General features: G+C 40.6%; 6 protein-coding genes across 10 annotated transcripts in view; 4 read left to right on the forward strand and 2 right to left on the reverse strand.

The window, feature by feature from the left end:
- The first annotated feature begins 874 nt into the window (after nt 1-874).
- LOC148892415 (extracellular serine/threonine protein kinase FAM20C-like) lies at nt 875-45,603 on the forward strand. The gene is made up of 11 exons (XM_089006711.1): nt 875-4,034; nt 6,406-6,824; nt 7,437-7,612; nt 8,283-8,361; nt 8,683-8,775; nt 9,525-9,640; nt 9,726-9,906; nt 9,972-10,081; nt 45,036-45,117; nt 45,187-45,246; nt 45,340-45,603. The coding sequence occupies exons 2-11, from the start codon at nt 6,409-6,411 to the stop codon at nt 45,590-45,592; spliced, it is 1,566 nt and encodes a 521-aa protein (XP_088862837.1). The 5' UTR covers nt 875-4,034; nt 6,406-6,408; the 3' UTR covers nt 45,593-45,603.
- Nucleotides 13,745-44,170, forward strand: dnhd1 (dynein heavy chain domain 1). The gene is made up of 45 exons (XM_089006710.1): nt 13,745-14,131; nt 14,204-14,407; nt 14,491-14,706; nt 16,155-16,277; nt 16,360-16,563; nt 16,675-16,785; nt 17,921-18,077; nt 18,153-18,407; nt 18,980-19,120; nt 19,198-19,306; nt 19,911-20,132; nt 20,224-20,463; nt 21,072-21,229; nt 22,438-22,563; nt 22,658-22,934; nt 23,023-23,147; nt 23,234-23,432; nt 23,517-23,608; nt 23,735-23,918; nt 24,015-24,140; nt 24,235-24,332; nt 24,446-27,458; nt 27,545-27,632; nt 27,768-27,927; nt 27,998-28,280; nt 28,374-29,790; nt 29,879-29,966; nt 30,867-30,978; nt 31,058-31,244; nt 31,400-31,502; nt 31,735-31,863; nt 31,948-32,139; nt 32,486-32,905; nt 33,240-33,663; nt 33,797-33,904; nt 34,709-34,888; nt 34,994-35,172; nt 36,143-37,129; nt 37,419-37,587; nt 37,883-37,963; nt 38,077-38,296; nt 38,414-38,505; nt 39,644-39,790; nt 40,195-40,811; nt 42,863-44,170. The coding sequence occupies exons 1-45, from the start codon at nt 13,821-13,823 to the stop codon at nt 43,232-43,234; spliced, it is 13,446 nt and encodes a 4,481-aa protein (XP_088862836.1). The 5' UTR covers nt 13,745-13,820; the 3' UTR covers nt 43,235-44,170.
- Nucleotides 45,604-47,599: 1,996 nt separating the features above from the next.
- Nucleotides 47,600-62,170, forward strand: baiap2l2b (BAR/IMD domain containing adaptor protein 2 like 2b). 3 transcript variants are annotated; one of them, XM_089006714.1, is made up of 15 exons: nt 47,600-47,710; nt 48,479-48,554; nt 48,634-48,720; nt 50,120-50,181; nt 50,295-50,366; nt 50,437-50,526; nt 50,604-50,735; nt 52,573-52,674; nt 52,908-53,010; nt 54,382-54,589; nt 54,663-54,713; nt 54,790-55,099; nt 55,157-55,200; nt 56,271-56,366; nt 61,400-62,170. In XM_089006714.1, the coding sequence occupies exons 1-14, from the start codon at nt 47,657-47,659 to the stop codon at nt 56,344-56,346; spliced, it is 1,467 nt and encodes a 488-aa protein (XP_088862840.1). In that variant the 5' UTR covers nt 47,600-47,656; the 3' UTR covers nt 56,347-56,366; nt 61,400-62,170. The 3 variants fall into 3 exon arrangements, with proteins under 3 accessions (XP_088862840.1, XP_088862838.1, XP_088862839.1); XM_089006712.1 differs by lacking the exons at nt 47,600-47,710; nt 48,479-48,554; nt 55,157-55,200 and having other exon boundaries at nt 48,639-48,720; XM_089006713.1 differs by lacking the exons at nt 47,600-47,710; nt 48,479-48,554; nt 48,634-48,720; nt 55,157-55,200 and having other exon boundaries at nt 50,119-50,181; nt 50,278-50,366.
- Nucleotides 56,377-80,888, reverse strand: pvalb7 (parvalbumin 7). 2 transcript variants are annotated; one of them, XM_089006716.1, is made up of 5 exons: nt 80,680-80,888; nt 61,354-61,422; nt 60,457-60,586; nt 60,197-60,306; nt 56,377-59,203 (listed from the first exon to the last, which is right to left on the reverse strand). In XM_089006716.1, the coding sequence occupies exons 1-5, from the start codon at nt 80,684-80,686 to the stop codon at nt 59,178-59,180; spliced, it is 342 nt and encodes a 113-aa protein (XP_088862842.1). In that variant the 5' UTR covers nt 80,687-80,888; the 3' UTR covers nt 56,377-59,177. The 2 variants fall into 2 exon arrangements, with proteins under 2 accessions (XP_088862842.1, XP_088862844.1); XM_089006718.1 differs by having other exon boundaries at nt 61,354-61,452; nt 80,680-80,767.
- ncf4 (neutrophil cytosolic factor 4) lies at nt 67,018-87,573 on the forward strand. The gene is made up of 10 exons (XM_089006715.1): nt 67,018-67,175; nt 69,487-69,571; nt 69,673-69,832; nt 72,710-72,780; nt 74,495-74,622; nt 76,001-76,049; nt 82,210-82,308; nt 83,790-83,938; nt 84,051-84,116; nt 86,816-87,573. The coding sequence occupies exons 1-10, from the start codon at nt 67,021-67,023 to the stop codon at nt 87,042-87,044; spliced, it is 1,191 nt and encodes a 396-aa protein (XP_088862841.1). The 5' UTR covers nt 67,018-67,020; the 3' UTR covers nt 87,045-87,573.
- A 30,455-nt stretch (nt 87,574-118,028) lies between these two features.
- Nucleotides 118,029-118,298, reverse strand: part of pdgfba (platelet derived growth factor subunit Ba) — a 17,975-nt gene continuing 17,705 nt past the window's right edge. The window contains exon 7 of one of the 2 annotated variants that reach the window (XM_089006932.1): nt 118,029-118,298. This exon is cut by the window's right edge and continues 335 nt beyond it. The gene's annotated coding sequence lies outside the window, so the exon portion shown is untranslated. The other variant, XM_089006931.1, reaches the window with a different exon arrangement.

The raw sequence follows: 118,298 nt of genomic DNA on the forward strand, positions 1-118,298 counted from the left end.
TTATGGAGTGCACAGGTCATCCTAAACCATCCTAATCTTGTTTGTCAATCTCGAAGAGAGGGATGGCTTCCTGTTGCCTGCCAATTACGATATCAAATAAATTATCAAGAATTTCCCGAATGGGTTGGATTTGCCACAAAAAAAAAGAGCGAACTACTTGATTGCTTTGCAGAATGTCCATCTTAATGATGACGGCAGGTAAACAACAACACAACATTGTTGTAAGTATAGTCGAGGTTTTCAAAGTAGTTTCATTCTTGTTCTACAGTTGCAATGTGTTCGAAACATCCATCAAATCTTGTTGTTCACTGAAAAGAATTGCCTCCCCCAGGATTAGTGATCAAGTGACATCAGTCCCTCTCGCATTGTGCCAGCGAAAGGGCACCTTGACCCACTGATGTTGACAGAATGAGTATTATGTACCCAAACACGCTATCGTGTCACTTTGTACTTGAGCCACACAGAGAGAATATTGTGCACTCACTGCAAAGCAACTCTGTCAACATGTTTAAATTGTAGTTGGACTAAGTTCATCCTGTATACTTGATATCTAATTTAAACCAGATTCTTTTCTTACAGACAGTGTATTGTAGGTGTTCAAATACCTGACATGTTTCGGCGGATCTATCTATCTATCTATCTATCTATCTATCTATCTATCTATCTATCTATCTATCTATCTATCTATCTATCTATCTATCTATCTATCTATCTATCTATCTATCTATCTATCTATCTATCTATCTATCTATCTATCTATCTATCTATATATCTATACATATATATATATATGTAGTTATATACGTATATATATACATATATATATATACGTATACATATATACGTGTATATATATATATATATATAATTTTAAAAAAATATATAAAATTATTAAAAATATACAGCACACAAGCAGAACTTCCGAGTTAACACACACGACATGGACAGTATCAACTTCCTGATGATGCCAGTGGGTCCTGTAAACATCAACCCGCCCCCTCCTAACCTGCTGACAATTTGGCGCAACTCATTCATTATTCATCGCAAACTCCTCTTTAAATACCTCCTTTATTGCTTTACTGTTAAATATTCATTCGCCGAGTCACACTTCTGGCTCACCAAAAAAGCTTCCATCTTGCACAGAAGCTTACCGCGAGGGAGATGTTGGCACCGGTGTAGGGTGTTAAATGTCATGCATTCATTCCTCACATGCAAACTTCGAAGGATCAACAGGAGGTTCATGAAAATTGCTTTTTTTAATTCGTTGTTATTGTTTTTTAAAGGTTAGTCACTGCTAAGTCTCAGATGGCCGCTTGGAAGTTTATGAAATCCTCACATGTTCTCGGTTAATTTTCACTGGCCTATTGATCAGGGATGTTTTAATTGATATGTGAAAATTATAAAGAAAATTACACAATCGGTTTGTTGTACCGTAGTCTTCTTAACTAAGACACAAAAAAACCCAAGCCATGCAAATGTGAACATTGATTAATCCATGGATGGATTAATTCATTTCCTGTTTCAATCGGAATCGATTGTTCTACTTTAGACAAATTGGAACCAAGACGACACCATATAATGGATCAAGTGTATGTCACCAAACAGGATGTTTGCATGGAAAAATGACCACTGAGCTTAGATTGTCACAGAATGTCACCAACAGCTTGTAACAGTCATAGAGAGACTGGAAGAGTCACAAAAAGGAAACAATTGATACCCTAATCTCCATTTTGCCATTGAAATTTCGGGGCTTGGTTCAATGTTACCACATACTGTGTCCTCATTCCACGTTTCTCTCGAGTTTGAAAGCCGAGCGGCGTATCTTAGCAACCTTCCTGAGCACCTGAAGAAAAAAAAACGAAGGCGGCAGCCGCTTCTGAGTGCTTTCGCCAGTGCGTGCGCGGCGGGTGAAAAGACACAGGTGGAACAAAAGAAAAGCGGATAGAAAGTCTCAAAAGTAACCGCAGGACAAAAAAGAAATTGCACCACAAAACGTGCATTAGGCCAGAACTGAGCTTTTTATTTATTTTTATCCGAACGTCACTTTCCGGCTCTTTTATGATGCCGATGTTTTTGCGCGCCTTCTGTTTTGACCATTAGAGACTGAGTGAAATTAAAAGAGCGCAGTGGATGCGAATGAGAAAGGGATAAAAGCTCCTCTGCTGTTGTTGATGTGCGCGTCAAGGCTTTAACCAGCTTGTTTACCATACACCAGCATGGGACACAATATGTTCCCCTCACCCAAGCCCAACCCAAAAAAAGAACAATAAAAGAAGCATTGGTGCATGCGAGGCGAAAAACAAATCATTAACGAAAGGGAGATGCATGAAGATGATGGCTCCCGACTGCGATTCTGAATCCCAAAGACCCAAAAATGAGAACTCATCTCCCCTTGTGTAAAAAAATAACAAAATAAAAAGTGACATCCAAAACATATACTTCACCAACTAGATCTTGATGGTGGCTTATGGGGGATCTTTATAGACCAAGGGTGTCCGAGTCATTTTTTTGCTGCGGGCCACATTGTAGTTCCGGTTTCCTCTCGGTGGCCGTTATGAATTTGGGGAAGCCATTAGAATATTTCTATCTTTCTATGTATTTATTTGTTTGTTTAGTCATGGGTTTATTTGTTTATCTATTATGTAATCATTTATTTCTTTTATGTATTATTTATTTAATCTATTTTATGGGTTTATTTTTATGTTATTTATTGATGTATTTAGTTTTTGCTTTTTTGAATGTTGCTGTGCCGATGACCATTTTGTGTTTGGGAGCCTTTTACTGTGTGAGTTGCTTGTTCTGTAGCCACAAAGGGACATATGTCTTCTTGTGCCGGTCCCAAGCCCGGATAAATACAGAGGGTTGTGTCAGGAAGGGCATCCGTCGTAAAAGCTTGGCCAAAACAAACATGCGGATCAAACCTCTAAAGATGGAGGACACTGATTTGCTGTGGCGACCCCTTGAAGGGAAAAGCCGAAAGGAAAAGATTAGAATGTTTCATCTCCTCCACATATTACATATCGAGTGCACAACAAATTAATGAATAAATAGTTTTCAAATTTGAAGTACAGTAAAGTCTCGTTATATCGATATTCTCGGGAGTCGGAAAAAATATCGATATAACCGGGACTATCGATATATCCGATCCTGCGGCATGTAAATTTTCTCCTTGCGTTCATAGAAATAGTATCGTAATAAGCAGTACTATCGATATAACGAGACTTTACTGTATAATACAATGACTCTCATTGTGGTTTATGTGCTACAATTTCAAATTTGGGTTCAGACTTTAGCTCGCATCATGGAATTTCACAAGTTAAGATTTGCTTTCGCGGGATAAATAAAATGTGGCGGGCCGGACTTGGCTCCCGGGCCTTGACGTTGACACCTGAGATGTAAAGGATTAGCCAGCTAGCTTAATAGAAAGAAAGCTAGCTCGTTTGCTCGCTAGCTAGCTCGCTAATGAGCTGGCTTGATAGATGAGCATGGAATTTCACAAGTTTGATTTGCTTTTGCGGGCCGAATAAAATTATGTGGCGGGTCATATATGCTCTATGAAGATACGTATGTACAACTGGAGAGAATACTACTACAAAAATGTTCGTATGTACCATTGTTTGTAACTCGAATGTTCGCAAGTCGGGGAGTGTCTAATGAAAGGGAGAATTTTTTTTTTGCTCGACCAAATTTGGTCTGAATTTTGTATTCAGGAGGTTTGTGTGATATTGTTTATCGACTGACACATACAGACATGGCCTCTAAGGTACGTCAATCTTCTGCTTCTTTTCCTTTCGGCTTTAAGGTACGTCAATAAAAAAATAAAAAATAAAGTCTGAATTTGCCGGAAGAGTCCAGCTGAGTGACTGCCAATTCTGACAGTTCAAACCAGTGTACTGAGTGCTACTCAGATCACTTTAACCTGGGACGGTGTCCAATCAGCCATCGTACAAACAAAAGGGGAAAGACTAACCTTTGGCTGAAACAGAATATTCCTTTTCAACTTCAACAGCGTTGCAGAAAGCCCCATTGAAGAAGTAAGTTGTCTTTTATTTCTCCTCAATGGATGTTGAAATATTATGTGATTTAAAGGACAACCGATGTCTCTGGACAAGTTGTGTGCATCATTTGTAAAATGGCTTCAAATGATTTCTACTGAGCATATTTTACAAAGATTCCACCGCATGTCGCTATATTTTACGTTTTAAGACTCGCGCTGAATATTCAGGAAGTCTTGTTTTTGAGTTGGTGACGAGTCCGTATGTGACGTCACTAAAGGACCGCCCTTGACCGTACAAAAGACGCATTGTAGCGGTCCTTCCATCACGTCAATGTATTTTGCTGTACCTGTTTGGTCTGGGGACCTCGTGTTGCACCCAAAAGCCGCCCGGAGGCCAGAAGAGGGTGTCCATGCGCCGTATAAGGAATTTATCAGCCTGTGGAAACGGATGTGGCCACAGGAGGTCGCCATTTTGTGTCTCTTTTTTTGGGTGAGAGATTTTCCCCCAATGTTGCCTCAAAATGGCATTCCGTCGCCTTCCGCGTCCTGGCTGCCGCCAGCGGGTACGGCGACCGTGCGCTGCGAGGGATGTTTCGGCGCGGGCTCAGCGCGGCGTTGAAAGACGAGCTGGCTATACGTGGCGGAAGTGCGCCTGTGGCAAGGTCTCCCATCAGCCTCCGGCAGGACTGCTCCGCCCCCTACCTGTTCCCCCGCGCCCTTGGTCCCACATATCAGTGGATTTTATCACCGGCCTTCCCGTGGTAAGACGGTCATTCTCACAATAACCGGTTTTCTAAGTCGGCACACTTCGTGCCGTTGAGTTACCGTCCGCCATTGACACACGTCGTCCGTCTCCACGGGATCCCCACTGACATCGTGTCGGACCGAGGGCCCCAGTTCATCCCGGGTCTGGAAGCGTTTCTGCAGGTCCATGGGGGCGTCGGCCAGCCTGTCCTCCGGTTACCATCCACAGTCCAACGGCCAGACCGACCGGAAGAACCAGGACCTGGAGGCGGCCCTGCGCTGCGTATGCCTTCATCGTCCCTCGGCCTGGCGTGGGTGGAATATGCCCACAACACCCTGGTCTCCTCAGCCACAGGTCGGTCACCGTTTATGTCGGCTTACCAGCCGCCGCTCTTTTCATCGGGTATGGAGGGAGACCAGGGCAGCCCTATCACGCACGGCAGTCCGGAACCAAAGGGTCGCGGATCGCCGTCGCCGTTCCGCGCCAGCCTACCAGGTGGGCCAGAAGGTCTGGTTGTCCACAAGGGACCTACGGCTGGCCGGGACAACCCCCAAATTGGGTCCGCGTTTCGCGGGCCCCTTCACTGTGGAGGCCATCATTTCGCGGTCCGACTTCGGCTGCCCGCCTCCATGAAGATCCACCCGGTTTTCCATGTATCTCTCATCAAACCGGTGGAGTCCAGCCCCTTGGCCCCCCCTCTTGCCCAACCCCCCCCCCCCGCGGATGGTGGATGGAGGACCGGCATACGCAGTGCGGGAGATCCTGGATCACGCCGCAGGGGAAAGGGCATCCAGTACCTGGTCGACTGGGATACGGACCGGAGGACCGTCAATGGGTTCCGCGAACCTGGATTCACCCGTCGCTCCTGAGAGACTTCCACGAGGCTCACCCGTCGAAAACAGGAGGCGTCCGTTGAGGGGGGGGTACTGTCATGAGCCAGTTGACAGCGGGGCGGGGCCTCCGTTCCCGCCGCTCGCCAGCTGCTGATGTTACCAGTACATTATTTGTGATTTTAGCCACGAACGCGTTTGTTGTTTGCACCGCGTCGTAGGTTGTTTTGCACCCCCGTGTGCCACTTTATTTTCTTGGTTAATTGCCGCCACTCACCCACTAACATTGTCAGTTGTCATTTTGAGTTTGTTTCACGAGTTTTTACCGGGTCCGCGTATTTTCGGACCCGCGCTTTATGTTAATAAAACGCCTCTGTCCTGCTCTACGATCCACCGCCTATACCACACGTTCCTGCTCGCCAGCTGCCATGTATGCTTTCTTCTTCAGAACTATTTGAATCATATTCAGAACTGGATGTGTCACAAGAAAGCATATTCTCAGAATCTGAAGCCATTGTTTTGATTCACTAGAAATGCAAGACGTCTTGGTGTGACGTCACGAACTGGGGGCGGGACTTTCTGAAAATGCCCAATTCGCAGCTCAATTTTTTGCAGATTTTGGACACGAAGTCATTTTTATTGGTGTTTTGCATTTGACTAAAAATATACTGCGTGTTTTGGGTATTTTAGATGCTATAAAATGTTTTTCTGGTGTCAGTTATAAAACAAAAAAGTGACGTCGGTTGTCCTTTAATTATTACTTTTCTTATGTGTTACTGGACATCTCCAGCTCCCATTTTTCTGTCCCTTTCCTTCCTCGTCTTGTTTCCAAGAGGATGATATGGAGAATGCGCCGTCGTTCCAGGACAATCTGTCTGTCCTTGGCAGTCATCTCCATTTTTCTGCACTTCTTCCTGATGTTTGTCTCCCTTTCCTTGTACCACCAACCCTGTGACCCGCCGCCACTCATTTGGAAAACCTTCGCTAAACGCCCGGCGAACGAAAGCGACATCATTGCAGTTCTGGGCGAATCGACGGGCGGCCCACCAAGATATTCTCCCGATGCCTCTTTGGACAATTTCCAGGGCGGAAGAATCGCGCCCACCGTTGAGTCTCTTGCGACCAGTCTGGCGAAACTCCAGGCACTGTTTAACCATCCTCTTTATAATGTGCCCATGTCGGCCGTTCGAGATGAGGATTTGTTGTTGAAGGTCATACCAAAGCTGCAATCCGAGAGGAGCTCCCAAATGTGGTCAGTAGACAAAAACTGGATTTAATTTTTCAGATTAAATGATTAAATCAGATTTTTTTGTATACATTATAACTCATTGAACAAGTGCTGACACCCACACCACATGGTAACTACCAGGCAGAACGCCATTATTAACTCATTCGCTGCCATTGAAAAGTGTTTGACGTTTTTCTTGTGGTGCCGATAAAGCACTGGTCAGACCTCTGGCAATGTTTTGTCTTTCCACAAGGGCAGCATTTGCCTTTTGTCCATATTTTGTTACAGCTTCAGCTGTTGTTAAAGCACTATATTAATCAATATGTATGTATTGTATTTTGTGCAACCGCCCCCATTTCAAGCTCAGATAACTCCAGATGCGTATAATTTAGGAATGAACTCCTTTTTTTAAAAAAAATGAAGAGAGTCTAATGTTCCTTACGCTGAATTGGATGTTTATGTAGTCGGAAAACTCAATATTCGGAGGGTCCTGCAATTTGAGTGGAAATGACAAAAACCCTGGCACTGGAGGGGACACATTTTTGCGCATCATCTGGCAGTTAATGAGTTAAATGATCAATATCGTTTGTTGACACAAATCCAAAACATTCCAAATGACCATGACGCTATTCGCAGGGTGAGTGGAAGCCAGGAAAGTTACGACAACGTCCACTGGAACAGCAGCAGTGACAGTCATCCCCCCTGGCTGCGTTTTCATCTGGCCATCTCCCGATGGCAACTCTACTCCCACCCGGACCCCAACATGGAGTCTGTGATCCAACAACTCGCCACTGACCGCATTGTTAGCGCAGGTATGACGCAACGGACGGGTGTGTGATGTTGCGACCGCTCAAGCCACTTGAAGTCACACACACACACACACACACACACACACACACACACACACACACACACACACACACACACACACACACACACACACACACACACACATATATATATATATATATATATATATATATATATATATATATATATATATATATATATATATATATATATATATATATATATATATATATATAAAAGACGAAATGAGGTGCTTGAGCCAACACTGGATGTCAAAGGGTGAATGTCCTTTGAGGACGAGGAGACAGAACGATTTTGAAGAATAGCTGACAGCTGCTGTTCAGGAGTGACACTTTCAAATGCAGATTCCATCCTTGTTTGATTCTGTCAGCATCAAGAGGCTTTTTAAAAAACTTGGGAGGATCAGCTGAGGAGGGATGACAATTTTTTTTTTTTGGGGGGGGGGCACACTTTCCCTTGCTAGCCCAATCACGCAAGAGGAAATTAGGACTTGCTCAACTTATTAAAACATGTAAACAATACGACCATCTTGAATTTCCAAATCCTTTTTGTGTTGTGCTTAGCTTGTAGTTTCACTTTCAACCACACTCAATATTTTTGGGAACTGTTGTTGCATTCCTAATAACATTCTTATCTTTGTTTACCCCCCAGTGCAGAAAACTGGGGGTACACAACTGAAGCTGGTGATGTCATTTCCAAACTATGGACAGGCCATGTTCAAACCAATGAAGTGAGTAATAGATAATGGAGAAAAAAATCCCATTTGAGAGACCTTATGAAAAAAAGGATAAAACTTTCCTTCAGTTTGTGTGAATCCCTCAGGACTTACAAGCCGTGTTCAAGGAAACCGAACACGTCTCACACATTTTTACTAACTTGACGATAGAAAATCCATTCCAATCAAGCGGTGCTACAAAGAATCTGTCAGGGTCGAACATGAGCCATTCTAGGGACCTTGATCGACCCAAGATATAATAACACGGGATGTTTAATCGTTGATTCCCAAGATTTTTCTTCACTGTCACCTGTGACCGACATTTTATGCTTGCAGGCAGGAAAGGGATGATGAAACCAACTATAACCTCTACTATTTCTCTGACTTTGAGCGGCACAATGCAGAAATTGGAGCCTTTCACCTCGACAGGTATGACATTACATTCGTGTAAAGAGGGGTCCACGCATATCACATTTTAACAAGCACACACTCACAAAATAAAAAAAAAACACACACACACAAGTAAAGGCAGCTAGCTAGCATCCACCAGTTCTTCTGGTGGACGCTAGCTAGCATCCAGCACTTCTTCTGGTGGACGCTAGCTAGCATCCACCAGTTCTTCCGGTGGACGTCAGCATCACAGTTAGCTTATCTGGTAACTGTATTGCTGGAGCCATTTTGATTGTGAATTCCACTCTCCTTCCGTGTTTGGCAACATTATAAGATAATTCCTGATTGTGTCACAGTTTTGGCTCACCCCAACTGGACTTTGACCACCAGTTCTTCTGGTAGATGTTAGCTATCATCCACCAGTTCTGGTGGACGCTAGCATCAGCGTTAGTTTATCTGGTAACTATATTGCGGCAGCCATTTTGATTTTTAATTCCACTCTCTTTTCATGTCTGGTAAGTTTCAGATAATTCCTGATTGTGTCACAGATATGGCTCACCCCAAATGGGCTTTGATCACACACATAAGGATCGTGTATATTGAACAGATTTAACATTTACGATTGTTGACACCACTGAGCTCACTTTTGACACAGCCACACTACAAGATAAAGATGGGGGAAATCCTCAAATTACACGAAACCGCACTTTCATTTCATCATGTGTCTCTGTCCTTCTCCGGTGTGCTCAATCCTCACTTCTCATACTTTGTATCTCCTCACTGGGTAGGATTTTAGGGTATCGGAGGATACCTCCGGTCGTTGGGAGGCAGGTGGATGTCGTCAAAGAGATTCAAGACATCACGACGGATCGCAAATTGGCCAGGACGTTTTTTAATTCCCCTGGTAGTCCTTGTTTTCAATTTTCACTTTGAGATTGGATTTAGTTCTCACTTCCATCCACTCTCCCTGCTCTTCCTGCTCCCCCTAGTGGGCAATGTGTGTTTCTACGGACGGTGCTCCTACTATTGCTCGACAGAACACGCAGTGTGCGGTAGACCTAAGAAGTTGGAGGCCTCTTTCGCCCTCATGCTGCCCGACCTCTCCCTGGCCACACGGAGGAGCTGGCGATCGCCTTGGAGACGCTCTTACAGCCGCAGCAAACTGGCAAAGTCAGCGGATTGTCACTATACAAGGTTGATCTTGATACATGGGCTGCAAGCGATCTGTATTGCAGGTGGGAGACTGATCCAGACTACTGCACGGCCGTCAAGAAAACAGCACCATATGACAAAGGAACAAGGCTGGTGGACTTCATTGACTTGGTCATATTGGACTTCCTAATGAGTAGGTTTACGTTTCCATTAATACACACACGATGTTATAATCATGTGTCATGGGGACCATGGATACCAAACAATGGGGGCCCTCCCATCAGCATTTGAATATCCTACCCCTCTGAGGTCGAGGGATTACTTTGGTAAAGGAGAAGTGCTCACTCAATGGATCTGTGAACAATTAGTGAGGAAAAACAGGCCTTCTGTGTACAGTTAAAACTTATTGGATCTTTTGGGTCGGCTCATGAAAAACTTATCTTTTGGAATTGGGTTAATCAGAACAGAACACATTTCCCCCCATATTCTTGTAGAGATTGGAGAGAAATGTGGCAGTGAAAGTCTGTTAAAGTCTGAAATTAATGCAGGGTTAATCATAGGCACTTTTAATTGTAAAGACATTCAAGAACATTTGAATGTCATTATAATCAATGATTAATTTTACTTGCCTTTAGATTAAGTTGTACATGTTAGGTTATGGTAAGTTTGGACATTTTAAAGAAAATAGGTTTACATTAAAAAAACTTAAAGGACAACCAACACCATTTTTTTGTTTCATAACTGACATCAGAAAAACGTTTTATAGCATCTAGAATACTCAAAACATGCAGGCTGATATTTATAGTCAAATGCAAAACACCAATAAAAATGACTTAAAGTGTGCTAAAACTGCAACAAGGTGAGCTGTGAATTGGGGATTTTCAGAAAGTCCAGCCCCCAGTTCGTGACATTACGCCAAGACCTTGCTCGAGAATCAAAACAATGGCTTCAGATTCGGCGAAGATGCTTTCTTGTTACTCATCCAGTTGTGAATATGATTCAACTTGTGGAGGAAAGCATAAATGTTTGCAATCGATTAAAGAAGTCCTCCCATATCCCTTTTATCACTTTGCTGCTGTGAAATGTGAATTTCTCCACTGCCAGACTAATAAAGGCAAATCCAATCTCCATATCAATTCGAGCCATCAATGACAGCAATGTAGCGTCTCAGAAAATGCAGAAGATGGCGCCCAAGCTCTGTTGGAAATGGGTTGATTTGTCTGCTGAGGATTTGTGTCAGCGAATATCAAATAGTTGTCTTGGTGCAAACAAGATTCACCATCGCGTTATTTATGTTTTCCTTCTAATTTCGCCATCAACACGAAGTTTTCAGACCAAACAAAGTACCGCAAAATGCATTGTGTGTCGCTTTCTCGGTCAGGGGCGTTCCAAGTGTGATGTCACGTGGGGATCGTCATCAACTCGAAAACAAGACTTCCTGAAAATTCAGCGCTAGTGTTAAAGGACAACCGACGTCTCCGGACAAGTTGTGTCCATAATTTGTAAAATGGCTTCAAATGACTTCTACTGAGCGTATTTTACAAAGATTCCACCGCATATAGCTATATTTTACGTTTTAAGACCCGCACTGAATATTCCGGAAGTCTTGTTTTTGAGTTAGTGACGAGTCCTCACCCTACGTCACTGAAGGAACGCCCCTCACCGAGAAAGGATATACCTTGCATCACCTCAACGCATTTTGTGGTACTTTGTTTGGTCTGAAAACGCCGTGGTGATGGCGAAATTAGAAGGAAAACACATAAATAACGCAATGGTGAATCGTTGTGTGTTGCGCCAAGACTTCTACAGTGTATTTGATGTTCGCTTACAAAAAACATCCCAGGAGACAATTTCCACAGAGCTTTGTCGCACTCTTCGGCCTTTTTTTGGGTAGTGTGAGTACTAAAGAGTTTGTCACTACATGTCACAAACATGTATGCTTTCCTCTTCAGAACTATTTGAATCATATTCATAACTGGATGAGTAACAAGAAAGCATTTTTTCCGAATCTGAAGCCATTGTTTTGATTTTCGAGCAAGGCAAGACGTCTTGACGTTACACCAGGAACAAGGGGGCGGGACCTTCTGAAACTGGCCACTTCCGGGTTCAATTTGAAGTAGTTTTTATTTTTATTATTTTATTTTATTTCATTTTTATTGGTGTTTTGCATTTGACAAAAATATGGGTATTTTAGATGCTATAAAACGTTTTTCTGATGTCAGTTAGGAAACAAAAAAGTGATGTCGGTTGTCCTTTAAAACGTAACATTTAGCCATATGCTAAATATGGTAGAAGTAGAAGTCATTTGAAGTAGAAGTCATTTGAAGTGATTTTACAAATTATGGACATAACTTGTCCGGAGGCGTCGGTTGTCCTTTAAGTGTGTCGACTTTTTATGTTCGTATAACGGAATGGAACTGAACTTGTCAAGGGGTGGTGAATTCATCCATCCGTCCATTTTCCGTACCGCTTATTCCTCATTAGGGTCGCGGGGGTTGCTGGAGCCTATATCAGCTGTCTTCGGGCACGAGGCGGGGGACACCCTGAATTGGTTGCCAGCCAAAGAAGTGCAACAGTCACTCTCACACTCACACCTAGGGACAAATTAGAGTGGTCAATCTGCCTGCCATGCATGTTTTTGGAGTGTGGGAGGAAACCGGAGGACCCGGAGAAAGCCCACGCGGGCCCGGGGAGAACATGCAAGCTCCACACACTGAGGCCGGACCGGGACGCGGACCGGCGACCTCTGCACTGTGAAGCCGGTGTGCTAACCACTCGACGACCGGGCCGCCCGGTGGTGAATTCAAATGACAGAAAGAGTACGTTTTGGTTGTTTATGATCATGCGTTTTTACATATTGTTTATGAGCATTGACAATAATTTGGGAATACATGAATATGAAATCAGGAAAGCACATTCGTGAAACGAACTTTTTGACGTTGTCAACATCTACCACTGACTAACCCTTTCACCAAAGGTGAGTCAAAATAATAACAGGTTGACATACTTTGATTTTGTTTACCGTTTTCTCCTGGTTTCTTTTTCGTTTCTCATTTTGTGAGAAAACGTCGACATTCAAGTGAAAAAGTTCATTGCCAAAGCCAAAGTCGTTACAATGATGTGACGTTCAATGTCTAGCGAAAAGCGGCGGATTTTCCATTTGGACGTGTTGCCGTGGCAACTCCTATGCAGGTAAAAAGAAAGCGTCTCAACGCCTTGCACCAACGGACCGCTTTCATGACGTTCTAAACCACAGAAGCGACGAATCTGTCCCATTTCGCCGTCCTACGTGATCGTCAAAGAACAGCTGTTATATTGAAAGGGTCCCCAAAGTGTAAGTACATTCACAAGTTTTATCGAGTAAATACATCATGGGTGTTCACTGGCATCCAAGCTAGCGAATAAACTTTCGCTGGTGTTGTCTTTTTTCCCGTTTCTTGTTACGTTTTATCAAATTTTACTTATTAAAACCCTTCAGAGTACATATATTAATGACTAAGAAAAAACATTTGACCCCGAAGTACACCACACCATTCATTCATTTCTCATCAATAATCTTCAGTTCGTGCTAGTTAGGTCGAGCTTGGCAAATATCACACGTAAAGCAATTCCCTATTGTGTTGCTATTGAAACGATACAAAACAACACTAATTTTAACATTGGAGTTCTTTATTGCCAAAAATGTATTGTAACTGAAAATATTTTACGAGATATTACTTTTGGTTATCTGCTGAAATGGTTGAACACAAGTTTGTGCCACTGTTAGATAACCAAAATCAATGTTGTAGATGGTACTTGCTAAATTATGACAAACAATATTTAATCGCTCTGTCCTTCCTTCACAAGATCAGGGGAAAATGTGTCAAGACACAGTTGGTGAGCTTTGCTGACGACCTTGGCGCAGCTGCCACTTCACAGGGTAGAGTCTCACCATGGAACCCCTGAAGCGTTCAACAGACGGCGTAAAGCCGAACGCTAAGCCAAAGAAAAGGACTGGCTCTACGGTTGGCAACAGCCAAACCAGTTTGCCGCCACTCTGGCCTGTGCCGTATTCATATTCGGCGTCCACGCTGCGTCGGAGCCTTTTTGATCCCGCCACCATCGTTGGTGTTACAGACTCCTCTGTCACCCGTGATGCGGTGGCTCAAGCTGGATCAATGGTCTCAACAGAGTCAAGATGGAAGGAAAGATTATCAGCAGCATCTTTATCATGCAGTGACCTATCTGATGAAGCAGCAAGGAGGTATTATACTGCATAGCACATGTGACATTCTGAATAACACTTATTCACATGTAAATGTTATCACTCAATCAGTTTCACAGATAAAGATGAACGCAGAGTCATCATTCGGGATTTATTCACTCTCCCCGCCATAGTTATGAGCACATCCTCTGAAAGTTCTTGTTCTGCGGTTGAAGTGAAATTACCAGAGCTAAAATGGACAGAAAATCCTCCAAAGAAGGCCTCTGCAACATGCACTGACATCTCCATGAAGACTGCTGTTAATCTGGCACAAAGGTATGAGTGTGATAATAAATAATATTAAAGTTGGGAAACAATTGCTTCATATAATCATTTCATTGTACCACATACTGTTTCAGTTTGACAGAGAAAGATGCACCAAGAGTCACTAGAAGGGACTTGTTCAATCTTTCTGCCATTGGTCCGACCATTTTCCCTCGAAGCCCCAGTCTTGTGGGATCACGCAAAGCCACCGCAGAGATACAATGGACCGAAAAACCAAGACAGAAGCCACTGCTATCATGCGCTGACTTTCCTGTAACTGCTACTGAACAAGCAGCAGCAGCCGCACAGAAGTACTTGACACATATATATATATATATATATATATATATATATATATATATATATATATATATATATATATATATATATATATATATATATATATATATATATATATAAATTATCAAATAAAACTGCATGTATTTTTTTTTACTATCTATCCACATCCCCGACCCACCAGTTGGGAATCAATGCTCTCGATCTCTAACCAGCATAGCCAATCGTCAGAAGAGAAATTCAGCATGTGAGGAAAGTATTATCTAAATTAGCCCCCACTGTAATGTAAACTTGTTAATAAAACGCACAACGCTTTGCTTCCAGGCACAGAAATAAGCTGATAAGCTAACTCTGTAATTTTTTTACACTCTCCAGAGATGCAACTATCGTACTAGTGCCTTGTTGAGCGCACTTGGCAATAAGCAGCAGTTTGGCAAATCTTGAACAATAAATTAAAAAAAGTAGCTTGGAGCTGTTATTCCCAGGTAAAGTTGACGTCAAACTAAATATATAAAAAAAAGAAATTTACTTATACACGCGGTATTTAAAATAGCTACATAGCTTTTCCTTCGGAAACACTATTTAGCTTAATGCTAGCAAAGAATACATAGCGCCACCGACTTGCTAATGGTTGACATTGATCAATATGGTTTTAGAAGCAACTGAAATGTTGACAAACAGTGGAGCAACACATTTATTATATCTAAAGTAGTTGTTGGGCTCATAGATCAGCAACCTAAGACTCCCCCCCCCCACCAGCTTCTCAACATCTGATTGGGCATGGGACACAAGCACGGGCGTGATCAACCTGTCGCTGGCCACCATCGATGAGGGTGTCTAGTGATGAAAGGCCGAAACACACAATGATTCTTTGGAGCACTTCTGATGATGTGTCCCAAATTCACAACCTTCCCATCCCTGAGGCATAGCTCCCACACCACTCTCAACATCAAGGCTAAATCTCATGTGAGGACCATCCATTGGCACAAACGGACAGAATAACATCATGTCCAGTGTTTCATGATTCTGATTCTAAGAAATTTACTTACAGGTGCGGCATCTAAAATAGCTCCATAGATTTTCCTTAGGAAACGCTGTTTAGCTTGATGCTAATAAAGAATGCAAAGCGCCATCGAATTGCTAATGGTTGACATTGATCAATATGGTTTTAGAAGCAACTAAAATTTTGACACAGTGCAGCAACACATTTATGAAATTTAAAGTAAAATGACGAAAATGATAATATTACAACCAAGTTACTTAGCGTCGAAGAAGTGTTGTTCTTCAGTTCTCTACATGTCAATATTGTTCTGCCTCCCCTTAGCCAGGGTAGCACCTCAGCAGGAACAGCACGTCGGATTGGATTGCAGCACAAAATTATTTACGCCCAAATGGATTTATTCTGAAATTCTCTTACTCAATATTTTACACACCATTTACACACCATTTTTATTTGTTTTAGGGCGACTCTTGTTGAAAAGGTTCCCATTACTGGCATGGAAATAGTTCAATTTTTCCTCAAGGAAAGAGATTTGGGAGAACTAAAGGTGTTTTACTTGAAAGAACAAGAGGGTGACTTGTACAGGTACAGCTTGCCTTTTCTACACCGACTGGTAGCGCACCAACGGGCAGCATCAAATATGCGTTTGTTGTCTTTTGTACTCAAGACCCTATGACCTGCGAGTGGTCCCAGTCCATGAGGCCGGTTCCGAGCACTACGTCTTTACCGTCAGTACAGTGCTTCACGTCACCCAGAGTGGTTACGGAGGACTTGTTTCTTTGGAAGCGTGGCACAGAGAATCGGTGCTTTGGACGGCTTTGCGGGCGGTTCCCTTTTTTCGGGATTTTATTCTACGAAATGCTGTCGCTCTGTAAGTGCTCTTATTTAATTCAAAAACAACAAGCTTTATTACTGTAGAACTGCATTGTGTGTTATGTGTGTTACCTAATATTGTGATCATGTTGTTTGTCTTTTGTACTAGGTGGTATAAAAATGTGCGTGAGCTTGTTTACAGGCAAAGGTTTGAGGAAGTGCAGGCTCTCCTGCTAACAAACATCCCCCAGTACAGAAATGGCCTTCTTCTCTTATCCAGGTCAGTCTCAATTTTCACACCAGGTCGCTTGAATTTTCAGCCTGAAACCAGTGTCTGAAAATCATGACAAAAAGTTAGCGGACACCAGGGCAGACAACTCTGAAAAGTTGCCTGCCCGATTTTTCACAACTTGAAACACAATAAGATGACTAATCGCAAAAAAAATCATTGTTGCAAAGTATTAAAGATTAATAATCAGAATATATAACAGAACAATACTTTAAAATTAAGTAATTAAACAGCTTCTCCTAAGCCATTAACTCTTTGAACAGTAGCCCAAATGGAACTGTATAGTGCCTCTTTGCAATTTTTTGATGATGATACTAGTGCAGCGTGTTCGACCGGAAACAAATTCCTTGTGTGTTCTACATACTTGGCAAGAAAGATGATTCTGATTCTGATCTACCTACCACAAATGCTCCCTTGCTTAATTTGTCCTTTGCTGATGATTTTGCTCCAGTTGTCATTTGTCCGTACACAGTGCAATATTTGCGTTGCGTCATCTGCTGCAAGCCACGTAATTTGGAATTTGTGTTTACTTTTATGATGTTACAAGTGATGGAAAAGAAAAATGTTCTTTGAGCTATAGCCTAGTCAAACTACCGTATTTTCTGTACTATAAGGGGCCCCTAAAAGAAATTTTTTTTTTCAAAAGCTGACCATGCGCATCATAATCCTTATGTATGGAAAATGTTTTAAAATATGTCATTTATTAAAGGTGCCCCTTATTGCACGTGTACCTTATGTATGGAAAAGGGTTTTAAATGTCATTCGTCGAAGGTGCCTTATAGTCCAGAAAATACGGTAATTTAAAGCCCTGATAATAATATAATGATGATCCATTTAATTTCAAAGTGCGTTCAGATGCGAGATTTACTGTCACCAGCCAGTCGATTCAGTTTTCAATGAAGTAAGGTGATAACCATAAAACCATAAAGAGAACTGAAGATGACCACAGGAAATAGCCAATCTTCTCAGCAGTATGAGATTAGAATAGTGGTATTGTTATGAATTATCATCCAAATACACCACAATTATCTGAAAGAACAATGGCTAGCAATTAGTTTCGAAGTCAACCCGTGTCACTTGGCTTTGGTGCTGAAATCACATGACTTAAGAATATACTTTTCTACAGAAGGATAGAAGAACTGAAAGTGACACACTTGCTCCCCCTGGATGGGTCAAAAACATACACCCTGTTGGAATTTCAGAAAATTATGGTGGCCTATAGGGAAAACTTTCAGAACAGTCTACGGCAGTTGTCTCAATTACGCACCGGCATCCTTAATAAGGTATTCTTTTAAAAAGCGTTACTTATTGAAACAATCCCTTTCAAATTTTTCAATTTTGTTGGAAATTGCCAACAGGCCAAAGAGAAATCTTACAAGGTCCTCAAGGAGCTTCAGGAGCACCTCTCCTATGCCGAATTGCCACATCATTGTTGCAAGCCCATGCATCGGCACCAAGGGCACCTGAATGACCTTCAGAGGAACTTGGCACACGCTGACAGCATCCTGCAGAAGCTCGGCAACTTTGCTGCTCTTGTCAATCACATCATCATGCAGAGTCTTGTCACCGTCATCCGGCAAAATGTCACGTTATTCCTCAGCAATGTTCTGGAGGTAAAGTAAGCCTACCCTAAATTTTAATCTCGCCTACAGCCAGTCGTAACAGGAATTCACATACAAAATTCTGGCATATAAAGACACAAAAATGTAAAGAGAAAGTATGTTAACTCAGTCACTGCCATTCACGAATATATTCGGGAACTGAAAATATGATGTCGAGCGCCATTCCTGAATTTGTCCGGGTTTTCTTTTTTCATGCTTGGGTGCTTACGCGTGCAGGTCTCCGGACAAGTTGTGTCCATAATTTGTAAAATGGCTTCAAATGACTTCTACTGAGCGTATTTTACAAAGATTCCACCGCATATAGCTATATTTTACGTTTTAAGGCTCGCGCTGAATATTCTCCGGACAAGTTGTGTCCATAATTTGTAAAATGGCTGAAGCCATTGTTTTGATTCTTCAGCAAGGCAAGACGTCTTGGGGTGACGCCACGAACAAGGGCCACGAACTTTCTGAAACTGGCCACTTCCGGGTTCATTTTTTTGCAGATTTTGGACACTTTATTGGTGTTTTGCATTTGACTAAAGATATCATACTGCGTTTTTTTTTTTTTTTTTTGATCTTAGAGAGAAAATTCTCACTGCGGTTGCCTCTTCCAAATGGATCTGCTTCTTGTTTCCGGTCAGCTGACTCTCGACCCACCTATACATTCCTTCCAAGAAACAATCACACAGGCCCTTTTAACTGTCGGCAACTCAATAAGCCAGGTGACATCTATGTTTTCCCGAAATCAAAAGTTTTATGAACTGAGTTTATGATTGCCAATGTGACTTTTCTCTAATAGATATGTGACGCTTGTGGATTTTTCCTGGAGGTCAGCAGCGTAATTTACCGTCAGAATGAAACATCTGACCTCAATGATAGTCCAAATTCTGGTGTCATTGATACTGAAGGTACCTTTTTTTAATTAACTCATTCATTGCCAGATGATGTGCAAAAATATGTCCACTGCAGTGCCAGGGTTTTTGTCATTTTCACTCCAATTCCGGACCCACAGAATATTGAATTTTAGGACTACATTCAATGCAGCGTAAGAAACCTTAGACTCTCTTCTTTCATCAGAACAAAAGGATTTAATTCCTAAGTTATATGGGTCTGGAGTAATATGAGCTTGAAAAAGGGGGCGGCTGTCCAAAAGGCAAATGCTGCCCCCTAAAACATTGCCAGAGTCCTGACCGAAGCTTTAAACGCACCCCCCCGTAAGAAAAAGCAAAACCCGAACAAATTCGGGAATGGCGCTCCACGTCATGCTTTTCAATTCCTGAATAAATTCGGGAATGGCAGTGAATGAGTACAGCTAACTTCAACATTTTATAATTTAGTGTGAAATGCCCTTACAGTCTATAGGTCCAAAACAAATTAACAAAAGAAAAAAAAAACAAAAGTGTATAGCGTGTTCTCTGTTAGCAACTTTTCACTTTCGACAATAACATGCAAACATGCCTGCAATATCCAAGTTTCTTCATTTTATTTTCTTATTATATCTCAATTCCCCAGGGGAGATAAAGGAGAATGATGGAATGCCCGTTCTCCTACGTTACACCTGTTGTGATTGGATCAGAGAACAGCGCCCTCTTTGGAAGTCGGTGACCACTGTGCAGGGCCACCGAATACCTTACTCATACTATCCTTTATCCAAAGAACAACTTGTGTGGTATATTACCAACAATGATGTGTCGATATGCGTCAACGCTGAACACTTGGAGCTGATGCATGCAAGTATTCTATCGCAAGAATATATCACCTCTTTAGCCAACGTCAACACACAATATACTCCTTTCATTTTTGTTTCCACTATTTGGACAGGCAGCAGAGTGTGAGATCCAACAGCTGTTAAAACTTCACACGTGGTTACTGGATGTCGGTGTGTTCATCAATCAGTGGAGCCCAGTTTCTTTAGAAAACATGAAGGGTCAACCCGCTACGCTATATCAGGAGCTAATTACGAAAGTGCGCCGGTGGATTGAACAAATATGTGCTGCCCCCTCGTTCATCTCTACCTCCAACCAGCTATTCATGATCCACTGCACCCATATAAAGGAAAGCCTCGGTAGGTAAATGACACAGACATTCTGCTCCAATGGTACAGACACTCCCCTACTTACGAACATTCGAGTTACGAATAACGGTACATACAAACATTTTTGTTGTAACATATGAAGTATTCTCTCCAGTTTTACATGTTATTAAATGTTTATTTTTCAGCACAACCCAATACAGGTTATTTATACAAGCCTTAAACATACCTTAATAATAATAATAATAATAATAATAATAATAATAATAATAATAATAATAATAATAATAATACATTTTATTTCAACCGCCTTTCAAAGCTCCCAAGGACACTTTACAGTCACAGACAAGCATATATATACAATAATAAATAAAATACTATTATAAATAGAAACAAGAGATAACGCTACATACTTTTTCAGCCTTAAACAGACATTCCATACAAAATATAGCACTGAAGCAACTTACGAACGAATTCACCTTACGAATGACTGTTTGGAACATATCTCATTCGTAAGTTGGGGAGCGTCTGCATACGTGTTTAGTGCTAACGTAGTACATGGACCGACAGGTCATGATCATTACCATAATCGAAAAAAAAAAATATTAATGGATACGTTAAAAAATTGCTGTTTTTTTCAGGGCAGCAGTTGAGTTCAATAGAGAATGAAGTACAGGAAGAGTTAGTGAAGCAATGGAAACTATGCTCAGAGAGCTTTTTGCAGGATTTGGAGGAATCTCTCGCCGCTCTCAGGACTGAACCCAAAGATTTGCATGACTTGCCAACATATGTCGATGTGGTATCGACCTTCTCATCACTCCTTTTTTTCTGTCAAACCTATACAGACGCTCCCCGACTTACGAACATTGAAGTTACGAACAATGTTACATCCGAGCATTTTTGTGGGGACAGTGATACCTCGGCTTAAGAACTTAATTGCTTCCCAGAAAGTGTGTGCCAAGTGAAAAGTGTGTCTTCCAAAAATAATTTCCCATATGAAACCATTAAAAATGAGAATAATCCGTTTCCAGGTCCCCATAAAACATCATTTTCTACTAAATAAGCCTTAAAACTATACAAAATATACCTTCTTTTATATATAATATATGTGCTATTGTATTGTAATTGAAGAAATAAACAGTACTGTATAATAAAGTCGTTTTATTTACCTTTGTGATGGTTGTTGATGTCGTGGCCTCTTGATGATATCTGAGTGAAGTTGCCGTGCTTTCTCGGTGATAATATCCTTACTAACATGGTCCCCTAGCCACACGTAGCAATGGTCGACTTAGCATACTGGTACTGGAACGCTAAGTCACACAAACGCACACCTCGTTCGTGTTCGTCAGGCGAAACGTTCATTAGCTAAAGCGTTCGTAAACCGAGGTATCACTATGTCAAAAAATGTTCGGACAGAGAGGCTGTAAGTTAGAATTTGTATTGTGTGCCTTTTTCCGGCCGAACTCACTTGCGATTGGCTGCGTACTGTGCTTCACGCACACACACGCACAGAGACACATTGGGGCTTTCAAGGGCTGGATGTTTACGCGACGGCTGACCAAACAGCGCCTGGATATGCTGAAATTTTGACAACGAGTTCACGCCCTGATTTTCCTAGCTCGCTTACGATTGGCTGTGTAGAGTATGTGGGGGGGGGAGGAAATCTCTCTTCTCAGTTGGCACTCCAGGAGGAGGCGATGCATAAGAAAAAGTAATGGCTGCTGGCACGTGATTCAGAAATTACGTGCCAGCAGCTTCACTTATGGCTTAATTGTACTATAGTATGTGTGAATTTATTTTACGACTGTTAGAGTGTCTGTGTTTTACACTTCCCCATTCAGTACAAAATATAGCACTGAAGCAACTTACAAACAAATTCAACTTCTGAATGACTGCTTGGAATGTATCTCGTTTGTAAGTTGGGGAGCGACTGTATCACCTTTCATTTCTGTAGTGATAAATTCAACATAATTCTGAGACATGTTGAAGAGTCTAATGTGTCCTTAGGTGTGTAAGTCAATGAACATGCTGGCTGAGATGCAGAAATGTTTGGAGTATCTTCACACACTCCAGGACAGTATTAGCATTCACTATAGAGAGATGACCAATGCGGAGCTGAATTTGGCGAAAAAGGTTCATAAAGATAAAATATTCTTTCTACATGTTCTTCATCCAGTTTGTACACACGCTGTGCTTTATTTAATCATATTTGCCCTCTTCCATTTAGATATTAGACACGTGGGATTGCTATAATTCCCACTTGAAGCAAGCAGACGGCACCTTGCGCTGCCGCCTTCCCACAGTGGCTACTGCGCTCTGCACAATGTTCCCTTGGATGGCTTCTGACTTAAGAAGTCTCGTCTGTAACGCGACCACTGGTCTCTTTCTTGACCCAGGACAAAATGCAGAACGGTTGGCTTCTGAATTGAATTATATGACTTTACGTGTGGAAACTGCCTCCTCCAATCTGGAGCAGCTATCCAGGACTGGTGAAATATTCGTAGGTCAGAAAAAAAAAGATTTGGAAAGTTGAATGTATAAAAGTAGATCGAATTAGAGTACCGGCTATAATTAATGTCAACTCCTCATTAGAAAATCCAGTTGACTTGAGTGACCTGACTGACATTCCAAAACTCATTGCCCGGAAGGAGCTTTGGGATCTTACAGCTCTTTACAAAAGATGTTTACAGGAATGGAATACGTTCCTGTTCACTGAGGTAAATGTATACGCCGATCCTCATTTTATAAACGTAATTGACCCCGCCTTTTCAATCTCAACATTGAAATATTGTCTTTCTGCTAGCTTGCATTCGCACAAGCACAAGAGCAAATCACTCAGTGGCAGCAACAAGTTGCAAAGCTATCACACATTATATCCGTTGATGATGCACTGTTTCGGGAGACTTCAAAAGCCATTGATGATTTAAGTTGTCGGCTGGAAATCTTGGCTGCATTTCGGCAACCGACCATCAAACCGAAACACCGGAGGACTTTTTTTAAAGGCCAGTATCCAAATTGAATTTTTTAGAATGCTTTGAGATGTGTAATGTATGTGAAAAGCTTAAAACCTCTGTTCCACATGACAGGTCTTGGATTATGGCATGTCTCTGATAAAAATGCAACTGTTGCCCAACTTATTTATCAGCCGTTTGGTCTTCACCAGGAACTGATCAACAAGGTGGGAAAGATGTTGCAGATGCAGTGCAGAAATTTATCAACTCACCAACCTTGATGTGTGAATATACATAAGACATTATGATCAAAACAATTCTCAAACTCACAGAAAGTCACTGCTGCGTTTCAGATCTGTAGTGATGCTCAAAAGGAGAATTCCATTGAGCAGATGTTTGAGAAAATTCAACGGTCCTGGACAAACCGTATTTTCCAGCTGGATAACTGTAAAGGTCCTTGTTGGCATCTTTCTGATCCACTGGTATTGACAAAGAATTCCACTTCTGACACTTCTTGTGATGTCAAAATTATCATTGGTGAGTCAATAAGGTAGCATACAGAGGAATTAACATTAACATTAAGTTTTCTTCATGCCTCTGATTGGATTTTTTTTTTTACTTTCCAATAACCAGGTCTAGAATTTCTCTTCTCTGAGATAGAAACGGATTTGATGACAATGTCAAACATGCACAAGTCACGACACAGTGTCGACTTTAGGTCCCAAGTAGAAGAATGGATGCACTTGCTCCAAGAGCTTGGTAAACACGATACTCTGTCCCTCCAGCTATCGCAACCGATTGTACTAGACTTAACAAAGGTGGATAAAAGGTGGTTTCCATTATGCCTGCATAGAGAAGCTGTTGCATTTGTTTGAGATCTATCAACAAAAATGGATCTTCCTGACTAAAATATTCCAAGAAAGAGCCTTGGGTGTTCAAAGATGGGATTTGGTACGTGCAATTGTAATTATGAGATCAACCAATATCCACATTGCTGTCTGAAAGAAAATATTTTAAGTAAAAAAAATCACACTTATAATCAGAATAACTCTCTTTTTTCATAGCTGGCACAATTCCGATCAGTTGATGAGCGTTTCAAGACCATGATGTGTCACAACTCGGCTCAACCCAATGTGCTGAATCTTGTCCGTCCCAAAACAGGGATGGAAAATCCTCACGGAGGCAACCTTTGCGAAATTCTCTTGAATGAGATCACGACATTGAACGCTCTCGCTAACCAAATGGCAAATCGTCTCCATTCACACTGCAAATTATTTCCGAGGCTCTACTTCTTAAGTGACAGAGAAGTGGTGGAACTACTTTCTTTACAACCAACACCCACCTCTCTGTTACCCTTTATACGTAAATTTTTTAAAGGTGTACAGTCGATGGATGTGGAGGAAATATCTGGAACTATAGATCGACGGGACACAGGTGATACACAAACGAGGATACTTGGAATCTTCGGCAACTTCCAGGAGCACATTATCTTTCTTTCCCCGATGGAACCGAATCATAATCTTTTGATTTGGCTGAGTACCTTTCAGAATCAGCTCAAGTCAACCACGGAAAGTCTCCTGACGCAATGTGCTGATGAACGAAAACAACTCCAGCCATCAAATCTCGACGCTGCACATCAAAACACCCATGGACATTCAATACCGGTGCTTGAAATGACGACTAAATATCCTCTCCAGTGTCTTCTTGTAGCAGAGGAGATCGTCTGGTGCATTACCCTTAATCATGCTTTCCAGGACTCAAGTACCATGAAGATGAGTGGGATTAATGCATTCAACAATGCACAACTGACAAATCTTTGCCGGTCCTTAAGGGATGCTGTTGTGAGTCCTAAAATTGCCGCACAGCTCTCAAAATACACAACAGCCTGCTTGCGTGCCTTTGTCCTCCTTAGGATTAAACATGCAGAGCAACTCGCTCAACTCATGCAGTCGCAGTGTCATCCAGCGTTATCTTTCGAGTGGCTGAGTTCTCTGAAGTATTGTATGACCTCAACGAGTCAGGAAGAAATGGATAGTCCAAAATGTTATGTGGACGTTTTGGGCCATAAGCTTCCATATGGTTATGAATATTTTGGTCCAGAAGAATTCGGAATGGTACATACCCCCTGCACGGATCGAGTGATAATGGGAATTCTACTCGCCGTGACAAACTACAGGTGTGGCTTTGTGAACGGCCCCTGTTCTTCGGGAAAGACAAATACGGTGGTCCATCTCGGAAAAGTGTTGGGGAGAAATGTCGTGATGATGTCCTGCTGTCCCAACATGTCATGTGATGTTTTTCAAAAAATGCTCCTTGGGGCTGTTTTGACAGGGGCGTGGTTTGTTCTGGACGCTGTGGACTTGCTTCCTCAAGTTGTCCAGGCATCACTGGCACAACAGCTTGAGGACATTTACCAATTTTTCTTTAACTTATCAGTAAAGAGCAATGATGAGGGAAAGACCGCCCTTGGTTCTAAAAGCGCTTTTCATCCAGAAGTCTATATGGTACTTTCAGGGATACGCGTTACCCCTAGCCCCAACTATGCAAGTATTCTCATCTCATCGAAGGAATGCAGCTTGGAGCTTTCGCAAAGTTTGCGATTTTCCACCAGATCCGTGGCGTTAACCCGTCCCGATCACAGGATCATTGTGGAGATAATGCTAACTTCGTTTGGTTTTCAAGAGGCTAAATCCTTAAGTCAGCGTCTGGTGTCCCTCATTAACATTGGCAAGGACTGGCTCTGTCTGCCGATCTTCCTGACTCAAAACCAGAGTAGCCATCTTGTCATTTTACAAAATATCACATCCACCTCTAAAAAATTCTTTGAACAATTTGCCCCACATGAGAATTTTTCAGGGAAGGCTAGACAGTCTTTTCTCATCCGAACTATTCTTAAATCTCCAGAAAATGAACATCCCGACCATATCAACGAAGCTCAAGAACAAACCATTTTCCCGGGCTTATTGGAGGAAATTTCTGTCGTCAAAGCGATTCACTCTGTCCTTTCACCCTTTTTGTCTGTCCCCACCAAAGTCTCACACTTTAACTCAATTTTCAAAGAATTGTTTCCTATCGCAAGTCACTTTTCCTTTATTCAACAATATACCTCGGATGAACCAAACTCCGAACTTGAAGAAGCGGTATCCGAAGTATTAGATCAGCTACAGTTAAACTTCAACGCAGAAACTATTTGCCATGCTCTGGCACTCTATCAGACTTTGAGTTTTTCTCGTGCGGTGATACTTCTCGGACCCAGCGGAAGTGGAAAAACAACATGTTACGACGTTCTGGCAGCAGGCCTCACTCGGCTAGCAGACCAAACCAAGGAAAATACGTCCGATGACAACCAACTAAAATCGGATACGCCTCAGGGGAAATTCCAGACCTCCGCTTCAAACTGGATCTCCGTCAACACCGTGGTCTTATTTCCAAACGCCATGTCCCATGATGAATTATTTGGTGGATACTCTGATAAGATCGGATGGCAAGATGGAGCTGTGACCAAAGCATTGCGAGATTCAGAAAGACATGAGAGTGGAAAATCCGAAATGTGTAAAACGAAAACGCTAAGTCAAGAGACCAAAGCTGTAAAATGGCTGGTAATGGATGGAGAGCCACCTGGAAACCCGTGCTGGCTCGATCATCTAAGCACACTGAGTGACCTTAAGAACCCATTTTTAAGCTTACCATCCGGCGAAACTCTCATACCATCCCAATCACGCTTCAAGTTACTTGTTGAGACCACAGAATTACGTGATGCGAGCCCTTCCGCTGTTTCCCGCTGCAGCCTTATTTATTTTTCCGGCACTGCCGTTTGGGATTCCGTGTGGAAAAGCGAAATGGATTCTTTACATTTTGGATTCACTCTGGATCAAGCCACCCTGAAAATGTGGACTCAGTTGTCAGAAGATCTTTTCTCCAGCACTCTCAATTTGCTGAAGAAGAAAAATATTTCAAATAATGGTCATCCATCAACGTACGGCCTGGTAGAAATCACATCAGTTATTCGAATCCTGCGAGCCCTCTTGGACAATTTTGCCAAGAAACTCAAAAACAAAGAAGCCACTGCACAAAAAGGTATTCTTACTCGGAAACTTAGAAATATGACTAGTGGTTAATTCAACGTATTTTTTTTGTATGATTGTCATTGATTATTCCAACAGATTTGCCTCCAGGTAGAGATTCACATAGAAATCAAGATATTTTTGTGTTGGCTTATATTTGGGGTTTTGGTGGGCATCTCCATCCTCGGTAGGTCATCTCTTTTTTTGTTCTCATTATATTTGTGAACTCGGCAAAATTCTTAATTAATTAAATAATTTTCATATTTTTCACCGACTTCAACTGACACATATTTTACACATTTCGTCTGTCCTTTTTCAACAGACTCTGGCCTCAATTTGACATCGTTGCCCGCCAAGTACTTTCGGAAAGCCGATCCAAAATTGTGGTTCCACCCGAAGGGACTGTGTTTGACTTCTTCTTTAATATTGACAACGAGATATACTCTAACAACACCTTACTAACTAAGTCCATCACTCCAAAGGTTTTTGATCCATTTATATACATTTTATCAAATTGAATCCATAACAAAAATATCACTGTCCCCGACACAGTACTGGAAGTACACCTGTCTGCTCTCCGTCATGTTGGAGGCCATCCAGCCCGTGTTGCTTGCAGGGGAGCCAGGTTCAGGGAAATCGACTGTGTGTAACGCCCTGCTGTGTTTTGATAAGCCACACATCAAAGTCCCCGCCAGTTCAATCCGGGGTCCCGCTGATTTGCGCCATTTGCTATGTGGAATTAGTTACCAGAAGAGCTTTCAAAAAACCAAAGGTATCATGGCCAAACAACCAGGCTTATTGCTTTACGTGGATGACTTGCACGAGACACCATGTGGTGAGTCCAAATTGGTAGAGTACAAATCAAATACCATTCAATGGACAATATTGTTTATCATCAACATCATTTGTCTAATTTTTGGTTTGATAGATGTGTCTGGGAAGAATTCGAAGATCTTAGAGACACTAAGACAGAGTGTTTCTAAAGGAGGAGTTCTTGCGCTTGGTTCTGACCATTTCAAACTTCTCAATCCTGGAGTCATCACCTACCTGGCTACCTGTTGTGTCTTTGAACTGGACAACCCCAATGTTAGTTTCATATCCTCCCGGCTATCACGTCTGTTCTCCATCTTCACGCTTCCAAGCTTAAACACAGAGTTGATCTTTTCTATTCATTCACCTCAACTGAAGCTCTGGATCAGGGATATTCCATTTATCCCAAATGTGCTGGACATGGTACGTTCTATCGTCCAAGCCACAGAGAATTTGTATAAAAATGTTTGTGACAATTTCCAGCCCACGAGACAAAGTCCCCAATTTTTATTCTCTTACTATGATCTGAAGAAGGTATTTGAGGGAATGTGCTTGTGGCAACCCTTCCTTCCCAAAAAAGAGCCTGTGGACCCAAAGTTAAAATCGAAATCTTCCCCAGCCCCTCAAGAACCTTTAGCCATGGAGGTCCACGTTGTGCATCTTTGGATATACGAGTGCATGCGTACCTTTGGTGACCGGATAAGCCAGGAAGACGAAAGGAAAAAACTGCAATCACTCATCACCAAGACAGCAACAGCTTACTTTTTGGTGCAATTACGAGATGACTCCAACCTCGAAGCTTTCTTCCCTCCGAGCTTTGATAGCCTCACTGCATCATTCGGCACCTCAGACACCTCTACCCCTCAAAGTCCAGCACAAGGGCCAAAATTGGTTGTATCCACAGAATCGACTGCCACAAGCCTACAAGCAAAGTTTCTTCAACACTTAGAGAAAGGGCTAACAAAGCTTACATATGGTCCAGAGCTTGTTGGAAATAATTTTCCTTTATTCAATCGTAGCTCTTATCGACCACAAGATCTCAATGTGATGATACAACACTTGTTGGCAAACATTGACTTGAAAGACAATGAAATACCAGACACCGAACGGCAATTTGCATTCAAGTACACATTGCACGGCCAAAGGATGCGTCAGATGTTACATATTTTCAGGGCTTTGCTCATCCCTGGAGGTCACGGATTGCTCATGGCCTCAAGTAGCGGCACAGGACGTAAAACCACCGTACGTTTAGCGGCTTCTGTTTCAGGCTCCCACCTGATGGAGGTTCACGCTGGTAATGAGAACGAATTGAATCAGATTTTAAAACAAGCTGGGAATCGAAGTCGGGTTTATGAAATTAATACCATCATTCTGGTTCATGAGAATATAAGCTCCTCTGTCAGAGAAGAGCTCTTGGTAGCCCTCAGGTCCTACCCGGGGCTCTACACAGACCAGGAGCTAACCAAGCTGATTTCCAGGGTTACTGCGGTATATAAAACAAAAAGATTCCTTTTGGACAGCTGGATTTTTGACAAGTAAGGAAACCGTATCGCATCGCACGGTGACTTTATACTTATTTCTACTCTGACCTAAAACATGTGATCTCTGCTTGTGTTCATATAGGTTCTTGTGTCAGAACCTCAGAGACGTGCACGTATTTATTTTGATGCCTGCCGTTGTACCAGCAAACAGCGGAAACAATGAACATAAGGTTATTAGTTTTCTTATTTTATTTTTTTATGTTCCGTATTTACCGCACTGTAAGGCGCTCTCAAAAGCCTTCATTTTCTTCAAAGGATGACCCTATGCCTTCTAATGCGGTGCGCCTGATATGTAAAGTCATATTGAACGGTAATAGGTCTCACTGTCAGCAGCCACCGACTCCTTTCCCTCTGTAGAAGTAGTACGCAATGCATGCTGGGATATATAAAACAGTGTCGCATTTCTGTCCATCCATTTTCTGCTGCATGTCAGGTCGCGGTGTACTTCAGCTACTTCTTCCAGCTCGTCCTGGCAGATCCCGAGGTGGTCCCAGGCCAGCTGGGAGACATAGTCTCTCCAGCGTCTACTGGGCCGTCCCAGGGGTCTCCTGCCAGTGGGGCAATTTCACCATAAGTTTCCGTATTTGGCACAATAATTAGAAATGGAAAATGTGGCGTGTTTTTGCTTGGTTTTGTATTCTCTCCAAAAAATGTTTTTCTGAAAAATTTAAAACCAAAATATTTTTTTTTTATCATATTATTATTACCATATGGAAGGGTTGAGTCCAGATTTTGACGTGTGTTTATTTAGTAAATATCTGACTTTGGTTAATATTCCCTTGAGTGCCCTTTCACTTGAGTGCATATGCATAACATAGCCCCAGCCTCTAATCTCGTGCCTTATTGGATTGGATTGGATTGAATTAGATTGGATTTGCCTTTATTAGTCTCACAGTGGAGAAATTTTCATTTCATTATTTTCTTATAGCATATCATTCATTATAGGTCCGCCTTATAGTGTGGAAAATATGGCAATCAGCTCCATTTTGATTTGCCAGCACGACTAACATATGATGTATTCTTATAAAAGCTGCTATATGGTATTTACAATCTAACCCTTTGTCACCTAGGCGCAAATGAACAAGGCTCTGGGCCTCTGCTGTGTGGAGATGTACCAGCCTTGGTTCAATCAGTCTTTGGCAGAGGTTGCTGCTCATAGCCTGAAAAGCATTTATCAAAATTGTAAGTTACACAAAAAAAATAATATTTCTGTCAAATGGCAAGGATGGTAAGATAATTTCGGTTTTCTTCTTCAATTCAGTGAAATTACAAGGCTCGCAAGATGGCCTGGCCATTGCTATGGCAGGAATCCACCAGTCCGCATATCAATACGCTTCTGTTGTTCTGATGGCGCAGCCTTTCAGCCCTTACACATATATGGCCTTCATTTCCCACTTTGGTTACCTCTGCAAAGTTATGCTCAGTGAATTGGAGAGCCGATCTAAAAGGTAGTTAGTTCTCCCATTTTATTCTTCCAAATAGTGTGCCTTTTTTCCTGCGCTGTCTTGATCTACGTAATTGTGATTTTTGTCAGAGCTTTGATGCTAGTATCTGATTTTTTGTTTTTGGTGTGATCGCTATGATGAATATTTTATTTCAATAGACTTAACACTGGTCTGTCTCATTTGGACGCATTGGACGACACTGCCATGAAGTACAAGCAAGAGTTAATGAGGATGCAGGGAATAGTTGCCGAGACACAGCAGGTCGAGTATTTACAGTTCTAACCATAAGTGGATACATGATATCAACTTAAGCACAGAAAATTATTTATTTGTATTTCTCATCTCATCTCATTTTCCGTACCGCTTATTCCTCATTAGGGTCGCGGTTTATTTGTATTTATTTTTTAATATATTAAAATATCTCATGACGCAGTTTCAATCCTGTATTGGTATTCATCTTGTGTATTGGTATTCATCTTTTACCTTGTTTCAGCGTGTGGATGAGCTCCTTGGAGCCGTAAATGACCAGAACACTTTGCTTCATAAATCTGAAAAGAAACGTGCTAAACAGGAAAGAAAAATAAAAATCCTTGAGGACCGGATTGCTGAATCTGAGAACGAGGTGAACAAATCAAATATCCGTTTCCAAGACCTCAATGATCGCACATTGACACAAGTTGTGAGCATTTTCACTCATTCTTCCCAGCTCAGCCCGTTTTTCAAGGCAGCACTCGATGTGCTCCACATTCTGGATCCGTTAGACCTTGAGGAGGTGCGCCACTACCGAGATCCACCTGATGGGGTGGTGCTCGTCATGGATGCCGTTCTTTTGCTTTTTGATCGACCGTTTGGTTGGGCCAATGCAAAAAGACTGTTTGGACAATGCAACTTGTACAAGGTACGTGATGAATGAATCATATTTGAAAACGATGCGGCAGTTGTGCCTCACAAGGTTGAATGCCTGGATATGGACATTTCACTATTGGGAATCATCTGTAGGGGCAAAAAATCCACGTACAGTGACAAGTTTAACCAAAATGAATGTGCACAAATACAATTCAGTATGATAAAATAAAAAAAATATTATTTGATCCCATTGTGAGCGTTTTGAACTCTGAAGAATTTTTGATGCCCCCAAATTCTCGTCACATTCTTAAAATTACAAACCTAGACCCTCTGAATGTATTTCAATCGCAGATAGTCTTTCTTTTGGCTGAGTTATTTTTTTCTTTTTTCTTACCTAGTGCCTGGAAACATTTGACTTCTATAGCCTTACGGACATACAAATGCTCCAACTTGGTGAGTTAATTAAAAACCCGCTGTTTGTGCCGGAATGCATCCGAGAGGTGAGCAACGCCTGCGAGACTCTCTGCCGCTGGATCCTTGCTGTCAACGATTGCGGCTCAAAGAGATACCAACTGATGGTCAGAAAGCAACTTGACTTAATGCTTGTCAGGGCGCAAGATCAACTTGAGCAGATCAAAGAATACATGGATGAAATACACCGTTACCTCCAAGAGCTTGGTGTTCAGCTCCAACCGGTGCAGGAATTGCTAGGTGAGCAACTGGTGCTCCTCCACAAAGCCGAGGACCTGGAGAGAAACGCTGCCAATGCTGTGAAACTCTTGTTGAAACACACCAAAGTGTGGAGGGCTGAAGCTCAAGTAAGATTGAAAATACACAAATACAGCATTACCCTTACAAATGACCATTGCCCTTCAAAAACAAAGATAAATGGCATGTGTGTGTGTATGTGTGTGTGTGTATATATATATATATATATATATATATATATATATATATATATATATATATATATATATATATATATATATATATATATATACAGTAAAGTCTCGTTATATCGATATTCAAGGGAGTCCGAAAAAATATCGATATAACCGGGATTATCGATATATATATATATATATATATATATATATATATATATATATATATATATATATATATATATATATATCTTTTTTTCTCCTTCAGGATATACAGTTGCAGAGACAATCCTTACCAGGAGACGCCATGATCCTTGCCGCCATCATCTCATATTTAGGCCCATTTGCAACTGATGTACATGCTGAATTGTTGAACAAATGGAGGATCTTGTGCCAGACAGGAATTATCGACACAAATCCCACCGACCCCAGAAGTTCCCTATTCACTTCCACCGACCCAGCGGCTGAACAGCCAATCTCAGGTTTTCCCGTCAGTCTGTCCGGGACGCTGCCGCCTCTTCTGTGTCGGGTGTTGGGTGTGAAAAACTGGCCGACTCACGACACGGCGACCGCCAGATTAATGGTGAAGCTGATGCTATGGGGCTGCAGGAGGAGTTGGGTTAAATACTGGCCCCTACTGGCTGACACCCAGCATCATCTGGAGATCAATTGTAAAAATGGGGTCATTACAGGTTGGTGTTTTGTTGGTTATAAGTTGCTACCGTGCTAGTGTTGGTTGCTTTTGCCCATTCCTGACCATTACAGGTCATGATGGGATCATTTATTGAAATGCGACTGAAGAATTATGTTCTGTCGGTTTTACAGGCCAAACAGGAGACGACGTGAGTCTTGGGAAGGAATTTGAGTGTGATATAGTGGTTTGCGCTGATGATCCAAAGCTCATGTGTCACTTGGACCTGGCTGCTGAGAAAGGTAACATAAACCAGGAATAGGAATCATCATAACAGAAGAACCACAAAATTAGAAAATCCATACAATTTTACAATTGGGAATTTGACCATAATTGTCAAAGTCCAAATTTATCAGAAATCAAACTGTTATTATCCTTGATATTTGAAATAAAACGTACAATGTATATAAACACAAAATACATCACCCTCCTGGCTTCTAAGTGGGATATCGCAAAGTCAACCATCGGCAGTGCAATTCTACTGACTGTAGATAACACAAGATTTAAAACAAAAATCAATTGTGCTTTAATGATGCAAATAGATTATTACAATTAAGATTACAGTAAATGAAAAAATGAATGACGTATGATGAACGCTGCTTATCTTCATTTGCATTTAGCACATGGCTTATGAATATTTTCTAATGATGACACTGACCCTGATTAATAGATACATTTCTTTTTTTTTCCTATGGTGAAATAAATATGTTTTAAAACAAACGTTGAAAATTGACTAGTATTCTAAAACTGAATACTTTCAACCTCAAACGTTCCGTATTTTAAGTTGCTGGGTGCATCGGAATTTATTTTAATTCAAAATGTGAAGCTTATGGTAAGAGACTAAAAATGAGAACCTAATCAGAAAACCGATTAAGGACTGCCTCAGTAAATTAAAAGATCACATGAACTATGAAATATATTTTAAATCTATCACGCAAAATTTGAAGTATAACAATTTACATGAATCTGTGCAATGTCAATTCCAATTTTTGAATTCAACCAATTCATCAAATGATATCCGCCTACATATCCTGTTTTAATTGCAGGTTTGAAAATCCTGGTGACTCATATAGAGCGAGTATCAATCAGTCCAGAGTTTCTCGCGACTTTGGCCCGTCCTGCAGCGAGTTGCCTCCCAGGATCAAAACCCCCGGCCTCCTATCAAAACCACCCACAATTCTGCCTCTTCCTCAGCACCCATTATCCTACCCGACTCCTCAGCAGTGGTATGAAACAACGACTGGAGTGTCCTCTTCTTCCGGGAAAAATAAACGTGGATTTTCAAATAAACCCCCAAAACTCAAACCTAATTGTGTTTTCTTCCTGCTCAGCCATCCATCCATCCGTGCTGGCTCAGGTGGATGTGGTTGACCTATCGCCAAGCTCAGATCAGATCCAGGAACTCATGCTGACTCAGCTACTGCAGTCGGAGTGCCAAGTGCTGCTGATTCAACACCTGCGGATGCAGAATGACAAGCAGCTGCTGCAGAGGAAGTTGGTCACGGAGGAGGTAAGACAGGCGGCCGTTGACCGTACGACAGTATTCCGCTCACTTCTAAGCTAAACGTACAATTACGAATATTTAAGTAACGGCACAACCAAGTTTGCACTTTTCACAATTTCTGCGTTTAGATTGCCGCTTATTCCAAATCATCCTAATTTTCTACTAAATAAGCCTTAAAACTACACAATATACCTTATTTTATGTGTAATAAAATAAGCTATGCTATTGTAATGTAATTAAAGAAATAAACCGTACTGTATAATAAAGTCATTTTATTTACCTTTGTGATGGTCGTTGACGTAGTTGCCTCTTGATGATATCCGAGTGAAGTTAATGATAATACCCTAACTCACACTGTCCCATGCTAGCTGATTTCCGTTCATCCAAATCCACATACGTTTTTCAACCTCTTCTATTGCTTGAGACCGTTGCTTCGACGACATAGAAACACCCTTAGCTATACGTAGCAATGGTCAACTTAGCATACTGCTACCTGGGCGCTAAGTCACACAAACCCCCACCTCTCCTTGTGTTTTCGGATGATCTCCTTCTTCGGCTTGACCGTAATTTCCTTTTGTGTCCTCTTCGGGTCAACACTAGCCTGTGGTGCAGTCTTTTTCGGTCCCATAATAGCAAAGGTACTCCACTCGATAACAAACCATGTCTGCACTCAAAGAAAGTAGGTGTGGAAAACTAGTCCGTCAGCCACCATGGCACTGTGCGGTTTGGTTCGTTCGCCGAAAACTAGTTCATTAGCCAAGACTATGTGCTCGCGAATTTAATGTTTGTGAGGCAAAAAGTTTGTGAGCTAAAGCGTTCGTAAGTATCACTGTATTCTCAAATAATATGATTGCGCAAATTCATACACCCTCTTTCAACTGGGACTGTGGCTGTGTTCAGAATTATGAAATCACTTTAATGTCAAAGTTCACATTTAAAAAAATACCCAATGACAATACCCCCATCTTTTTTGTAGGACTCCGTGATGGACTCAATCCTGCAGTCTGACACCACACGAATGCAAGCGCCCGAGTTCCTCTCCCAAGTGGCTGAGGTCCAAGAATCAATGTCTTACGCTCAGACTGAGTTGCAATTGGCAGATGAGAGGAAACATTTCCTCCAACCCCTGCTAGCTGCTCCCCAGCAGTTGATCAAACTAGCTTGGCTCTTCTACCAAGCTTTGCAGGAGCTCTCCCGTCTCTCCCCTGCGTATTACTTTCCATTATCCGCCTTTATGGCAGTGATGCAGGAGGCCTTTGCTGAGAAGGCGAGCAGGCTTGTGTCATACGGCACTGGGACGGTGATTGGAGGAGTAATACCGGAGATACGGAACAGTATGGTGGCAAAATTGATGTTCTACTATCGTCCGTGTCTGTTTCAAAGCCACGCTGCTGTTTTCAAGCTCTTGGTGACTTTGGCTGTCATGCAGACCAACCAACTGTGCTCTGTACCTCAGAGGATGGCTTTCCTCTTGGGATTCAAAGATATTCTTTTTTCTCCAGTTCCACATTCCCAAAAGGACAATCGGATCTCCCCCGAGGTTGCTTCTGACCTCTCCTTTTTAGAAAGGATCCCAGACTTTACGGGCCTGACCGCTTCGCTGAGCTCCTCAGACAAAGAGTGGCAGGATTACCTGCGCTTGCCTACCACTGTCATAACAGAACCGGTTCCCTGCGGATCTCACCGCCATCTGTCCTCGATGCAGCGCGCTCTCCTTTCGAAGACCTTGCAACCGCACTCCACAGTAGAGCTTATTGAGGCCATGGCGGCCTGCCAGCTGCGCATACCTCGCAAAGCATCAGTGCCTCACTGTGGGAACCCGGGGGCTCTTTACGGATTTCTGGTGGAGCACAAGGGACCTATCATCCTAACATGGCCTTGTCCGTCCAAAGATAAGTGGACAAGCATTCAGCCTCTCCACTTAGTCAAGCTTTTGGCCTCCAAGGCCACAGAAACAAAGGAGGTAAAGGCTTCTGTTGAATATATATCATTGATTTAAAATGACTTTTTAATTATTTAATTAATTTGGTTATTTAGTTATTTGTTTGTTTATTTATTCACTTATCTATTCATTTATTCACTTGTGTATGTATTTATTTATTTTTTTTATTTTTTTTATTTATCCACTTGTTTATGCATTAACCCACATATTTATTGATGTGTTTCTTTTTATGAATTAATTAATTTAGTTATTCAATTAGTTTTTGTTCATAAATCAATTTTTTTTTTTGTTTGTTTGTTTTGCGGTCCAGGTGAAAGTCATTTTTGCTGGAGGACTTTGTGACAATGACTTCATCATCTGCACTCTGGAAAAAACAGTCCGAGACGGTCACTGGTTGGTTTTTAATGACTGTCACCTGCTGGAGCATTGGGATGCTAAACTGGTGGCACGTTTCAATCAGCTATTTTCCTCTTTTGGAGGTAAGAGTTGTTGGTCAATGGAAATTGGATCAGTGTGACAGCCATTAAGCATTTAGGGACGGAAAAACACCTTGCCAAGTGGCCATTTAATAATGCTACTCATGTCAATAGGCAAGCCACGAACACAGAATATATGTGCTTCCAAAACAAAACAGAAATCTGCCTAATTGCCTCACATCTTTCTGAATGACACCTTTTTAAAAAATTGAAAAAAAAAAAAAACTTTTTATTGACTTTTCTCAGACCCTCTCGAGCTAATTAAACCCTACCTCTTATTTCCCCCCTTCCCCCACAGCAACAAAGCACATAAATATTCCTCATCCAGACTTCAGAGTATGGTTTCTAACTGAAGAAACTACTCACTCCTTCCTACCCGGTAACTTTTCTCATTTTTTTCCTCATTTCTCCCATTGTGGTTTTTCTAAATCCGTTTTTAAATTGACTGTGTCATGAATGATGATTTTGATCTTGATGTAAATTTTAATCCAGCATCAATCCGAATGCATGGCCTGCCCCTGGCATGCGACTCCTCCTGGAACGTACAAGAAGAGTTAAGCTGCTCCTTGCAGTATTTGTCACCTGTCGCTCAGCATCACTTAGAAAGCCTGGCCGACAGCACAGAGCTCCTTTTGCGTTGTGCAACGTTCCATTCTGTGTTGCTACGGAGAGAAGCATGCAAGTACTCGGGCCAGACCAGAATCTACGACTGGTAAGAACTCCAAACGTGACGAAAAGTTGCTGTTGGTGAACGTTACTGTGCATTTGAAGATGCAGAAATGTTCCCGATTTTGTTTTTGTTTTTTTCTTCACTTATTTCAACATGGAGGAGCCAGTTAGATCTCCTAGCTTTGGCGGACGCACTTATTTCTTCTGCCAGTCTGTGCCACGACAAAACGAAAGCATTACAGTACATTGCAGGTAATAGGACATATTATTTCTGGTGGATCAGTATCTGTGAGAGTGTTTTATTTTCTTGATACACGTTGAAAAATAAAATCCACATTCGATTCTGAGATTTTCAATTTCCAGCAGTTAAGTGGCCCAAAAATATTTTTTCCTACCCACCCTGGTCATTGCTCTAAAGTAACAGTGGTGCGTCTGTGAAAGGTTTCCTCTCTTGATCCTGTGACTGTAAATTGACCTTGAGAGTTTTGAAAGGCGCTCATAATTTAAATGGATTATTATTATTATTATTATTATTATTATTATTATTATTATTCACTTCTTTTTATCTAGCTATCCAGCTGTCTATCTATCTGGCTATCAAGCTAGCTAACTAGCTATCTAGCTGCCTATCTAGCTACCCACCTAGCTAGCTCGCTATTTGCTAATTATTTGCTATCTATTAGCTATCTAGCTAGCTAGCTGGCTATCTAGCTAGCTATCTATTAGCTATCTATGGGCTATCTATCTAGCCAGCTGGCTATGTAGCTAGCTATCGATTAGCTATTGATCTATCTAGCTTTATCTATTAGCTTTCTTTCTATTTGAGTTATTATTATTATTATTATTATTATTATTATTATTAAGTGCGTGAAAGCAAAGAGTAGTGTCAAAAATGCTTGCGCTTTGTATTTTTCCGCTTACCATCTTGGAGTGCAGTTATTCGATCGCAAAACACACTTCTTGGCTGCTCTTAAAAATATGTATTTTAGTAGTAAATGTGAGAGCTTTCACTTGTACGTGTCAAAGTCAAAGTCAGCTTTATTGTCAAATATGCTAATATGCATGACATACAGCACAGATTAAATTACTGTCCTCTCGGACCCAGCATGCAAGGCACTTATAATTACTTTAACAAACATAAACATGAAAACGCCAAATTGCCGTGAGAGGGGAGCCGCTGCGTGTGATAGTGTTTCGGTTGTGTGTGGGTGAAATAAATATCAATCGTGGGTTTTAGTTATGTCTGTAAGTGAAAAAAAAATGTGCATATGAGCGCATTTATGTAGTCTATGAATTAAGCAATACGTCCCTCATGACTTTTCACTCCAAGCTGTACTGAAAGTTGTCTCAGTGTGGTTGTTTACATGTGTCTTCATTTTCACATTTCTAGTCCACCTTGTGTATGGTGGCCATGTTCTGGAGTCTGTGGATTCAGAGGTGTTGCAGAACATTGCAGAAACCTGCTTCAGCGCCGCACCACCTCAGACGAGTGGGCCACACATGCTCGCCAATGTCATCGTCAGCACTGAGCATCGGGGTAACGTGACACAGTTTATTATTTTTTCAAGTAAAAGAATGTTTGTATATTTATGTATTTATTCATGTATTTCTTTATTGATTCATTCATTTATTCATTAATTAATGTCATTGTTTAGTTATTTATTTAGTTATTTCTTGAGTTATTTATGTATTTATTCATTCATTTATTCATTCATTCAGTTCATTATTTAGTTATTAATTTTGTTATTTCTTTCGCTGGTTATTTATTTATTTATTTATTTATTTATTTATTTATTTATTTGCGTGTTAGCCTTAGCAACTGTGCTAGCATCAACAGTGTATCTATGTCAGTTAACTAGGACTGGGCACTACGGCCTGAAAATAAAATGTTTTTTTTTTATTTTCACAATATTTTCAAGTTTTGCTTTTTCATGCCTTTAGATCTTGCCAAAATTCAGCGAATACTAACGCCGCAGCTGCTGCGTCCCTTGGACATCAGTGAGCCTCTTCTGTTGGGTTTCAGTGTTGATGTGGAAGCTGAAATCGTAAAAATAAAGAGTCACAATCTAAACAAGATGCTCCAGATCTCCCAGACTCCTCACGGGCTCGTCTCATGTTCTCGCGGCAGGCTGGCGACACTGCCGGAACTTAGCCAGGCTCGGGAGCGTCTACGAACGCTACAGGATTACCTAATACATGAAAATGAAATCCGATCAAGAAACTCCGGAACTGTTTTCCAGAGTCCCCTTTATGACTTCCTCCTGGCCGAGTGGCATGAGCTGAGCGGCTCGGTAACCTCACTGCTCTCTCGGCTTCAACAGCCGCTTCGATACATAACAGCGACCTTCCTGTCGCTGCCCACGCTCACTGCGTTGTCACGCATGCAGAGACGGGCGGAGCTGCTCAGCGCTTATCTGTGGCGCGACAACAATTTGGCACCTCGCTCCGCTTACAGACTCTCTGCTTTTGCCAATGCCAAGGGCTTTCTGGTGGCACTGAGGAGAAAGGCCGCTCAAGTGCATCATAAGTACATCAGTGATATCGCTCTGCAGATTGAGGTAATGCATCACGGGGGATACACATTTTTGCACCTTTTTTTAATTACCGTATTTTCTGGAATATAAGGCACGCCTTCAACGAATGACATTCACTAAAGTCTCGTTATATCGATATTCTCGGGAGTCGGAAAAAATGTCGATATAACCATAATATCGATATATCCGTCCTGCGCCGAACTGCATTAAAAAAAAGGGGGGGGGGAGCAATACGTAAATGGGGGATCTTTGATATGGCATGTAATTTTATCATTGGGTTCATTGATTGCGTATCTATCATGCTTTTATACAGTAGTGAAGTGAAAAATAAACTTATGCATAAAATAAAAACGTCTTTACACTTTTTTAATGACTATTTCCGTTCAAAAATGCAACCAATGCAAAATCCACACGCTGTTCTATACACACGAAACCACGAACGCCAGCATGTACAAACATGAAAAACAGTGATTGTTGCAAGCGATAAAGATTTCTGAATACAACACAATCAAATACATGGATGAAAACAAAAGCTGCAACGTTTACATGACTTACGCTGATGAAGTATTCTGTGGCACGTCGAACTCTTTCGCTCCTTGTTGGACTCTCCTTGACAGCCACTATTGCCTTGTACTTCGTTCCGAGGTCACAATTCTTACGCCTTTTTTATTGTGCTCGCGTATGACAGTTCAATACATGGAAGCTGGTAGAAAATGGCGTCTGCTACACTGCACAAGACACGGGAGCTGGTCACGTGACCAAGTCACATGACCAACAGCGCGACCGATACAGATTTTGATAATGGTGGTACTGTACAGAAACCCCTAAGCAAATATCGATTCACCCTAAACTGCTTTTGTATCGATATAAACATAGCAAAATGGCCGGCGGAAGATGAAAAAGCGCACCGTAGTAAACGGATTATCGTAATAACCATGAATCATACTAAACGGAACTAATTATACATAAATTGACTAGAAATTCGGCCGGGAAATGAAAATAGTATCGTAATAAGCAGTATTATCGATACAACAAGACTTTACTGTATTTAAAAACATTTCGCATGCATAAGGTGCACCGCATTATAAAGGGCACCTTCAATGAATGACATATTTTAAAATGTTTTCCATTCATAAAGCGCATCAATTATGAGGTCAGTTTTTGAAAAGATCTTTTCTTTTAGGTGTGCCTTATATTGCAGAAAATATGATAATCCAAAATTGATCTCAGTTTTTCTCTTAACATGTTTTTGAGGTGTTTGATCCCCTGTTTGTAGTGGGAAAGAAATTCTTAAATAAAACAGAAGTTTCTCCATCTTCCCATTGACATCCTGGAAGGAAATAAATGCATTACAATAATAATTAAAATGGTTATTATATTATTAATTAATGTTAATGTTATTAATGTAAATTAATACCGTTATTAATTATTGCAATGCAATTATGTTATTCACAAATAATACAATTAAGAATGACTTTATTGTATTATTATTATTATTATTATTATTATTATTATTATTATTATTATTATTAAACTAGAACCTCTTTTTCCCTGAATTGTTTCTGAGTGATACAGGTGGTAAAAATAAAAAAACATTTCAAATTTAGAAATTTGGTACATAATATTAATAATAATTAATAATAATAATAATAATAATAATAATAATAATAATAATAATAATAATAATACTGATAATACATTTCATTTATAAGCACCTTTCAAAACTCTCAAGGACACTTTACAGTCACAGAATATATTCTCTGTGGGTGAGCAACGGCAGCCACACGCACCAGCGTTCACTCAACTCGGAAGTAATATATACAAATATGCATTTCCCCATGAGCAAAGAATCTATTATGTATTACGTTGACTTTTTTTAATTGATTTATGAAAGAAATCATCTCTAAATTCCTGTTTTATTAAAAATAGCTAATTATTTCATATTAAAAACCAGGAAAGCATTTGAAGCTATGTTACTTGGTCATCTCAGCCCCGATATATATTTTTTCTGACCTAAATGTCGCATCACTGACTTTTTCACCACAGAGAGGGTAACAGTCTTCTCACCCTTCCAGGTTCGTGACGATCCATTATTCACCCCACGTCCAAAAGATATCGTGGACTTGTGTGACCTGGAACTAAAAGGAGCATCGTGGGACGCTCACAGAACAGCCTTACAAAACTCGCTCACTCCACAGCCCTGTCCCATGCCTCTCGTTTGCATCAGGGCACACGTGAAAAATGCGCAATTCCCACGTCCCCTGAAAGCTGATCGAGTTTATCACTGTCCGATTTATTTGGAGGATTTGGATACTGGAGAGGAGCGGAGAGATGAATTGAGCATTGTCACAACAGTTCCGCTTCCTAGCGAGTTAGATCCTTCCTTATGTTGTTTAAGAAATGTTCGACTAGTGAGTAGACTTTGTGACAGCGAGGTTTGTTCTTAGCCTTTTACGCAGAGATATCTGCACATTTTTCTTGTCTAGAATATTATATACTGGCAAACAAAATATATATCTATGTGGTGTTGATCTGCTCGCTCTTCAGAATACTTTCACCCATGTTGCTTTTTCATTAGAAATGTTCTCTCGTCATTCTGATAACTGACAGCCATTTTGTTTGATTTCTTACAAAACAGCGCAGGCAACATCCTACTTCTTATTGGACTGTCATATATTTGAATCTGAAAATGTCTCGCTATTACTAATTCTAATAATGATTGATAACCTGTCGCTCCTTTTGTCTGACTATTGATCACCTTAGGTTGGATTGTAAAACCATTTCAACTTTACACGTTGGAGGTAGATTGGCAACCGTCTATGAGCAGTGTTTTTGCCATCTGCTCAGACCTTTTCCTCCTCTTCCATATTTCAGTTCTTTCCACCAGTTCACCGCCCTTTGATGTATCTTTTCAGTCAAAAGTCCACACTTTATTTGTAATGTGGTGGAAACGCGATGTCATTTTTTGGATGACGAATGGGGCATTTTAACTCATTTCCTGCCAGACGTGCAAAAATGTGTCCACTCCAGTCATTTTTTGTCATTTTCAGTCAAATTCCAGGACCCACAAAATATTGAGTTTTAGGACTACATAAACATTCAATGCAGTGTAAGAACCCTTTGAATCTCTTCTTTTATCAGGAAAAACAGAGTTAATTCCCAAGTTATATGGGTCTGGAGCAGTGTCTGAAACTCATGACAAATAGTTACCAGACACCAGGGCAGACAACTCTGAAAAGTTGCCTGCCCGGCCATAAAGTTGCCAGCCCGATTTTTCACAACTTGAAACACAATAAGACGACTAATCGCAAAAAAAAAAAAAAAAAAAAAACATTGTTTCAAAGTATTAATAATCAGAATATATAACAGAACAACACTTTAAAATTAAGTAATTGATGTACCTACCACAAATGCTCCCTTGCTTAATTTGTCGTAAATATCCTTTGCTGCTGATTTTGCTGCAGTTGTCATTTGTCCATACACTTCCCGGCAGGTTGCACTGTGCAATATTTGCGTTGCGTCGTCTGCTGCAAGCCACGTAAACTCCTCTTTCCATGATGCTCTCAATGTACGCTTACATTTTGTAGCGTCTTAAATTTTGTGAGCTTCTTTTGAGTCTCTCTTGTGGCGCTGAGGTTTTGGCTTGATTCCGAACCACTTATCCATTTTTCTTGTGTTCTCTGTGCATCTACTTTTGAAAATGATATGCAAATGCACGACCTGATAACGCTTGGGAAAGTCCGGGCACAAAGTTATTCGATGCAGGCTTCTGATTGATTAAAAAACATTTCAAAATAATACATATGTCAATTGCCAAACGAACCGAAATTAAAAATTGCCAAACGAACCGAAATTCCGAAATTTCAAACCGAACAAATATTTCGAAATCGGCAGAAAGCAAACGTTTGGTTTGATGTTTTTTTTCTGGAAAAAGTTGTCGGCCACCCGGGCAGAGAGGTTCCGGAAGTTGTACGCCCGGCGTTAAAGTTACACGCCTTGGGCATCCAAGCATACGTTATTTCAAACACTGGTCTGGAGTTTGAAATGGGGGCGGCTGGACAAACGGCAAATGCTCCCCCCTCGAGGGAGGGAAAAAAATTGCCAGAGGTCTGACCAGCGCTTTATTGGCACCCCGGCAACAAAAAAAATTGGGAATGGCGTTCCACGTCATATTTTAATTTCCAAAATAAATTCGGGAATAGCAGGGAATGAGTTAAGCAATTGATACTCCTCTGATTCATCCTCTAGGCAACATGGACAGGCACCACTACGAAACATTCGAGAAGTTCGGCAATGACACTTTTCTGCTGCACTTGGACAACGGCCGGGCGTGAGTACAATATTTGGACCATATCCGGTGTCCAAGTGACTTGATGCTGTAACTATATTGTCGACGCAGATTCGGGCGCCACTCCAAAGACGAGCCGTCAATTTTGGTGCCGTTACAGCAGTGTTGCAGGTAGAAACATGTAATTTGGAACAGACTTTTTTGGAAATACCATGTATATCCACAAATCTGACCCCAGTTTCCACTTCATCCGTCCTCTTCTAGAATACGTCGTTCCACTTGGCTCCGCCTGCGCCTCCTGTCGCTACCGCAGTATCGCCTCAGCGACGTTATGAGGGCCTCACTTTCCCAAGACCCCCTGCATGATGTGGCGCCGCTGTTGACGGAGCCCCATCTTGCCGCCCTCGATCGACGCTTGAAAACCGTGGTGGATGCTGTAAGTCGTTGCATGGAAAAGGCGAGTGGTGGGGATGCCGAAGTCATTCACGACGACATCGGTCAACTGAAGAACATATAGACAGACTCCTGTCGTGTCCAGCCAATAATTCTTCTAAAGACTTCAAGCTGTTTATTGCCTCTCCCAGTCAAAGTTTCCTGTCGCACTAAACAGATGTGACATTAACAAAACGACCCTTTGACTTTCTTTGCGCTTGGAATGTCCCCTAGCTTCCTGCTAACACAATGCAAAAACGCCATAGCTGGGCGAACGAAACACCAATGTTGCTTTGTTCTTATTAAAAGCAAATATTTGAACACAAGTAGCACAGCTCACACATGTACAATATAAAAAACTCACACGGGTATTTTTTTGTCGTCCTCACTGAAAACTAATACAGTATTATGAAGCTTCATTGAAACCCCAAATGCTCTCTGCGTCCCCCCTCTACTGCAAGGCAAACATTCACTGGGGTGCTCAGAGTTTTACCAGTACATATTCTCGAAAAGGCTGAAAAGTTGACGTTAAAAATCGGCATTACAGACGCTCCCCAACTTACATATGAGATACGTTCCGAACGGTCGTTTGGAAGGTGAATTTGTTCATAAGTTGCTTCAGTGCAATATTTTTTTATGGAATGTATCCATAAGGCTTATATAAGTATATTTAAAGGACAACCGACACAATTTTTTTGTTTCCTAACTGACATCAGAAAAACGTTTTATAGCATCTAAAATACCCAAAACACGCAGGCTGATATTTTTAGTCAAATGCAAAACACCAATCAATCAAACAACTTAAAGTGTCCCAAAACTACTTCAAAATGACACCGGAGATGGTGAGTTTCAGAAGGTTTTACCCTCTTGTTTGTGACGTCACGCCAGGACGTCTTGCCTTGCTCTAGAATCAAAACAATGGCTTCAGATTCGGAGAAGATGCTTTGTTGTTACTCATCCAGTTATGAATATGATTCAAATAGTTCTGAAGAGGAAAGCATAAATGTTTGCAATCGATTAAAGAAGTCCTTCCGTATCAATTCCAGCCGTCAGGACTCCAATGTAGCGTCCCAGAAAATGCACAAGATGGTGCCCAAGCTCCGTTGGAAATGGGCTGATTTGTCTGCTTAGAATTTGTGTCAACTGGTGTCAGTACCGAGTAATCAGTATAGTAGTCTTGGTGCAACACACAACGATTCACCATCGCGTTATTTATGTGTTTTCCTTCTAATTTCGCCATCAACACTGATCAACATGAACGTTTCAGACCAAAATAAGTTCCTAAAATGCATTGTGTGTCGCTTTCTCGGTCAAGACTCTTTTCTCGAAAACAAGACTTCCTGAATATTCAGCGCGAGTCTTAAAACGTAAAACATAGCTATAAGCCATGGAATCTTTGTAAAATACGCTCAGTCAAAGTCATTTGAAGTGATTTGCCAAATTATGGACACAACTTGTCCGTAGGCGTCGGTTGTCCTTTAAGGCTTGTATAAGTAACCTGAATTGGTTTGTATTGAAAAATAAACATTTAATAATATTATCCTCTATAAAGATAAGCACACGTACAACTGGAGCGAATACTCCAGATGTTACTACAAAAATGTTTGTATGTACTGTTGTTCGTAACTCAAATGTTCATCAGTAGGGGAGCGTCTGTACTTTTTTTTAACCATGTTTACTCCCATTTTTGTTTATGTATGGGTATAATAATAAAGCCAGTAGTTTTTAATCACAAAATTTAATGAGTCTGCATCACAGCTCGTTGGCCAGCTGGGTCTCTTCTCCCTCCTTTCCTGTCAGGCTTGCGAATCAATAATTCACCTGGCAGCTCGATGGCACCTGCTCCCTTTTCTCATGCCCCTCGACCGCTTGCTCACTCTAATCCACAGGCTGAGATGAATTTTCATCGCAAGAGCATCTGGTGAAAGACAAAAGGATTTTTTTTCCGGGAGTGTGTTAGACAGTTGTTCTCAGTTTTTGGATATTTCAGACGAGGGGGGAAGGGGATATTTATAGGCTTTCAGGTTGCCAGTCGAAGTACGCAAGTTTGAATGGGCGTACAGACTCCTCAAAACTTTCTCCGTCCCCATCGCCCTCTCTTGAAGCTGTCCCATATTTCAATTTCATATTTGCTCACCCATCGGGCACCATGTCAGAAACCAGCAGTGACCAGCTGCACAGATCAACCTTATCTGTCTATTCCGTGAGTACCAACTTTTTATTTATTTTTGTCTCCCAACCACATTTTGATATATACAGTAAAGTCTCGTTATATCGATAGCGGTTATATCGATAGTACTGCTTATTACGATACTATTTCTATGAACGCAAGGAGAATACATGCCGCAGGATCGGATATATCGATAGTCCGGTTATATCGATATTTTTTCCGACTCCTGAGAATATCGATATAACGAGACTTTACTGTAATAATAATAATAATAATTTTATCTGTGTAGGCTCTCAGTCGTACAGGAGTGGTCCATCCATTTAAAGGTTTCTTCAGCAGTCATCTGTAACACCTCATCCGAAGAGTTTTGTCAGCGAACTAAAAATGTGATGGTAGCTCTGGCCCTATGTCCCTAATGGACAGAGGTGGCGGTGCCCTACCTCTGCTCAGTTGGTCTCTGCTCTAAGGTTGGAGGGAGAAGTGGACTACTCCCTCAAGCTAATGTGTAAATTACTTCTTTGGTTCTGTCTGATTATGTTATGACTGGCTCTGACTGCCCCATTCGCCCCGGTATCACCTCATCAACATGACGAAGCCTACGTGATAACCTGGTAACAGAGGTCTGGCATTACCACCTCAGTCCATTTGGGATGGATATAGAGGGCTGGAGCTACCAGCACAACTTTAGTTCGCTGACGAAGCTGTTCAGCTGAGGAGCGAAACGTCCAACACAGATGACGGCTGAAGAAACTTTTTCATCAATAATAATCAGATTTTTAATTTTTTTGTCGTGAACTGCAGAACCTGATGGGACATTTCAACCCTGGCCTTGAGAAGCTTGTTGCGTTGGGTAACAGCTATGTCAAAGCTTTCCAGGGTGGGTGTGAAAACCAATGATCCACACATGGATTCTACATTTGATAACAGTTTCATATGTCTTCTGTTTTTGTTTACAGCATTAGGTGTTTGTAGTGAGGCCTACTTCAGCGCTCTAGCCAAGATGGGCGACCAGGCTATTCACACGCTATCTTCTCGTTCCCTCGGTAAATTATGGGAAAAAAGGCCTGTCATGACTACACTTGTGTAAGCGCATGAAAGACTTCCATTATTTTCCACTGGCGTCACTATCCCGATGACCACTGAAACCCGCCATTGTATTCAGTCGCACGTGGCTGGTTCTGTTGGTGAGAGCGCACGTGCCTTTGCTACTTTAGATAACTTGAGAAGGTCAACGCACTGCAGCTTGATGAGTGGTCCGATTGAGTGACGCATGCTAAATTATTGAGAGCCCCCCCACACATCCCCTTTTGAAAAACATGCACATTCAGTCAGCCCCAATCTACTTTATGGATCCACACCAGCGGCATGTTGCTTTCAAAAGGATTTTAGCACTTGGTTGGCGGCCATCTTTTTTTAAAAATTGTATTAAATTTATGAGATTGAAATATTTTGTTTCTGCAGATTCGTCTTACATTAGCTGGCTGGCTATCTATTGACTAATTATTAGCTATATGGCTATCTATTCAGCTAGCTAGCAAGCTAATAGCTGGCTATCTATTGGCTATCTATCCAGCAGGCTGGCTATCAATTACATATCTGTTAGCTAGCTGGTTGGCTGGCTATCTATTGGCTATATGTTGGCTAGCTAGCTGTCTGTCTGTTAGCTCTATCTCCAGCTGGCTATCTATTAGCTAGCTGGCTGGCTGGCTATCTATTGACTATCTGATGGCTAGCTAGCTAGCTTTTTATTTATTTGAGTTATTCCGGATTGAGTAAACGCTGGCGTGTGTGGCAACCACTGCTCACCCACAGAAAAACTGATCCAGTGATTGTAAAGTGACCTTGAGAGTTTTGAAAGGCGCTTATAAATCAAATGTATTATTAGTATTGTTATGATTTGCTAGCTATTTGCTGATTGAATGCCTGTTTAGATTTTTTTTCAAAGAACGACACATTATGTAGGTCCCTTGTCAGTTCCTATAGTTTATACGTTTTACATATGTGTAACCAACTGTCTGTGTGTCCGTCTAGCTAGCTACCTACCTTGCTAGCTAGCTAGCTACCTTGCTCGCTATCTATCTACCTAGCTAGCTAGGTAGCTAGCTATTTGTTTATTTGTTTGTTTACATTTGTTAATAGTGGTCCACTATGAATTATGTCTCTTTGTGTACTTATCATTATTCTCGCCCCAAGGCAGCTGGAATATTGTCGGCATCAGGTTGAAAGCTCAGCTGAATTGTGGAAAATTCCAGAATTTTCAAAAATCAAGACGGACAAATTATCAACCAATCTGAAGCGTTGAGAATGACTTTCTCTCTTTGATGGCACACTGTTAGCAGTATCACAAATATGCATTTTGGAGGTCTCCTGCAAATTAACCATTTTCAGCTGACAAGCTCAATGGAAAATCGATCGAATTAGTTATCAGTTGTCCTTTTTCAGGGGATGTCCTGATCCAGATATCTGACACACAACGGCGACTCACAACTGAGATGGAGGGAGTGGTCAGTACCCATAATTCATAAATCCGCACATGTATCCTCATGGCACGTAAGCATAAATGGATAAGCCACTAAAAAATGATGGGCTACTGATTCTAGCGTTGTGCCTGCTGCAGTTCCAATGGTTCCAGGTGGAGGTGTTACAAGCCATGGAGAAGAACGTCAAATTGGATGAAGAGTACATCGACGTGAGGCTTTGTGTAACACCGGAAATCCGTTTCAACGACGCTCACATTGTTTTTTGCGTTGGGTTAGCAGGATAGCCGCCGAGTGTATGAACTGGAAGTGAGGAACCAGGCGGAGGCTTTGGAAAAACAGCTCAGACGGGGAGCTTTCAGGGACTCTCTGGTAACATCTTGAAACATTATTTTTAGGGCAGCTGTGTTTTGTGGAGAGACACAAGTTGCGTATGCACTTGTGTCTAGGAGAGCAGCGACTACATGCAGTACTTGAAGCAGAGCCAGCAGGAGATTCTGAAGGAGGAGGAGAGGCGATATCGTCTCCTGGCAGAGAAACACTGTGGCTTAACCCAATCACTTATTTTTTTGGTTAACAAGGTATCAGTGCACGTACATATACACCCAAAATGCAACTTTCTAGTGAGCAGACGTAACGTTCTTAGAAATGATGCAAAAACAACTTAGTCGCAAATAAGCAAGAGCATTAACCCATCTTGGGTCATCCATTGTAAAATCTAATGTTCAGATTTAACAATAAGTAAAGTATATCAAAAACATTGTAACTTTTTAAAATCGGTGTCTAATATAAATTAAAATTTGATGTTGGCAGGTGTAATTAATTTCATTATAATTAAATCAGTAATAATTTTAATTTAACAAATATTCTTCAATTTCTGTACAACGTTAAATTGGTATTTTGTATTCATTATTTACAGAAAAAAATATCTTTCATGGATATGCCATTAAATGTATCCCAGACCATGTGCAAAATAGTGTCCACTCCCGTGCCAGGGTTTTTGTCATTTTCACTCAAATTGCAGGACCCACAGAACATTGAATTTAAAGGACAACCAACGTCACTTTTTTGTTTCCTAACTGACATCAGAAAAACGTTTTATAGCATCTAAAATACCCAAAACACGCAGTATGATATTTTTATTCAAATGCAAAACACCAATAAAAATGACTTAAAGTGTCCAAAATCTGCAAAAAAATTGAGCTGTGAATTGGGCATTTTCAGAAAGTCCCGCCCCCAGTTCGTGATGTCACGCCAAGACGCCTTGCATTGCTGGAGAATCAAAACAATGGCTTCAAATTCGAAGAATATGCTTTCTTGTTAAACATCCAGTTATGAATATTATTCAAATAGTTCTGAAGAAGAAAGCATACATGTTTGCAATCGATTAAAGAATTTATTCCATGCCATTTTGAGGCAACATTGGGCGGAAATGTCTCACCCAAAAAGAGGCAGAAAATGGTCACCGAGCTCCTGTGAGGAATTAATCAGCCCGTTTCCACAGGCTGATAAATTCGTTACATGGAGCCTGGACGCCCTCTTCTGGCTCTTTCTGGTGCAACACGAGGTTTTCAGACCAAACAAGCATTGGCGTGATGGAAGGACTGCTACAATGTGTCCTTTTTTTCGGTCAGGGGCGTTCCTTCAGTGACGTCACGTACGGACTCGTCACCAACTCAAAAACAAGACTTCCGGAATATTCAGTACGAGCCGTAAAACCTAAAATATAGCTATATGCGGTGGAATCTTTGTAAAATACGCTCAGTATAAGTAATTTGAAGCCATTTTACAAATTATAGACACAACTTGTCCGGAGATGTCGGTTGTCCTTTAAGTCATTTTTATTTGTGTTTTGCATTTGACTAAAAATATCATACTGCGTGTTTTAGGTATTTTAGATGCTATAAAACGTTTTTCTGATGTCAGTTAGGAAACAAAAAAGTGCCGTCGGTTGTCCCTTAAGGACTACATAAATATTCAATACAGCGTTAGAAACCTTAGACTTTTATCAGAAAAAATGTTAATTCCTAAATAATATGGGTCTGGAGTTATCCGAGCTTGAAATGGGGGCAGCTGTACAAAATACAATACAATGTTGATTTATATAGCGCTGTAACAACAGCTGAAGCTGTAAACAATCGCTAAAGTAAAGTGACCTTGAGAGTTTTGAAAGGCGCTCATAAATGAAATTTATTATTAAAGGAATAAACCATTTTCAGAGGTCTGACCAGCGCTTTATCGGTATCCCTGCAAGAAAAAACTGGGAATGGCGCTCCACGTCACTTTTCAATACCCGAATAAATTTGGGAATGGCAGCAAATGAGTTAATAAGCCAACAACCGCAGGCCATTTTCTGCTTGTTGCTGTTTGATCAGACCAGAATTTAATGAGGCCATCACCTTTCTCATCTGAATTCAGACAGGCATGGCTCTTCAGTATAAAGCAGAAGGATGGAAGGAGATAATCAACAAGACCAGATCTGGATCTCGGACTCCCACAAATTTGGACCAAGAAGCACAGGTATTATTGTCAAAAGGAAACTTGTTCAAAATAAAACCTCTAAACCGTGTGGCCTTTCTGTGACTGTAAAGTGTCCTTGAGAGTTTTGAAAGGCGCTTATAAATGAAATGTATTCTTCTTCTTCTTCTTCTTCTTCTTCTTCTTCTTCTTCTTCTTATTCTTATTATTATTATTATTATTATTATTATTATTATTATTATTATTATTATTATTATTATTATTATTCCCTGCAGTTGCGAGGCTCTGTGAGCTCCTTGTTACAGACTGTAGCCAGAGATGACGACATGTCCTGGGCCAGGCGAGAGCAACAGGCGCTGGGGAAGGTGCCTTCGCGAGGTGGGAAAGAGGATACAAACAATTTCATTCTTAGTCTTTTTTTTATGGCATTTGAGGCACACGTTTTTCTAAGTGCAGTCTTATTATTTTTACTGTTTATGATACACTAAGTGTGTTGCTACCCCCTGCTGGTTGAAAGTTTTTCACACGGGAGTCCTAATAAAATTACAAGTGAGCTTGTGTACCTGGTACAATCATGGGAATATCTTGTAGGTCTTGTGTACTGTATTTTCCAGCATATAAAGCGAACACAAAAGTCTTCATTTTCTTCAAAAGATGATCCTACGCTTTATAATCTGGTGCACCTTATATGTGAAGTAATATTGAGCTACAAGCTACAACAGGCCACTGACTCCATTTGCCCCATATATAAAACGCCGTTTCCTTTCGGTAATCTCTTAAAATTACTGCTCCTGGTGGAATTTTTTTCTCAATTTCACTTGAAATTTCCATTTTTGGCACAATGATTAAAATGTGAGATTTTTTTGCTTGTTTTTGTATTTATTGTCTTAACAAAAACAACATTTGTTGATTTATGAACATTTTAAGTCCAAAATATTCCATGAAAACCTCTTAAGGAACAAAGGTATTAAAGAAGGAAGATTGGTACCGTATTTTCCGGTGTATAAGGCGCACCGGCGCACCCTCAATGAATGGTGTATTTTCAAAGTTTTTCAATATATAGGCGCACCTGAAATGAATGAAAAGGTTATTCAAATATAATATAAAAATATATTTAAGGTTTTCCAAATATAAGGCTTACCACATTATAAGGCGCTACAGGAGAGCCTGGGTTACGTGCTACTTCTTTTACGGGGGAAATGGAATCGTGACTGCTGACAGTAGTTGTGAGCCTGTTGTGGCTCAATATGACTTCACATATAAGGCGCACCTGCGTAAAAGGCGCAGCGTCATCTTTTGAATAAAATCAAGGCTTTTGGCTGCCCCTTATACACCGGAAAATACGGTAATCTCCGAAAATGTTATTTATTATTGTGATAAACTGATAAAACCCTGAATATTTCTGAGCTCATAAAAATGAATACCACACAGTATACTAATCTGCAATTTCTATTTTTGTGTTTGACATAAAAAAAGAAAATGATGGTGAAACCTGACTGTTTTGTTGACATTCAATTTAGCACAAAACTGCCTAATGGGTGCATAACGTAACCCCAACATCCACTGTAGCGCCTCATAATGTGACGCGCCTTATATACTCAAACATTTTTTAAACATGTCATTCATTGAAGGTGCACCTTCTAATCAGTCCGGTGCGCCTTATATATGGAAAAAGTTTAGAAATAACACCATTCATTGGGGGTGTGCCTTATAGTCCGGAAAATACGATAATATCTGTCTTTTCCCCAGCACCATCACCCCTCCCCAGCCGCTCGCGCTCCAGCTCAGTGGGAGAATCTCTCGGTCTGGGAAGAGGGCGTCCCATGAAGGCCCTGGTATCTCACCCCACCTCATCCAACCCTAAACTGCTTCCTTTCAACCGAGGGGAAACGGTCACCGTGCTGGTCCAGGAACCGCGCAACGGATGGTTCTACGGTCGCACCGACAACGGTTTAAGGTGCGTTTTCCTGGCTATGGAATATGACATTTGTGAAGGAGTTGTCACCTTCAATGGTTTGATTCTTCTCCAGACAAGGATGGTTTCCCGCTGCTTATGTGGGACCCATCGATGATTCCGCCAGGTGACATCATTTGAGCACCTTTTTTGTGCTTACTTTTTTACAATAAACATCATCTGATATTCCTCTACCTTATCAGTGGCGGTTCTGTCCGAAGTAGCAGTATGAACAACCTACTGGACCCCGGCGATACCCAAAATGACCAATCAGAAAGCAGAAACTACGGCGATGTCCCACCGCCGGTAACGCCCAGTCGAAGAGCATCGGTGGACTTCCGGCCCATTTCTCCTCTCCCCGAGAAAAAGTTGGAACAGGTGGTAGAGACGAAAGCCATTTATACAAAGACCATACCTGAGGTGCCACCTCCACCACCACCACCACCTCCTCTTCAGAATCTCCGACGGGGCTCTGTAGATTTGCGACGGGTCTCTCCCGCCCCTGACGGACAGGTACTAAAGGACATTGAAATGATTAATGCTAAAAAAGTAATTGACTCGTTTTTCTAGGCTATGTCACCCAACGGCCCACCCGAGAATCCTTTATTTCCCAGGTAATTTGATTGACAGTGTTTTAACTCATTCACTGCCAGACCATGTGCAAAAATGTGTCCACTCCAGTGCCAAGGTTTTTGTCATTTTCACTCAAATTGCAGGAGTTACATTAATTTTTAGTTTTAGAACTACATAAACATTGAATTCGGCCTAAGAAACCTTATAATCTCTTCTTTCATCAGAAATAAAAGAGTTAATTCCCCAGTTATATGGGTCTGGAGTTATCTGAGCTTGAAATGGGGGCGGCTGTACAAAATACAATACATAAATATTGATTTATATAGCGCTTTAACAACAACTGAAGCTGTAACAAAGCCCTAACTTGGACAAAAGGCAAGTGCTTCCCCCTCGTGGAGGGGAAAAGCATTGCCAGAGGTCTGACCAGCGCTTTCGTCACACTTTTTCAATTCCTGAATAAATTCGGGAATGGCAGCGACTGAGTTAAAATGAACAGGTGATGTTAAGCGTTGTCGTTGTTCTGCTTCTTGGCTCTGAGCCAGTTTTCACGTTGCCGTTCTCACTTTCGCAGATTTTGTCAAATAATATGATCCTTGAATCTCAAATAGGATCTTCAAAGCTCTATTTATGAGCTTTTATTTATGTGGGTTGTTAATAAATAACTCTACTTTGCGGATTTCCTTCTATCGTGGGTGGTCCTGGTCCCCATTAACTGTGAAAAACGAGGGATTACTGTAACACTTTACACACACCGCTCACCACGGGATAATCGATCAACGAAAGTCATGGTCAATTAACTCGTATTGACTTGACTCGATTTTCTGTAATAAGTCTTGCAACACACCTTTTAATCAATTACATTATTGATCAGAGTTCAACATGACGGTCTTCACATCCGGATGGGATATTGCCGTATATATATATATATATGTATGTATGTATGTGTGTGTGTGTGTGTGTGTGTGTGTGTGTGTGTGTGTGTGTGTGTGTGTGTGTGTGTGTGTGTGTGTGTGTGTGTGTGTGTGTGTGTGTGTGCGTGCACATGTGCGCATGGACAATAACAAACGCTGCCAGGGATCATGTGACATTTACCATCATCCTCTCGTTTCAGAGGCACAAACCCATTTGCCACCGTGAAGCTTCGCCCCACGAAGACGGACGACCGATCCGCCCCTCACATCGATTGATCGCACCGGGCAAGACTCAGGTTTTGTACATGAGGCGGCACTGATGAGACAAAACTGTTACATGTTTAGTTGAATAATTGTAGCAGATCTAAAGGGATTGAATAATGGGTAGCGTATCTGGAAAGTAACGACTTTTAGACAGGAAAAAATTGAACTTGGCTGCAAAACCCGTGTGTGAGGGCATTTTCTCAATCCATAAAAATAAATAAATTAATACATGAAATGGTAATAAATATACAAATATTTCACTGTAAACCACACCCATGTAAAGGAAACAATATATAACCCGAAGCAAAGTTGGCCTTCGTTGATGTAGCAGTCGAGTACTACGACATTGAAAATATGTTAGCTAACTGCTAACACCCTGTTAACTCACTCAAACCAATGTGTTGTAGACTGGACTGATAGCAAATTTTATTTTTGTTTTTATTTTTTTCCTGTTGCTATGCCACCATTATGTTCTTAGTTTCACCTGACTGGTTCACTTCCACTTTGGATCAGCTCGAGGTCACGTTGGTTTGTCATCACAATTTAGAGGAGCCTGGTCGCAGATAGATAGTACGCATCTGAATTGAAAGCATCCTCATGAAACATATTTTATTTGGTTATGAAGTGATTCATTGCCAGGCGTGCTAAAATTTGTCCACTCCCATGCCACTGTTTTTGTCATTTTCACTCAAATTGCAGGACTCACGGAATATTGACTTCTAGGACTACGTAAACATTCGATGCAGCATAAGAAACATTAGACTCTCTTATTTCACCAGAAAAAGAGTTACAGTACTTCCTAAATTCTATGTCTCTGGAATAATATCAGAATCATTTTTACTGGCCAGGTGTGTAGAACACACAAGGAATTTATCTCCGATAGAACACGCTGCACTAGTATCATCATAAAAAATTTGCAAAGCGGCACTATACAGTTATACAATGATACCTCGGTTTCCGAACCCCTTAGCTCACGAACTTTTCGGTTTACGAACGTTACACTTATGACAATTTTACCTTGGCATCCAAACTATTTTTCGGGATACACACGGAGCTGCCACAATGAGTGATGTGTCGTTTGTGAACGAGCCGTTCTCCTAACAAGGAAATGGTGGCCGACTGTTTTGTCCTCTATTCCCCGCCCCCAGTCTTCGGTTAAAGCCACGTGATTGGTCAAGAACGCAGCAGTGAGGGGTGGGGGTTGCAGACAGAGAGAGAGTGAGGCCGTTCTCCAAAAAACAAAATGGCGTCTTCGGTTAAAGCCACGTGATTGGTCAAGAACGCAGCATTGGAGGGGGGGTTAAACATTAAAGAGTCAAGCAGACGACAGAGAGAGAGAGAGTTAGAAAACACACACACGAATGGGAGACGATAGAGCTTTGGACAAAAAAACAAAAATGAAAAAAAAAATGGCGAGAAAAGGGGTAGAAAACAGTGAAATTTGGACTCCTTTCAACTTTGATAGTTCAAAAGCAGAGTGTAGACTGGAAGGTTAAAATATCCCATCAATCAGGCTCCACAAACAACCCGCACAAGCTATCTGTACACTTGATGCAATAAGCTATCAACCCAGCTAAACAGAACACAATTGATGAGGAACTGGATACAACTATCACAGAGAAAGCACTTAGAAGGGATCATTCCTCAAGATGGTGAAAGACCGGCCACGCCATTCCATCAAGCCATCAACGACCATCACAAAGGTAAATAAAATGACTTTATTATTATATAGTACAGTTTATTTCTTTATACAGTTTATAATACCATAGCACATTTATTATACATAAAATAAGGTATATTTTGTGTAGTTTTAAGGCTTAGAAAATTAGAAAGCATAAAATTATGTTTTATGGGGCCCTGGGAACGTATTATTCTCATTTTAATGGTTTCCTATGGGAAATTAATTTTAGGGATCCGCACTTTTTGCCTTACACACACTAACTAACCAATTAAGTTCGTAAGCCAAGGTATCACTGTATTTGAGTTACTGTTTAGAGAGTTAATGGCTTGGAGGAAGAAGCTGTTTAAATGTCTGCTGGATTTGATGCGCATGGATCGGTTGCGCCTGCCTGGAAAAGGTGGTGGGCAGGGTGCAGAGGGTCCGGTACGATTTTTCTGTGCCCTTGTTTTGATTTGATATAAAGTGCAAGTAGGGGCAGCTGTACAAAAGGCAAATGCTACACCTCGTGGAAGGAAAAATAACATGGCCAGAGGCGCACCCCCCCCCCCCCCCCGCACAAGAAAAACCAAACCCCGAACTAATTCGGAAATGGCGCTCCACGTCATATTTTCAAATCTCGAAGAAATTCGGGGATATCAGTGCATGGGTTACAAATCCCAATTGTCTCCAATACTTTCATTTTCTATTCTGTAAGTCCGAAAATGAGACATTTTTTTTAATAGCAAGTAAAGGTAATATCACACCTTTGTTATCATTTCTTTATTTCGTCTCTCATTTCTTGGTTGTGTTTATTGTGTCATTTCGAGGTGGATTTGAGCAAAGAGAAGGAGGTGCATTGACATGTGACCAAAACCATGAAATGATGAACAGATATGAAAAATAATCATTTGGAATACAACAACACTAGCACCAAGCTATCTTTATGAGCTCATCAAGAATGATTGTTACCCGATACAGAAGATTTGATGTCAAACAAAAAACACATGAAACCCAAATGTGGTAACACCTCCTGTAGGATGTTGCCTGTTGTCGTCAGTCCCACTCCATGCGTCGGTTTGCCCCCCCCCCCCCCCCTCCCGGAGAGGTGAGAGAAGTTTGATGGTGGGAGGTATAATCTATGAATTCAGGGAGGTGGGAAAGAAGGAGGACGTCTCGCTGTCTCCTACTCATGCACCATTGCTTCGAACTCTGGTGAGGAAGAAAATGAATGTCGATGTACAAGTTTGAAAGTGATCATCGACCGCCCCCTATAGGTCATAATTGGAACTAAACCTTGATTTTGACTACTGTTGTATTCTTTTCAGAAATAAGCATTTTCTTCATGCTGACATGAAGAAAATGGTGGATTTTTTTTTCTTTTCACTAACGACGTTCCAATTTTTTTAATTGCCTGTGCACATAAAGACGCAGCAAGGAGCTGAAAGTGAAACTGGCATCTTTTCACCCTGAAGCCAACGCGCTAACCACTGATCCAACCTCTCTCTCTCTCTGTCTCTCAGGCTCCCTCTATCTCACTCTCTCGCTCTCTCTCGATCTTTCTTGATCTCTTTTTTTCTGACTCTGACTTTCTCTCTTCCTCTCTCTTCCCCTCTCTCTGTCTTCCTCTCGCACTCTGCCTCTCTCTCACTCTGACTCTTTTTCTCTCTCTCTCTTTTTATCTGTGTCTATCTCTCACTTTCTTTGTCTCGCTCTCTCTCTGTCTCTCTTGCTCTCTCTCGATCTCTCTTGGTCTCTCTTGAACACTCTCTCTTTCTCTCTGACTCTCCCTTCCTCTCTTTCTCGCACTCTCTCTTACTCTGACTCTCACTCTGACTCTCTCTTTCTCTATGTCTCTCTCTCTGTCTCTCTCGCTCTCTGTCTCTTTCTCTCTTACTCTCTGTCTCTCTCTTCCTCTGTCCCTCTTGTGCTCTCTCTGCCTCTCTGTCACTCTGAATCCCACTCTGACTCTTCCTCTCCGCCTCTCTGCCTCTCTCACTCTCTCTATCTTTCACTCTGACTCTCACTCTCTCTATCCCCGCTCCCTCTCCGTGTCTATCTTATCTGTTTTTTTTAACATTTCATTGGAGAAAGTCTCTTTAAGACTTAGTCATGCTTCATGTTAGTAACGTGTACGACTCTCTTCCTGTATGTTCTCATCGGGACAGTAAGGGTTGCAATCAAAAGCTTCCCTCCGTCTCTCACCGTCAATGCCGATCTTGCCGTCGCCATCTTTGTCTGCGGCTTTGAGAAACACTCTTGTCTCATCGTCTGTCAAGTCCCTGCCTTCATCGGAGAAGCCCTTCAGCACAAATCTGCACAACAGAAAATATTTCCCAGCAGCTTATAAAAACACCTGTCAGATATTTTGGATTGGATTGGATTTGGATTGGATTTGCCTTTATTAGTCTCGCAGTGGAGAAATTTACATTTCACAGCAGCAAAGTTAGTCATGTTTGTCTCACTTGAGTTCCTCCTCTTCGATGAAGCCACTTCCATCCACATCCAGAACCCGGAAGACTTGTTTAACGCTCTCGGCAGACATTGCCGTCATTCCCACCAGGTCGAAGAACTTTTTCGGGTTGAACGTCTCTGCTACTCGGCAAAATAAACAAGTAGGTCAAAGAGTCTATTATTATTCATCCAGATGTCTTTCAGCATACGCGTGCTACCCACACATCAATAATTGTCCAGAATTTTAACATATTTGCTCTTTGCTGAGTAAAATCGCAAAGGCCACTTGATTAACACATTCACTGCCATTCACGAATTTATCTGGGAATTGATAATATGACGTAGAGCGTTAATCCCGAATTTGTCGGGTTTTGTTTTTTCTTGTTTGGGTCCTGGCAATGGCCTTTGGCAATGTTTTTTTTTTCTTTTCCATAAGGGGGCAACATTTCCCTTTTTTTCCATGTTAGCGCTTTGTTCCAGCCTCAGCTATTGGTAAATTGCTATCTAAAGCAAAATGTATGCATTGCATTTCTGATGAAAAAAGAGTCTAAAGTTTCTATCACTGCATTGAATGTGCATGTAGTCCTGAAAGAATATTCTGTGGGTCCTGAAATTCGAGTGACAATGACAAATACCCTGGCACTGGAGTGGACACATTTTTGCACATGTCTGGCAGTGAATGAGTTAAGCCAATTAGGCTAAATTTTAAAACAAAAAAAAAAGGTTAATTTGGAGATCATTCAACAAATTAAATATTTAGCAAAGACAACCGACATAAACAAAATATGCTTTCCAAATTACTATGTGAATAAAGTCAATGTTGTGGCCTTAACATTTCACGTTTGAAATCCCCTTTGATGTGATAAATACAAATTATTTTTTTTTCACAGTACTGCACATCAACCAACCTGCAAAGGCATCAAGCCCTTTCTTGATCTCCTCCGCTTTCAACAGGTCCGTCATCACCATCCTGTCAGCTGGAGGAATGAACACGCATCAGGTTCACCCTGAGTTATGAGGACGGGACACGTTTCCATGGTAACATACAGGATAAGATACAAGCTTCAAGCACATTTTGATCAATGTTTGTTGGTAGTTTAGTCAAATATCCATTAAACGTGATACAGTTGGGCACTAACTTACGATGATATCAGGCATACAGTACAAATAACATTTTTGCCCACGCGGGCCAGGGGAGAACATGCAAACTCCACACAGGGAGGCCGGAGGAGGCAGAGAACCGGCGACCTCTGCACTGTGGCATGTAAATTTTCTCCTTGCGTTCATAGAAATAGTATCGTAATAAGCAGTACTATCGATATCACGAGACTTTATAGACACACACGCAACTCCCAGACAAATGCCACTATGGATCCCTGTACGACGCTTAAATTTCTCGAACCATCCATGGCTAGCCTTGAAATTATCAATGGATGATGAACTTCCAGGTTGCCTCCTGACGATATCCGAGTGAAGTTGTTGTGCTTTCTTTGCAATAATTGTACCTAGTTCCTCATCAATTGAGTTCTGTTTAGCTGGGTTGATAGCTTTTTGCATCAAATGTACAGATGGCTTGTGTGGGTTATTTGTGGAGCCTGATTGATGAGATATTTTAACCTTGAAGTCTACACTCTGCCTTTGAACCATCAATAAAGTTGAAATGAGTCCAAATTTCACAGTTTTCTATCCATTTTCACACTCTTTGTCGTCTGCCTATCTATTTTAAATTGCAGCTCTGTGTTTCTTTAACCCCCCCTCCCCACTGCTGCGTTCTTGACCAATCACGTGCGGCTTTAACGAAGACTGGGGGTGGGGAATAGAGGACAAAAAAAAAGTCCGCTGCCATTTCCTTGTTTGCAGAACGGGCTCGTTCACGAACGACACATCACTCATTGTTGCGCTCCATGTGTATCCCGAAAAATAGTTTGTATGCCAAGATTAAATTCTCGTGAATTAAACGTTCGTGAGCCGAAAAGTTTGTTAGCCAAGGCGTTCGTAAGCCGAGGTATCACTGTGTATATATTCTCTTCAGAAAAACAATGTACGGTATACAGTATATGTATTTTTGGAAGAAAAACCCAATAGGCAAATATTTTTCACACATATATTTTGCTATTTCAGCCGCAACAAGCCCAGCATTTACCGTAATTGGCTCATTGGCAGCCAGAGCTAACTACAGTAAGCAGCTTGAGTGGGAAACAGGAGACCACTCACGGCCCTCAACTGTTTGCCAAATATGCACACGCATTAACCACAGTATATTTAGCATGCACGCTAAGGCTTTTGCATGTGAGGGCGGCCGTGGGCGCGTTCTTAAAAAGGAATCCACCAAGTTGCTGGCTGTTTGGCCTGTTACGCAGCCAACCTCTTGTTATGTAATGACACAGTAAATTGTCAATTTCACATCTATACTGTTTTGTAATTTGCTATGAAAAGTGATAAACTACACAAACTCAGTTCATCACAGAAAATAAGATCCAGACCCTCCTGTATATCAGAAGCCCATATTAAAAATAACGTTTCTTGACCACATTTATCCATCCGTCCATCCATTTTCCTTTCACCCTTTTGAGGACTTTAAAGTCAGAAGACATATTAACTCATTCACTGCCATTCCCGAATTTGTTCGGGTTTTGTTTTTCTTGTTTGGGTGCCGATAAAGTGCTGGCCATGGCCTCTGGCAATATTTTTTCTTTTCCACAATGGCCATGTTAGTGCTTTGTTCCAGCTTCAGCTGTTGTTAAGACGCTATATAAACAAATATGTATGGATTGCATTGTATTTTGCACAGCTGCCCTCATTTTAAGCTCAAGTAACTCCAGACCCATATAATTTAGGAATTAACTTTTTTTTCGGATGAAAGAAGAGAGTCTAAGGCAGGGATGGGCAAACTACGGCCCGCGGGCCACATACGGCCCGTTAGGCTTTTCAATCCGGCCCGCCGAACTTGCCCAAATTATAGTACAAACAGTGTCTAAAACTCATGACAAAAAGCTAGCGAACAACAGGGCAGATAACTGAAAAGTTGCCTGGCCCATTTTTCCCAACTTGAAGCAAAATGAGACCAATCCCATTAAGAAACATTGTCACAAAGTATAAAGTTTTTTTTTTTAAATCAAGAATGCACCAACTACAAATGCTACCTTGCTTAATTTACGGCAAATGCGCATGGCTGTAAATTTTGCTACAGTAGTCGATTGTCATTGTGGTGCACAATGCAACGTTTGCATTGATTCCTACGAGCCACTAAGCCCCTTTCATAAGTCTCACGTACACTTTACAGTCACGGTTTAATGTAAATTTACGTTTTGTAGCGTCACATATGTTGTTAGCTTCTTTTGAATCTTTCTTCTAGTTTGAGGTTCTGTGCATCTATTTTGGAAAATGACATGCAATTGCACGACTTTGTAACGCTTGCGAAAGTCCGGAAGAAAGAAGCAGGCTTCTGATTGGCTGCCGAGCCGAGTATGCAAATTTCAACTGCAGGTAGTCTATGTTTGTGTGCTCGGCGACGGTACACGTGTTTTGTTAGCGCGTGAAGGCGAGAGCGTCAGTGAGGAGTTTGTTGAGCGCGCGGTCAGGACAAACCATCTATGATTTGGCGGAATTTAACACAAGTAGGTATTATTGAGCTTGAATATTTCGTTGTGTAATAATATGTTTTGAATGTTGAAAGTGATTCCATTTTTCAATAAATGTTGATTTCTTTGCCCCTTCGATGGAAACTTAAAAACAGACGCAATCTTGATAAATCACAGTGCATATGTTATTTTAATCTATTTCCATTTCCTCCTCCAAGTATCTGCGAAATAGTTTGTAAATGCCATATCTTGCATATTCCTTGAGACAAATTTATTAACTGATCAGGGATATTTTTCACATTTGAAAGACAGTTAATAAATTGGGTTGTAGTGTTTTTACTGTGCTATGAGGTTTGTACATACTACATTTAAAGGACAACCGGCACCATTTTTTGTTTTTGTTTCCCACTGACATCAGAAAAACGTTTTATAGCATCTAAAATACCCAAATCAGGCAGGCTGATATTTTTAGTTAAATGAAAAACACCAATAAAAATGACTTCAAAATGAATCCGGAAATGGCCAGTTTCAGAAGGTTGCTCGAGAATCAAAACAATGGCTTCAGATTCGGAGAAGATGTTTTCTTGTTCTTGTTCTTCTGAAGAGGAAAGCATAAATGTTTGCAATTGATTCTAGGAGTCCTCCCATATCAATTCGAGCCGTCAATGACAGCAATGTAGCACCCAGAAAAAGCAGAAGATTGCGCCCAAGCTCCGTTGGAAATGGGCTGATTTGTCAGCTGGGAATTTGTGTCAGCGAATATCAAATAGTTGTCTTGGTGCAACACACAACGATTCACCATGGCGTTATTTATGTGTTTTCCTTCTAATTTCGCCATCAACACGGATTAACATGAAGTTTTCAGACTAAACAAAGTACCCAAAATGCATTGTATGTCGCTTTCTCGGTCAGGGCGGTCCAAACGTGACGTCACATGGGGATCGTCATCAACTCGAAAACAAGACTTCATATATTCAGCGCAAGTCTTAAAACGTAAACTATAGCTATATGCTGTGGAATCTTTGTAAAATACGCTCAGTCGAAGTCATTTGAAGTGATTTTATAAATTATGGACATAACTTGTTCGGAGTATTTCCGGCCCAAACACTCCCTCCAAATGCTCCTGGCCCGGCCCCTCTGTCAAATTTTAGAACCCAATGCGGCCCGCGAGTCAAAAAGTTTGCCCACCCCTGGTCTAAGGTTTGCTGTATTGAATGAATGTTTATGTAGTCCTAAAACTCAATATTCTGTGGGTCCTGAAATTCAAGTGACAATGACAAAAACCCTGGCACGATATTGGACGCAATTTTACACATTGTCTGGTAGTGAATGAGTTAAAAAAAACTTTACAAACGATCACCTAAATTTAATCCATGTTCCGGGGGCATGAGTGATACAATGCGATGTCGCAAAGACATCAATCACAGTGTTACATTTTGGAAAGAAGTACATTTAGGGGATTTAAAAAATATTTATTCATCTATCCATTTAACCCTTGAAACTAGTGGGCTGAAAGTAACCCAAAAATGCTGGTTCTAAAACGGTAGCCCAATTGCAACTTTCAACCCAATCTCCACAGTCAAAATAATGAACCCAACCGTGGGTAGATGCAATCCAAAATCCAACCCTGCTCAAAATCCTCAGCGAACCCATAGCACGGGTGAAAAAAAACTCAAGCGTTTCTTCGTGTGTTCACTTGCACATGCAATCATCAGTGCTCCCTGCCTGGCCTTGACAGTGAATAGATTGCTTGAAAACTCATTGCCGTTATTCACAGTGAGCGGCGTCTGCTAGCCAAAAGAAACTGAACTTTTTTTTTAATGCTTTGTGTATACTTAAGCACATCTTTTCACTGCACTGTCACACAATCTAGCGGATTCTAGCCTAACACTTGGGTTGTTTGTCCTTCATTTTGCATTACAATTTACTTTTGATTCCACTGCAAGAAATGGACTTGTCAGCCATGACAAATAAGTCATTATCCCATATTTCAGATGAGATAGAAACATCAACATTTTCTGGATTATGTTTTTCGTGTTGGTATGTGCTACAATGTGATTCACACACACACACACGCACACACACACACACGAATGCATTAGCGAAGACGATTGCGGAGCCTCGTTGACACTTGTGTTGACGGTGAATAATACTGTACTGAATACTATTGTTTATGTAACATAAATTTGATTGTGTACATGTTAGATGATTTATGATGCAATCCGTTTGACGTGCTCTGTCACCATCTTGCATCATTTATACATGATTACCCCCTCCATTCACGATTCAAAACAGGGCTCGGTCATTTTTATTGGTGTTTTGCATTTGACTAAAAATATCATACTGTGTGCTTTGGGTATTTTAGATGCTATAAAACGTTTTTCTATACCAGTTAGGAAACAAAAAAGTGACGTCGGTTGTCCTTGAAAATTAGAAAGTATAATTTTTTTTAATGGCGACCTGGGAATGGATTATTCTCATTTTAATGGTTTCCTATGGGAAATACATTTTTGGGATACACACTTATCGCTTTACACACTGTCTGGGAACCAATTAAGTTCGTAAGCCACGGTATCACTGTATTTTAATGTTGGTGAGTATGGTATGGGGGTACTGGACTCTGGGAGTTCAGTACTTTTGAGGTGGTGAATTTTGTTATCATTTTGCGAATTAACTTTTGATATCCTGTATTTTCAAACTTTTTAGGGATAAAGTAAAGCCTGCATTTCACTTTTTAATCGTACAACAAATAAAGGAAACAACAAATGAAGAAAATAGGCAAAAATAATGACGTATTCATATTTCCATCAAATGAGACCAAATGATATTGTTTTTGTTTTTATGCTCCCAAACAGCAATTTTGCATTTAAAAAAGTTATCTAAAAGACCGATTGTTATTTGTTGTATTCGTGTACTGAAGTTCCCTTTTTTTGGTTTGTTTGGAAAGACTTCCTGGTTGCTTGTCTGTAGTCCTGCCCTTGTCTTATGTGCGAAATGAGTTCCTCCTCACTTCCGATAATACTTCTTTCTTTCCATCTTTCTTTCTACTTTGGCGTCATTCACACTTTGGAAACCATTTTGTTTGCTTTCTCCAACCATTTGACACCGTTAGCCATGTCGCTACCGCCGCAGCAGCTACGTTACGTAAGGTGAGTTTACAAATATGTTCCTTTCACTGACTCTTCTGTGTCACTTTTTTCACACTAGTTATATACAACAATTAGATGACACATTTATGAATTGAGTTTTATATATTTTACAGTGGTGAAAGCAGAGTAAGTCAAAGTTTTCTATAACAAAACAAGTTTATGATTATTAAAAATAGTGAGGGTACTAAAAATGGGTCATATCTTGAGTATTTTTTAAAAATACGTTCGTAATATTTAATCATAATAATAATCAATTTGATTTTGCAGCGCCTTTCAAAACTCAAGGTTGTTTTACAATCACAAAATTGTTTTTTCTGCGGGTGAGCAGCGGCAGCCACATGCACCTACCGTTCACTCAACCCTGAAGTAACTCAAATAGATAGACGCTAACTAGCTAGATAGCCATATAGCTAATATATAGCCATCTACATAGCTAGCTGGCTATACAGATAGTAAATATATAGCAAATTGATAAATTGCCACCTACATAGCTAACTAGCTAGCTGTACAGTGATACCTTGGTTTACGAACGCTTTAGCTCACCAATTTTTCACTTTACGAACATTAAATTCACGAGAATATAATCTTGGCATAGCAACAGGTTTTCGGCGGACGAACCAAACCACACAGCGCCACGGTGGTTGGTGGTTAGTTTTCGTCACCACCTTTGAGTGCAGACGTGGTTTGTTATCGAGTGGAGTACTTTTGCTATTATGGGACCGAAAAAGACCCCACCACAGGCTAGTGTTAAGCCGAAGAGGACACAAAAGAAAATTACGGTCGAGCAAAAGAAGGAGATCATCAAAAAATACGAATGAGGTGTGCGTTTGTGTGGCTTAGCCTCCCAGTACCAGTACGCTCAATCGACCATTGCTACGTGTGGCTAAGGGTGTTTCTGTGTTGTCTAAGCAACGCCCTCGGGCAATAGAAGAGATTGAAAAACTTCTGTTGATTTGGATTTACGAAAAGCAGCTCGCAGGGGACAATGTGAGTGAGGGTATTATCACATAGAAAGCATGGCAACTTCATTCGGATATCATCAAGAGGCAACTACATCACCGACCATCACAAAAGTGAATAGAACGACTTTATTATACAGAACAGTTTATTTCTTTAATTACCATACAATAGCACATTTATTATACATAAAATAAGGTGGATTTTGTGTAGTTTTAAGGCTTATTTAGTAGAAAATTATGTTTTATGGGGACCTGGGAACGGATTATTCTCATTTTTAATGGTTTCTTATGGGAAATAAATGTTTGGCAGTCGAACTTTTCGCCTTACACACACTTTCTGGAAACCAATTAAGTTCGTTAGCTGAAGTATCACTGTAAACTGCCAAGAATACAAATGTTAAAAAAAAATTACAAACATTTTAAAAGTCAATTATACACCTTGTGTTTCTCCCAGTTGTAAAATAGTCGGTACCGTAAAGTCTCGTTATATCGATTATATCGATAGTACTGCCTATTACGATACTATTTTCATTTCCCAGCAATGTTCTAGTCTTTTATGAAATAATTAGTTCCGGTTAGTACGATACCCGGTTATTACGATAATCCGGTTACTACGATGCCCTTTTCATCTCCCGCCAGCCAATTTGTTCTGCTTATAGCAATACAAAAGCAGCTTAAAGCTGAATCAATATTTGCTTAAGGATTTCAATACCACCATTAGCGAAATCTGTAAACGGCGTATTGTTTGATTTTTGGCTAACACCGGTGGTCACGTGACCAGCTTTCGTGCCGTGCGCAAACATGACGGGTACCGAGGTGCTTCAGTGGCGTGAAGAGTTTGCCGGTCACCTTCAAAGAATAAGAATAAGTAATGTAAATGTTGCAGTTTTTGTTTTCCATACATGTATTTAATTGTTTTGTATTCAGATATCTTTTTATCGCTTGCAATAATCACTGTTTTTCATATGTACATGCTGGCTTTCGTGGTTTCTCTCATGTGTATAGAACACTGTTGAGTGCATTATTGAATATTTACTCAGAGTCACTCTTGTAAGAGTGCGTTATGAAAATAATGTTTACGTTTTTATTTAATGCATACGTTTATTTTTCACTTCACTACAGTACAAAAGCATGCTAGATACGCAATCTATGCAATCCATGAACTCAGGGAGAAAATTACATGCCATATCAAAGATCCCCCATTTATTGCCCACTTTTAATGCAGTTCGGCGCAGGATCCGATATACTATATCGATATTTTTCCCGACTCCCGAGACTTTACTGTATGTGGCATACGGAAAGGTAATTTGTACTTTGACTAATTTTAATATGAAACATTTTCTGTTATCTAGTGACTTTGACCAGCTGCCTAATAACGTCCCCATCAGTGCCACCATTGCGGATATCGAGGAAAAAAAAGGCTTCATTGACTATTTTGTAAGTTTCGAGAAAAATAAAACAAACATACAAGCTGATTGTTAACATTTAACAGCGACGTCTTTCACAAAAACGTCTTTGTCTTCCATCCACAATGACAGAAGTTTGTTGTTGAGGTGAAAACCAAAGGATGGAGCAAGTATCTCATCTACAGGCGTTACCGTGAGTTTTTCAGCCTTCACCAAATCCTGGAGTCCAGATATGCCCCAGAGGACCCAGACAGACCTGGTCCCAACACATGTGTGCTGCCCACAATTCCAGGTACTGTATTTGTTGAACGCTAGCTTCAGATGATATATTCATATATATATATTCAGATGATATATTCATTCCAGCAAAAAGTTTTTCGTTTGTTTCTGTGCTTATTGTATGCCGAAAGTAGCTTGGAAAACAATTTGGCCTTTGATTGCGAGGCTGTTGGAGATGCGGCGCACCTGTTTGCTTGATCGGTTGATTGCGCCTCGGGAGGCTTTTTAAACGCTTTGTACCGGGGAGAGAGCAATAACAACGCTAAGAAAGGTGATAAACATAAGAGTGATGAGGTGTCATGCATTTGGATTTCATCAGCAGTTGTGATGAGTCAAGTCAATTGCTGTTTTTTTTGGTTGTAATAACTGACTTTTGGTTAGCCCATAAACTGACAGTGTAACAAAGTGTGTTTAGTGAAAAATACAGTACGTCCTTTCCATTGGACAGCAAATCATTGAGCCAAAACATGTTGACCATCTGAGCTAACAGTCTGATTTCTTTTCTTAACATTTTCTTGGTTGGAATTTGACGAAAGCTATATTTTACCATCCACGTTATCTTCACAAGGATCGCGGGACTATTTCAACGTTTGCTGGTATACTCGCCATTTTGAATAGAACATGACCCATCGTAATCATTTCAGACCACTACTGCCTCTTTCATTTCCACATTTCGGTTGAGATTGCACCTTTTGCGGAAGTCAAAAGTAGCAAAACCTTAAAAAGCACTTTTAATGTACGCTGCTCAATCACAATTTATTTTTGTGGAAACGGAGAACATTACGACTTCAACCAATCTCATCACTGAATGAGTAGGGAGGGAGTCAGCGTTCAACAATTCTACAAACTTTTTCAAAATTTGCCACAGAGGAATCCGCAAGGTAATATTAGATCTGATGGGTTTAATTGCAGAGCTCATCAAGCTGGAAAGGGAAACCGAAGGAGAGACATGGGATGATGGGATGACCAAAAATAAATAAATAAACGACGTATGGTCTTGTCTGCCGTTTTGAAACAAGTCATTACATAGCAGGATGACTCTCCTTTGGCTAGTAATTTTGATGTCATACAGCATTTTGTGAAACAAATCATCGGCTTTAAAATAAAAATGATGGTTACAAAAGACAATTTGATTCAATTCAAAGGAACTGGTGTCGCGCAGTGGCTGAGTCATTTACTGCTTTGGTGTGAATGAGAGAAGGTGGAGGAGGAGGAGGAATTGATTGAGTGTGAGCTGAATATTAAGGCCGAGGGTCATTAGGAGTGGGCTAAATGGAATTTAATAACAGCATTAAATGGCATTGGGAGTGATTTCGTCGTCACCATCCTTTCTGGACTTTAGAGGGGTTATATCATCTTGTAGTTTTTGTCTTAGGTTTAATCTGTGACTCATTTTGTAAACCGGGGAGTACATACTGTATATACATTGTATTTTAATTTGGGTTGTGATGGTGGTGCTCAGCCTGCTTTTTTAGTGGAACTTACCGTCAAAAAATAATTAAAAATTGAGAACTCCAGTACTGATAAGGGAGTTTAAATGGCTTGGACTACTAGTCTGGAACAAGTTGTTTTATGACCACTCTCGATTTAGCTTTGCTACGAAACTAAAAATAAAATACAAACATACACTTGCTTGAATTATTAACAAAAATGATAAATGCTATTGACAGGCCAGGGAAACTAGCATCAACTTTGAACATTCACAACCCTAAATGCATAGGTATCAAACCAAAGGGCCAGATCCGGCCCGCCACGTCATTTTATTGTTATCCGCAGGAGCAAATGAACTCATTCGCTGCCAGAAAATGTGCAAAAATGTGTCAGTGCCAGGGTTTTTGTCATTTTCACTCAAAATGCAGGACCCACAGAATATTAAGTTTTTGGACTATATAAACATACAATTCAGCGTAAGGAACCTTAGACTCTCTTCTTTTATTACAAAAAAAGGTTAATTCCTAAGTTATATGGGTTTTGAGTCATTAGAGCGTGAAATGGGGCGGCTCTACAAAATACAATATTATACTTATTGATTTATATAGCACTTTCATAACAACAGCTGAAGCTGTAACAAAGCGCTAACATGGACAAAAGGCAAATGCTGCCCCCTCTTGGGATGGAAAAACATTTCCAGAGGTCTGACCAGTGCTTTATCAACACCTAAACAAGGAAAAAAACTTTCGGGAATGGCGCTCTACGTCATGGTTTTCAATTTTCGAATAAATCCAGGAATGGCAGTGAATGAGTTAAGCATGTCATGATGCTTGCTAAAATCTCTAGCAACATTTATAATTCCCATATTTAATAAATACGATTCATATTGTAAGCATTGTCTTGGAACCAAAGCTTTCTTTATAGTAACTTATACGATAATTTCATAAACCGTTATTATTGAGTTTTTAAAATTTTGGTTTCTGTCATAAATATTATGATAATACTATAATAATATTATAATAAGAAGAAGACGAAGAAATAAAAAACGTGCCTTAAAGTTTGCCTGAATGTAATCGATATTGGAACACAGATGGTGCAGTCGCACATGTAGACATATAATTTATTTAACATTAACCACAGGTGTATAGTAAGGGACATAAGTCTTCTTGTGCCGGTCCCAAGCTCGGATAAATACAGAGGGTTGTGTCAGGAAGGGCATCCGACGTAAAAGCTTGGCCAAAACAAACCTGCGGATCAAACCTCTGTAGATGGAGGGCACTGATTTGCTGTGGCGACCCCTTGTAGGGAAAAGCCGAAAGGAAAAGAAGAAGACCCACAGGTGTATAGTCTACATTTTTTTTATATTACTACACCTTCCTAACCAGTTTTGACAGTCCACGTAAAGAATTGAATTCTTGGCTTTCTATCTTCAAAAAAGCTTTCATTGCTCTGCCTCCAGGTAAAGTGTTCATCGGCAACAAACGGGAGATTGCGGAGAGCCGAATCCCCGAGCTGAATACGTACATGAAGGTAATAGCGGCGCTGGAATCCCAGCGACGTTTTGTTTGCGCTCTCTCTCCAACTTGCACGCCTTCACCTATTAGTGGGCTGAGCGATGCCGTAGGTGAATTCCGCACCGACGTTTACCGAAACAGCAGTTTGCAATGAAGCTGCGCACGTAGGCGTCGCCTCTTCTCTCCCCCTCTTTCTACTTGTGGCCGCCGTGCCCACATCACGCCTGACTGACAGCAGTTGTGGGACTTTTGACACGTTGCGTGCAGCCCAAAAAAAAATCTAATAAAAAATACACAAAACGCTCAAACCACATCGTCTTCTCCTACTCGCTTGCCGTGCTTGTTTGGCAGCAACCTACGTGTTTTTTTTCTTCTTCTTCCCTCCATCTTTTCCTGCTTCACACCTTCCACCTCGCGAGACCGGCCTCAAATGCCTGCAAAAATGTGTCGCTGTGGGTTTTTTTGTCATTTTTCCTCCAATTGCAGGACCCAAAGAATATTGAGTTTTACGACTATATCACAGGTGTCAAAGTCAAGGCCCGCGGGACAAACCCTGCCCGCCACATCATTTTTGTCGGCCCGCAAAAGCAAATCAAACTTGTTAAATTCCATGATGATTGCTAAAATCTGAGCCAAAATTTCATATGTTTGGATGTCAACCACAATAAAAGTCATTATTCTTGACTTCAGATTTGAAAACGAGTTATTCATTAATTTGCTGTGTGCTCTATATGTAATATTTGAAGGAATTTAAACATTCTAATGGGTTCCCCAAATTCATAACGGCCCTCGAGAGGAAACCATAACTACAATGTGGCCCGCGGCAAAAAATGACTTTGACACCCCTGGACTATATAAACATTCAATTCAGTGTAAGAAGCCTCTCTTATTTTATTAGAAAAAAAGGTAATTCCTAAGTTATATGGGTTTTGAGTTATTTGAGCATGAAATGGGGTGGCTCTACAAAATACAATACAATCCATATATATTGTTTATACAGTGATCCCTCGCTACTTCGCGGTTCACTTATCGCGATGCATCGCACATTTCTTTCAGGGGAAAAAACTTTTTTTTTATTCATGTTTTTATTAATGGCATGCAAAGGTGCAAACAAACAAAGTAAAAGAAATAACTCTGCAAACAAAGCAGAATAAAATCAAACACACTAGGTTTGAACAGCTCATGGAGCATTCTGCTTCTAGAAATAGGGCCATGTCGCTTTATAAAAATCTTCTTGCTAAAAAAATGAGTGCCAACAACGACCGATAACAATGTTCTTCTCTCGGAGAAACACTCCTTCAGTAGAAAAAGACGCTACAGCGCAGCGGAGTCAGGACGAGAAATATTGTTTTACAACACTGTTCTTTAAACTATTAAAAGAGAAGTTGTATTTTTTGTTTCATTCTGCAGTATGTACAGTTTTGCATTGTGTAAAAACAACAAAGCTGACTACATTGTACTTCGTGGATTTCACCTATCGCGGGCTATTTTTGGAACGTATCTCCCGCAATAAATGAGGGTTCACTGTATAGTGTTTTAACAACAGCTGAAGCTGTAAAAAGTGCTAACATGGACAAAAAGCAAATGCTGCCCCCTCGTGGCAGAGAGAAACATTGCCAGAGGTCTGTCTAGCGCTTTATTGGCAGGCCCCGCAAAGAAAAAAAATGAACAAATTCGCGAATTTTGCTCCACATCATGCCACAAATTTCTCCCTCACTTTTCTCCCGCAGAGGCTTTTGGGTCTTCCGACTTGGTTGCTGCTGGATGAGGATCTCAGGATGTTCTTCTACCAGACGGAGCAGGACAGTCAACACCAGCCTCGAGCTCTCAGGCGTCTGCGACCGCCCACCCGCAAAGTGTGAGCCCCTTTCTGTTTATATATCTCGTGAAGCACCAACGGTAGAATTGGTCAAACTATTATCAAGAAGACCAGCAAAGTTTCAATCACACTCTGAAGGCCGTTCAAAATCTCTATGAATCTAATTAGCCGTGGACGCTGGAGTTTGTTCGGCTTTCCAAACAATTTCCCCCCAAAGGATTTCGTGTTCAGTGTTTCTTCGAAATACAATCGAATCACTCATGGCTCTATTTTCACAGATGACAGCATGCGTACATTTCTGTCGTACGCAAATGACTCATACGCCAGGATACTCCAAACACAAAACAATGGCTTCAGAGAGTTCAGATTCGGAGAAGATGTTTTCTTGTTACTCATCCAGTTATGAATATGATTCAAATAGTTCTGAAGAGGAAAGCATAAATGTTTGCAATCGATTAAAAAAGTCCTTCTGTATCAATTCGAGCCGTCTGGACTCCAATGTAGCGTCCCAGAAAATGCACAAGATGGCGCACAAGCGCCGTTGGAAATGGGCCGATTTATCTGCTGAGAATTTGTGTCCACTTTTATGTACCACCATAAAAGTGGACACAAATTCTCAGCAGACAAATCAGCAATCGCAATTGATAGTGTTGGTGCGACACACAATGATTCACCATCGCGTTATTTATGTGGTTTTCATTCGAATTTCGCCATCAACACGGATCAACATGATGTTTTCAGACCAAACAAAGTACCCAAAATGCATTGTGTGTCGCTTTCTCGGTCAGGGGCGTTCCTGACGTGACGTTACGTCAGGCATCGTCATTAACTCAAAAACAAGACTTCCTGAATATTCAGTGCGAGTCCTAAAACGTAAAATATAGCTATATGCTGTGGAATAAACATTGGTAGTTGTAAAATACGCTCAGTAGAAGAAGTGCTTTTACAAATTATGGACACAACTTGTCCGGAGGTGTCGGTTGTCCTTTAAGGGTATGACTCTTTCTCTCATACACACACTCTACAGACACACACACACGCACACACACACACACACACACACACACACACACACACACACACACACACACACACACACAATTTTGTGTTGTTCTTTTCTAAGCTTACTTCCTTATTTGCGATGACCACTCAGCCACGGTTTGCGCATGGTGTGTTTCGCCACGAGAATATGTGGTAAGGTTGTGGGTACTCTCTCAACAGGAAATGATGCAAAATTGAAGCCTCATGACTTCTCCTTCACACACACATGCCCTTTTCCCAACCCATGCGGCGCGGTTGTTCACATGGTGATGTTGCCCTCGGAACACTTTTGAAACCACACTCCATGTTGGACAACATTTTCATGCGTTCATTCAATTCACCTAATTTGCTTTTTCTTTGTCTTTTTTTTTTTTAGTAAGACTGCCAAACCCAAGACGGACATTTTCTCATCACCGAGGGCTGAGGTATATACACATTTATTTTATTGTGTTTGTTTAGGATCGTTGCACTGCGTTAGCATAGGATCTTGACCCCCCCCCCCCTTTCCTCACAGATGGACTTTAAGTCACTAGTCACTAGACACTTTAAGTCATTTTTATTGGTGTTTTGCATTTGACTAAAAATATCAGGCTGCGTGTTATGGGTATTTTAGATGCTATAAAACGTTTTTCTGATGTCAGTTAAAAAACAAAAAAGTGACGTCGGTTGTCCTTTAAATATTGTTAGATACCGTTCGGAACATATCTTGGTTGTAAGTTGGGGAGTGTCTATACTCTCTTCTTTCATCAGAAAAAATGAGTTATTTCCCAAGTTATATTGTTCTGGAGTTATCTGAGCTTGAAATGGGGGCAGCTGTCCAAAAGGTAAATGCTGCCCCCTCGTAGGAGGTAAAAACATTGCCAGAGGTCTGACCAGCGCTTAATAGAACACTATCAACACACTCCATCATTCTTTTATTAACGAACCGAGCTAAGCCTCTTGAGTTAACTCGCCCCTCGCTCTCACTCGCTTGCTCGCTCCCTCACTCCCTCTCCCACACAGCAGTGAAAGACCAGCGTATCCTACCCACAACGCTACCAGCCTACTCAACGTTTTATTTTAGATCGTTCTCTCTCTGAGAAAGCAAAGGGGATGGCATGCTTCTCGTGTTCCTCTCAATTATCAAAAGTGGTCGCTAATTGTCAATTCTCGTCAGAGAACTAAATTCCACCCAACTCTGATAAACTGATGCAGCCATAATGCAAGCCATCCCTCGATTGAAACTGCCATAAGTCAAAGTGGTAGGAACAAAATATAGCAAGCTCGGAAAATTCAAACATGAGGTGACCTGGAAAGGGATCTCGGGGTGGGACAGAGGTGTGAGACCCTGCTACCTCAGATCTGTACCACGAAAGGACATTTCACACAATCAAAACAATGAACGCTTTTATTTATTCATTTATTCACCACTTCATTCATTCATTTATTTATTATTTTATTTATTACGCATGTATTTATTTCTCAATTACCCATTTATTTATTAATTTATTTATTCATCTATTTTTTCCTATTATGTTTTTAATGTATTTTTTACTTTTTTTTATTTATTACTCAATTACCCATTTATTTGTTTATTTATTAATTCAGATATATATTAGTCATGTATTTCTTACTCAAGTACCCATTTATTTATTTATTTATTTATTTATTAATTCAGATATATATTAGTCATGTATTTCTTACTCAATTACCCATTTATTTATTTATTTGGTTAGTTATTCATCTCATTATTTTTTTTACCCATTTATGTATTACTCAGTTACCCATTCATTTATTCATGTATTCATCTATTTATTTAGTTATTTATTACTCAACTACCCATTTATTTATGTATTTATTTATTCACCTATTTATCTATTACCCATTTATTTATTACTGAATGACCCATTTATTATTTGATTCATCTACTTTTTATTTATTACTCATTTATTTATTACTCAATTACCTATTTATTTATTTACCTATCTATTTATTTATTTATTACTAATTTACCCAATTAATTGTTTATTTATTTACTTAGTTGGTTAATCATCTATTTATTTTTTATTTTGTATATAAGTCATGTATTTATTACTCAATTACCCATCATTTTTAAAGGACAACCGACACCTTCGGACAAATTGCTTCCATAATTTGTAAAATCACTTCAAATGACTTCTACTCAGTGCATTTTACAAATATTCCACGGCATATAGCTATATTTTGCGTTTTAAGAGTCTCGCTGAATATTCATGAAGTCTTGATTTCGAGTTCATGACGATGCCCGAAATAACGTCACATTCGGAATGCCCACTGACCGAGAAAGCGACATGCAATGCATTCTGGGTACTTTTTTCATCTTAAAACACAGTGTTGATCGTTAAATTAGAAGGAATTCTACAGAAATAACGCGATGGTGAATCGTTGTGTGTCGCAGCCAATTGCGGTAACACGCATAAAAAAAGTGTAAGTTTAACACAAATTCCCAGCGGACAAATCAGCCCATTTCCAATGGAGCTTGTGCGCCATCTTGTGCATTTTCTGGGTGCTACAACGGAGTCCAGATCTTCACCGGTTTCATCGCTTGCAGATGGCTCGAATTGATACGGAAGGACATCGATTGCAAACATTTATGCTTTCCTCTTCAGAACTATTTGAATCATATTCATAACTGGATGAGTAACAAGAAAGCATCTTCTCCAAATCTGAACTCTCTGAAGGCATTGTTTTGATTCTGGAGCAAGGCAGTGTGTGACCAATAGTGACGTCACGAACAAGGGGGCGGGACTTTCTGAATCTGCCCAGTTCCGAGCTCATTTTGTGGCAGTTTTGGGACACAAAGTCATTTTTATTGGACTTTTGCATTTGACTAAAGATATCAGCCTGCGTGTTTTGGGTATTTTAGATGCTATGAAACGTTTTTCTGATGTCAGTTAGGAAACAAAAAAATGGTGTCGGTTGTCCTTTAAAGCTAGCCACGATCCGAAGTCACAAAGTTATTTCACGTCTCAGCGCTGCCCATCCTTCTTCGTCCCCCATTTGCCATTGGATGATCGTCTCATCCGTTGCTGGCCATTTTTCAGCAGCCTCTTTGCTTCTTTCCAAAACTTTCAGCCTTTCTCATTCATCACGTCGTTTTCGGTGCACCAGAAATGGTGAGGATTCTTTTCACTTGACGCGATCAAAGCTGTTACCATGGAAACATGGCTGGCAGTTCTGAATCGGCCTGCAGGTACAGTAGTGAAGCCCTACTATCCGGGTAGCGAATCGTGCAGTACAGGCTTCATCAAATATTCCTCTTGCGGCTTTTCACCAAGGGAACGTCAGCTCACTCCTCGCTACTGCTAATCAAGGAACAAAGGCTTTTTACAAGCTTGTTAGGGCAGGTGGGTGCGCGTGTAATTGCGCACGATGATTGCTCCTGTGCCGGGCTTAACTCAGGCGTCATTTCTAGCCGTTCCCTGTGCACAATAGTGAAATGCTTCATTCTATTGGAACGTCGTGTCAACGTTCCTTGCCTAGTTTTTGTTTTGCTAACATATTCGTGACTGAATCTTTCCTCCCATGTTGTTATCAGACTTCTCAGTTACTGATCAGGTGATCAATTTGAGACTTTCTATACTCTTGAGTCAGCTTTTATAAAAGCTGACTTCATTGACATCATTTATCTCAGTTTGATAATCTTGCAGGGGAAAAAAGTCCAACCTAGTCCAACATCGATTCAGGAAATTCAATAATAATCATAATAAAATTGACAAATTAAAAGGGGAAGGATGGGGTTTTTTTTTATCTTGTGTATCAGCAGTTTTTCAGGTCAAATTATTTATAACTCACTCACAAAATCAGATTTTTTTAACCAACATTTTTGTCGTGAGATTTTTTTTTGAAACTAAATTAAATACATCGTACTTGTGTGTCAGCATTTTGACATTGAAAGAAGAAATTGTTGTATAAAGTAAATTTTAATACATTGAACAAACGTACTCACGAGTAAAAAGAAAATAATTTAATGTGGCCAAATGTACTTGTTTTCCTTAAAAGGCATGAAGAAAATATGTGTTCATTTTTGTAATTGCACAAAGTTTGCTTTTCGTCATGAAAACAAAATCATATCCAATTAATTTTTTTCATTACATTTTTACTTTTACAACAGCTTTTTCAAACCAAAAAATTATAAAGCCTACATTATTCTACAACAAAACAAAAATAAATAAATGAATATCACAACTTATTAAATCATCCATTTTATATGCTTGTCTCAAATTCAAAAAAACACAAATTTTTATTTGCAAAATTATCACTCTCAGTACATTAAAACAAAAGAACATATAATTATTCTGCCCCCTCCAAAAAATATATATAGAAAAATAGTTGGAAAAAATATCCTGATAATATCAGGATATATATACATACACATACACATACACACACACACACACACACACACACACACACACACACACACACACACACACACACACACACACACACACACACACACACACACACACACACATATATATATCGTAATAATAATCCATTTCATTTCTAAGCGCACTCTCAAGGTCACTTAACAGTCACAGGATCGTTTTTTTCTGCGGTCGAGAAGCGGCAGCCACATGCGCCAGCGTTCACTCAACCCGGAAGTAACTCAAATAGATAGAAAGCTAGCTAGCTTATATATATATATATATACACAGTAAAGTCTCGTTATATCGATATCGGATATATCGATAGTCCCGGTTATATCGATATTTTTTCGGACTCCCTTGAATATCGATATAACGAGACTTTACTGTATATATATATATATATATATATATATATATATATATATATATATATATATATATATATATATATATATATATATCCACGCGTAGTCGGATATGTTCTTCGTTGAACAAAAAGTTCATGCTGCCTTATACTTATTTTGTGTGCCAGCATTGGTGTCAAATTATTTTTCATACCGATTTATTGTGGAGTGAAACTCACACGCACACAACGCTCACACACCTGATCGCATTTCATAATAGTCGCATCGTTGAAATAAATCAAAGACAAAAAGTTGCTCACCGCACATGGTCCCGTAAAGTTGATCCCGATCTTCCTCACTCGCTGCGAGCCAAGCGGACAGCAAAGGCAGCAGTGATCTGTCAGCCCCGTACCTCTGTTTAAATTTCACTATTCCTACCTCGTCCTCTTCTACCTCCTCCTCCTCCTTTACTTCCCTCCTACTACTCTCGCTGCTCCGCGTTCTTTTTTTTTTTGGCCAGCCGTGCTCTGCTGCTGCTGCTGCTGCCGTTTCTCCTCCCCAGCGTGTCTTCTCATGCGCCCTGATGTGCGCGCAGCTCATCTCATCGCGTCTCCCTCTGTGCTCACTGATGTTCGCTTAAAAATGTTGGGTTTGGTTTCTCAATGCACAAAGTGCGTAGCTGTGAATTTTGGAGCTGATTGGGTTACTTTAATCCATTTTTTGAGCAAGCAAATTGATCTTAAAAACTGGATATGAGGAAGCTGCAGGTCTGACACTGATTTCTATTTGTCATTTTCACTCTCCACCCTCCACCTCTACACGCCCTCTGCCCGTCTCACAACGATGGGGTGCAGAGCTTTCAGCCGCTCCGCTCCTAAACTCTGGAACTCACTTCCACCCAACATCCGCAACATTGACTCCCTTCCTACTTTCAAATCTCACCTGAAAACCCACCTCTTAAACTTGCTTACATGGTCTAATTTATTATGCTGTTTTATTATTTATTGCTTTATGCATGATTTTACTGTTTTGTGTGTTGTCTTTGTTGTAAAGTGTCCTTGAGTGTTCAGAAAGGCGCTTGTAAATTAAATGTATTATTATTATTATTATCAAATTGCAGGTCCCACAGGATATTGAGCTTTAGGACTACATAAACATTCAATGCAGCGTAAAAAACCTCAGACTCTCTTCTTTCATCAGAATAAATGAGTTAATTCCTAAATGATATGGATTTGGAATTATCTGAGCTTGAAATGAGGGTGGCTGTCCAAAATACAATGCAATACATACATATGGGTTTATATAGCGCTTTAAAAACAGCTGAAGCTGGAACAAAGCGCTCTAGATGGTCAAGGCTGTATAAAATACATATATATTGATTTATATAGTGCTGAAGCTGGAACAAAGCGCTAACGTGGACAATAGGCAAATGTTGCCCGTTGTGGAAGGGAAAAACCGCCACAGGTCTGACCAGCGCTTTATCCGCACCCCCCGCAAGAAAAAAACAAAACCCGAACACATTCGGGAATAACGCTCCACGTCATATTTTAATTCCCAAATACATTCGGGAATGGCAGTGAAGGAGTTAATATTGACCTATTTGTCTTGTATCACTGGCTGTCATGAAGAGGTGAGTCAAGCTTTGCAAAAAAGCAATAAATCACACACACACATTGTGTATCGATCCTGCAATGCTTGCTGAGCTGTGCTCTTTGACCCATGGAGCCTTCTGGTTCCATTGTATGACACATGACCCCCTTTTTCCTCTTTGCATCGCTGACACTCTTGACCTCAGGAGATGAAGCAAGACCACATTTGACTCCAAAACTGTTTCTCTTCTTTTCCGCCAGGCTATGTTTGACTTTTGTGGCAGCAGCAAGGCAGAGTTGAACCTGAAGAGTGGAGACTTGATCTTCCTGCTGCATCGAGTCAACGCAGACTGGCTGGAGGTATTCCCCAAAGGCATTACGAGGACATGAGGAGGTGCTGGGGTTTGGTGGATGGATAGGTTGGCGGTTAGGTGGGGGATCATTTCCAACCCGTCGGCCATTGTTAAATCAAGTTCAATTCATCTTTATTGCCAAGTATGTTGAACACACAAGGAAGTTGTCTCCAGTAACACACTGCACTAGTATTATCATAAAAAATGCAATGAGGCACTATACAGTTATATTTCAGTTACTGTTTAGAGAGTTAATGGCGACGGGGGAAGAATCTGTTTAAATGTCTGCTGGATTTGGTACGTGAGGGGAGTCGCTGGAAAAGGTGGTGGCCAGGGTGCGCAGGGTCCAGAAGGATTTTCTGCGCCCTTGTTTGGATTCTTGCAGCGTGCAAGTCCTCGAGAGTGGGTAGGGCGCTGCCATTGACTTTTTTCCGCCGTCCTGTCCATTGAAGTCGGATTTTGTCCATTTATGTGGCGTCCCCGAACCAATCCGTGATGGAAGAAGACAGGATCCATTCGATGACAGCCTTATAGAGATGTCGTAGCACCTCCTGTTGCAGGTGACATATATAATGTAGCCTTTCCACTGTAATGCTAACATAATGCTAATATGTGGAGTAGTTTAACCCTCATTATTTTGTGTTACAAATGAATCAAAGAAGTAGTTTATCGTGTGTAAACGGCACAAAAAGCTACTCATACGATGAAGTAACCGGAGGTGGGTGCGACGGGGAAACCGCAGTGAGGGGGAGACACAAAGCAAATGTGGAGGATGCACTCATCTCAGTCTTGTTTTTAACTTCTGGCTTCTCTGCGCACACGTCCAATCAATAATACTAATAGGAATGTGTAATCATGTTTATTGTCATTCTGCGCTGCTTCTAAAAATTTATTTAAAAAAACAAAACGCGACGGTTGTGTGAGCATCATTATTTGGGAGGGACTTGACTCAAGTGAAATAAAAGGTGCTCCAAATTATTACTTGCGAAGACGCTTTACCGGTAAATGTTACTTCAAACAGCCAAAAACGTTTTTTTTTCCCCTAGAATCTTTTTTCTATTTTAGTCAATTCCAATGGGAAACTTGTTTCTATTTTTGTTCAATGTGAAGGTCAGTGAATGTCTTGAAAGTGATAATTGGTTGATTTACTTTTATTTAATTATTTCTGAACTACTTCTGACTACTTTACGTTTCCCATTAGTCTCTCCCTCTCACACACACACACACAGACACACACACACACACAGACACACACACACACACGCACACACACACACACGCACGCACACACACACACACACACACACACACACACACACACACACACACACACACACACACACACACACACGCGCGCAAGCACAGACAAGCGTGTACTCACAAAGGCTTACATGCTAATTGTCATGTGTCCCGCGCAAGCTAATTAGTTAGCCTTCCAGAAGTGTGAATCCCTCACACTTTTCTGTGTTTGTTTTTATCCTTCGACAGGGCACGGTCAACAACCAGACGGGTATTTTTCCACAATCCTTTGTGAAAATCATCAAACCCCTCCCGGAGAGTGACTCGGAGGGCGAAGGAGGCCTCACCTACAGCTGCCTGCGATGCTACCTTCTCAGCCCTTCTGGAATACAAACCAGGTATATTTCTATTTTATCTGTGTTAAGGCTGAGAATACTTGGCTACTTCAAACAGCCAAGTTGTCCTCAGGATGTACTGTAATTATAATAATGTTCCTGCGTGCGCTTGCAGAGACGTGTGCGTTGAAGAGGACATCAACATCCAGCCAACATACAAGGAGCTGATGTCTCGTATGAGGTACCTGTCGTTCTTCACGCTTGTCCCTGCTTTAGAAGAGACACTTAAAGAACACCCGATGCCTCCCGACAAATTGTAATTAATTTTTTATAATTAATTGTAATTTTTTTATTTTACAAATAATTTGTAAAATAACTTCTACTGAGCGTATTTTACAAAGATTCCACGACATATGGCTATAGTTTACCTTTTAAGACTTGCACTGAATATTCAGGAAGTCTTGTTTTCGAGTTGATGACGATGCCTGACGTGACGTCACGTCTGGAACGCCGCTGACCGAGAAAGCGACACACAATGCATTTGGGTACGTTGTTTGGTCTGAAAACTTCGTGTTGATCCGTGTTGATGGCGAATTTAGAAGGAAAACACATAAATGATGCGATGGTGAATCGTGTGTTGCATCATAAACCAACAATCACAAATCAACCCATTTCCAATGGCACTTGGGCGCCATCTTGTGCATTTTCTGGGACGCTACATTGCAGTCCAGACGCTTCAGAATGACACGGAAGGACTTCTTTAATCGATTGCAAACATTTATGCTTTCCTCTTCATAACTATTTGAATCATATTCATAACTGAATGAGTAACAAGAAAGCATCTTCTCCGAATCTGAAGCCATTGTTTTGGTTCTTGAGCAAGGCAAGACGTCCTGGCGTGACGTCACGAACAAGGGGGCGGTACCTTCTGAAACTGAAGTAGTTTTGGGGCACTTTAAGTCATTTTTATTGGTGTTTTTCATTTGACTAAAAATATCAGCCTGCGTGTTTTGGGTATTTTAGATGCTATAAAACGTTTTTCCGTTCGGAAACAAAAACAATTGTGTCGGTTGTCCTTTAAATTATAAAGCGTCAGTTCCGTGAGCTGTGTCGTCAAAGGACTGCAGGTGGATTTGTAGCATTTGTACTATCTCAGATCTGGTCTAAATTGTAGCACCAGCTGCTTTGGGATGGTTTTTAGGGCTTGGGTGTCGGCCATCTTTTTCAAAATATTTTCTTTATTTTTATGTGATTGAATGTCTGTTTAGATTTTTTTTCCTAAGAATGTCACACTTTCTGCAATTCCATTGTCAGTGCCTACAGTTGATACGTTTTACACTTAGATTTGATTAGATTATATTAAATGAGCCTTTATTTGTCTCACAGTGGAGAAATTTACATTTCACAGTAGCAAAAACAAAATACAGGAGCTGCTGTAAAGGCAGCCAGTCTCGCTGCGCCATCTTTAACTCCAAAACAAAAAAAAAAATATGTGACCAATTTATATCTATCAATCTATTGATCGATCTATCGAGCTAACTAACTGACTAGCTAACTAACTGGCTAGCTAACTAGCTAGTCAGCGCGATTGGATTTTATATGGATATACTTTGAATAGCGACCTAGTTAGCACGATGGATAGCTAGCTAGCAAGCTCGGTAGATCGATGTATAGCTACCTAGATAGATATCTCGCTAGATAGACAGACAGACAGATAGCTATCTATCTAGCTTTTTTCTTTAAAAAGAAAAGATAGCTGTCTAGCTATCTAGCTAGATAGCTGGCTATCTTTTCTTTTTTTAAATTCAATTCAAAAATCCCATTTCACCAGTTAACGAATTAATCAATTCAGTGATCAATTAATTATTTAATAGATTAAGTGGTTGGTCTGTTTATTTATTTATTTATTTGTTTGTTTTTTAAATGTGTTTCTTTATTGTGAAGTTGTCGTCATTAACACTAAAATGACAGCAGGTATCTATAATTGAAGCGGTAGAGAAAGCTGTGTTTATATTTCCTTTATTTTTGCATGAGCCTAAAATTAATTTTGGGCTCATGCTCAATTTTTCTATCAGCCCTACTGTACCTCCATCGATCCACTTTCCAAAGCGCTTATCCTCCCTGGATTTGAACAAATACACATTGCAACCGCTGCAAGAGGCTTGAAATAAACAAGAAAATATTTCTAGAAAGCCCTTCATTCTTCGTGGTGCCGCCACGCCACACTCAAACTCACCTTGAGCTTTTCAATCGGTGCCTGCCAATCACAGGCGCCCATCAAATGAGCTCTCCAGGGACCTTCTGCACCCGCAAGCCCCCTCTGTGCCCTCATCATGGTGAATCGCAGCAACATGCCCGCACGCGATGTGCTTATTAGAACGTCCTATCTGCTCGTTAGCCGTTCAACCGTGCTAACGTGATTAGCATGAGCGTGTTCCCCAATCACTTCATGTCTACACTCCTCCCTTGTGTGCGTGCCATAGGTAGCACCATTTTGACTGACGCTGCAATTTTTTTGTGCTTTAAAAAATGCATGGATGACAAGAATCGCAAGTCTATTCAACCCTGGATAATGATAACCTGTACACTACAGTGTACAGGTTTTCATTTAATTACATTACAGGGTCATCATTATAATTATTTCAAAAATATTCTTATCAAAGCTACTTCAAAAACAAAAATAATTATCACCACTCAAATGTAAAAGGACTGATATTTATAATAATCCCAATATATTTACACTACTGTGCTAAACTCAAAACGATATTATGGGGGAAAAAAACGACCCTCTCCTCATAAAAAAATTATCTCCATGCTAAAAATAAAAGGAACGAGTAAAGTAATATCTTACCAAGCATCATGAATCCAACATGAGATCGGTTCATTGTTTTCATCTCCATGGCAACCACCGCATCGAAACGTGTGTGCGTGTCTTCTCAGGGACGTATTCAAGGAGGATGACATCGCGCTGAACTACCGCGACGATGAAGGCGACCTAATCCGCCTGCTGGATGACGAGGACGTGCTGCTGATGATCAAGGAGAGCCGAGGTCAGGCAGCGGGGGCGGTCCAGAGGCCTGTCAATCAGTTTCCGTGGGAACTGCTCGTGACTATGGCCTCTGATTTCTCGGTTTACAATGTGGAGAACACCATTCTTACGTTAGCATAGTAAACCAAAATCACTCCTATTTTTGATTGTTTAAATTTTACTCGCATATAAGTCCCACATTTTACACAGAACCCAGGAAGAACTTTGCATTATTATTATTATTATTATTATTATTATTATTATTATTATTATTATTATTATTGTGATAATAATAGGATATTTCGCTCCTCATCCGAAGGGCTTCGTCAGAAAACTAAAGTTGTGCTGGTAGTTCGCTGATGAAGGTCTTCAGATGAGTAGCGAAACGTCCGACATCTTCAAAGATGTTCAGATCACGGCTGAAGAAACCTTTTCATCGATGGACCACTCCTGTATGACTAATAATAATACAGTAAAGTCTCATTATATCGATATTCTCGGGAGTTGGAAAAAATATCAATATAACCGGACTATCGATATATCCGATCCTGCGGCATGTTAATTTTCTCCTTGCGTTCATAGAAATAGTATCGTAATAAGCAGTACTATCGATATAACCGATATCGATATAACGCAACTTTACTGTAATAATAATAATAATAATAATAATAATAATAATAATAATAATAATAATAATAATAATAATAATAATAATAATTTTAATTTATATGCGCCTTTCATCACTCAAGGACACTTTAAAGAAGAAAGAAACTGAAAAGATTTTATATATTTTTTAATGAGGGCAACACTGTCACCTGCTGTAGTGGATGTGCACTTATCCTTTTTTTTTTAAACCGCAAAAAAACTAAGAAATAATTAATTAATGAACACACAAATACAAGAAAATAAATACAATACATGAACAAAAAAATAAATGAATACATCCATCCATCCATCCATCCATCCATACATACATACATACATACATACATACATACATACATACATACATACATACATACATACATACATACATACATACATACATACATACATACATACATACATACATACATACATACGCAGACAGCGGGCAGCAGTCATGTAAAATGACTAAGGAATGCAATTTCTGTGGAAAACTATTTCTTGACATGGCAATCATATTAACTTATTCACTGCCATTCCCAAATTCATTTGGGAATTGAAAATATCACATGGATTTGTTTGGGTTTTTGTCTTTCTTGCTGGTACTGCAGATTAAGTGCTGGTCAGTCCTCTGGCAATGTTTTTCTTATCTTCTACAAGGGGGCAGCATTTTCCTTTTTTTCCACATGTTTGCGCTTTGTTCCAGCTTCAGCTGTTGTTAAAGTGAAATAAAAACCAATGTTTTTTTATTATTGCCAAATATCTTTCATATTCTTTCCGATTCAAGCTAGTTGATTCTTTTCTCACTAATATCTCAAAAGTTCACAAAGGCCTGAAACAAGGTCCCTGGGTGCATGGAGGCGTAAATGCAAGCTTTGTCACATGTTAATGGTTTTCATTATATGCGTCCATGATGAAGCAACACGTGTGTTTGCGCCACACGTGCATGCACCGTTGTTTACCGTTTCTACGATGAATGTGAAAAGGAGTGAAAATTGCATCCACGTTTATGAAGCGTGAACACATCGGCAGGCCGCCCGGCAACAAGAAGGACTTTGCACGACTGCGCCTCGTGTTCACTCGGAAGGGGGAAAGCAGTCATCAACACCATGTTGACACATCTTATACAGTATATTTGTCATGATGAGATCAAAATTCAATCTAAAAAATCACCATGTATATTTTTGAAAGGGCTTGATATAAAGTAGTTTTTTTTTTTTTAGCTTTGAAGCTCTTCGTGGGGTGTAGTTACCCACTTTTCTATGGTGTCCACCATAGTTCAATGCTCTGCATTCTCCAACTCAATAACCTCAAAATGTAGACATTTAAAGGACAACCGACGTCACTTTCTTGTTTCCTAACTGACATCAGAAAAACGTTTTATAGCATCTAAAATACTGAAAACACGCAGGCTGATATTTTTAGTCAAATACAAACCACCAATAAAAATGACTCAAAGTGTCCAAAAACGACTTCAAAATGAAACCGGAAATGGACAGTTTTAGAAAGGCCCGCCCCCAGTTCATGACGTCACGCCAACACGTCTTGCCTTGCTCGAGAATCAAAACAATGGCTTCAGATTCGGATGTCTTGTTACTCATCCAGTTATGAATATGATTCAAACAGTTCTGAAAAGGAGAGCATACATGATTGAAATCGATAAAATAATTTATTCCATGCCATTTTGAGGCAATATTAGGGGCAAATGTATCACCAAAAAAGAGGCAGAAAATGGCGACCAAGCTCCGTGTGAGGAATTAATCAGCCCGTTTCCACAGGCTGATAAATTCCTTACATGGAGCTTGGTCGCCCTCTTCTGGCTCTTTTTGGTGCAACATGACGTTTTCAGACCAAACAAGTACAGGAAAATATATTGACGTGATGGAACGACTGCTACAATGTGTCCTTTTTTCGGTCGGGGGCGTTCCTTCAGTGACGTCACGTATGGACTCGTCACCAACTCAAAAACAAGACTTCCAGAATATTCAGCACGAGTCTTAAAACGTAAATTATAGCTATATGCGGTGGAATCTTTGTAAAATACGTTCAGTAGAAGTCATTTGAAGCCATTTTACAAATTATGGACACAACTTGTCCGGAGACGTCGGTTGTCCTTTAAGATGATGACAGCCAAATGTATATTGCCCGTAATATTTTAAATATTCGTCTTTACAGTACTGATTGTTTCTTAGGCTAGTTACATTTATTTGAGTACTGTATTTTCTGGAATATAAGGCACACCTTCAACGAATGACATAAAAAAAATCATACATCAGGTGCACCGCATTATAAGGGGCACTTTCAATGAATGACATTTTAAAACGTTTTCCATACACGAGGCATCATGAGGCGCTTTTGAAAAAATATTTTCTTTTCGGTGCGCCTTATAGTGCAGAAAATACGGTACTTAGAAAAGCACAACCCTTTCCTAATAAAACGTCAGATCAGTGACCAATGTGTTTTTTTTGTTAGAATCATTTTCAGAAGTCACCACATTAAAATTTATGACATAATGTCACTTTCACATTTGTCTATCATCTCTCTTTCTTAATGACTGTATGAGATTTGCCTTTCGGGAATGAAGCTGCTAATGAATGTCATAAGGGCCCAAGTCATGCGTACTTGTGACCTTCCAAGTACGTATTTACCTTCAATCATCTGTAAAACGTGTCTACATTGCACAAGTAGCTTTGTGGGAGAATAATTATAGGCCGCTGTGTGCGACGTTTCACATGGCATAAAAAAAGGAAAGAAACACGTTGATGAATTCCTGATATTTAAATTGACATCTTCACCAAATATCTAATTATCAAGGAAAGCATTATGCAGTTTCATGTCTTAAATTTGAGTGATTAAGTGATCTGTTTGGAGCTGGAGGATTTTTAATATTACAGTAGACTGTAGACAGTAGACAGTAGACTAACACATGCGATTTCACCACACGCACAGACACACACACAGACACACACTGTAAATTCCCTGCCCAATGATGTCAAACATGTGACTAAATATTTTGTATGAAAGTACAGCGATATCTCATCTTATGAATTTAATTGGTTCCCAGAAAGTGTAAGGTGAAATCTTCATCTGCCAAACATTTATTTCCCATAAGAAACCATTAAAAATGAAAATAATCTGTTCCCAGGTCCCCATAAAACATAATTTTCTACAAAGTAAGCCTTAAAACCACACACAATAGACCTTATTTTATGTATAATAAATGTGCTATTGTATTGTAATTAAAGAAATTAACTGCACTGTATAATAAAGTCGTTTTATTTACCTTTGTGATGGTTGTTGATGTAGTTACCTCTTGATGATATCCGAATGAAGTTGCCATGCTTTCTCGGCGATAATACCCTCACTCACATTGTCCCCTGCTAGCTGCTATTCGTTAATCCAAATCAAGAGACGTTTTCAACCTCTTCTATTGCCTGAGAGCGTTGCTTACACAACACAGAAACACCCATAGCCACACGTAGCAATGGTCGATTTAGCATACTGGTACTGTGACGCTAAGTCACACAAACGCACACCTTGTTCGTGTTTCTCCATGATCTCCGTCTTCTGCTCGACCGTAATTATGTCTTTTTCGGTCCCAAAAAAGCAAAAATAGCCACTCGATAACAAACCACGTATGCCACGTATGCACTCAGAGAAAGGGGGTGTAGAAAAGTAGTGCGGCAGCCACCGTGGCGCTATTCAACTTTGTGGTTTGGTGTTCTTCCGCCGAAAACTTGTCCGCCAGCCACTGTGGCGCTCCGTGCGGTTTGGTTCGTTTGCCGAAAACAAGTTTGTATGCAGGTATATTATATTCTCACGAATTTAATGTTCGTAAGGTCAAAAGTTCATAAACTAAAGCGTTCGTAAACTGAGATATCACTGTGTTGCAGTAATTGGTCCAAGGAAGTTGAAGTCTTCACAGAAGTGCACTTTTTGGTGCATTTTTTTCTTAATCAAACAAGTTATTTCAAGCGTAAAAGATGAGTTTAAAATGATTTTAAAGCTTGTTTGTGCATTATTTGTGGGTTTCTGTTTCACGGTATGGTCAAGTGTTGATTTGCCTCTCTGACTATAAGGAGCGAAACTGAATCCACTGAAATCATCACATGCTTGGATGAATCTGTCCTGTCTTCTCATCCTCCCCTTTTCCTCCCTGGCCCTTGTTTAACCTTGCCGCCTTCTCCCTCCCACTTTTCTCTGGCTCTTTTGGCAGTGCTCGCCGAATCAAATTCCACCCTCAAGCGCTGAGAATCGGACTAAACGTGTGCTCACAGCACGCCTTTAAGTGGCGCCACTGCAGATCGCATTCTCTCCTTAAATCGTATTATGGCCGCGTTCAAAATGCTTTCTGAACGGAGAAAGGGGGATTATGCTGAGGCATTGTGAGAAAGGTCAATCCCCACCATAAATGTAAACGATGCAGTTTATGAATACATTTTTTTTCATAAAGAGCATAATCAACATTTGCACCCCCTTGAACTCAATATCAACCTATAAGAAATATTGATTGGTTATTAATTTAGACTTCAGAAGGTTTCCGCAAGATGTTAGAATTACATATATCAGTGTCTGAAACTCATGACAAAAAGTTAGCGGACAGCAGGGCGGACAACTCTGAAAAGTTGCCTGCCCATTTTTCACAATAAGACGAATAATCGAAAACAAAAAAACACATTGTTGCAAAGTGATTTTTTGATTTGAAATGATTTTTTTAATGCTTAGAAAGAGAAATTCACATAGCTTGTAGCAGTTCGCTCTGAGTGTTTGCTTTATTGAATAAAGCAAACGTTTGATTTAAAAAAAAAATATTTCTTTCTTTTTTTTTCTTGAAGTTGTCAGCCACCCGGGCGGAGACGTTTTGTAAGTTGTACGCCCTGGGCGTCCATGCATACGTTATTTCAGACACTGTATATATGTGTGTATGTGTGTATGTGTGTGTGTGTGTGTGTGTGTTTGTTTTTTCTTTTTCATTAAAAAAAAATATATATACTCTATATTTATTTATTACTCAAAATATATATTCCACACTAAGCAGTGATTTTTTAATGTTGTTTTTTATTTATTTTTTCGTTTTCATTAAAAAAAATATATGTGTGTATACAGTACTCAATTTTTCCGGAGAACAAATCCCAATTTTCGATATACTCTGTACTTTTGCATACTGAACAGAGGAGGGTGCTGTTCAACCATTGTTCAAACTTCCCCCGTTCGACTGTCCAGATATTAAATTCAATAACTTATTTTCAGGTGTGACGGTTGACTTCAGATCGTGTTTTTTTAAATTCAAGTAATATACTCATAATATGATTGATGGTAATGTGCTTCTGTGATATTACTGTTGACACAACCACAGTAAGCTCTCCCTCAAAATGTCAACATCGAGACCATCTTCACAACAAATCGCATCCGATATCACAACAAATGACATTTTATTTTTTTATTCACGTCCTCTCAATGCATACCTAATAAATTATCCAGAGATGACACAAAGCATCGGGTTGAGCGTTCAAAGTTCCTTGTGAGTTTAAGATCAAAGAACAAGAGGTCATGCAATCCAAGAGAGAAGAAATAGAACCGCGTGACAGGCAGATCTATTTTAGTTGGATAAACCCCAGAACCATGCCGGTTCTTGCTGAGATGTCAAGGACACACACAAGCGCGCGCGCGCGCGCGCGCACACACACACACACACACACACACACACACACACACACACACACACACACACACGCACACATACACTCGACGATGGTCAGTTTTGAAGATGTGGAGGAGGCGCAGACCGCCGGCAGTCTGTCGTCACCTGCTTGGCCTGAGATGTCCGTGTGAGGATACACTCAGCATAGGCTGTGTGTGTATGTCTATGTGTGTGTGTGTGTGTGTGTGTGTGTGTGTGTGTGTGTGTGTGTGTGTGTGTGTGTGTGTGTGTGTGTGTGTGCGTGTGTGCGTTTGTGCGTGCGTGTCCGTGTCCAAATCGGCAGTTGATCCTTTGGACTACAAGATTCAAAGTCCTAAAAATGAGTTTGTGGGGATTATTGTAAAGTGGACAAATACTTTATTGTTGTTGTTTTTTCTTTCTTTCTCTCTGCGTGATGAGATTAGAATGACTTTATTGTGTCGTTTGGAGCGAGGATTTACAAAAAAAAAAAACTTAGCGCTGAAAGACACGAGCGACGCAGTGTCTTTTCTCTACCTGAGTGATCTGCTCAAAGGGCGGAAAGTCTACTCTACAGCCTTTATGAAACCAGTTTTGGTCAATGACTTCTATACTAATTTGATGTTCCTATTTGAACCTCAAGATAGCAGCACTTAGCACACGCAGATACTAACGGTACTGCAATGTATTAATTCTACATGCGGGCCAGACGTTATTGATTTTATGATGGAGGTTGTGAGCCAGATGAAAATTGACCAGGGGCCGCATTTGGCCCCCCGGCCAGACTTTGAGCATGTGTGCTCTAACCTGATAACGTGGTAAGTCCAATGTAATAATAATAATAATAATAATAATAATAATAATAATAATAATACAATACATTTTATTTTAAGCGCCTTTCAAAACACTTAAGGACACTTTACAGTCACAGACAAGCATAGGTACTATGATAAATAAAATACAATCACAAAATAAAATACAATAAATAAAATACAATTGTAAATAGAGACAAGAGAAAGAGCGACACAGAAAATGCAATTTTAAATGGGTGGGTTTTGAGATGGGATTTGAAGGTGGGAAGAGAATCGATGTTACGAATGTTGGGATGAAGTGAGTTCCAGAGGTTGGGGGCAGAGCAGCTGAAAGCTCTGTCCGCCATCGTGCTGAGACGGGCAGGGGGGGACACACACAGAGGTGGAGGGGGAAGAGGATCTGAGGGAACGAGAGGGAATAGAAATTTGAAGAAGGTCAGATAGGTATGGGGGGGAAATGTTATGGATAGCTTTAAATGGAAAAGGAAGAATTTTAAAGTTGATTATATATTTGACTGTAGTAACCACTGTCTCCCACAGGGTTAAATTAGGATTCAGTGAGCACAAAAAGCCGCCTCTTATTCTCTCTGAGTAGCATTATTTTGTAGTTTTTTGTTGTTGTTTTTTTTGGAGTTGTAGCAAGTGATGGGAAATGTCCACAATCTAGTGGCGAACAATGTTATTACAACCTAAGACTGCCTGACTATCGCTAAGATGAGTTATCGGAAATGAATTGCAATTGCATGTGGCATCGTTCCGTTCTTTGTGAAGAAGCTGCGGGGTGACGGACAGCTTGGGCTGATGTGGGGAGATAAGGGATGAGGCGGTTAGGTGAGGGAGTGCGTCCATGCGAGTGTAAATTGCGACAGCGTACGCAGCTGTTTCGCACCCTGTCCAGATGTCAAAAGCGAAGGATAAAGAGGACGCATCAAAGAGCGGGAGAGAAACATGCACGGGCCTATACTGTGCAACATCAAGGTGACATACATGTTCTTCAACATGCAGGTGGAAGGAAATGTGGGAGAAATTTTTCAGCGACGTGAGCCGGGAATGGTTGCATCAATGCCTGCATTCATTTTGACTTTTTAGAGGAGAGGATCAAAACGTCATTTTCTCCAGTGGATCAGGAACATCATGGTGAAATGAGCACGCCTACTACAAGCTAAATGTTGAAAGCAAACACCAAGCTGTAGCATCCATTGACGAAAAGATATTGTCTCTTATCCCCCGTCCCATGGAAATCCACTTCAATTCCAAGCCGCGACAGTTCCGCATCGGCGCTCTGCGCTGACGCTCCTTTCTTCTCGTGGCGGGCATTCATTTTTAATTCTTATCAAGCATTTTTTCAGTTCACCTCATCATGGTGTCAAAGGAGCTATGAAGTTGCTTGGACATCTGGTTCGGATGCTTTTGGGATAGCAGTAAAAATGATTCTAATTCTTTATTAGTATGCATGTTCTCTTCTTATGAGTATCAGTTGGTGGTTATTTGTGGCAAAATTAAAAAAAAAAAAAGAAAAATATATCTTTGGGGTCTGGAGAGCACTCACAAACTGTGGTTACCCTCAGTGGTCTTTTCACAAATGTCAAAAGGAAAGATTATGGAATGAAAACAACAATTCTGAAGATACTAAAAGGAAAAGGGTAGCAGTGCCTTATATTGCAAAAGTTTCTGAAAAACTACAAGTCCTATGGCAACACAAAATTCCTACTTATTTCAAACCAATAAACACAGACAAAGTTTAGTGCATCCAAAAGACAGGCTGCCAAATGAAAAACAAAGTACTGTAGTTTATTCAATACATTGTCAAAAATGAAGATTGTAAAGAGCAATACATTGGGGAGACTCAACAAATTCTTAAAGACAGACTATCAACATCGCAGGGATAATACTCGTGGACCTCAATCTGCAGTAGACATGCACCTAAAAGCTAGCAACCACTCATTTGACGACAATGAGGTTAAGATCTTAGTGAAAGAAAATAGATGGTTTGAAAGGGGAGTAAAAGAAGCAATTTTCATAAAACAGCAAAATCCTTCACTAAACCACCATGGTGGAGTGAGGTTCAATTTGGATCGTTCGTACAACAGACTGCTTAGGCAAGATAGGCTTAGTTATGCTGATGAGGTGATAGCAGAGCAAATGGGACAATCAGGCCAGTCGTATATCTCATACTCAGGCAGGACAATAGAAGTAATCAGTCAGGACAGTAGAAGTAATCAGGGACCAATCATAGCTGAGTCCGGCACCACCACGTCTGGACGGAGGGGATATATATATAGGGCCGAAACTACCAGCAAAAGTCTTTAGTTCGCTGACGAAGCATCTTGGATAAGAAGCAAAACGTCCGACACCTTCAAAGAAGTAGCGATGACGGCTGAAGAAACCTTTTCATCGGTCTTTGGGGTTGGAAAAATAAAATAAATTCAAGGCCAACTCAGTAGAAGGAGACATATTGTCTTATCCCCCTGACGACGACTGCCTACTGGTATTTTTTTCCCGCCCTGCTATAAAAACACCATTGAGTCCCCACCTCAACACTCATCACTTTTAATCTCATTCGGTTGTTTAGTGTCATCGCCTGAATCCCTTGCCCTCACTCGCTTCTGCAATGTTTCTACAGCTGCTGCTCCCTTTGACAAAATGTTGCTGGATTCAACCCAAACACATCAAGGCATTGCGAAGGTGCAACAGGCAACCGCATAGCGGTACAGCGTCAGTATCGCTGGCATGGTAGCCAATTTCACAACCCGATATTGCTTGTGTGAATTGTTTTGTAGTAACAGTAGTTGTGGGAGCCACGCCGGAGGATCTTAACTATGCTGAGAGCATGAGGATGTCGCGGAGAATCCCCATGAGATCATCGTGAGGTCACACTGTGTGCCGAATATGACGTTGCTGTCATTGATAAAACATCACTTGCGGCGGCGCCCAAAGTACAGTGATACCTTTGCTTAAGAACAGAATTGGTTCCCAGACAGAGTGTAAGGCGAAAAGTGTGTATCCCAAAAAAATAATTTCCCATAGGAAACCATTAAAATGAGAATAATTCGTTCCCATGTCCCCATAAAACATAATTTTTCTACTTTTTAATTTTCTAAGCCTTAAAAGTACATAAAATATACCTTATTTTATGTATAATAAATGTGATATGGTGTTACAATTAAAGAAATAAACTGTACGGTATAATAAAGTTGCTTTATTTACCTTTGTGATGGTCGTTGATGGCTTGATGGAATGGAGTGGCCGGTTACTTCAGCATTAAACACTTGATGAGTAACGTAGCCTTCTTCTTTCACCATATTGAGGAATGATCCCTTCTAGGTGCTTTATCTGCGATAATTTTACCTTGTTCCTCATCATTTGTGTTCTGTTTAGCTGGGCTGATAGCTTTTTGCATCAAGTGTACAGATGGCTTGTGCAGGTTATTTGTGGAGCCTGATTGATGGGAATTTTAACCTTGCAGTATACACTCTGCCTCTGAACTATCAAAGTTGAAACCAGTCCATTTTCACTGTTTTCTATCCATTTTGTCACTCTCTCTCTGTCTCCTTCATGTTTAAACCACCTCCCCTCACTGCTGCGTTCTTGACCAATCACGTGGCTATAACCGAAGACTGGGGGCGGGCAATGGAGGACAAAAAAATGTCTGCTGCCATTTTCTTGTTAGGAGAACTCGTTCGCCAACGACACATCACTCATTGTGGCATCTCCGTGTGTATCCCAATAAATAGTTTGTATGCCAAGGTTTTCATAAATTTAACCTTCGTAAACCGAAAGGTTCGTAAGCCAAGGGGTTCGTAAACCAAGGTATCACTGTGTTGCCGTTTATCAGTCAAGTCGAAGTGTAAAAGTCAAAGGAATGCAAACGGCGCCATGGCTCTATAAGAATCTTTGGGGTATGGTTGTCCCGATTTAAACCTTCATACAATATTGTAGCAGAGCTACTAGTTGAGTCTGAAAACTAAGATTTCAAACTGTTGAAATGAGTTCACTACACTTGGTGTCGTCAGAGGAACTATGAAGTGGCTTGGGTATCTGGTTCAGATGCACTCTGGATAATTTCCAAGAGAGGACTCCCAGATGACCAGAGGATGACCTGAGACACAATGGAAAAATGTATGCCTCCTGGAAAAGCAGTTTGAAGCGGCTGGGGGAGCGGAAAATCTGAAGTTTGATGCTAGAGCTGCTGCATTTGGATAAGCGGAGGATGAGGGATGGGTGTATAGAAACAATATTAAAGCTATATTTAACTATAAGTGAGTTGGAAATGATTTTGAAGTGGTTCAGGGACAGAGGCCAGTTTTTAAGTTGGTGAGCGTGACTTTTCACAAAAAGCAAGAGTACACAAACAAGTCTACTCCACAATTCGGATCAATTTGGGAGTCCAATTACAAATATCAAAAATTTGTGTCTATTTCAAAATGTATCAAATTGCAAAAAAATATATTTTTAATAAAATAGGGCGGCCCGGTAGTCAACAGTTTATCACGCTGGCTTCACATCACAGTGCAGAGGTTGTGGACTCCCTGTATGGACCTTGCATGCTCTCCCTGCAGGCCCGTGTGGGTTTTCTACGTGTACTCCAGTTTCCTCCCACGTTCTAAAAACATGCGTGGCAGACTGATTGAACACTCAAAAATGTGTCCCTGAGTGTGAGAGCTTGTTTGTCTCTGTGTTCGCCGCGATTGACAAATTGAATTTGTCCACAGCAACAAAAAAAAAAAATGCATTTGTGTTTTTAACGACGTAAAATTTTGATCAAAAAAATCTGAATGATATTACGGCGAAAATAAAACACTGTGAAATGTTTAATTCAACTGATTTCCATCTCCATCCATCCATCTTCTGCCGCTTATCCGGGGTCAGGTCGCGGGGGCAGCCGCTTCAGTAGGGAAGCCCAGACTTCCCTCTCCCCAGCCACTTCTGGCGGATCCCGAGGGGTTCCCAGGCCAGCTGGGAGACATAGTCTCCCCAGCGTGTTCTGGGTCGTACTCGGGGTCTTCTGCCAGTGGGGCATGCCTGGAACACCGTCCATGGGGCATCCTAATCAGATGCCTGAGCCACCTCATCTCCTCTCTACGTGCAGGAGAAGCAGAGAGGAGACTCTGAGCCCTTCCCGGATGACCGAGCTTCTCACCCAATATCTAAGGGAGAGCCCGGATACCCTACGGAGGAAGTTAATTTCGGCCGCTCATTTAACTGATTTCAAAATAAAATTCCACTTGAGCGGAACTTGTCTTCTCGGAACTTTTGTTTCTTCTTGATACTTTTTCGCACGGACTTGTTTACCAGGTGGTCGACTTCACTTTTTACCAGTAGCAATATTTGTTATCATTAACACGACTGCTAATATTTAATGACGGAAACAGAATCGAAAATATCTCAAAATTATATTGAACAGTTTTTGCGTTTCCCGTACAAACTATCTTGTATGCCATACACCTCTAAAAAATGGGCAAAAATCGTACAGAATACAGCAAAATATGGCCAGTTGACAGGTACGAAAGTGTGATCTGGAAAAGGCACACTGTGCTACTCATCTAATCAAAAAACACCAAAGGAAGTCATACGGTACAAGATTCGCATCAGGTTCACAACAGAAAAGCGAACAATCAATGGCGCGATTCCGCTCCACTGAGAAACAAAATGGTTGAGGTTCAAAGGCGTTCATTCCTTTCCGATGCCAATTCCGCAGAAGGCCTTCGAGGAGGAAGCGGCGAGTGAGATAACATTCACAACGTTGCGTTCCGAGCATAAGAATGCATTTGGGAGGAACGGGGAGGAGGGCCAAAATGGCTGCCGGGAGACAAAGATGGAACACAAAACGGAAGCGTGATAAGGAAAAAAAAAATGATGGATGCGCGAGAAGAATGGGGAGGGGGGACGCCGCGCACGCTTTTGCATCGGACGGACGTCAAGGTCACGTGAAGGTGGAAAAAAAAAACAAAGACGCTCGCTAGATGGGAACAATGACAGGCAGATAATTTCAACATCTCACAACTGCCTTGTCCCACTTTCTACTTTTGGACGCTTTATCAATACCGAGTGACTGTGTGTGTGTGTGTGTGTGTGTGTGTGTGTGTGTGTGTGTGTGTGTGTGTGTGTGTGTGTGTGTGTGTGTGTGTGTGTGTGTGTGTGTGTGTGTGTGTGTGTGTGTGTGTGTGTGTGTGTGTGTGTTTGTGCGTGTGTGTGTGTGTGTGTGCGTGCGTGCGTGCGTGTGTGTGTGTGTGCGTGTGCGTGTGCGTGTGCGTGTGCGTGTGTGTGCGTGCGTATGTATGTATGTATGTATGTATGTATGTATGTATGTATGCATTATTATTATTATTTAACTCATTCACTGCCATTTACTTTTTTAATCGGGAATTGAAAATATGACATAGAGGGAGTTTTTTCATGCTTGGTGCCGATATAGCGTTGGCCATGGCCTCTGGCAATATTTTTTCTTTTCCACAAGGGCGCAGCATTTGCCTTTTTTCCCAGATACAGAAGAAAAGTGTTTGGAAAAGTCATGTAGGACACACGCACACACACACATTCCTGTTTCAACGATTTTGTGAGGTCCGGATAACTCCAGATAAGGAGTGAGCACCACCGTTGCTGCTAACTTTCGAGAATAACTAGTGATTCATTTGAACACTAAATGTCACCCCATTTGTCACTTCAACTTCTTAAAAACAAAGAAATAAAAAGTGAACTTGAAACTGAAATAACAACAGGAGCGAGGTTTCTGAATTGATAAATTCAAAGTTCTCACCCCTGTATGGAATTTGGTTAAAATATCATTTTACTCTTTGTGGTATGAACTTTTTCCTCTCATTAACCACACACACACACATAAACACACACAGAGTGAGTAAAAAGTGTGTGGACCCAAGTGAAATGGAAATACACACAAAAAAATAATTTTGGGTGAATTTGTGAGGACCACTCTGAATCTTTAACGGATGCATATATAGACCCTCTAGAAGCCTTTAGAATGAAAAACTTGTGAGGACCGGCCAAAAGGTCCTCACTTGTCAAAAATGTCCTCACTACTTAAGGTATAAAATGTTAGTGGTCCTCACAAGACTAGTCATACAAACACACACACACACACACACACACACACACACACACACACACACACACACATACATACAGACAGACCATTAATGTATTGAAATTAATCATTGTTATATGTAAAGAATGTCCGCTAAGGTTGCCCTTTACCCCATTACAATTTAAACATGCCAAATCTGGCCCCCTTTTGCAAAAAAAAATGGGACACCCCTGGGTTAGAGGGTGCATGAAAGGGTTAACTCTGCATCTAGTTTGATGTGATATGGCGCTATATGCCCCTCCCCACCCTGATGTCAACTACAAAAAAGTGAAATGTGTTCCCATGCTAAGGCAGTTACAGTATGCGAGTTTGGAACATTCCTCAGGCTGTGATCTTCTGCTGTCCCCCTCCTCCCCTCCTCCCGCCATCTTCCTCGGGGCAGCCATTCATAATCAAGATCATTTTCAAGAAAAAAACATCTATTCAGGGTGGGGTGGGATGTAGAGAGTGCTTTGGGTTAAAGGGGTGGAAAACAAGTAGTCATATCCTTTCATCTTAATGTCCTTCTTTCTTCCAGCTGCATTGCGGGATGATGCAATGCGACGGCCACCTGTGTAAAAAGCCCTCCTGCGGAAAGTTCCGCTGAAATCCTCTTAGAGAATTCCCGGGATCCTTAAATCACAAGACGTTTCAATGTCAAACGCTGACGTCGATCACTGCACTGCCCAAGGTGGCATTCTTAGATGAACCGCTTTTCCCTTCAATCTTTCTGATCGCGACTTTTTTTTCCTCCTGAAAGGCAGCTTTGGGTTTTTTTGGCCGTGACTTAAAGGACAACCGACGCCTCCGGACAAGTTCTGTCCATAATTTGTAAAATCACTTCAAATTCTACTTCTACTGAGCGTATTTTACAAAGATTCCACCGCATATAGCTATAGTTTACCTTTTAAGACTGCTTAATTTAAGACTAGTTGAAACAAATTCCCAGCAGACAAATCAGCCCATTTCCAACGGAGCTTGGGTGCCATCTTCTGCATTTTCAGGGACGCTACATTGGAGTCCAGACGTCTCAAAATGACACGGAAGGACTTCTTTAATCGATTGCAAACATTTATGCTTTCCACTTCAAAACTATTTGAATCATATTCATAACTGGATGAGTTGCAAGAAAACATCTTCTCCGAATCTGAAGCCATTGTTTTGATTCTCCAGCAAGGCAAGACGTCTTGGCGTGATGTCACGAACAAGGGGCGGGACCTTCTGAAACCGAAACTTTCTGAGGTCATTTTGAAGTAGTTTTGGGACGCTTTAAGTCATTTTAATTGGTGTTTTGCATTTGACTAAAAATATCAGCCTGCGTGTTTTGGGTATTTTAGATGCTATAAAACGTTTTTCTGAGGTCAGTTAGGAAACAAAAAAAATGGTGTCGGTTGTCCTTTAAAAGTAGCTTTGGATCTTCATTCAGACTGACCATTTCAGGAGTGGCAAAACGTCATTTTGGAGCGGTTACTGTACACCATGATACCTTTACTGACTAAATTAATTGCCTTTGGAAGAAATTTCTTCTCTCCAAAAAATTGTACCTTAAGACGCGTTTTCCATGTTGGATTGGATTGGATTTGCCTTTATTAGTCTCGCAGTGGAGAAATTTACATGTTACATGTTATACATGTTATACATGTTAATGACCTAATTCGTTCCAAGCCCCCCCCCCCCCCCCCCCCCCCCCCGAACGTCAGACAAATGTTTTCTGCAGCATGAAAACACATCTAAATATGTAACAAATACATATTAACTCATTCACTGCCATTCACAAATTTATTCAGGAACTGAAAATATGACGTAGAGCGCCATTCCCGAATTTGTTCGGGTTTTGTTTTTTTCTTGTTTGGGTGCTATGTATGTATAGCATTGTATTTTGGACAGTCACCCTCATTTCAAGCTCAGATAACTCCAGACCCATATAACTTCGAAATGAACTCTTTTTCTGAGGAAAGAAGACATTCTTAGTTTTCTAACACTGTATTAAATGTTTATGTCATCCTAAAATTCAATATTCTGTGGGTCCTGGAATTCGAGTGAAAATGACAAAAACCCTGGCACTAGAATGGACACATTTGTGCACATCATCTGGCAGTGAATTACTTAAAATTATGCCTTTCTTGATACTTGCACTATGTACTGTTTTTTTATGAAACGGTTTTGCACATTTACAGTATACAGTTGACATTTTTATTTTACTATGCTTAGAATATCTTATTTTTCTATCCTTTCCCCCACCCCTCCCCACCCCACCCCATCCCCTTTCAAATTGCTGCTGTGGACTCCAAATTTCCCCATTGTGGGACGAATAAAGGTTTTCTGATTCTGAAAATTAGATTAGAAGAAGACTAATTTTGCTTGCCGATTCAGAGAAAATATCTATGATAATTTCTATGAATCACTGTATGATTAAATAATCCTTTGTTCGCTATCAACTCTGCTTGAAAGCTTTATAGATACCACGTTGGTGACCCCTCTCATAAGTCGATGTTCCTTATGCATTTTTTTTACACATAATGCTCAAGTCTTTTGCCACATTGCGGTGTTAAACCAAGGTGTTAATTCCTTCCTGGCAAAAATCTACCCCATGAACCTCACTGTCTTGTGAAAGCAGCAAGCGGGCCAGCGGTGATTAGACCTGTCTGCCAGCTGATTAATATTCTCCAGAGATGGGTGGTGGGGGGTGGTGAGAGAAGATTATGGGATGGAAAGATAATGGGAATATAATGCCCGTATTGGATCACGCTGTCAGAAAAAGAACAGGGCAGAGGTGTGAGAGAGGAAGGAGAGAATGAGGGTGAGGAAGGGCCACCCCCCCCCCACCTGATCCATAGAAATACGTTTGGACGGTAGTCTTAATTGGACATGAGTAATTTTCTTTTGACACTTGAACAGACATCTAAACGCTTTTTGAAATTGTTTTAGCCGCGAGGGTGTGGAAGTTGTAAGTTGAGGGAGAAAGAGGTTAACAACTGGAAGAGGTAAATCCAGCTTTGCTGTGATGACCTCATCGCTAAACCGACACGTCGTGCGTTTGAGAGAGAGAGAGAGAGAAAGCAAGAGTGGTGAAAGATTGCGGATAATGGAGGACGTAAGACGCGGGATGAGAAAGATGGATCAAGAAGGATTGATGGAAGAGGAAGAAAGATGGATGAGGATAGCGAGGGGGAGGGGGAGAGATGGTGGAGGAAGATTGCAGAGCCAGGGAATGGAAGATAGATTGAGGAGCAGGCTGGCAGACGGAGGGCGACGTTAACACGAAAGGTGCTAATGGATGGTGGAAGAAGGATTAGTTAGGAAAACAAGTCCAAGTGATATATATATATATATATATATATATATTTTGTTCCGTGAAATAGGATTTTTGAATTGCATTTTTAAAAAGCTCCAATCACAATGATGTAGCTAACTAGCTAACTAGTTATCCATCTATCCACTGAGCTAGCTAGATATCCATCGAGCTAACTAGCTGGCTATCCACAATATATCGATGTAAAATCCAATCGCGCTGACTTTCTAGTCAGCTCGTCAGCTAGTTAGCTGGGTATAGAGATAGAGTGAGATTTTTATATACAGTAAAGTCTCGTTATATCGATATCGGATATATCGATAGTCCCGGTTATATCGATACTATTTCTATGTACGCACTGAGAAAATTACATGCAAACAGGGTCGGATATATCGATAGTCCCGGTTATATCGATATTTTTTCGGACTCCCTTGAATATCGATATAACGAGACTTTACTGTATATATATATATATATATATATATATATATATATATAGTGAGATTTATATATATAATTGTAGCTAGCTACATCATTGTGATTGGATCATCGCGGTCTAGCGATCTAGCTATCTAGTTAGCTATCTTTTGTTTTTAACAATGCAATTCAAAAATCCTATTCCACCGTTTAATGAATTAATCAATTCAACAATGAAATAATCATTAGATTAATTAATCGGTTGGTCTATTTATTATTATTTCTTCTATTTATTATATGTGTTTCTTTGTTGTCATGTTATCATCATTAATACTAAAATGACAGCAAGTATCTGTCATTGAAGCCGATACAGAAACTTTCATATATATTGTGGATAGCTAGCTAATTAGCTCAATGGATACCTAGCTCGGTGGATAGTTGGATAGCTATCTAGTTAGCTTGATAAATAAACAGACTGAAAAACAGAATTTATTCACACGCTCCCAACTCATGCGGCCTGTTTTTCTTTTACAGATTGTGTGTTTCTGTGTATGCGTGTGCGCGCCTCTATTGTTCCCACTCTGGGGCTCTCCCTCCGTCACTCATGTAAAACTTGGAATTTCAGGCACTTCCTGTGTTTTGGTCACATTGCTAAGGTAGCACTTCCTGTCTAAGAGATTGGAAAATATTCACATGTACACAGATGAAAGTCCACAAAGCACAGGTGGAACCAAACACACACGTTACTTGGCATAAACATTTTTTTATATTATAGATTGTTGTGAACATTATACAATGGGATGGAGTAATATAGACTTGACGGCCATGTTCATGACTCTTTGCTGTCAACTTTTAGTTAAAGGACAACCGACACCATTTTTTTGTTTCCTAACTTACATCAGAAAAATGTTTTATAACATCTGAAATACCCAAAACTCGCAGGCTGATATTTTTAGTCAAATGCAAAACACCATTAAAAATGACTTAAAGTGTCCCAAAACTACTTCAAAATGACCCCGGAAATGGCGAGTTTCAGAATGTCCCGCCCCCTTGTTCGTGACGTCACGCCAGGACGTCTTGCTTTGCTCTAGAATCAAAACAATGGCTTCAGATTCGGAGAAGATGCTTTCTTGTTACTCATCCAGTTATGAATATGATTCAAATAGTTCTGAAGAGGAAAGCATAAATGTTTACAATCGATTAAAGAAGTCCTTCCGTATCATTTTGAGGTGTCTGGACTCCAATGTAGCGTTCCAGAACATGAACAAGATGGCGCCCAAGCTTCGTTGGAAATGGGCTGATTTGTCTGCTGGGAATTTGTGTCAACTAATATCAAATAGTAGTCTTGGTGCAACACACAATGATTCACCATCGCATTATTTATGTGTTTTCCTTCTAATTTCGCCATCAACACGGATCAACATGTTTTCAGACCAAACAAAGTACCCAAAATGCATTGTGTGTCGCTTTCTCGGTCAGGGTCGTTTCAGACGTGACGTCACGTCAGGCATCTTCATCAACTCAAAAACAAGACTTCCTGAATATTCAGCGCGAGTCTTAAAACATAAAATATAGCTATATGCGGTGGAATCTTTGTAAAAGTCATTAGAAGTCATTTGAAGTGAGTTTACAAATTATGGACACAACTTGTCCGGGGTGTCGGTTGTCCTTTAAGTCACGGCCAGATTTATCGGAATAACCCCCCAAAAAAACAAAGCTGCCTTTCAGGAAGAAGAAAAAGTCATGATAAGAAAGATTCAAGGGAAAAGAAACAACTTGTCCCGGGGCGTCGGTTGTCCTTTAAGTAAATTCCGCACTTAAGCACACCCAAAGAGTCCATATTTTTATCTTTTCTGACTTCCAGTGCATAAGCCTGACTCTTGAATTCAGACTTTATGCATGTCTTGCATAAAGTCCCCATTCCCCTGGCCTTCTTCTCCCTTGACAGTCATGCCAAGGCCGTGACATCCACAAAAAGGGCCGAATGAAACACAGTGACAGCGCTGTCATCTGTGTGGCCTACCAGCCTTTGACAGAGCGGAGGGACTCACACACACACACACACACACACACACACACACACACACACACACACACACACACACACACGCACACACACACACACACACACACACACACACACACATACATTTCACAGCAGCACAGTTATGAAATATGGTGGCTATTATTTTCTGAACACTATAATAATCTCAATGTGAAAATATCTCACCAAGTAGAATTCATTTTGAATTCCACAACATTCTTTTTTTTTGTAGCGGTGTAGTTGTTCATTAAATTTAATGCTGGAAAAAAAAACACCTGGCAAGTACACCTGGCTACTTACATAAACTCACGCCTCCTCTGTCACACTTTCCACTGCGGTGACCTCACACTTTTGATATGCTGGCCGCATACGCACAAACAAACGCACACACGGATGCCTGAAATTCCATGCGGCGTGTGAATAACGCATCAATCAATATCACTATAATACCAGGCTATGTATACCGCTCTGTGATTTTACGCTAATTGCTAGCTTGTGATTTTCCGCTAGCTTGAAAGCAGCAGACGGCTTATGCTAACAGCTAGCCTGCTCCTGTGTTTGTTTAGTTTCCATTTTGTTTTTTTCTCTCATGCGTCCTTTTTGTCTCCACTTGTTCTCATTATACGGGTCCCTTTTGTTTAACCAATGAGCTCAATCTACCCTTTTTTTTGTCTTGTCCAGGTGCTTCTCGTTGTCACATCACTTTGCTTGTATTTAGTTCCCTGAATTCTGTCAGTTTTTGGTGCGCCATTGTGAGTGTCTCTGTTCTGTCATGTTTTGTCATAGGTTTTTCCCCCCTATGGTACTTTGTTTCTTGTGATTTTGAGGACTTTGTTAGAGTACTTCATTTTTTTCCCTTTTTACTCCATTTTGTTATTCTCTTAAATGCATTTTGTTGAGCCCGACCGACTCCTTCCTGCCTCACTCCTTTTTGGGGTCTTCCAATACCACCAAGCAAAACCTGACGGATGTGATGGCATTCCTCGTTTTACTTCAAGTCCAGAGGTATGTGTCACTACATATATCTTTTCCGGAATAGTGGCAGATTATGTATTTTTTAGATTTATATCAAGCTAGTTATGTATCTAGCTATGTAGCTAGCTATCTATATAGCTATGTATATAAATAGCTATGTATATCGCTATCAATAGCTATTGAGCTAGCTATTGAGCTAGCTATCGAGCTATCTATTTACCTAGCTACTGAGCTAGCTATCGATCTAGCTATCGAGCTATCTATTTACCTAGCTACTGAGCTAGCTATCGATCTAGCTATCGAGCTATCTATTGAGCTATCACTCTATTTAGCTAGCTTGCTATTTAGTGAGCTAGCTAGAACGCTATTTAGCTAGCTAGCTATCACACTATTTAGCTAGCTAGCTATTGAACTATTTATCTAACTAGCTGTCTAGCTATTGAGCTATTTATCTAACTAGCTATCTAGCTAGCTATCTAGCTATTGGGTTTAATTTGCCTTTAATAGTCTCGCAGTGGAGAAATTCACATTTCACACCAGCAAAGTTATGTTATCTATCTATCTATTTATCTAGCTAGCTATGAAGCTAGGTATTGAGCTATTTATCTAGCTAGCTAGCTACGTAACTATTTACTTTTATCGGGGGGGGACCATGTACTTTTTAGTACGATGTTGCCCCCCAAAATTCTCTCTTGTGTATATCTTGAAAATATTATTCCAAAATGGCCTCCAGTGTCTGCAGTCGAGTAAATTAACATGCGCTTACGTCAACCCGATTGAACATTTTTGAGTACCTCAATGGACGTCAGTGTGGTTTTCATTTGTCACTGTAGCTTTTCTTTTAATCAACTGACTGTGTGCACAATTTAATCCGACAGAATGCGTGCACACACATACACATGGGCAAAATGGACACACACACACACACACACACACACACACACACACACACACACACACACACACACACACACACACACGCACACAGACACGCACACAGGGAAAAAAGTGTGTGACTTGAGTGCAGTGCAATGAGGATTAGAGAGTGACAGATCAGGGTCATTGCAGTGCAATGAGCTCATAGCAAAACACGACATTGGAGTTCTCTCGATTGTATTATGTCCGAAATTAACAAAAATGCGACACTAGCAACCGCCATGTTGCACAAGCCCCACTGGACGTCGGGGAAAAAGTGTGTTTTGAGGATGTGAGAAATAGTGAGGTGTGTTGCGACACGATGTGCTCATTTTGCCAAGTTGACATTGACAAGTATCGCTGGTAGGGCAAAAAAAAAAAAAAGAAGCTAGTTCCCTTTTCCGCGGAAGTGCGTGACAGGAGAGGGAATACGGGGAGGCTGTGAAATACGTATCTGCAGTTTTTCATGAATAACAGGGCTGCAGAAGTGGGAATAGAAAAGAACGCACTTCTTGTTTCGCTTCTGTAAATGTCAATGCGGAAATGAGCTCCTGCCTGGTTGCCACAGTGGATACAAACAAAACCGCATTTTAGAGAATATTTTGGTGCTTCCTTGCATGGTTATTCGTGATCACTTGGCAGGCTACATAAAATAAGCGAACACTTCAAAATAAGACCGAAAAAAGAGGTCCTCAGCATTCTGAATGTGAACAATGTGCAAATTAAAGGACAACCGACACCATTTTTTTCTTTCCTAACTGACATCAGAAAAGCATATTATGGCATATAATCTATATCTAATCTAAATAAAGCTACTCATCCAGTTATGAAGATGATTCAAATAGTTCTGAAGAGGAAAGCATACATGTTTGCAATTTTTTAAAGAAGCACTTGCGTATCAATTCAAGCCGTCAGTACTCCAATGTAGTGTCCCAGAAAATGCACAAGATGACATACAAGCTCTGTTGGAAATGGGCTGATTTGACTGCTAGGAATTTGTGTCAGCGAATATCAAATAGTTGTCACACAACAATTCACCATCGCATTATTATGTGTTTTCCTTCTAATTTCGCCATCAACACGGATAAACACGATGTTTTCAGACTAAACAAAGTACCCAAAATGCATTGTGTATCGCTTTCTCTGTCAGGGGCGTTCCTGACGTGACGTCACGTCAGGCATCGTCATCAACTCAAAAACAAGACTTCCTGAATATTCAGCGTGAGTCTTAAAACGTAAAATATAGTTATATGTGGTGGGATCTTTGTAAATTGCGCTCAGTAGAAGTCATTTGAAGTCATTTTACAAATTATGGACACAATTTGTCTGGAGGTTTCGGTTGTCTTTAAGTGCAGCAACAATCACGCCATTTTAACTCATCTACTGCCATTCTCAAATTTATTTGGGGAATTTAAAATATGACTTGGCGCCATTCTCGAATTCGTTCGGGTTTTGTTTTTTTCATGCTTAGGTGCTAATAAAGCGCTGACCATGGTCTCTGGCAATGTTTTTTTCTTTTCCACAAGCTGGCAACATTTCCCTTTTTTCCATGTTGGCACTTTGTTCCAGTTTCAGCTGTTGTTAAAGCGCTGTATAAACCAATATGTATGTATATTGAACAGGCGCCCTCATTTCAAGCTCATATAACACCAGGCCCATATCATTTAGGAATTGTCACTTTTTTTCTGATGAAAGAAGAGAGTCTAAGGTTTCTAACGCTATATTGAATGTTTATGTAGTCCTAAAACTTAATATTCTGTAGGTCTTGGAATTCGAGTGACAATGACAAAAGCCGTGGCACTGGAGTGGACACATTTTTGCACGTCTGGTAGTGAATTAGTTAATGAAAAGATGTAACGTGTTTTATTCATTTATTTATTTATTTATTTATTTATTTATTTATTTTTACACATTATGGTCTACCTAAATTAGATGACCATGCTATTTTTAACAACTCCCTCCTATTACAATCAATTTTTCCCCTCTATTGGAAAAGGTTACCAAATATTAAAAGACATAGTAATTTTAAATGATCAAATATTGATATACAAATAGTATTATTATAAAAAAAAAATCATCCCTCTCCTAAGATCAGATTTTTTTTTGCACATTTTTTTCCAGGGCAGAAATACAGCAATACTGTACAACATTGAAAATCCCATTTTGTGATCTAGACAAAAAAAAAAAATGTCATACATATTTTTGTAAACGTAAGATGCGAGCATTTCTTAACCTTTTCACAGTAATACTTCTAACCACAACAAAAGTAGCATGAGGTGTGACACATCGACTTCAGCTCTTGTAAAATAATAACAGGAAATTATGCAGCGCAATTTGCAGGAAGACTGAGGACTCAACTATTGTGACAAATATGGAGCATGATCTTAAAAAAACAAAAAGAAAAAAACAGCATTGCTTTTGCTGTGACTTTGTGTGAACTTTGCCGTTGGTTGTAGTCAGGACATTTCAGTGGGTTTACCATCAAGCTGATTTATAGCCAGTCCAGAAACATATGCTTGACAATTTTATTTCTTTTTTTGGGGGAGGGGGGGTTCTGACGCCATTTGCCTACAGGTTGGGTCTGCATAGAGGCACTTTTGCATGTGTGTGTCTGGAGACAGAAAGTTGGCCTGGGAATAAGCGTCGAGTTGGGGTTAGATGAGGCCGAGGATGGAGACGCAACTCCCCCTCTGTAAACACCAAACCACCACGACAGCCCCATACAAACACAATTTTGTGTGTGTGTGTGTGGTGGTGGGAGGGGGGGGGGGTAAGCTTACTGCAAGTAAGTGAAATGCAAAGAGGCAAAGTCCACTTCCATACTGGGGTAGATCAATGAGTAATATTTCACTTTACATCTGTCAAAATCAGGGCCCAGGGGCTGAAATTGGCCTGCCACATCATTTTATTCAGCCCGTGAAAGCAAATCAAACTTGTGAAATTTTATGATGCTTGCTAAAGTCCGAAACAAAATTTCAAATTGTCCCACGTGAACCACAAAAAGTTTTTTTCACTCCATATTTGAAAACTAGTTATTCATTAATTTAACGTGCGGGAGAAACTTGAGAGGTGTAGGTATGTCCTGGAAAGGAGAGGAATGAAAATCAATCATAGAAAAATGAAATATATGTATGTGAATGATAGGGATACAAGTACAAGAGTAACGCTACAGGGAGAAGTGATGAAGAAGGTGGAGGATTTTAAATTCCTGGTTTCAACTGTGCAGAGCAACGGAGAGAGATGAAGAAGTGTGTCCAGGCAGGCTGGAACGACTGGAGAAAAATGTCAGATGTGATGTGTGATAGCAAGGTTTCAGCTAGGATGAAAGGAAAGGTCTATAAAACGGTGGTGATGTTTGGACTGGAGACAGTGCCACTGAAGAAAAGACAGGAAGCAGAGCTGGGGTAGCAGAGCTGAAGATGTTGAGGTTTTCTTTGGGAGAGACCAGGTTGGATAGGATCAGGAATGAGTACATTAGAGGGACAACTCATATTAGAGGCTTTGGTGAGAAAGTCAGAGAGGCCAGACTGAGATGATTTGGACATGTCCAGAGGAGAGAGAGTGACTATATCGGAAGAAGGATGCTGAGCCTTGAACTGCCAGGCAGGAGACCGAGAGGAAGACTGAAGAAGAGGTTTATGGATGTCGTCAAAGAGGACATGAAGGTAGCTGGTGTCAGAGATGAGGATGCACAAAACCGGGTTAGATGGAGGACACTGATTCTCTGTGGTGACACCTGATGGGTTAAAAATCATCGTTCCCTCTGGTTCATGGCTCTTCAGGGTTTTAGAGAGAGAGAGAGAGAGAGAGAGAGAGAGAGAGAGAGAGAGAGAGAGAGAGAGAGAGAGAGAGAGAGAGAGAGAGAGAGAGAGAGAGAGAGAGAGAGAGAGAGAGAGAGAGAGAGAGAGAGAGAGAGAGAGAGAGAGAGAGAGAGAGAGAGAGAGAGAGAGAGATGTTGGGAGAGCTTTTATAAAAGACGGACAGGATGTGACGTGTAGGATGTGGCGTATTGCAGTGGTCGCCAACCTTTTTTGCGCTACGGACCGGTTTAATGTCAGACAATATTTTCACGGACCGGCGGATAAATACTACAAAATGTTTTTTACTCATTTTGCTAGCTTACGGTGGGCTAATTTTAGCGGTATGTATCACATGACCTAGACTAGCGTTTTGACATGCATCAAGAGTAAGTCATAGATGGATGTAATCTGATAATTTTTCATTTTATGTCAATTATTTATTCTTTCTGCGCGGCCCGGTACCAAATGACACACGGACCGGTACCGGGACCTCTGGCGTATAGGATGTGACGTCATGTAAAGGCGGGCAAAATATGACAGTGTCAGGAAGTCCAAGAAAATCAAAATGATGCAAAAAAGACGTTTAAAGATGTTCGTATAGCGAATTGCCCCAACAACACCTGAAGGGAAAAGCCGATTGGAAAAGAAGAAAGAAAAGGAGATATGTAATATATGGAGGGGATGCAGCATTCATATGGCTTCCCTAAATTCAAAATGCCCCCGCAGAGGAAACCGTAAACTACAATGTGGCCAACGGCAAAAATATATTTTTTTTTGAGACGTGAAGCGACAAAAATCAATCATTTTTATTTTTCAAATGTACTTTAGGCATAGATGCAAAACTATTTTCTCGTCTAGAAGCAAAGCACTGTCTTACAGGCCACGCCTCCTGTCAGACTTTTACAAGAAGTCGATTAACTCATTGACTGCCATTCACAAATTTTTTTTCGGGAATTGAAAATGTGATGATCAGCGCCATTCCCGATTTTCGCCGTTTTTTTTTTTCTTGGTTGGGTGCCAATAAAGCACTTGGGCAGAGCTCTGACAATGTTTTATTCCTTTCCACAAGGGGGCAGAATTTCCATTTTTTCCATGTTAGCGCTTTGTTCCAGCTTTAGCTGTTGTTAAAGCCCGATATAAACTACAGTAAAGTCTCGTTATATCGATAGTACTGCTTATTACGATACTATTTCTATGAACGCAAGGAGAAAATTTACATGCCGCAGGATCGGATATATCGATAGTCCGGTTATAGCGATATTTTTTCCGACATCCGAGAATATCGATATAACGAGACTTTACTCTAAAATGTATTTTGGACAGCCGCCCTCATTTCAAACTCGTATAACTCCAGAGCTATATCATTTAGGAATTAACGTGTTCTTTCTGATGAAAGGATAGAGTCTAAGGTTTCTTACGCTGCATTGAATGTTTATATAGTCCTAAAACGTAATATTCTGTGGTTCCTGCAATTTGAGTGACAATGACAAAAACCCTGGCACTGGAGTGGACACTTTTGCACATCGTCTGGCAGTGAATGAGTTAATTTCCATTTGCAGTTCTGTTTTTAGAGAGTCATTTTTGTCTCCAGAAGTTGGAATTTGACTACAATTTTGCTCATTTATCATTTACGTGAGCATGACTTCATTTTTAGCGATAATTTTTAGTAAAATAACCCCCCTGTCATTGTGCGAGAGGTCACTGAGCTGAAAGTTCATGCAAGTTCATGGAAGTTATGTTCTTGGAATCATACTTTTGAGTTTTTTTTTTTGCTGCAAAGACAATATATCCTTGGAGTGTGTGTTGGTGTGTATCTTGTCATCTGTGTGTCACATGTGGGTGGCACCGACTGCGCCGTTTACAAACGAACGCCTCGGTTGCGGTTGTAAACTGGGTGCTCGCCGGTGACATGAAGCAGCGACCGTGCCAGCAGACACACCTTCCCATTTGTTTCACAACACATTGACAGTCGCACACTCTTGTCAGTGCCAGCCGGCCACACACACACACACACACACACACACACACACACACACACACACACACACACACACACACACACACACACACACACACACACACACACACACACACACACACACACACAGTAGTAGCTAAAGGTTGTCTGGCCTGTGTGGCCTGCGTGAACTTTGGCTCACCCTCGGCTGTTCATCACACCACACAAGCTCACACCTGGATGACGTTTGGCTGTAGCAGCATGTGGCGAGGTGATGACCTTGAGCACAAAAAGGGGATGTGAAGGGCAACTGAAAAGGGAACTTAACTCATTCACTGCCATTCACGAATCGATTTGGGAATTGAAAAATACCACGTAGAGCGCCATTCCCGACTGTTCGGGTTTGTGTTTTATGCATGGGTGCCGATTAAAGCGCTGGCCATGGCCTCTGGCAATGTTTTTTTTTTCTTTTTCACAAGGGGAAGCATTTCTTTTTTCCATGTAGCGGGAAGAACGTGATTTTGCGGCGGTTACTGTATACCGTGATACCTCTACTGCCGAAATTAATTGGCTGTGGAAGAAATTTCTTCTCTAGAAAAAGTTGTAAGTTGAGACGCGTTTTCCATGGCAATGACCTAATTCGTTCCAAGTCCCTTAAAAAGTCTGACATCAATGTTTTCTGAAGCACAGTAATGCATCTAAATATGTAACAAATACATGTTCACATACATCGTTCACTGGCATTCACAAATTTATTCGGGAATTGAAAATATTTGTTCCAGTTTAGTTTTTTCATGCTTGGGTGTGGGAATTGAGTCCTTTTGCCTGATGATAGAAAAGAGTCTAACGTTTGTTACGCTGCAATGAATATTTATGTCGTCCTAAAACCCAATATTCTGTGGGTCCAGGAATTCCAGTGACAATGACAAAAACCTTGGCACCGGAGTGAACCTTTTTTTTGTATGTCTGGCACTGAATGAGTTAAGGATGAAGAAATTGAAATGGAAATAGAAGAAATAAACGCATGTTTGGTTGCTTTGTTTTGGCGTTTTGGATGATGATGATGCTTTGTAAACATAATGGTTCACATAGCTGACTTGCATTTGGCATGGAATAAATTCCCGTTCACCATCTAGAATGTTATTTCTTGATCTCACTTGTGTTTCCCCCTTACAATGTGTAATATACATAGTAATAATTGTGTGATAACAATGTCATAACACAAAGTTGTTGTTACAAAGTTGATTTACCACTTATCCGCCACAATTGGGGTTGAGTGAACGTATCATCGTCTTGACCCTTGATTGTGTGATGGTGTGCGTGTGTACATCTGGGAAAGTACGTGCTGAGTAGCCATTTTCCTGCGAGCGATTCTGCTGACCTTGCAATCTGAGTGACCTTTGCTCAAATTGCTTCGAGGGAGCGTAGTGTATTTTTTGAGCCGTATATCCCATATTAGATGCTTCATCACATACCTTACGCACGCACACACACACACACACACACACAAATACTCCCCGCGCCGCCTCCCATCTCTCTTTCGGCATATGATATTCCTGTGTTGACATATCCGCTGACCTGTCGTCACGGCAACAGGACAGGGTTACTGAAATTCCCCGCCCTGCTCCTCCCCACCACCCGCCCCCGCACTGCCTCACAGTGTGCCGATTTGCCCCGCAGCCTGGTGTAAAGAGCACAAATCAAAAGTAATGATGTCCAAAGACTTTTGTTGCTGGGGTCAAGTTTTTTTTTCACGTTGATGTTGCACGCCAACTTGAGTATTTCTGTTCATACCATTTTTTTTTTTTCATTTTACCGTATTTTCTGATGTATAAGGCGCACCCAAAAGCCTTCATTAACTTCAAAATATGACCCTTCACCTTATACAAAGGTGCGCCTGATATGTGAAGTCATATTGGCCCACGCCGTCAGCAGCCATTTCCCCCTGTAGAAAAAGTGTTGCGTAACCCCAGCCTCTACTTATATTTGCAAAACTTTTCTATATTTAGATATTCTGAAAACTTGTTTTCATTCTTTGAAGATGCGCCTTATAGTTCAGTGCACCTTATATATGGAAAATTTTTGAAAATATATCATTCATTGGAGGTGCCCCTTATACGCCGATGCACCTTATAAAGCGGAAAATAGCCTGCTCCCTTTTATTGCATCACAAAACATTACCCTCCCCTCATTCACTGCCATTCCCGAATTTGTTTGTGTTTTGTTTTTTTATGCTTGAGTGCCGAGAAAGCGCTGGCCATGGCCTCTGGCAATGGCCTCTGTTTTTTTCTTTTCAACAAGGGGGACCATTTCCCTTTTTTCTATGTTAGCGCTTTGTTGCAGTGTCAGCAGTTAAAGCGCTCTATAAACCAGTATGTATACAGTGATACCTCGATTTTCGAACACCTTGTCTTACAAACTTTTCGGTTTACGAACGTTAAATTTATGAAAATTTTACCTTGGCATACGAACTTTTTTCATATCGTGTACGAAAAAATTGTAACAAATTAAATAAATTGTGCCCATTGTAACAATAAAATGGCAGCAGACTGTTTTTGTCCTCTATTCCCCGCCCCCAGTCTTCGGTTAAAGCAACGTAATTGGTCAAGAACGCAGCAGTGAGGGGGGTGGTTTGAACATTAAAGAGATAAGCAGACGACGGTGAGAGAGTGTAGACTGCAAGGTTAAAATATCCCACCAACCCACACAAGCCATCTGTACACTTGATGCAAAAAGCTATCAACCCAGCTAAACAGAACACACTTGATGAGGAACTAGATAAAATTATCACAGAGACGGCACCTAAAATGGATCGTTCCTCAAGATGGTGAAAGAAGGTTACGTTCCTCAAGTGTTTAATGCTGATGAAACCGGCCACTCCATTCCATCAAGCCATCAACGACCATAACAAAGGTAAATAAAATGGCATTATTACACTGTAAAGTTTATTTCTTTAATTATAATATAATAACACATTTATTATACATAAAATAAGGTATATTTGGTGTAGTTTCAAGGCTTAGAAAATTATGAGAAGTAGAAAAAGTAGAAAATTTTAGAAAAAGTTTTTTCTACTTCCACCAAAAGTAGAAAATTATATTTTATGGGTACCTGGGAATGGATTATTCTCATTTTAATGGTTTGCTATGGGAAATTAATTTTTGGGATACACACTTTTCGCCTTACACTGTCTGGGAACCAATTAAGTTCGTAAGTCAAGGTATCACTGTATATTGCATTGTATCTTGGACAGCCACCCTTATTTCAAGCCCATATAACTCCAGATGTAAATAATTTATCACCTAACTCTTTTTTTGCTAAAAGAAGAGAGGCTAAGGTTTCTAACGCTGTATTGAATGTTTATGTATTCCGAAAAAATAAACAATTTTGCACGTCTGGCAGTGAATGAGTTAACAAAAGTAAACTATTGTGATTTAGTTTAATTTAGCCAGTTGTTCATTTTGACACCATTTTCGGATGTATGTATTATTATTTCCCACAGAACATGTCAATCGCTCTCTCATAAACATGTGCACACACCAACATAACATCTGATGGGATTTTTTTATTTTCTATGAAAAATAACATTCCAGACAGTTACAGTGTGTTCCACCAACAGTTCATTTGACTTGAAACAGCAACAACAATAATAATAATAACAATAATAATAATTACAGTTGAGAACCAAAGGACTTCATTTTCATCCTTTTTTTGTTTTTAATAAGTTAAGAAATAAAAAGTTGCTCAAAGCGTTTTATAGATTGACGCCGTAGGGTGCTAACTGTCTCACAGCGTCTG

Source organism: Hippocampus bargibanti, linkage group LG10 (assembly GCF_051943395.1).
Source record: "Hippocampus bargibanti isolate YZ-2025 linkage group LG10, ASM5194339v1, whole genome shotgun sequence".
Lineage (NCBI taxonomy): Eukaryota > Metazoa > Chordata > Actinopteri > Syngnathiformes > Syngnathidae > Hippocampus > Hippocampus bargibanti.

Bases quoted from the DNA above. Each gene is read 5' to 3' on its own strand.
- dnhd1 (XM_089006710.1), top strand. From the start codon at position 13,821: ATGGAACCCCTGAAGCGTTCAACAGACGGCGTAAAGCCGAACGCTAAG. The intron at 18,408-18,979 runs GTAAAGTAAGCC...TTTTGATCTTAG, and splicing joins TCCTCAGCAATGTTCTGGAG to AGAGAAAATTCTCACTGCGG. The intron at 23,148-23,233 runs GTAAATGTATAC...TCTTTCTGCTAG, and splicing joins ATACGTTCCTGTTCACTGAG to CTTGCATTCGCACAAGCACA.
- ncf4 (XM_089006715.1), top strand. From the start codon at position 67,021: ATGAGTTCCTCCTCACTTCCGATAATACTTCTTTCTTTCCATCTTTCT. The intron at 67,176-69,486 runs GTGAGTTTACAA...TCTGTTATCTAG, and splicing joins CAGCAGCTACGTTACGTAAG to TGACTTTGACCAGCTGCCTA. The intron at 82,309-83,789 runs GTATTCCCCAAA...ATCCTTCGACAG, and splicing joins TCAACGCAGACTGGCTGGAG to GGCACGGTCAACAACCAGAC.
- pvalb7 (XM_089006716.1), bottom strand. The intron at 60,587-61,353 runs GTTGGTTGATGT...TTTGCCGAGTAG, and splicing joins AGGGCTTGATGCCTTTGCAG to CAGAGACGTTCAACCCGAAA. The intron at 60,307-60,456 runs GTGAGACAAACA...TCTGTTGTGCAG, and splicing joins ATCGAAGAGGAGGAACTCAA to ATTTGTGCTGAAGGGCTTCT.
- baiap2l2b (XM_089006714.1), top strand. From the start codon at position 47,657: ATGTCAGAAACCAGCAGTGACCAGCTGCACAGATCAACCTTATCTGTC. The intron at 48,721-50,119 runs GTAAATTATGGG...GTCCTTTTTCAG, and splicing joins GCTATCTTCTCGTTCCCTCG to GGGATGTCCTGATCCAGATA. The intron at 50,736-52,572 runs GTATCAGTGCAC...ATCTGAATTCAG, and splicing joins TTATTTTTTTGGTTAACAAG to ACAGGCATGGCTCTTCAGTA.
- LOC148892415 (XM_089006711.1), top strand. From the start codon at position 6,409: ATGATATGGAGAATGCGCCGTCGTTCCAGGACAATCTGTCTGTCCTTG. The intron at 7,613-8,282 runs GTATGACGCAAC...TTTACCCCCCAG, and splicing joins TGACCGCATTGTTAGCGCAG to TGCAGAAAACTGGGGGTACA. The intron at 10,082-45,035 runs GTAGGTTTACGT...TTCATCCTCTAG, and splicing joins CATATTGGACTTCCTAATGA to GCAACATGGACAGGCACCAC.